Source organism: Sphaerodactylus townsendi, linkage group LG10 (assembly GCF_021028975.2).
Source record: "Sphaerodactylus townsendi isolate TG3544 linkage group LG10, MPM_Stown_v2.3, whole genome shotgun sequence".
NCBI classification, from domain to species: domain Eukaryota; kingdom Metazoa; phylum Chordata; class Lepidosauria; order Squamata; family Sphaerodactylidae; genus Sphaerodactylus; species Sphaerodactylus townsendi.
In genome coordinates this window covers 62,109,396-62,253,574 of record NC_059434.1, presented here as the reverse complement: position 1 = coordinate 62,253,574, position 144,179 = coordinate 62,109,396, and the positions used below count along the sequence as shown (strand labels likewise).

Sequence of the window (144,179 nt, the reverse complement as noted above, 5' to 3'; positions counted from 1 at the left end):
ATAGAATATAGTGAATTCTACTTGGTAAAGGTGAAGAAGGAAAGTTTGGCCAAACCTTCTAAGAAACCAACTTTAATCACAACAAAATGGAGGAGCTATTGGTGGGGGAAAGGTCTGATATGGGATATGGGTTATCTACTGTTCTTGATGGATTTGCATTCTTCCTAAAGGAGTGGGTTTGTAGACCTGGATCTCCTGTTGAACAAACAGGTAGTAGCAGTGGCCAGGGTTGCCTTTTATGAGTTTTGGCTAGTGAGCCAGCTATGGTCTTCCCCGGGGGTGAGAAAAATCTTGCTACTGTGGTGTGTGCCCTGGTAATATTAGCTTACTGCAATGCACTGTGGATGAATGAATGAATGAATGTATTACAGTATGTGGAAACCATAGGCTATATTATGTTGTTATTACAGTGCCATCTTGAGTTCTCACAATGCACTGTGTGTGGGGCTGTCCTTGAAGGCTGTCCAGAAACTACAGCTGGTACAGAATACTTCAGTCAAAATGTTGACTGGAGTGGATTGTAGGGACTGGAGTGGGATGTAGGAACCTTTAAAGCTCTGTATGGCCTGGGACCAACATACTTTAAAAAGAAAAAGAGTTTGGATCCAAAGTAGCTTACAAACTCCTTCCCTTCCTCTCCCCACAACCGGCATCTTGTGAGGTAGGTGGGGCTGAGAGAATTCTGAGAGAACTGTGGCTGATCCAAGATCACTCAGCAGGCTTCATGAGTAGGAGTGGGGAAACAAATTTGGTTCACCCGATAAGAATCCACTGCTCATGTGGACGAGTGGGGAATCAAACATGGTTCTCCAGATTAGAGTCTATTGCTCTTAACCACTATACCACCTTCTCCTATATGAACCTACCTGTTCACTCTGATCATCTTCAGAGCCCCTATTTCAGTTGCCCCTACATGTACTTTTCCCAGACGTTCACCTTGGAGGGTTAGTTCTTTCAAACTTCCATGGATACCTCTTGGAACAATTAGGACATATGAAAAAATTAGTACCCATTAAGAAAATATCAGGCAATCACGCTGAACTAATCGTATAATAAAGGAAAGGTGGAGGGTCTGTGGTTTAATGGTAAGTACATGTTTTACATTCAGAAAGCCTCAGATCTACTCCCTGTAATCTCCAATGAGAGGATCTCAGATGGGGGTACTGGGATAATGACCCTGGAGAGCTGTCATCTGTCACAGTAGAAGGACTGCCGGTTTGACTCAGTGTAAGGCACTTCGTATAGGTTCACCACTATTCATAGCAACAAAATTACAGATTGCAGTGGAACACTTAGTGGGAGTCATGCTTGGTTGGACACTATAATAACCACACAAGTCACAACGGGTGGAGGTGGTGGTGGGGGGAGCAAGCACCGTGAAGGAATGTGAGAATAACGAGGAAAACAAACGATGGTGATCTGATACATCAAAAAAGAACAAAATCAGATTTCATACCTGACATCAATTTTTTTTCTCTCAGGCTAGGTCTGAGAATTGAACATGTTTGATAATTTAGACTTAAAAGAGCCCATTTGACACAATGTAGTCTGAATCAAACAAACAGACCAAGGAATGCCTTTCACATCTCTGGAACTTTTGCTACATTTTGCAAATTTACATTATCTGTTAGAGTTACAGTTTTACAAAATTTAATTCACTGTGGTCTTACTTTCTAACCATTTGCTTGCAATTCAGATAGGAATAATATTTACATGAAAACTGAAAATACATCGGGCAGTCCAATTCTGGGGACGGGGAGTAGATGCAAGGCACCCAGGCACAGTGCAGCCTTGCCCAGTGACAAAATATACAACCTCCCCTGACACAATGAAAAACCCCTATGCAGCCCAATCGGCTTCACCGCTCTTTTTCCTGGATAAGTCTATCCCAGTAAAAGGAAGTCTTCCCAGACTTAAATGATTCAGGAAGATGACTCCAGTGGGCTCTGCCTGCAGGAACCATTGGTGCTATCTCAAGCTCCTAAAATTGGAGGAGTACTGGTGCTGTAGCTTAACATCATCGGGACCCACTGTCTCCCCCTCTCTTTTTTCTTGGGAGGGTTTAAGTAAGGTTTTTTCGTGGGATGCCTATGTTAGGAAATAACCGCTGTTTTAAAAGGGATCAATTTTATAGAGATGGAGCTTGGATATTAATCATAATTATTAATTCGCTCCCTTAATAATAGTATTTATGATGATTTTATGTATGATGTTTTATGTTGTACACCGCCCAGAGCCCTCCAGGGATAGGGCCGAATACCAAATGAATGAATGAATGAATGAATGAATGAATGAATGAATGAATGAATGAATGAAATAAAAGGTGTTATGCAGCCATGTGGCTCACAGACATGTGCCCCCGCATCAGCTTAGATGGCACTTGTGTCAGCATTGAGTGGCATCTAGCAGCACAGGGGTCACACTCACACCACATCGAGGGTCCTTTGCCCCCCTAGTTAGGATTGCATTGTTAAAGTCTTTTTCCCCAACTTAATACAGTGAGAACTGCAGTTTTCATACATGGCTTCAACATTTTACATCACTAAGCAAATTATTATATTTACACAGAAGATAGACTCTTCTTTCAAACATTGTGTCCCAATAGACTATGCCCTCCTTCAATCACATCGAATGATGTGCATTTTGGTTCCCTATAATCTTCTTACTCACAATACAATATGAAACTGCAGCTCATTTCTTTATTGCCTCCTATAGCCATGTTCTGTATGAAACTGGTGAAGGGATAATTTGTACTTACCTGGGCAACTACAACTCTACTTCGGTGGGTTCTCTGCTGCCCTAATCTGGTTTACCTTACCTCTCCTTACCTCTTATTTTGCATTTTAACGATCACCTGCTGTATGCTGCAATGCTATGACCGCACTTCCTGCCCAGTTAAGATTCACAGTCGTGAGTAATGATAGGGGGTGGGGGGTAGAGTTTAAATTAAGATTGAATTTTAAATACAAATTCTACCAGTTTAACAGGTTTATTCTATTGTAATAGGATTAACGGAATATCAGGAGCATGATACACCCTTCTTCAGCCCTTCCTCCACCCCTGGAAAGACTCCTCATAGGAAATAATGGTGTCCAGTGATATAGATATAGATTTTTATGGGGGCGGGACCACAGCCCACCCACCCCTGGGGGTGTGGCCATGCCTCCCCAAGCCCTGCCCCTGGCCTCAGTGCTTCTAAAAGCAGCTCTCCGAGGCAAGGGACAGCAGACTCCCCTGCCCTGCCCCCCCTGCCCCCCCACTTGCTGGGCTCCCAGCCAGCAGTCCCTTCTGCCCTCCCCTCCAGACAGAGGCTTGGCTAGGGAAAATGGAGCCAGGTGCAAAATCTGAGTTTTACACACACACACACCATGGACGGCCACTATGATGCTGGAATCCACCCCATCATTTTCAATGGTGTTTAAACTAGGGAGCCCAGATTCTCCTTTTAAATCCACCTTAAAGGGAGAATCTGGGGTCCCCAGTTATAACAACATTGAAAGTTATGCTGTTTGGGGATGGATTATCCCCCCACTCTGAAACAGCATCACTTTCAATGTTTAATCTGGGGACCTCATATTCTCCCTTTAAATCCATGCCGAAGGGGGTGGGTTTAAAAGGGGAGTCTGGAGAAATGTGGGGAGGTGCCTGCTGTTAGGGGTACAATTGTTAAGCTAGCAGCACCAAAATTTCAGGGTACCTTTAGGAGACTCTCCTGATGATACCACCCAGGTTTGGTGAAGTTTGGTTCAGGGGTCTGATGTTATGAATCCTCAAAGATGTAGTCCCCATCTCCTATTAGCTCCCATTGGAAACAATGGGGGATGGGGCACCCCCTTTGGGAGTCCATAACTTTGGACACCCTGAACCAAACCTCACCTCACTTGGGTGGTATCATCAGGAGAGTCTCCCAACAAATCCCTGAAATTTTGGTGCTGCTAACCTAAAAACTACATCCCCTGCAGGCCAAAAACCAAAAAACCTAAACAATTACAAAAAAACACAAACGGGGGTGGAGCTTTGGACATGTAATGGGAGGTTGAACCTGAGGAACCCCTCCCCTTACCTACATCCTTGATGGTGTCAAAATATTGGAAACATGAAGGGAAAAATTGGATCTGAATACCATACAGGCATTTGGTACTTGGGAAACAGGAAACACTGATTTTTTTTTCTCCAATATATCTGGAGCAAAAATACTATAGTTTTTCTTTTCCTGCATACCCCTAGTTTCAACTGTGCTCTCACCATAATTACTAAGAAACTACAGAATGTGTTTAACTGTCTTTCAGGACACCTTCATAGGATAATTCTTCTATACATTTGTAGTTATAAGAAAATCTTATGAACTGCAGAGGAGCATGAACTACAGAGGAGCTTCCATGAGCAGTATGTTTCTCACCCACTTATCTAGTTATTGTGATCCTCTCCTAACTTTGTTCTGATTGTAATCCTGCACCTCCCAGAATGCTTCAGGTTCAATGAAATAAATACCAAACCAATATCCCCAAGTATTTATTTGGCTATGGGTTGAGTGCTGCAGTTTTGAGAATGTGTTCTGGGGCGAACTAACAATGCTCCATTGGCTTCATATGCTAAACTGCTTAGAGACACAAGGTATGCTATTTACACCATTTGTTGAGCAATCTAAACAATGATTCTCCACTTCTAAATCCATAGAAGTAAATGGCTATGGGGCTTAGAAAGCTGTTTAAGGGTGAACTTTTGAATGGTGATCGCTCACCAACACCAACAGAATAAACCACAGCTCTGCCCTCAGAAACAGTCCAATTACAGAGCTCCGTACAAACTTTTTCCTCAGTGCTGAATAAAGATCTCTCTGTAATTCTCTGTGTTGTGTATTCTGGCTCCAGAGCTGAGCCTTTCCACTTGGCTGCTCTCATTAACAGGCCTGACATGACTAATGTAACTAAACATGATCTCATTCACTGGTTGGCAGATAAACCTATTAAACACTGGCAAGAACCACATTTCAAGAATAGGATCATCATCACTCTGCCTAGGAAAGATGACTTGTTCAGAGAAAGACTTGTTCATCCCCCACCCCCCAAGCTGGCAGTTAAAATCCCATATAATGCAGCACAATTTTTAAAAAGTAAATATGCATCATAGATTCTGCAGGGTCACTGTCAACCAATTTATCAAGCCTGGGACAAAAGCTGGAAAATTTGCAATCTCTGCCACTTTAGCCTGGTTCCTCTGAGCACTGACAAGCAGTTGCAGACATTTCAATAAGAATCTTCATTTTATTTTAAAAATAATTGAAATTAAATACAAAATCATGGGGCAAGAAGGGAACTGTTGAAGGGGAGGCATTAACCCCTGTTTATTCTAATCTCCCATCAAGCGAGGAATAAGGACTCCCATTGACCTGATGGGATATGGGCCTTTAAGAGGTTTGGCATTTCTCCTGTAGCTTGTCAGTCTAAAAGCAAGGAATGGAAGAATGTCCGTCCTGGTACATCAATGAATGAAGCATCTGGTGAGGCACAAGAATCCCATGCCAGGTTCTAGTTGTGCCCTTCTACCAAGGACTGATATGCTTTCCACTTTGAATTTTTTTTGGCCTTAGGCCCTTGACCTTTCACTGAAAGACAGATGCTTCTGTATATTTGTCATGCCTTATTATGAGTATTACACACAGGCAAATGATTCCTGGGTATTATATGCTTTCATGCCCTTCTCCCTTTCATCTTTGCCTATAAAAATCTCCATCTCACTTTTATAAATGTTCCCCCCCCCACCCCCCGTGGCACATGTGCATAGACATACACTTTCTCTACTCAGGTTGCCAATATGTTCTCACTGGCCCTGCTCCTGTGCTTTTAATAGCAGCAATGTCCAGAAAGGTAGCCAGGGTAGTGTAGTAAAGACTGTTAGACCAGGGATTGGGAAGATTGGAATGCAAATTCCCACTTTAACATGAACCTCATGAGCTGATCTGGGACCATTAATTCTCATGTTCTCTCAGACTGACCTACTCCCATGGAGTAGGTCAGTTTGTAAAGATACAAAGCAGAGGAGGAGAATCCTGAGCTCATCAGAGGAAATTAAAATAAAACTTTGGACAATTAAAAAAATTAATTCTCTCAATAACCCATTGAGCAGTTGCTCTTGTCAAAATTATTGACATTGCCCCCTCCAAGTGCAAAGGAGATATGACTAAATCTGATACATATTTGGGTGATATTTGGAATTTGGAAGAGGAGGCTCATAGGAATGCAGAGCCTTCCTCTGTAGATCACATGCATGGTGACTACTGATCTATTGGACTTGCACGTTTAGAAAGATCATTTGAAGGAGGATCTCACAGTCCATTGAATTTGAAACTGTTCTAGGCATTCATTTTCTCCGCCCTGCAGCAGAATTCTCCAAGGTAAATGGGCTAAAATATTTTGCTGGAGGGGATACTTTACTTTCAAGGCTCATTCCTTTGCATAAGAAATATACTAGAGAGGTGTGGGAAGAAAGGAATCAGAAAATGCAGAGAAAAAAAATCAAAGATTGTGAACAATATTGTTTCTGGGGCTTTTTGACATCTGTATGGTTTTTTTAAAGATGAGAGTTTGTGCACAGAATTAAAGTATTCACACAATTTTAATATTCATTTCCTTCACCTCCTTTGGGGTCATATCAATGTAAGAAAATGCCCTTTGCTACTTATCTCCTTCTCAGACATCTGCTACAGACGAGTCATCTGTTAATTATCTTGACATACATGCAAATAAGCTTGTTTTGATAAGCACTTATCAGAAAACTGAGTTGGTAGAAAGAGAGAGAAAAATGCTCCTATTGTTGGCAGTGATACCTTTCATATTTCCACACACATGCTTTTTGCTAACAGATTCATAGAAGCTCCCAGTCTCTGTTTATAATACATATACCGAATATTGTTGCTGAGACCCCTCGGCCTTTCAGTATGCGCTCATTCTTAATGTGATTGCTCATATCACCGAAACCAGGGTGGATATCAACATTTTTAATATCTCTCTCAGTTTGGTCTTGTGTGCAGGACTGTGGCATAGGTATTCAGTATCTAACTCCAGAACAGATTTTCCCGACCGTTTCACTTTCCCCATTTCATCTTCTTTCCTGGTCCTTCTTGGTATTTTTTTTGACCTTGACAATTATATTGGAAAATAGGCAAATTGATGCCATTATTAAAGGGATTCTTGCCAGGAGGTAAAACAAATAAATAGAATCAGGGGAAATTTGCTCCTAGACTGAGTACATAGTCTGTGGATGGAAATAGTATATAGCTTTACATGAATTGAAATTGTCTATTTTTCCCTCCCTCCCCGCAACCTCCCCCTCCCCAGTTCTAAGAAAATGTGCCTAAAGCTATTATCGTATCTATCGACTCTGTGGGATTTAACGGACGTGGCTCCTTTTCCCAAGTGGCAAGAAAATGACCTCTATGAGGCAAAGTTCAAGCTGAGCAAAAGCTTCGGGACCGACATTAGAGACCTGACAGTTGCTTGCTAGGATAAAAGTGTAAAATTATATGTGACGCACAGTTCAGTCACATCAAACAGCAGAGAAATGTTTACTGAATGAACTACACAGTCGCTAATTACACTTTCCCCTTAAGTATGCACATTATCATTGGCAACCAATACCAAGAGATTCCGGATAGGGAAAGCTTCTAATAAGTATGCAACAATTACATCAGGCATGTTTTTGCACCTTAATTTCTTATGGTGCTTAGTTATAATGCAGAGACAAATTTGACTTGTTGTCATGTACACTATGTTTACCTGTTGACCTCCCATGCAAAATTCATTACATGTTTTGTTTACATAAATGTAAAAACTGCATCCAGTTTTCATACAAAGGGGAAAACGTGGAAAAATAAGAAATTTCTCACCCCTTGACATCTTCAGGGCATATAAGAAATTAATGTTGGAATAAAACTGCATATAAAAACTTCCAGTAATTTACAGCACAAACAACTGGTTCAGGACTGCACTGTAGTATAAATGACCTTATAGTGACCCATGCAGTGAGATCAGTCTAATAACCATGGAGACGTTCAGATGAATGAATAGATGTCTGGGGTGTCTTCACAAAAATGGGTAGGGGGAGAGAATGGGATGGATGCAGCCACCTTTTTCACTGATAAAAACAGAAGGAAAGAATTCCCTTTGACCACGCTGGAAATCGTGGGACCTGTGTACAAACAGATTTTGAACAAGCAAACACATTTCCTTGTTTTAAAACTGGTTTGCAGTGTAACACAGCTGTCTTAAGAAAAACAGACTTAAAGTCACCTTCGACCTGAGCATTAAATCCCAGGTAATACATTCAATATATGGTTCCTCTACTGAAACCATTCTAATCATCTATTTGTTTAGGAAAATTATTTGCCACTTCTCCGGGCTTACAACAATACCATAAATGTGTAAAATATCAATATTTAAAAACCATTAAAAACATACCTTGGTCTAACAACAGAACAAAAACATCCAATGAGAAGCTTAAAATGTTCATAGAACAAACCATAGAATAGGCGCAGACCATAAAAATACTAAAGAGATGGAAGATAAAAAAGAAATGTTTCTGCCTAGGGTCTAAAAACCACTTGGTAGGCACCAAGAAAGTTTTATGGGGGGAGGTATTCCAAACCTGAGGTGCCACCACTGAAAATGCCATCTCTGGGTGACACCTGGCACAGCTCTGTAGGACAGAATTGAAAGGCAGATCTTAACTGGCAGGCAGGACAGTTCTAACCATTTACAGGGGGCCCTAATTATGTCTTCTCCCACTACTCCACAGCTACTGCTGCTTGCAATGGTGGGAAAAGAAGGCCTTTTCCTGTTGTGAGACAAATCAGGGCTGAGAGCGACTCATCAGTTATTCCTTCACTAACAGTAAGTCCACTGAAGTCAATAGGATTGCACCATAAGAAGGCAAGGTGACATTAGTTCAAGTCATTCTCATCATTTCTTCAAACCAAGTGTTAATCATGGAAAACCATTATAGTAATACAAACAGGAAGGCAACAAAACATTTAAAGGGTCTAGCACTTACTAACCATTTTACAAATGACTTCCATATTGACACTATGACATATTATCAAAGTCGTGATCAAACATTCCAGTACAGAAAAATTGTAATGGATAAAACTGTATTTGTAATACAAATTTATTTTATTTTATTTATATGTTGTCTTTGTATTGAAATAGGCTTCCCACGGTGACAAATTTGTGTGTATATATTTGCTTTCAAATCGCAGCCAACTGATAACAACTCCACAGAGCTTTTGCAGCAAGAGACATTCAGAGGTGGTTTGCTATTGGTTGCTTCTGCATAGTGACCCTGCTATTCCTTGGTGATGTTGGGAATTATATATAATTCCCAACATTAAAACAGCATTTAAAATAAAGTATATATAAAGTAAAGGTCAGCCCCGATCAGTATTTAGATGGGAGATCACCAATTATACTGGCCAGCTGCCTTTGTGATAACATTCAGTATTATCAAGAAGCAGGGAATGACGTCCAAGAAGAAGCATGAATTGTGAGGCCATTTAGATGACAGAGTACATTATATTGGCCTCTATGAACAATTAAATGAGTACTTTTTACATTATTTTTCTATAATCTTTGAATATTTCTTCAACCCCTCTGTACCCATAAAAACACAACCCTTAGCCTCTCCCCTCAGTCTTGCATGCTGAAAGCCTACCATAACCACTGTCAACACACAGTCTTTGAAGCAGGGTGGAGGGTGGAGGGGAGAGACAAATGGAAGAGAGGATGGTGCTTCAACCCTTTATCTGGGAGGGAGATTAGGGAGGCACAGGAAATGTTAGATCTCCTATTGTAGTGATGGCGAACCTTTTTGAGACAGAGTGCCCAAACTGAAACCCAAGCCCCACTTATTTATCACAAAGTGCCAATCCAGCAATTTAACCTGAATGCTGAGGTTTTAGTTTAGAAAAAAACGGTTGGCTCCCTCTTCCTCCACCGCACCTGCTTGAGCAGGGGTCAGCCTGCTCCAGCCTCCAGCAAGTCCCACGGGCACTGCTCTGTGCCTCTCTAGCATCTCTGCCTCCTCTGCACCTCCCCCAGGCAGCAGCCACCCAGAGCACAGGCACCAGGCCCGCCAGCCGAGTCCTCCCTGCTCACCGTGGTGCACGCATGTCGTGCTCAGTGGCCAAGGCCAGCCTAGATGTGTGTGTGTGTGTGGGGGGTGATTTTCTGCCCCCCACATGACGAACTCTGTGTGTGTGTGCCGAGAGGGCTCTGTGTGCCACCTCTGGCACCGTGCCATAGGTTCACCATCACTGTCCTATTGTATAGAACGAACATCTCCTCAGGAACTTTTCATTCTTCTTTCTCCTCATTGACCATAGTCTCAACTGACTAACAGACACCGCTTTTTCCTTACTAAGGGCTGTGACTTCCCTCTCAGGCCTTAATCTACTTTTCCCTCCCTTTCCCTCCAGCATTGTAATTGGGGAAAGAGAATGTGTGTGCTGCAGAATGAGTAATCTCTTCTGGGCAATTCACTCTCCCTCACCTCCTAGCAGTAGTCTATGGGGGAGCAGGCTATGTGCACTTCAAAATGAGCCATCTCCTCTGAGCAATTGAGCCTCCCACAGAAGCAGCCTAAATGGAGGAATGTGCTGCAGAAAGAGCTATCCCTTCTAGGCAACTGAGCCCCTTACCTCCTGCCACTACTTCCTTTCTACCCACTGCCTTGGGCACTTCCTCCCCTCCCTCCTAGATATGGGCCTGCTATTTATACATAAACATTGCAGCTTTCTACCCAGTGTGGAATCTCAGTATTGATACCCTGGCTGGCAAGTGCATCCATGAGTTAGTTCTCCAAAGCTTTTACACAGGCTTATTACTTACTTATCTTAATACTCCAGTCAGCAGTTTAAAGCTTTTTTCTTGTCCATTGTGGCTCACTCAGATGGGAACTGCTCTTTCTTCAGGAGAAGAATAACTTCAGGAGAAGAATAACTCAGCCTGAATACTCCCTAGGCTGAAGAAAGGATTCAAAATTTGCTGGCAGTGTGGTAGGATATAAAGCATCCTCTCTGTCAGAAAGACGGAAATTTAGGTTTCCCACCTCTGGTTCCTTTACTACCTCACTTTTGCAAATCAAGCCTTACATACTCAAGGTTTAGTAGAAGTAAAGTTTAGTTGTTTATTTACATAAAGACACAATAGGATTGCTGAGCATCTTCTTTAGAAAAGAGGTGCTTTCCATGTCTAAAGAATCATAATAGATTCTTATAACAATATATATTTACATGCATAATACAAAAAGCATAAAGTGTGCCACTGATTCGCAACTGACTAATGGCACTCCCCATGAAGAAGAAGAAGAAGAAGAAGAAGAAGAAGAAGAAGAAGAAGAGGAGGAGGAGGAGGAGGAGGAGGAGGAGGAGGAGGAGGAGGAGGACGACGACGACGACGACGACGACGAGGAGTTTGGATTTATATCCCCCCTTTCTCTCCTGCAGGAGACTCAAAGGGGCTTACAATCTCCTTGCCCCTCCCCCCTCACAACAAATACCCTGTGAGGTAGGCGGGGCTGAGAGAGCTCCGAGAAGCTGCGACTAGCCCAAGGTCACCCAGCTGGCGTGTGTGGGAGTGTACAGGCTAATCTGAATCCCCCAGATAAGCCTCCACAGCTCAGGCGGCAGAGCTGGGAATCAAACCCGGTTCCTCCAGATTAGATACACGAGCTCTTAACCTCCTACGCCACTGCTGCTCCATCTCACGGTTTTTTCAGGGTGAGAGAGGAACAAAGGAGGTTTAACAATACCTTCCTCTGTGTAGCAGACCCAGTCTTTCTTGGTGGTCTCCCATCCAACTACCAACCTTGCTTGGCTCCCAAGCTCTGACAAGATTGGGTTTGTCTGGGCTATTGGAGCTGCTATGCATACCACATGTGGGTGTGTAAAGGGCTATCAAATTACAACTGATATATGGCAACCCCAGCAAGGAGCTTTCAAGGCAATTAAGAAGCAAAGATGGTTTGCCATTGCCTTCCTCTGCAAAGTTTTCCTTGGAGGTCTCACTTCCGTGTACTGGCCCTTCTTAGCTTCCGAGATCTGATGAGATTATGCTATATCACGCACCATGTGTACAGGGTCTTTAATATAAATTCAAGTACAATGATAAGCAGAGTTGCATCCTGGTAAGTATGTTGAAGCCAATGGTTTTAGAAAGATGAAATTCTGCTTAGGATGGCACTGTTAGTTTACAAATGAAAACTTTTTTTTAGCAAATAAGACCCACTGAACACCATGGAGCTTACTTTTGTGTAAGCAGTTGAAGCATGCTATGTTGTAGTGCAAAACTAAGCAGAGTTATGCTCATTTAAGTCTACTGAAGTCAGTGGGCTTAAAAAGGATATAATCCTGTTTAGGATTGTACAGTTAATTTCTTAATGACTTAAACTCAGCCCCTGCAGAATGTTTACTACACTCTCGAGCAACGTATCATGACAACTTACCCATGCCAAGCCTTAGAGGTCCTGAGAAATTGTTTGATTAGCTCTTGTATTGTAAAACATCTTTCTCTTGGCAAGTACTTAAGCCTATAAGAGCTGCCAAGTTCAAGTCACTGCAGCTCACACTATAAGTCTTCCTGCAGTCCTCTGGGCCACTCTGTAACAAGGGCTACCATTTTGCTGTCACTGTCGCTTCCTCTATACAGTCTCTAAAGCTCTGTTTGTTGTTTCATTCAGTTCTATGTCTCCCTTAGGAACTTCTTCATTTTAATATAAATAGAGCGCTTTATCATGCAGTGGCAAAGCATCATGGAAGACACAACTCTCAATATTACTGGAGATGATGCATACAGATGAATTTGGCAGCAGGTTGCAAACAAAGGAGCATAATGAAAGGGAATTCTTCTCTGGCAATAGAGAGACAGATATGACTATATTTGATATATGGTTATAAGGCACTAAATATAGCTATATTTCATATTAATAGACATTTCACCCTTCATATTTATCATTTAGGAAAAATTTATACAATAAAAAAGAAGGGGATATAAATTGCCCCTAGGCACAACAACTTTTTTTTATCATTTATAAAGATCAGAGATGTGGCATATTTGTGAAGCTTTCCTGACAAAGGCCTTCAAGACACAAAAGGCTACTGGGGCTTAGGCCTTCCCTCCAACACCCAAGCTGTTCATGTGCTGGGGTTTTGAAACATATGCTGGATTTTTTTTTGCTATTTGCAAACAAATGGGCACTCATTTATGAAGTTTCTGAAAATGTAATTATTTGGTTCATAGTCCATATTTGTTCAGTTTGTAATGCTCTGTTGCATTACAAAGCACGTGTCACTTTTACTGAGTTCTGCTACAAATCTGGCACGATAAATAAGATTTTGCACACACAGCGACAGGATTGAGCAGACCAGATCACAAAGCACAAATTTTTGTGCATATGCACAAATATTCTGAAGTGTAATGCCTCACACTTGCTGAAACTGCAGGAGTAAAAGAACAACTCATTGGTAAGAAGATGCACGCGGATATGCATAGAGGTTTTCAGTGACACTCTTATTGATTTTTGTAAATTTCACAATATATAATAAATTATCTGACAAACAAGAAAAGTGGACCTTAGGAGCATCTCTGCCAGTCACAGGTTCAGCAGGTTAAGGCTTGGGGAAGGTCAAGGGCACAAGGTGAAGGAGAAGATCCAAACTGGGTCTTGGTCCTTGATTCTTAACCCATGGCTGATCATGTGTGGCCCCAAATAAACCAAGCCAACAGATCTAGGACTATGCCAAGATTATATTGTTTGTATTTTTCTTGTTTTATTATGTATTAGGGCATTATGTAACATTATGCAATAAAAACAAAATGCAAAAATACTAAATAGCCAAATACTAAAATACTAGATAGACAAAGAAAATGAAGGACATTTATAACATGAAAAGCAAAGTGGTATGTATGTTTTATCTTTTTTTTCAGACAGATATGTTGCCAAACATTCACAGAACATATGAGTATATTGGATAAAATATTGGTTTGCATTGTTTGATAATATATTGATGTGTCTACTTTCCAAACATGATTAAACCAAACTGATATAAAGGGCCATTCTATTTTCTTCCAATATGCTGCTACTACCATCTTATTATAAGCTATAAATGAATTTCAAACTAACTCAGTGTCTAAAGAAAAAACAAATCTTTTAAAATGATCTACTAAGGTTATCTTATGACTCATAATAAGTATCTACACGACACCCTATTAATTAATTGAATCCATTTTGAGCAAATAACTTGATATTAGCCAAAACTAAAATATGTCATTTGTTTAGTGCAAACTGAATCTGAAACATACACCTCATAGATTTCTATACATGACCACTAATTTGAGAGGTGTAGGATCCCTTTTTAAAAGTACTTTACAAAAGTTTTCTTTCTATTTGGTATGATTCGTTGGGTTCCCATTGGGGAGAAAAATGAGATTAAAATACCTTAAAAATAAATAAAATATTTAGCATTCTCTAATTTTGTATCTTATCATGGTTGCTTCTTGCCAACATTTTATGGCTTGTCCTCCAGATCATATCTATTACACATAGAGAGATAAACATATTCTTGTATGCGTAAGATTACAAATGATTTATGAAGAGCTCTATCAAGCAGTCAAGGCTGTTTCTATGGAATAGGTGAAGCACAAGTAGGTCCAACAATTCTCATGGGACAACAATAATATTGATGAGCACAGTGCAATTAATGCATGCACTAATATTACAAGCTGAGGACTCTAACCCTCAATTTGCTTATTTTGTTGCTTGTTTTCTAGAGGCTGCAGAGAAAAGTAGATGGGATTGTATTTAGATATGGGTCTTATTGAAGTTTTATAGTTTTATTGTTCAAGTTCTTGTCTAAGAACAGCAGGGTTGAGAAAAAAGAATATTACAAGCCAGAAATGATCCCTCAGAAAACAGGTTTAACTCTCATGCTTTTCTAAGAAACTTGTAAATACTAAGGTGATCGGATCAATGGAAACCATCTTAACCTGGCCATCTTTCTCTCAGATATCTGCCATTCTGGATCTATTGCAAATGCAAGAGAAGCAGAATTGTCTTCTTGATCCATATGTGCTCTTTACTTTCCATGTCACAAAGAGTACCTTTTGCTGTGGCCATAAAGCAAAAACTATACTTGGGTGACTGGTACACTATCCTGCTTGCCAACAGACCCCTTATTTCCACTAAGGAATGGTAATGGAAAATTGTCCTACCATTTACTAATCACAGGTCAATTGGTCACTCATAGGATGTAGCATAAATGGAATCCTGCTCTTGAGAACTCTGCCAGCTACACTGGAATTTCAGTTTACCAAGAGAAAGTGCCAGCAGAGTGGCAACAATGACAATTACTATGGCAGTGGTGAAAATGGGACCCAGACCAGCACTGGCATCAAAGTGAAAACTCAACCCTTCAAGAGTTCATATTAAAATGGAATATCAATTATCAGTGCTGTGTGCAAACTTTTTTTGACCTCAGAAATTCAGCAAAAATTTTACAAAAAAACCCTGGCTGCTTTAACAGAGGGGTTAAGGCCCCTCATCACTTCATCCGTTTGACCAAAGGCATTAAGGCAGACTTGGCAATCTGGGTGGAGTTTTTGAAGCATTTTAATGGTACATCTTTATGGCAATCCCCTTTAGATGCCCGCTCTGCCCTGCAGGTTCAGTCTGACGCCTCGGGAAGTTTGGGTTTTGGGGTCTTTTTCGAGGGTCGATGGTGCGCCCAGCGATGGCCAGGGGAATGGGAAGCTACTGGAATCTTGAGAGATTTAACTTTCTTGGAATTTTTTCCCATTTTAGTGGCCGTGCACTTATGGAAGCATCGGTTTAGGGACCGCAAGGTGCTATTTTGGTGCGATAACACAGCAGTGGTCCGGGTAATCAACAAACAATCTTCCCGTTCCGAAAGGGTCATGCGTTTGGTGCGGAGGTTTGTGGCCACCTGTTTGCTTAACAACATCTCCTTTTCAGCCAGGCATGTGCCGGGAGTGGACAACAACATTGCTGATGCCCTCTCCAGATTCCAAATGGATAAATTCCGGGCATTGGCTCCTATGGCGGCCGTTAACCCTGATTTCTTCCCCCAGGAACTGTGGAGTCTTGGCAAGGATTAGTGGCCCTAGGCATCAGGGAATCTTTGGCACCAGCGACACGTCGTGCTTACCAGAGGGGTTTAGAGGACTTCTTGGAATTCCACTCGACTTCAGCGGGACGGCACAAGTCACCTTTCAAGGAGGAGGCCATTCTGCGATATCTGGCTCACCTACAGAGCACAGGACGGTCGACACAGACTCTTCGTGTTTTCCTGGCGGCTGTGTCATTCCACTGCAAAACCTCAGCCATCCCCGACCCCTCCCGCTCTTTTGTCGCCCGCCAGGCCATCAAAGGGTGGGCTAGAATGGCCCCACACAAGCAGGATGGCCGGCGCCCGGTTTCACTTACCCTGCTTCGTCAGCTTATGGACACCCTCCCCCATGTTTGCAGGTCTCGTTATGAAACCTTACTTTTCAGGTCGGCCTTCGCATTAGCATTCTTTGGGGCCTTTAGGAGTAGCGAGCTAGTCTCAGCATCCCGCTCCGACACTTCAGCCAGAGCTCTAGCATGGGGTGACGTCAGCATTGTAGACCAGGCCTTACATATACACCTTCGCCGGTCAAAAACTGATCAGCGAGCTAAGGGGATGTCTATAATCATCCGTTCACCACCGCCGGGTCTTCCCTGTCCTGTCGCATTGACGGAGGCATATTTAGTGGCCCGCCCTGACATCCCGGGCCCACTACTCATCCACAAGGATGGGTCCTGCTTGTCACGTTACCAGCTGGCCAGTGTGTTCCGTTTGTGCCTCAGGAGCCTCCACCTTCCCCACAGGTCCTTTGGCCTACATTCATTCAGAATCGGTGCAGCATCCACCGCTGCATCTTTGGGCTGGCCAGCCCAACACATCCAGTCTTTTTGCAGGTGGCTATCCTCTGCATACAAGACTTACATCAGGCCCTTCCCCGCAGTTGTGACTTTTTTCTGTCTCTCAGTTTCCACAGGTACCCGGCATATCTGGATTATTGGACACAGCATCGCCCACTGGGCATTCAAGCTACGCGGCATCCTCCGGATGGGGTTGGAACTTGGGTCTCCCAGCGGGAAACAGGGTTTCGTGGTTCGGGCTTCAGAGGTATCGCGGTGGGATGCCCTCCTGCCCACGCTACTGGACAAGATGGATCGCTGGGGAGCTCCGCATGCTCTCATCATTCATCTCGAAAATGACTTTACCTTCTTGCAAGCCGTATTATTCTACTTCACAAGATGCGGAAAGATTTGGGACGGATTTTCGGATGCTCCCTGGGACCAGGATCTTTGGTCCAAGCTGCTGGAGAGACGCTGCTGGCGGGGCGGTTTCCAAACAGGTGGACTTGGCCAGAATCAACACCTGTCGCGCGGTTTCAAGTTTTGTTCAGGCAAAGGGGGGCCATTGCATTGCTCACTGGGAAATTTCACACAAACTGGCCCCCCTTTTTAGGGATGACGGGGTACACTTATCTCCCTGGGGTATGGACTGTTGGCTGCACAGCATACGCGGCGAATTGTGTGATTGGCTCAAGGTATAGGAGGCGTTTGGCGGGAGCTGGAGCCCAGCTCTTTGGCGGATTGCGCATGGGGGACTGATCTTTAGCTTGGTGGACAGCAGGCAAAAATGCCCGCTATTTGGGAACCTCCTTATGAGGTTAGGGGTCGAGCAAGCCAAGGGGTAACCTGCCCAGACGTGGGCTTATATGGCTTGTTTCCTGGCAGCAAAGAGTCTTCAGGAAGTGGCAACCGCCCATCTGGAATCTCACAGCTGCTCCAGCGTGTGTTAATTTTTCATCGGCAGGCGTGCCGAGAAAAATTTAGGTGTCTGGGGGACAGCACTCGTGCTGCCCAACACACAGGACATTAGATCAGACCCCCATGCTGCGCCTTACGCTTTGTTTTTACCTAGAACCAATTTGTTAATAAAATAATTTTTACCACACACAAAGTGATGTTGTATTGCACATTTATTTCATGAAGGGCTAGGAGGGTTATTAGTTACTTCCCTCAAACAGCAAAGAGCGGCCGTGACTTATCAAGGCCGCCATTGCTGGTGGGGAAGGGACAGCCTCCTAGGTGGCTGCCGCCCTCCCCGACGCCTCGCGAGCTCCCAACAGCTCGCGAGGTTTCTGGCTTCTGTGCCACGCAGGGACAGAAGCCTCCAAGGCGCTAGGCAGTGACGCCTGGCGCCCTGACGTCACTGGAGGAGGTGGGGCCAGGCAGCCTATTTTAGGCTGGTCCTGGCCTAACCCCTCCCCATTTTGCCGGAGCAAACGCGTGTCCCACCCACCTCTCCCCGTTTTGCCATTTTTGTTAATGCATGCCTAATTTGTTATAGGGTTGGCGGATTGCGCATGGGGGACTGATCTTTAGCTTGGTGGACAGCAGGCAAAAATGCCCGCTATTTGGGAACCTCCTTATGAGGTTAGGGGTCGAGCAAGCCAAGGGGTAACCTGCCCAGACGTGGGCTTATATGGCTTGCGCCCCTGGCAGCAAAGAGTCTTCAGGAAGTGGCAACCGCCCATCTGGAATCTCACAGCTGCTCCAGCGTGTGTTAATTTTTCATCGGCAGGCGTGCCGAGAAAAATTTAGGTGTCTGGGGGACAGCACTCGTGCTGCCCAGCACACAGGACATTAGATCAGACCCCCATGCTGCGCCTTACGCTTTGTTTTTACCTAGAACCAATTTGTTAATAAAATAATTTTTACCACACACAAAGTGATGTTGTATTGCACATTTATTTCATGAAGGGCTAGGAGGGTTATTAGTTACTTCCCTCAAACAGCAATGGAAAATTGTCCTACCATTTACTAATCACAGGTCAATTGGTCACTCATAGGATGTAGCATAAATGGAATCCTGCTCTTGAGAACTCTGCCAGCTACACTGGAATTTCAGTTTACCAAGAGAAAGTGCCAGCAGAGTGGCAACAATGACAATTACTATGGCAGTGGTGAAAATGGGACCCAGACCAGCACTGGCATCAAAGTGAAAACTCAACCCTTCAAGAGTTCATATTAAAATGGAATATCAATTATCAGTGCTGTGTGCAAACTTTTTTTGACCTCAGAAATTCAGCAAAAATTTTTACAAAAAAACCCTGGCTGCTTTAACAGAGTTTAATTTTTTTCACTTTGCCCACAACTTTTCCCCTTGACCACCCCTTTTACATCCAACACAAGGTCTTAATCTTGTTTTCAGAAAACAATAACACAACTGAGAAGACTATTTTCTGCATTTTCCCACCTTACCTGCGGGTACTTGTCCTTGCCTGGAAGATGGAGAGAACCAGCAGTAGTGCCTGTTGGCCAGATTCTAAAATACATTTGGGCTCATATGGAGAGAGGCAATCCTTCAGGTATGTGAATACTCAGTCCTGCAGGGCTTTAAAAGTCAACAACTGCCCTTTGAACTGAACTCAAAAGCAAATAGGTAACTTGTGCAGTTGACACAAGTCTGGTGGGATGTCATAACAACATAAACATATTATGTTGCCCTGATGGATCAGAGCAGTGATCTGCTGGTCCAGCATCTGATTTCCCACAGTGGGCAACCACTTGTCCTTGCTGGCCAACAAACAGAGCGTTTCTCCAATAATGTTACCTAACACCAGCATCTAGAGCACAGGTGTCAAACTCGCGGCCCTCCAGATGTTATGGACTACAGTTCCCATCATCCCCTGCCAGCATCATGACGGGATGATGGAAACTGTAGTCCATAACATCTGGAGGGCCGCAAGTTTGACACCTGTGATCTACAGGTTTACTGCTTCTGCATGTGAAGGTTCCTGCAAGTCATCAAGACAAATAGCAATTAACGAACCTGTCCTCTGAGAACCTATAAAATTCCTTTTTAAAGTCATTTAATTTTCAGTTAGGCTGATTCTGCATGGGCCAAAAACAGCAGTGTGAAAACAGTGTGAAAACAGTATAAACCCTTTTACACAGTTTTAAACTTTTTTACACCGTTTTCACACCGTTTTCACACTGCTGTTCTTGGCCCATGCGGAATCAGCCCTACCAAAAAAATCAAAAGGACATTGCTCAAAGGTTTAAAATGTACTCAGAAGACCCCTACTACAGTATTGGATGGAAGTTAGAGAATAATGGCTTGTTAATCAGTTTTTGTTGATAAGTTTCTTAGGGCTCATCAAACTCTCGTAGACCAATGTACACCACAGGGTTCTTGTTGTGAGAATAAGGAAAAAACAATATGATTATCTGCTTTAGGTCCCCATCAGGGAGATATAACTTTTTGAAAAGTTTCTTTGCTCTGTAAACTAATAGTACAGTAAGATGACAGCATAAAAGATTAATTGTTAACTAATCAGTCAGAGTTTTTGGACAATATATGTTTGGCATTGTCTGATGTTATAAGCAGACTTATTGCCTACAACACTGTTGTAAATTAACACAAATCAGTGCACCGACTAGTCTGGGCTATTGGGGCCATATTAAATGATGTTGCCTATTCCTATCCAAGGAATAGATAAATATAAAAATGGCACAACTGGTTAAAACAAATGCAAACAAATTTGTGCTAATTTAATGACATGGGATAAAGTTACACTCAGCATTCACATCTTGAATACTGTATGTGTACTCAAATGTTCCAAATATTTGGAAAATGCCAAGATCCAGTTACAAATTCAAAAGTAGAAAACATGAGACCATGAAATTCAGTCGTTAGAATGCAGAACATTTGTACATTGTGAATACCACAAGACTTCTTATTGCATGAATAGAATTGCCAAGTGGCTAAGCTCTGAGTTTTATGTAGCTTTAATCTCTGTGTTTATTTATTTAATGATTTGTAACCCATCATCCGTAAGTTCAGGGTGACTAACAACATTTACAAGAAAAGAATTTTAAGCCCATTAAAATACTAATACAATTTATTCACAAAAAAGAAAAGAGAATTAGAACTCAACAGTAATCAAGCTTCCACAGGAATTAAAACCTCATTTTCCCAAATGCTGCTGGATAAATAAATCTCATGATGCCTCAGAGAATAAATGAACTTCTGTCTTTCTCCAGGCAAACATAAAGAATCCCCTCATTGCACATGATTTTATGTGCAAAAAGAAATTAATATATTTATATAATTTAACACATCTATTATTTGTAGCTTAACAGTGCAATCCAGTTGGAGGGAGGGGTGCTGTGGTATCCAAAGGCAGCACAGTGAAAGGGCTTTGGAGGCCGGCAATGGCAAACAACCTCTGACCATCTCTTGCCTTGAAAACCCTATACAATTGTGTAAATTGACTATGACTTGATGACAAACAAAAAGCTTACTGTCATAAAATATTAAATAAAAGTAGGCATAATTTGAAAAGCTTTACATCACATGGTACAGTACAGATCTCTCCTTTCTTTAGCCCCTGTGGAATGTACTATGGCAATTATTAATAGTAGTGTATACTTTTCATGGCACTTTATTTTTTTCATCATATGTCTCTGGTCTCTGCAGATACCAGAATGGAGAAAATGGAAAATAATATGAACTTAATTGTAATTGCCATAGTACATTCCATAGTTCAGCTTCATAATTCCTAAGTCGTCATTAATAGTAGTGTGTACTTTTCATGGCACTTTATTTTTTCAACATATGTCTCTGGTCTCTGTGTAGATACCATAATGGAGAAAATGGAAAATAATATGAACTTAGTCAAACTGCTAATTGTGACGACTTAGGAATTATGAGTCTGAACTGGGTAGTGGAAACCTGTCTGGTTACCACACTGAGCTGACGTTTGCTTATAATCACCCTCAACAGAAATGAAGGCTATATTGTTTCTAGGAGGCTATGTGAGGAAAGAGGATTTTCTAGCAGTTCCTGGATTCCATGAATGTGGATGTTTATACCCACGGCACATAATTTTTTCCACTATGCCTATAGAACTTGGGGGAGGTGGAAGAACCCAAGGGCAAAATCCTTCAGACTTCTCATTGGAAGTCCTATGGATCAATTTTTGACCAAATAATCCATCTAGTGGAAAACATATATAATGGAATCTGATCTGATAAGATTTCCTAATCCTCCCAAATAGCTGAATTGAGAGGCCTGGTTTAGGTTGGGGCTGTGGTATGGGAGCATGAAGATTTAACTCTTCTATCATGTACAAATCAAACCCACTATACTGTTACTAGGATGGGGGAAAAAGAAGACATTCAACCTCTTTGATGTTTTCCCTTTGAAGGTTAATCATCAGATAGTCAGCTTTGATTGGTGAAGCAACATAAAGGGGAAAGGTTGAACACCCTTTTACTTCTCATAGGAGTTCCATACAGCCTCTATGGCCCTCCTAAAACACCAGGAAGATTCATCCATGAATCTCCCACAGTCACATGTGTTTTGGTCCACTGTCATACCTCTTCAAAAGATTACACAGAACAAGATATGAATACAGCAGCCAGAGGTCAGTTTTGTGTGATAACGGTGGGGAGAGGTACTGAAACAGAAAAATTTGATTTGAGAACAAAATATTAAAAAGCTCATGGCTCTTCATTTTCAAATGTGAAAATTGTGCCTTGGATGGACAAATATGGGCAAAACTGTTAAAGAATAATTTTTCCACCTCTTATGTTTCCCAAACAAAATTAAGCATTAGGATCCCATTTCTAGTTTCTGTAGTAGAAAACAACAGAGTCTTGTAATATCTTAAAGACTTAACATGTTTATTCTGTCAGCACTTTCTTCATCAAATGCATTGTTAAGTTTCATTTGCAGAAAGCTTTACACTCAAAAATTTCAAAGGGAGACTCCAGTGGGAAACCTATCAGTTGGATAACTAGTACAGACTAGATACTATCAGCATTGGATTCATGAGGACTCAACAGGAAATTTGGCTGAATTCAGCAAGTATTCTTCCTTACAGGTTTAAGTGTACCATTCCAATTCATCCTGCTCTACCAATCTATCAACAGTTGGCCCACAGCTACTCTGAGTGTTTCCTTCATGTCTGGGTCTTGTTGTCATTTGTATTTTGCAGTGCTGAGTCATAAAGATTGCACTCCCTGTTTCTTCTGCTGTTCAGGATGTAAAATTTTTACCAACTGAACAGAACACTTTACACATCGGACAGCATGAACTTATTGAGGCTTATGCCTTTGACAGTCTTTAAACTTTCTTAAGGGCCATAAATCAATAACAATATTAATACATGAAGAACCACAAAACTTTGTTGTTGTTTGTTGTGCTTCAGCAGACTAAAAGCACAGTCCCAAGGAGAGTAATTCCCCTTAGGGTAGCACTGTAACTCAGCTATCATTCCGGAATCAAAAGAAAACTTTTATGCACTGCAGAGTATGCACCAAAATTACTTTGCCAGTAAGTTATAGATTCTTAAACATGCTTATTAGCAGTTTGCCAGTAAGTTATAGATTCTTAAACATGCTTATTAGCAGTTTTTGCTTTGCATTCAAACAGAAAAAAAATTGCAGAATTATGAGTCTAAAAATGTTGTGGCAGGTATTTGTTCTTTACTCTAAAGGAAAAATGGAATGCCACACTGAGTATAGAAGTATAGTTGGTACTTTTTTTAAGGGGGAAGGGTCTTTGATTTGGTATTTTAACATAGTGTTGAGCCTATTTTTGAAGAATGTAAATATTTTTAAAACATCTTTCAGCCCAATATGATGCCATGTTAGGTGGGCCAAAACCCACTGAAACCAGCAGACCCCGGGCTTACTCAGCTAACAAGCTGTTAGATACAATAGGCATAATTCTCAGCATGAGAGACAAGAAGAAAGCATTTTGTATGTGATGCTGTGTGTACTAAGAAATAGTTACTTTCTTATGCAACAATTCAGTAGTTCAACTATCCACTTGCTTTGTGTTCCAAGGTTTTTTCTTCACCTGTGTGGAAACATCATTACTACACAGCTGTTAACTGTAGCACATTGGCGCCCTGAGTTATTTCTGTGGTCAGCTTGGGATGACATCTGACATGGTATGGTACAACTTTTCCCACTAAAGCCTTATCCTGAAAGTTAATATAAATATCTCTCATTGAATCAACCAACAAATATTTATAAATAATCAACCACACACAGTAAATTATAGTAATAGTGTTGTGAACACCATTAGCAGGTTTTTGTTTGGTTAAAATCAGTCTGGGGGTTGGGGCACCCACTTTGGGGGTCCATAACTTTGGATCCCCTGAACCAAACTTCACCAAACTTGGGTGACATCATCAGGAGAGTCTCCGAATGATACCCTGAAATTCTGGTGCCACTAGCTTTAGAAATTTGCCCCCTTCAGGCTGAAACTCAAAAAACCACTCAAAAATACAAAACAAATCAGGTGGACCTGAACTTTTCAGGTGTATCCGAATATGTTATTTGTCTTATTCAGGCATGCAGATAATTTTATGCCCGAATAAATGTACATCCAAATTTTACCAAATTTCTAGGATATTGCTCAAGCCTAGTGACGACTCTGCAAGCTTCTAGATGCTGCACATATTCAACCAAGACTTATTCACCTATTCATCTTTCCCTAATGAGGAGGAAACATATCAGGATATTTTGAACAGTTGGTGGACTTGGGAAAGAGGAAAAGGAAATCAGTGTGTGTGTGTGTGTGTGTGTGTGTGTGTGTGTGTGTGTGAATAATGAAATTACAGCTATTTGAATAATTAGAAATTAATGTTCTTTTAAACATAAACAACACTTGAAAAATGTATTAAAAAGGCCAGTCATTAGATTTAGTAAACATGTAGCTGAGAAAGGAGTAAATTAAATTTAGGACTTGGCCACAGGTAAAGAATGTTAGTGTATCACAGTTGTTTGCAAATCTATGAATAATTTTTTTCCTTCCATGATAAAACATTAAGATCCATATTGGTTTCCTTATAGCTTAGGAAGAATAGTCACTTGATTATTGTAGTTACGTGAAACTCTTTTCTAAGATATGAAAACATGAAGAAAGACAAGACTTCCACCTTCTTCCAACCAATGTAACTAGAGAAGCACTTAAAATGGGGATAATTAGCTATTTGCTGTACTTGACTGTAAAAAGATGTATGCAAGCACAGGGGAAAGACTGCAAATATAGATATCCCTGATTATGTTATTGTCCAACATTTTAATTAATTTCTTATGCCATCTGTGTATAATTTGAAGGGTTTTTTGAAAAGATGTAATAATAACAGGACCATAGTGTTACTTTAACTAATCACTGTCTCTGCAGGGTGCTGGAAAATCTGCCGTACTCTTTACCTATTCTCAAACTATCTAAGGAGAATTATTTCTGCTTTTCCTGGCCTTAATTTCTTCTCTGTTTGCAGAGCTATACTGAAAAATATGTGTGACTTGACTCTGTTAATGTGCTGCCCAGAAAGGCCACCATTCTGGAATCTACCCAGTTAACATACGGGTAGTGGGTACTTTAAAAGTAAAACAGAAGTTCCCTCAAGTGCCTGCTTTTCAGCCAAGCATTCTTCATTGTCATCCTAAGCAGAATTATACCTTTCTAAACTCATTGACTCCCATGCACCTAGACTGGGTGGCTCTGTCATAGTTATACCCTATAAATTGGGGGCATATGCTTTGAAAATCAAGCTATGCCACCAGGTGCATCAAATGGCAATCTGTTGCAAGGCTGTACCTCTTCAGACTACAGAGATGGGACTGAAGGGCTTAATGCCTCCCTCCTACATAAAGAACCGTTTTAATCCATTCACACATCGTGTTGGAAGGGGTCATGAGGGCTATCCAGCCAACCCCCCACCCCCACCCCCACCCCCACCCTGGCTCAATGCAGGATCAGCCCAGAACTTTATATAGTACAGCGTGGAATAGGAGTAGGCAAAAAGAATTTCAGGTTCAGGTTTAATATACCCAATTTTTTTAAAAACAAAACAAAAAAGCCAATAATCCATATTGGCTTTTTAGGTTTTTCATTCCCCCCCCCCCCCCAAGTTTTTAAACCTGAACTGGAAAAATCTGCCTGCCTTTAGACTCCACGAGGGTGTGGGATGCAACAGGCAGTGCAAAGCCAAACTTGCAACGCCTCCTGCCTCCAAGACCCACATGGAGTTTGAAGTCAGTGGCACAGAGTTGAACACTGGGTTTGTGCAGATTGAGCCTAGTGTTCTACTGTATGTCCCCCCTCTAAATGTTGTATGGACTTTGGAGCAGGCATCTGCAGTTGAATGCTGGACCTAGCCTGCCCGACCCCAGGATTGAACTGAATGGCACGTAGACTCAGGGGCGAATCTAGGCAAACTGGAGCCCGGGGACAAAATCTGAGTTTGGTGCCCCCCCACCCCAGGTATGGACGACCACCCTCCCCCACAACGACCAAACAATTATTTTTTGCACCAGCTCACAAAACACCTCCCACCACCAGCAAAACATACATGGCTTTCTCCCCACCAACTCTCTTTCCTAATTGTGTCCTCACACCAACCCTATGAGGTAGGTTGTTAGCCTCAGAAAGAGCTCCAAGCCAGTGCAAGTGGGAATTACTTTTAAGCATGTAAATCTCTCACAAGTCACCCCCATCTGAAGGTTTACCAAGCAAACATCAGCATCATCTCTCACAAATCACCTCCTACCCCCAGCAAAACAGGCATGGCTCTCTCCCCACCACTTTCCTAATTGTGTCCTCACACCAACCCTGTGAGGTAGGCTGCTAGCCAGAGAAACAGCTCCAAGCCAGTGCAAGGGGAATTAACTTTTAAGCATGTAAATCTCTCACAAGTCACCCCCATCTGAAGGTTTACCAAGCAAACATCAGCATCCTCTCTCACAAATCACCTCCTACCCCCAGCCAAACATGCATGGCTCCCTCCCCATTACTTTCCTAATTGTGTCCTCACACCAACCCTGTCAGGTAGGCTGCTAGCCTGAGAAACAGCTCCAAGCCAGTGCAAGGGGAATTAACTTTTAAGCATGCAAATCTCTCACAAGTCACCCCCATCTGAAGGTTTACCAAGCAAACATCAGCATCCTCTCTCACAAATCACCTCCTACCCCCAGCCAAACATGCATGGCTCTCTCCCCACCACTTTCCTAATTGTGTCCTCACACCAACCCTGTGAGGTAGGTTGCTAGCCTGAGAAACAGCTCCAAGCCAGTGCAAGGGGAATTAACTTTTAAGCATGTAAATCTCTCACAAGTCACCCCCCCCATCTGAAGGTTTACCAAGCAAACATCAGCATCCTCTCTCACAAATCACCTCCTACCCCCAGCCAAACATGCATGGCTCCCTCCCCATTACTTTCCTAATTGTGTCCTCACTCCAACCCTGTCAGGTAGGCTGCTAGCCTGAGAAACAGCTCCAAGCCAGTGCAAGGGGAATTAACTTTTAAGCATGCAAATCTCTCACAAGTCACCCCCATCTGAAGGTTTACCAAGCAAACATCAGCATCCTCTCTCACAAATCACCTCCTACCCCCAGCCAAACATGCATGGCTCCCTCCCCATTACTTTCCTAATTGTGTCCTCACACCAACCCTGTGAGGTAGGCTGCTAGCCTGAGAAACAGCTCCAAGCCAGTGCAAGTGGGAATTAACTTTTAAGCATGCAAATCTCTCACAAGTCACCCCCATCTGAAGGTTTACCAAGCAAACGTCAGCATCATCTTCAGTTCTGCTGCTGCTTCTGGGCTCCCTGCTCAGCTTGCCTTTTCCTGTGCCTGCCGGCGCCCGGCTGCCGGGGAGAAGGCTTGTGAGTAACGCCACGCTTAATTTAAGGTGAATAAGGCACGCTGGGTCAGAGGAAGGGGAGGCGGAGCTCCCCTGTCCTGCTCCTGGGAGCCCAGTGGGACTTCTCCCCCGCCCCCTGGACACTCCAGGCCACCGTACAGAGTGGGCGGGGCTACGACAGGCACTGGGAGCAGTCGGCTGCTTCAGTGCCTGCTTTCTAGGGCTTGCTCAATCCCTTGCTGTGTAGGAGGATGTTTTGGCGCCCCCCACGTGACCTCAATCAATGCGCCCGGGGACAAGGGGTACCCCATGTCCCTAGGCAGGAACGCCAGTGCGTAGACTACAAAGGCAGCACACACAGTTCAATGCTGGGCCTGGCAAGATGGGAACCAAGTGAGGCAGTGGGGAAAGGACTTCTCTTTCTTTTTTAAAAGGTGGTAGGCTGAAGCAGTGTTTTTTTTAAGCATTTTTAAAGATTACTTTTTCAGCTTTCTTTATTGCCACTTTTTAAAGGAGACTTTCCCCTCCCCCCAATACTGACACTATTTTTGGGGTTTTTTTCTGTTTGGCTTAGCTGAATGCCACCTTTTGTATGGGAAAACAATATGTCTTGAGCCAATAAGGCCCTATGAGGATGACTGTTGACTGATCTGAGACCTCCTGGGCTATGGCCTTGTGAAGAAGAGGGAAGGGCGGGAAAGCATAATAAAGGTGACCTGACCAATGTAACTGAAAACATCTCCCCAGGAACTCTTGCTCATCCCTGCCCTGGAGCAGAAGAGAGGGCATTTTGCATTGAACTTGGTGGCAAAGAGATCAATCTGTAGAAAATCCAAACATAACATATTATGCTCATAAAAGTAACCCCCATATTGAAACCACCAAAACTTTCTATAGGATTTTTGAATGGATATGTGAAAACAGGTTTCCTTTAGGTCAAGGTCTACAAACCAAATGTCCCCTGACAATAAGGGGAGGATGTTTGGAAAGGAAAGCATCCATCTCCTTGCTAAAGAGGGTCTTACCTTCAAAAGAAATATCTTCCACACTGGTCTTAATATTTGGAGGTGAAAAGGAAGCTCTAAACCAAGTGTGCCTTCTCAAGGCAGCTGTGGAGAGGATAGATCGACTGACACTGCCAGCCTCATACTTTTTGTAACCCCTATGTTCAGAATGGGCTGACCCAGAAAGGGGTGGAGACTCAAAGCAGCAGGAGGCTGCAAAAACTCATGAGGTTGGAGGAAGCTAGGCTATCAGGCTGGGACCTTGATTTATTTCTTTATAAGCTCTTAGCACCTTGTTTAAGGTAACTGCAAAGTTGTTGGGAACTAGTGGGAAGGGAGTTGTTTATTTTTGCCATATTATAAATGTTAGAATTTATTGTTTCAGGGCTTTCTGTGTATGTAGTTGATGGGAGTTCTTTTGGGGACCTTCATCATCTTGAATCCAGTTCACCAAGCCTCTGAAGTCTTCATAAGCCAACCACCAGCAGGAAGAATTGGACTTGGCATTATCAATAGACTGTAAATATAAGGACTTGGAATTGAAACTTGAACAGGACCTTGAAGTGTTATGTTAACTGTTAATGTTTAATAAGTGTCACATGTTAAGGAAAAGTAAACCATTTTGTTTTAAATTAGTTGTTGCAAACTCCTTCCAAGTTTGGCTTCACAGAACCCACAAGCAGAGGTTACACTTGCAGCATTTAGCTGCTGCTTGTCCAATCTGGTACCTTTAGCAAATAAATATTTACCTAGAAACTTATTATCTTCTGGTAAGGGGTCAATTAGCTGTGCCAAAAAAATATTGAATAACAACCCACCACTGCAGTGAAACTGGAAACCTGGTTATTTCTCAGGAATCTCAGGAAACCTGAGATCTAATGCACCTAAAGAATGCACTTTTTGATCTAAAGGGTCTAATTTTATCCCCTGCCAGAACCCAGTTCCTCCAAACACTCAAAAGCTTCTAGAAGCCTTCTGGTGAGTTCTCTGTGGCCAGCCTACACTTGCACAGTCTCCCATGTGAGACTGCTGTGAAAACACGACAATGAATCATGGTTATATTGTTAGCATATATCTTGGTTACAAAGGAATGAGATACTAGGAACGTAGAACCTCCAACACTCAGGAAGACCTATGAAAAAGATCCTTAAATATATTTCCAAAGAAAAACAGGTAATCATTATATGTTTTACCAGCCAGAGGTTACCAAGCTGTGATTCTCTAATGTTCAAAGCATTATTAATTCACCATGGTCTTCCAAAATCTCCTGTATTGCAATGACAATTTATAACATGGTGACAATGATGCTACCTGGTCTGAGTTCCCAACATAGCAATCCTCCTGCCTTGAGACAGAAGTGTGACCAAACATGGGAGATTAAAAAGACTTTGCAAGACCAGAAACAATTAAGAGTCTGAGCTTCTGGTATTAATGTATTATTGCACTTCTAGGGTTGGTAGCTTTTGGCAGTAATCTGTATTAGAGAGTGTACCAGGACAGCTGAGTCATTGATCCTTCTCAGTATGACAGAACTTCACTGATCCAACAAAATACACATATATATTTAATGTTGTCATTGGAAGAAATCTGTATAAGCAAATATTTTAATTACCCCTAAGCAAACAAGGCTGTGTAACCCTATGGGTATTTCCTTGGGTGTATATTCCATTCAACTTATCAGAACATACTTAGAAATTAAAGATAAGTAAAAGAGGTTTGTGAGACAGCTCCCCAAAAGTATGTTGCAGGAATGTTCTAGGAGCCCTTATCTGCATTAAAGCTTAATAGGAATAAAGTGGATATTCTAAAGCTGCTGACCATGGACAATTTGTCTGATAACTGATTAATATCTGATGGGTTGGTGACAGCCTCACTGTCAAGAGACTGTTGTTATAGTCTCAGCCTGTGACTTTAAAACTTCAGGAAAGGAAAAATTATGCCCAGGCAAGAAGCAGCAGGGCATAGCCTAAGGCACAAACTGCCAATAACAAAGTCCCAAGGAAAACTGATTTGGGGCTTCTGATCCCCTGTTCCTAAGAGCCTTCACTATTGACTAATTTTGGTTCATCTGGATGTAGATCTATCTTGGCTAACAAGAAAGCACTCGAGGTCTTCATTTAGTCATTGAGCTAGGTCTCCTGGGATGTGTGTGCAGCTGTCTTTACCTTCTTTCCAATCGACACATCAAAAAGCTGTTTTCCTCAAAACCATATTTTCATTTTCAAAAATGCAAATGGCAAGCAAGATAAACTCGCCAAACCAGTTTTGAAAAGGAGTAAATTATTACCACTCCATACCAGATGCAAAAGACAAATCAGTTATACATAGTTATACACACACACAGAGTTATACATACAGTTATACATATATATACATACACACACACACACATATATATATACACACACATACATACATATATATACACATACACACACACACACACATATATATACACACAAACATATATATATATATATATACACACACACACACACACGCACACATATACATATACATATACATATATATGTATGTATATGTATGTGTGTGTGTATATATATGTATGTATGTATATGTATGTGTATATATATGTCACAGGCTCTCTATGAATTTTGGGGTGACATTCAACATACTTCTTTACAGCCTGTTTGTGCACTTTGGGATGACATGCAGCATATTTCCTCACAGCCTGTCTGTGGACTGATGGGTTTCGCATATTTTCCAGCAGCTTCCTGTAGTTGTCTTTTTCTAACACCACATATTATTGCTCTCTTTCACCCGGTGGGCTCCAAAAGACATCATGTGAAAGCAGCCATTGTACTTTCGGGATGCAGAAAGGAAGTGTTCTGCAATTGGATGCTGATGAGTGAGAAGGCTGTGAAGAGGTTCAGGGCAGGGCTGAAGGGCAGGGAGTTGGACTGTACTGCCACTGCAGCACATTCCTGGGGACTCATCACTCCATTTTAGAGCACGACACCAAGCACACGGTGATCGGAGGCTGAGAGCAATAAACTTGTCTCCACAGTAATAAATCTGATGTCCATATGCAAAACAGGACAAATGTTTAGTAGTCCAAGGTGATAGTATGGTTTGTAATCTGTTTTGATTGTATTTAGCTGTAGCGATGTTGTTAACGTGAGGGTGGGTGGAGGAGTACTTTTTCACAGCCTGTCTGTTAACTTTTTTGCAGCCTGTTTGTTGAAGCTGGTGGTGTTTAACTGTCACCCTTAGAATGTTCGTGTAGCATGTCTGTGGACTGAAGGGCTGGTTTGCCCTTAGAATGTTCGCGCAGATGGCCAGAGATGAGCAGTTAAAACATTAACTGTGTAATAACTCGACTAAAACTGAATATTTTGAAAAATCCTTTCTTGGTGAGCACCTAAACCACATAATTAACTGGTGTGCTAAATTTCAACTGTGTAGGTTCAGTGGTTTTTGAGTTTTTTTGATGAGTCAGTCAGTGAGTCAGTCAGTGGTATTTCGTATATAGTTATAGTTATGCATACAGCAGTAGCTATAACTATGTATGTATGTATGTATGTATGTATGTATGTATGTATGTATGTATGAATGAATGAATGAATGAATGAATGAATGAATGAATCCAGAACAAATACAATGGAATCAGTTTATAGCATGGACATTTAGACAAGTTTTTGTAACTACTAAGAATTAAAATAATTTCCACTGAGAAAAGGAAAGAAAAGAACTGCAGGTACTTTTTCATATTTATGAAATATGACTTTTTCTTTCAAATACACTTCATAACATGCATACATAGAACTCAAGTGTATGGCCTATTATTAACTACTAGCAGTTAAAGATCATTTTAAGAGGGAATAAAATGGGTTCCAGACAAGAGCGAGGGCTGTTGCTAAGGGCATGCATTTCCTGGCTGGGTGCCTTGGGCAACCCCTGAGCCACTGCATCTCCTGCCCTCCCGCCACAACTCACCGGTGGCTTCAGCTGATGCTGCTTCAGTTGGTGGTTTGTTTGCTTCGAGTGGTGACTATAGTGGGGCAGTGGCGAGTTGTGTGGAGTTGGGGGGATTGGTTGGGGCAAGTGGGGAGGGTAGTGAGGCAATGGTGTGTTGTTTAGGATGGGCTTAGTCTTTGGGGCAGAGAGAGGGTGGTCAGGGAAGGGAGAGGCAGACCTGGCAGAAAAGGAATCTTGCCACTGCTTTGTCAGGATGGGGTTCCTGTATGGAGGAGAGGAAGGGTGCTTGGGGAAGGGGAAGAGTGCTGGTGAGCAGGGTTCTTTTTTGCGGTGAAGGGAGGTTGCTTGGGAAAGATGGAGAGCACTGGCAGGCCTGGAAGGGAAGGCAACTTCCTGCTGCTGCTCCACTAGGCTGGAGTTCCTGTGTGGGGTGGAGGGAGGGCGGTTGAGGAAAGGGAAGAGCACTGGCCAACTGGCCTCTCATTTTGTTTTGGTTTCAAGGGCGCACAGGACAGTCTTGTGCACCCACTGGTTGAGGATTCATCGTTGCAACACTTTACATATTAGTCAATTATATACGGTAAGATGACGGCCTTCTTACTCATGAGGTGCATGAGTGGACATGTGACATTAGATCTCTTTGTAGAAACCCATGATGCAATGTTATCAGTCACATATTCTTTCTTCCTCAAAAATGGTGCAAAAAGGTAAGCTGCTGGCCATAAAGAATGGGCATATGCCTTTTCCACCAGCATGCAAATAAAATGACCAACAGTTGTAATGTATGAACCAAAGCTAAGGCCTGACATTGTGTGATATTGTGGCAGTTTTTCCTCAATTTTGGCAGCAGCTCTCTCTGAGTGTGGGATGCCAGCTGGAGGTTTCTCTTCCCTGCCTGTCCCAGCGGTGGTGGGCAAACTTGAGAAGCCTGTGCAGTGCTTGAGGAGGCATCTGACCCATTTGCTGTAGAGAAGTCATTTCAAATGCGAAACCCCAGTGCGTCTTCTTCCTTGTAAAGGGGGAGAAATTACCATAAGACTGTTGGAGTTATTGTTGTTTGATTTTTTTCTTTGTGAGGCACCACTTATTAACAAAGTACTAGAAGATAAGGCTTGGCTCTTTTAGGGCTGGGAGTAAACAGTATGTTAACATCTTACCCGATGTTAAAAACACTGTCCCTGGGGCGCTGTTCCTACAGCTGGCTTGTGAAAGGGTGTGTTAGTCAAAATATCTATGGAGAATTTTATTTCTAATTATCTCTGTAAAAAAACATATTAGGAAAACAAATTATCAGTGGCCCCTTCCGCACACGCAAAATAATGCATTTTCAAACCACTTTCACAACTGTTTGCAAGTGGATTTTGTCATTCTGCACAGCTTCAAAGAGCACTGAAAGCAGTTTGAAAGTGCATTATTCTGCATGTGCAGAATGAACCAGTGAGCTGTATATTTCAGGCTGTTTGTATGTTAATTTGAACCTCAACAAGGTTGCATTGCTTTGTATCAGGTTCAGCCAAATTGTTTTTAACAGTCCAATCCAGAATTGGCAAGTGGGCAGGGATGGTGTTGCTCTGGGAATGTCCCGCCCCTTCCAAAAGGCTTTACCACACATGGAAAGCCCCCCCCCCCCGAAATCACCAAACCTCAAGATTCCCTCAAAGCAGAAATACATTACAAAAATTGTGGTGTACCTCTGAGGCGAGCCTCACCAGCACTGATTCCAGAACCATTTTTTTCCAAGGAGAAGCAACAAGTAATGTTTAGGAAATTATCACATCACAGTGTGAGTGATCATTTCTAATCTTTTCTTCCATCACTGAACTCAAGGTAGAGTCCGTGAATTTCTCAAAAGGTTTTCCATTCAGGCACCAACCAGACCAATGCTTGCTTAGCTCTAGCACTGTTCCTGAAAGTCAGTGAATAGAGATTCCCCTATTTGATAATCCACAAAAAACCAAACTGATTTCCCCCCAAAAGTAAAGATTTAATTATCTCATCCATCCTAAAACTCCATTATCTTTTCTTTCTAAAATTAAGGTACCTCTAATACTCTAATACTTTGAAAAAGATGACAAGACACACCAGAAAAGACAATAGGAAAAGTTGAAGGCAGCAGGAAAAGAGGAAGACCAGCATGAGATGGATAAACACAGGCTGTTTCTGCACAGCCGAGAGAGAGAGCCTGCATCGGCATTAATCATGTCAATGCAGGCTCTGGGGCCGTTCGCACAAATGGTCCCATGAGATGCGAAGCTGTTGGAGCAAGCTCCACATCCATGTATTCCCCTCCCTGGCCCCCTGGCCTCCTTATCTTCTACTGGCAGCCATCGCTCTGTTGTTGCTCTGAGGAGGGAAGGGGACACGCCCCCATGGCCAGAGCGACGGCTGAAGCACCGGAGGCCAGGGGGCGTATCCCCTTCCCTCCTCAGAGCGACAACAGAGCGAAGGCTGCCAGCAGAAGGTAAGGAGGCATTTGGGGCTGGGGAGGGGAGGGGAGGGGAAAACGCCAGCTTCCACCTGCTGCCGTTTGCATGGCAGCGGATGGAAGCCAGCATTTGCAGGAAAACTCGCTCTCCAAGTGAGTTTTGAAAACACCGTTTTGACAGGCACAGAGCGCTGCTGCATTGATTTGGCAGCAGCACCTGTGCAAAGGGTCCCCGCCCAAACGGTGTTTTACCGGGCTGAAGCCGTTGCTTTCAGACCATGCAGAAACCGCCTCAATAAAGTCACAGCCTTTAGTTTGCAAGTCTTGAGCAAGGCTGTTAATGTTAGGACATTTGGGGGTTAATACATCATAGGATCATCGTAAGTCAGAAGGGACTTACGATGAGTCTAACATACTGCTAGTATTTCCAAGCAGGCCTGCTGCATAAAGATTCCTTTGAGGATTGTGCCCAAAATCATGTAAAGAGATTATTGTACAACTAATTACAATTTACTATTAAAAAGCTTGGGTGATACGTCAAATGGTCATAAAGAAGACTTCCACTTCACATCAGAAACAAGTATAATGATCTCTGGAAGCATGCAAGATATTTCAGTCAACTCTGAATTCCATGTAAACATTTTTTCTCCTTCACACACCACCAAACTAAATTTCTTATTCCATTGATCTCCACAAGTCCAGTGATAATTTTGTTCTCTAGCATGTGGAGATTTCTCCATTATCTTCTTCCTTGAAGACAAAGTGGTAAATAATGACAAAAGAGAATTCAGCTGCCTTGTTTGGTGAAGAAGTGCTGTCTTACACTTTGCTAACATTATAGCCAGATTTCACGGTCACAGGAAAACAAAACACCCAAAATGGAGCAGTTATTAATTCAATAAATCCAGCTGCTCTCATGCGCCCTGGGTGAAAGACAAAAGTTAAAAGCAGCTGCTCATTGACGACATATGTGACATGACCAGGGTAAGGTAGCTGTTTTAGCACATCATTCACCACTTTTAGGGCTGACTGCACTCAATTTCTTAGACAATCTACACACCATTTTCAGTTCTGTACCTCTATAATTTATCACAACAGTACCTCAAGCATACAGATGGGAGGGGGGGGGGAATGAAAGCAATTTACAGTATCAAGATGAAAGAAGCTGGATGGCTGGACAAGACATACTATGTAAATCATATCCACAACTTCAAGGAATGTTGACATAATATTCTGGAATTAATTTTTCCAACATTCCTGTGCAGGTCAAACAAAGGTAAATCTAGTGTCGTCGTCTCCCCCCACCCCCTCAACCTTGACTCCAGACCCTATATCTGGAGTTGTTTATCAATATGTTAAAGAGGAAATTGATTCTGCCTCCCTCTTGCTCCTGCATGGACAATAGAAACCGTATGTACAAACCCTCCTGTTAGAAAGAGCATGTTCTTGAAGTAAACATTACCAAATAATGTATGCATCTGTCATCCAGCAGCATTCTCATGTTGCCCAGTCAGTAGCATCTGAAATACAATGAAAATAAGCACAGCAAGTGACCACAAGTAGCAAATCAAATCTTATATAATAATTGGCTTTTTATGGCAAATTTCCTGTTTCCTTCAAGGCAGAACTGATCTTGTAAAAAGCACTAAAAATTCCTTTGTATATGCAGCAGTCAAAGGGATGCAGAAACTTCATCTTGAAAACTGACTTTCTGACTTCATCATATTTCTTCCACACCATTTTAAGCCTTGCTAAACTGGTAAAACTAAGTAAGACTTGCACAGCATGTATGAAGTTTCAGAAAGAAACAATACAACACTGAGGAGACCACTACATGCTATCTTGAAAAAATCATATCCCTGGTCTCATTGGCCGTTTCCGCACGGCCTCCCTGTCGTCTCCACACCGGCGAGAATTCCGCCGGCGTGGAGGCGAAAAGCGCCGCTCAAGATGCACGCATGATGACGGCTCCCTTTCAGCAGGAGGCCGGTGAACGGCAGGCAGCTCCTCGCGATGGAGCCGCCGCAAACCATGCCCGTCCCACTGAGCTGCTGGTCTGCTGGCTGCTGGCTTCAGCTCTCATCGCTGCCCCTCCAACCTCCAGGGGTCGGAGGACAGCGTGGGCGGGCTTTCCGCACGGCCAGCAGGCGACATGATCGGGACAAGGTGAGTGGGACGGGCAGTGGAGACAGGAAGCTGAGCCCGGCGCGGTTCACACCGCGCCGCCGGGAAGACGCTTTCCCCCCAACAACAACCCTTTAAAGGGTTGTTGTTTAGGGCGGCCTGATGCCGCCCTGGGGGAGGGGGAGGGCAGTCAGGTCGAATGGCGACCTGTGCGAACGGCGGCCTGGGGGCGGCGTTTTTACCACCCCCAGGCCGTCGTTTTTGGCCCATGCGGAAAGGGCCTCTGTTTCTCACTTGTCTTGTAGTCCCATACTAAGGTCACCATAAGTTTGCTGTGACTTGATGGCACTTTACACACACAATGATGTCAGAATGCATCCCTGAGCCCTTCCACAGGTTACTTTCTCTGAAACAGCCACTCCATTCTCCATTCCTGCCTTCTGATACCTACATCTATTGGTTCCTCAAGTTTTCCAATTAAACTCAATAGTTCATTGCATCTTAAGCTGCTGAAAGGTTTTGTCAAGTCAACAAGCTTATATTTCCCCTGTGGGTTTCCAGATTCAGAGACTGGTTACTAAATGTTTGGATCACATGACCATTTCAGAAGGCATAATGGAAAGATCCAGGAAGTTTTTTATTATCTACAAATGTGTAGTTCTAAGAAGCACATGTGCACTCAGAAAATATAACTGAGTATAGTGATGCTCACTCCCATGCAACCTCTTCATGCATGGTGGTTGTGGGGAAGGTCACTTTGATCAGGACCATAGCATGTTGTGGGGAAGGTCCTTCAGTCTTTTTTTCCTTTCCTTTATTTTCTAAAACTGTCTTGCAGGATGCTACTGAGGCTGTTGCAGAAACCTGCATTATCCTAGAAAACATGTGGGTTTCACCAAATAGCATCCCCTAGATCAGCTTCAGTTGAAGAAAATGCCATGGGGGCAGGCTGTACTCCCTTCTCTGTGTGCATCACAGCCCTGATCTAAATAAGGAAATTGAGAACCTACACATGGGAATCAGGTATGATGGTGTTATATATGTATAAACCCAAACTGTGCACTTTATAATTAGTAAGAACATAAGAACATAAGAACATAAGAACAAGCCAGCTGGATCAGACCAAAGTCCATCTAGTCCAGCTCTCTGCTACTCGCAGTGGCCCACTAGGTGCCTTTGGGAGCTCACATGCAGGATGTGAATGCAATGGCCTTCTGCGGCTGTTGCTCCCGAGCACCTGGTCTGTTAAGGCATTTGCAATCTCAGATCAAAGAGGATCAAGATTGGTAGCCATAAATCGACTTCTCCTCCATAAATCTATCCAAGCCCCTTTTAAAGCTATCCAGGTGAGTGGCCATCACCACCTCCTGTGGCAGCATATTCCAAACACCAATCACACGTTGCGTGAAGAAGTGTTTCCTTTTATTAGTCCTAATTCTTCCCCCCAGCATTTTCAATGAATGCCCCCTGGTTCTAGTATTGTGAGAAAGAGAGAAAAATTTCTCTTTGTCAACATTTTCTACCCCATGCATAATTTTGTAGACTTCAATCATATCCTCGCTCAGCCAGCCTCCTCTCCTAAACTAAAGAGTCCCAAAGCGGCTGCAGCTTCTCCCCTCATAAGGGAAGCGTGCTCAGTCCCTCAATCATCCTTTTTTTTTGTTGCCCTTCTCTGCACTTTTTTTCTATCTCCCTCAATAATATCCTTTTTTTGAGATCGCAAAGCACTCAGAACTGGACACACAGTACTGGGCGCAAGCGCGGCCGCACCACTGCTTTATATAAGGGCATGACACTCCTTGCAGTTTTATTCTCAATTCCTTTTCTAATGATCCCCAGCATAGAGTTTGCCTTTTTCACAGCTGCCATGCATTGAGTTGACATTCCCATGGAACTAGCAACTAAGATGCCTAAATCCCTTTCCTGGTCTGTGACTAATAGCACTGACCCCTGTAGCGTGTATGTGAAGTTTGGATTTTTTTGCCCCTATGTGCATCACTTTTACATTTTGCTACATTGAACTGCATTTGCCATTTCTGAGCCCACTCACCTAATTTATCAAGGTCCGCTTTGGAGCTCTTCGCAATCCTTTGTGGTTCTCACCACCCCTACACATAATTTGGTATCATCTGCAAACTTGGCCACACCATGCTACCTGGCACCCCTACTTCCAGGTCATCATTTATGAATAGGTTAAAGAGCACTGGTCCCCAAAAGCGGATCCTTCCAGGGGGGGACACCACTCCCACGACATCTCTCTCCATTGTGAGAACTTCCCATTTACACCCACTCTTTGTTTCCTGTTTCTCAACCAGTTTTTAATCCATAGGAGGACTTCCCCTCTTATTCCTTCATTGCTGAGTTTTCTCAACAGTCTCTGGTGAGGAACTTTGTCAAAAGCCTTTTGGAAATCCAGGTAGACAATGTCCACCGGTTCACCCCTGTCCACATGCCTGCTTACACCCTCAAAGAACTCTAGTAAGTTTGTAAGACACAGGATTTGCCTCTGCAAAAGCCATGCTGACTCTTTCTCAGCAGGTCTTGCTTTTCTACATGTTTTATAATTTTATCTTTAATGATAGATTCTACTAATTTACCAGGGACAGATGTCAAACTGACTGGCCTGTAATTTCCCGGGTCCCCCTAGATTTTTTCTTAAAGATTGGTGTGACATTGGCCATCTTCCAGTCTTCAGGGATGGCGCCTGATTTCAGGGATAAGTTGCATATAAAAAGGCATTCACTTAGCATGATGAACCAGCCTTGCTACTTGCTTCTTTCTTAATTTATGTCACCTGTCTTCCCTCTCTCCCTTTGATGTCACAAAACCCTTCCCTCTCCTTTTACAATGCTTTAACAAAAGATTCCTCATACGCACAGGGTAATTTTACGTGAACAACTGACCAATGATAACATTTAAGAATGCCTGCTAGAGTAGATACACTCATAATTTTAGGTCTTCGTTCTGTCTAGCAAGTTTCATATGAAATAACAGACTAACTGTAATTCTTTTCTCTTACACTGTTCCCTCATCTTCTTCCCATGATATTTGTGGTAGGAGACTTCCGCTTCCGCCGCCCTGGCCATCAGACGCTTGTTTCTGCTCCTCAATTTTAATTAGTCCATTTTATCTTTATTTTAAAGATTTCGGACTTGTGTATTCGCTGGATTTTAGAAACTTTGACTGAAGTTGGAGCAACATTTTTGAATACTTCTACCAGCTTCAGTGATACTTGTGGTAACATGGGATAAAAGTAATCTAAACCACTGATGACCCTGGTAGTAGATTTGGAGGGCTACTGAAAAACAGACTTCCCCAGTAGGATGTAAAGAGTGGTTCCTTCTGGGAGTTCTTGAAGATATGCATAGAATGTGATAGTATTTTGTTTTACAATATTATGGGGGAAAGGAACCATGAAGGTGATGAAGACTGTGAGATAACAACAAACTCTCTTGGGGGCTGTAAATGGGATTTGTTCAACCTGCAAGGGGTACAACTGTAGCCCAATGATGATAGATCCAGACACTAAAGGTAACAAACAGGCAGCTTCCAAAATAAAATTTGCTAAGAGATCCAGGTAAAATTAGGGCCCTTGCGCTTAATTCCAAACAGACAGTGTCAAATACTATGTGTGTGTGAGTGTTGCTGTCAAGTCACAGATGACTTATGTTGAACCTTAGGGTTTTCAAGGCAAGATATGTTCAGAGATGGTTTATTATTGCCTGTCTCAGCATCAGGACCCTGATATTTTTTGGAGGTTGCTCATTCAAATATTCATGGGGCTGACCTTGCTTAGCTTTTGGGACCTGACTAGGTTGGGCTAATCTGGGACTAGGGTCAGATCAGTGCTTGGCATGCCATCTTGGAAATGTCACTTGCTGCAGGGATAAGCTTTGACAGAGAAGCATGTCCCCTCAAGCAAGGAACTAAACCATGTCTCGTTCTAGTACAGATTGAGTTCAGCAGCAAAGACCAACCTATCTTATTGGTAGCTCTGTTAGTTCGATCCTGGCGGAAACCATTCAGGTAGCTGGCTCAAGGTTGACTCAGCCTTCCATTCTTCTGATCTCAGTAAAATAAGTACTCAGTTTGATGGGGGTAAAATGTCGACAATTGGAGAAAGCAATGGCAAACCACCTTGCCAACACAGTTGGTCTTGTAAACGTCATGATGTGATGTCATCCCATGGATCAGTAATGACCCAGAGCTTGCACAGGGGACTACATTTACTTTTACCTTTTACTGGTGAAATAGCTCTGAGAATCAGTTTGGTGCCCTTCTCACACACATTATAATTCCATATAATATAACTGTTAATGTTCTTACCCACAGAAATATCTGTAGTGGAAGAGAAGTGATTTTTACAGAGTGTGTCTAGATTATTATGTGTTACTGATACTTACAGTCAATAGCTAACACCTGCCTTGTTGGTGCTTACAATAGAGTTCTCAGACTTTTCTGCCCCATGGTAGGCAAAGGGGATTAAAAATGAGAAGTTAAGCTGAGCTTCCCCCACTGTAACTTACACTGGTTGGTAGGCCAGAGGGTTACTGAAAACTATACTCTTAATTTGATAAATTGCCATAAAGCTTACTGTGAAATACAATAATGCAGCATTTGTCTTTCACATGCTGATGTTTTGCTAACAACAATAAAATATTAATGTATTGGGGGAAAAAACCCACAAAAGAAAGAAGTCCATATACTGAAGATGATCTTTGTCTCTGAATGGTTTCAGTCGTAGGGAGATTTATTTTTTATTCTGGTCTTAGACTTGATTACATGGGGCATATCCAATTATAGTCAAAGATTTATGCCATATTGCACTGAAATACAGGTAATCTCAGACCACTATCAGTACACAGTGATGCAGCAATTGGAAATGCTTCAACATTTAGGAAGGTGGCGCGAATAGGAATGGACTCTGGCTTAGACCACATTTTGTTTTCAAAAAAGTTATCTTTAAGACCCTGGTATGATCCTCAGGGCAATGTGAGAGTCTACTGAATGTAACTGGAGAGTGGTTTTACTTAATCTGGAGCCTGCTGGGCAGGCAGTAGAAGAAAAGTAGGTTGCTAGTATACAAATCCCAGCCTAGCCATACACTGCTCATCAGTCTATTGCTGACTCCTATTCCCTTTTGTGTCTGAAGAGAATTTTGAGGCTTCAGGCCTTGGCATTTCTGTTGCAAGCTCTGGAGACCCTGACAGCACTTCTTACCTTTAATAGTTCCATGTACAATGACTACGGTATCCCATGATTTCAGAACTTTTTAAAATAACACCTACAGTGCTGTAATTTGAATGAATTATTATTTACCTCTTACTTAAGTCAATAAATTATGCATTCTAGCCAAACTACTTTAGAGCTCAGTCCCTTTGTTAGCACCTGGTAACATGAGTTTGATGAACATCTCACATAATCATGGCATGTACAAAAACTAGATCAGCTTGTGGCAGGATAGCTAACTGTTGGCATAGTGCTACTAAACAATAAAATTGACAGTTATGAGCTGTCATGGCCGTATCAGTTCACCCTAATTTTGCACAAGTCAATTCAGTTCTTATGCTCAGCATTCCACTTTTGTCCTTATTTTCTCCTTAATTATAAGGAATCACATTTAGAAAGGAAGTACCAGTATCTATTTAAATAGCACTAATGGTCATTAGAGCCCAAGGATGAGAGTTGCTGAAGATATTAAGATGATCCATCTGTTCAGTATCCATCAAAGTGTCTTAATAGATCTTTGTTAGTCTTTAAGGTGCCAGCAGACTTCTGTTTATGTTCTATGTTAAAGTGTTTCAGACTGAGTTGAATAACTATTGAGATGAGATATATTTGAATGTTTTTAAAGCCTATAGAAGTAGTAGTTGGAATACTGGCAGTTCTCAAAAGGCTCGTTTTACCTTGCAATGTTTCCCCTGTTGCTATTTTCCATCTTTTTTTCAAATGTGTTTAATATAAAGAACAGAAAAGAGAATATGCATGCATATATGCAAGAGGAAAAAAAGCTAGGCAAAAGCCAGTGGGATCACACAGTTGAGTGTGATGTGTCACATTCTCTTGCGGCTTCAGGGACTATTCAGTCATCACTTTTACAATATGGAAGCAAGACTACACCACAAATCATCTCAGCCTCCAACTGAAGTCTTGTTTCCCTTATTTAAAAATTTGTTTTGATTAAGAGATGTGCATGTGGTTTAGACATTAGCAAAAAGAATGAGAAAAATAGATGAAAAGACCTGGAGAATGACATAGGCCCCTTCCACACATGCAGAAAAATTCACTTTCAATCCACTTTCACAATTGTTTGCTAGTGGATTTTGCTATTTCAAACAGTAAAATCCAGCTACAAAGTGCACTGAAAGTGGATTGAAAGTGCATTATTCTGCATGCGCGGAAGGGGCCATAGAATGGCCCTGAGCACGGATTTGACAACACCAGCAGATTTATCTGATTCTCAATTCTTTGCCAAGCAAGCTCCTGTCCCAAATCACGAATATGAGCAATTGTAGTTAAAACTGCATAATGTTAAATGGCACTCTAGGACTTTATACAGGTCAATACTTCCCATTATTGCCTCAAATCTATCTTACTTAACCAAGCCAGATCAGAATGACAGAATATTAATTCTGCATTTAGAAAGAAGGTGGGAACAAAAGTAAAACCAGGGGATTCTTCCCACCCACACCTACCACTCCTTTTAGCTTTACTGAATCCTTCTCATATCCTTTGAAAATGTATTTCCCATTTCAAGGTGTTCTTTGAGAGGCAGTATAGAAATAGATCTAAACTGACTTAATTATTTTGTATTGTGGGAGTTTTCTAAACAATGCATTATTCCTGTGAATAATGTAGCAAAGCCCTCTCCAGGGACATGGATCATGGCATCTGAAGGCAATATAAAACACACTGTTATGAAATATAAACAGTTTTATAAGCATGTGTGGCTTGCCTTACTGGAAAGGCAGTACCAGTGGACCTCTGCTGTAGTTGTTATTTCTCGACGTATAACGTGAAAGGGAGGGAAAATGCTAGTTTCAAAACTCTACTAGCAAAAACCTACCTCACAGTGTTATTGCAAAATGAAACAGGGTATAATAATGTACCCTCATGAAAAGGGCAAGGTATAAACAAAGTGACACAGATTATATATATATATAATATATATTATATATATTATATATATAAAAGAGTTCGTTTGACTGGAAGAAGTACTTTTGCTACTGCAAAGGCCAGAGGGGATGATCCAGATGATTCTCCTGACACTGATTTTTGACTAACATACCCTTTCACAATCCATGATCAGCCCCCTTTACCTGAGCTTCCCCTCCCCCAAGACCCATCCTGCGAAGACACACACATTTCTGCCTTTGACCACCACTCCAGCCTGCTCCCCATGTGAGCTGCATGCAGCAACAAGAAGTGTGTAAGTGGGAAGGGAGTGGGGACTGTGGAGCGTGTCAGTCTGTTCCAGTTGAATGCAAGTCTCATGGCATAGTAAAGACTAACAAGATGCATCCCAGCATGATCTTCCTATGATCTTCCCATAAGGAACAATGAAACCTAAATCTTTGAAAAACACAAATCCCAAAAGAGTATTGGGGGACCAAATACCACAACCAAGGTACAATGCTGCTTGTTCTTAATGGGCACATCAGGGACCTAGAAGACATGCCACACACCCTAATATCTGAGCTCTGAACATCCAAGCTAAGGTTTATGTAGCACTAAGAAGGGTGTTATTGAGTGTGGGGGGCAGGGAGGTGTACCTGACTGCTAGTGGCATGTGATTGGCTGTGCTTTACTGGGCATCCTAAGGTATGTTGGGATTGTTCGTAGGACCGCAGCTGTGGGGTAGCATTTTGGCTTTCCCATTGCATGGGAGCAGTGGCGTTCCTACCTAGGGACAGGGGGTACCCTATGTCCCCGGGCGCCCCCCATTTGGTCACGTGGGGGGGCGCCAACATTTCAGGGTCATTTGTGCGTTTTAAAATTTTTAAGTGTTTTTTCACGTTCCGGCCTGCAGGGGGCGCATTTTTAAGGCTAGTGGCACCAAAATTTCAGGGTACCACCCAGAGACTGCCCTGATGATGCCACCCAAATTTGGTGATGTTTGGTTCAGGGGAAGCAAAGTTATGGACCCCCAAAGGGGGGTGCCCCCATCCCCATTGTTTTCAATGGGAGCTAACCTGAGATGGGGGCTACCCATTTGAGGGACCATAACTTTGAAGTCCCTCTCTGATCATAACTTCACCAAACTTGCGATAACATCATAAGAAATAGTTAACATATGCATACCCTGAAATTTTGGTGTCACTAGCTTTAAAAAATACACTCTTCCAAGGCATCATCAGTTAAGAAAATTTGCCCAAAGAGCCTTCTTTGTTTTGCAGTGACTTTGCTACATTGTAGCCAGTGTGGGGAATTTCTGCGTGTGTGAGGCAGAGGTTGCACATTTTTGAAGATAGAGGCACCAGACTCTTCAGGGTGGCTCCAGGAGTGGGCATCCTGGTAATTACATCCAGGTTTTGGAGACTTTTGCTTATGGGGGGTTCAATTTTATGGGCCCCAAAGGCTTCAGCTTGTTTCCCTCGCTCCTGCACATGAAAGCCTGTGGGCTGAGTTCTCCTCAGAACTCTCTCAACTCCCCCCCCCCCACTCCATACAAAGCTCACCAAGCTTGGATGCTATTACTCAAGGCCTCTTGGAGCCACCTTGAAAGTCTGGCGCCCTCTATCTTCAAAAAAAAATGTGCAGCCAGGGCTTACACACTCCAGTGAAATTCCCCAGAATTTGCCGTTAGGCTCTCTCAGCAAGTTCTGTGGTGGGGAAGTAAATTACTTTTCCCCACCATAGACTCTCAATAAGAGCTATCTGTTATAAAAGTGCCCAGATGGAAGCTTCTGTGGTAGAGGTTTCAACAGTGAGGCACTTCGTGGTAGGGATGTTGCTCTGAGGTGGGGGCATTTCCTGTAGGGCTGCTGGTGCTGAAAGTCTCCTGAAAGGAACCAGCCAAATTTGCTAAAATGTGTGTGGAAAGAGGGAAAATGCTGTGGGCACCAAGTTGAAGGTGAACCTGATGCCCACAGCATTCGGCCATCACAGGCAAACTTTAGCAAAGTTGGCTGGTTTCTTTCAGGAGATTCACACCAGCAGCCCTGCAGGAAATAAGTTGCCCCCTCGGCCCAGAGAAAGACCACATCACCACAGTGCCTCCTGTTGAAACCTCTACCACAGAGCCAGCTGGGCATAACAGAAAGCTCCCGTCTGAAGTCTATGGTGGGAAAAAATAATTTTTCCCACCACAGATTATACATGCACATCATGCAGGCTTTGATGCCTGGCAGATTCTGGGGAATGTCTGAGATGTGTAATGGCAGTGACCATTGACATTTTTGAAGACAGAGGTGCCAGACTTTCAAGGTGGCTCCAAGAGGCATTGAAGTAATAGCATCCAAGCTTGGTGAGTTTCACTTTGCTTTTTGGGGTGGGTGGTGGGGCACTGGAGAAGTTCTGAGAGAACTCACCCAGCAGGCTTCATGTGCAGGAGCAGGGAAACAAAATAAGTTTCCTTTGGGGGGCCCATAAAAATTGGACAGAAGCAAAGGTCTTCTAAGCCTGATGCTTATTACCAGGAGGGCTTCCTGGAGGCGCACCTTGGAAAGTCTGGTGCCTCTATCTTCAAAAAGGTGCAGCCTGCCTCAGAAATTCCTCATTAGCTACAATGGAGCAAAGTCACTGCAAAACAAAGAATCTTGGGCAAATTTCTTGGGGTGCCTGGAAGGGATGTATTTTTACAGCTAGTGACACCAAAATTTCAGGGTATCATATGTTAACTATTCTTATGATGCCACCCAAGTTTGGTGAAGTTATGTTCAGGAGGACCAAAGTTATTGTTCCTCAAATGGGTAGCCCCCATCTCAGGTTAGCTCCCATTGAAAACAATGGGGATGGGAGCATTCCATTTGGGCATCCATAACTTTGCTTCCCCTGACGCAAATATCGCCAAACTTGGGTGGTATCATCAGGGCAGCCTCTGTTATTGTCCCTCAAATGGGTAGCCCCCATCTCAGGTTAGCTCCCATTGAAAACAATGGGGATGGGAGCATTCCATTTGGGCATCCATAACTTTGCTTCCCCTGACGCAAACATCGCCAAACTTGGGTGGTATCATCAGGGCAGCCTCTGGATGTTCCCTGAAATCATGGTGCCGCTAGCTTTAAATGAGCTCCCTGCAGGCCGAAAAAACACCAAAAATACCCCCCAAAGCCCAAATTGGTCATGGTGGGGGAGGGTGGCCGCCCATACGCCAGGCGGGTGGGGGGGCGCCAAACTCAGGTTTTGTCCCCGGGCACCAGTTTGCCTAGGTATGCCCCTGCATGGGAGCCTGTGAATTGAAGCACAGTTTTTGTACGTAGGCCAGTTCTGGGTAGGGTAACTTAATTCCCACTATGTCATGCTCCTAGTTCCATCCTTCTCCTCACTGGTGCACAGGACTGTGCCTTCAGTACTTTAGCAGTACTTAATAGCTTCACTGGTTCTTGGTCATGGTGTAGCAGCAGCAGTAGGAGCTAAACTAGTCATCTTGGATATACACGAGTATGTCTCTGAGGTATGCCAGTGTGCTGGCAGGTTGGTTTCTGAGTGCTTTGTCCCCTTTGACAGACTGTGCTGTCAATGCAAGTATAATCTATCTGGATTTACATGTCTGATAAATAGTCTCCATATCTATTGCTTTGTACTGGTGACTCCCTACTTCTCAGAAGTCCCAAGACATATGCAGCTGAACTGTTGGGGAAGGTCTTTCCAAACTCCAACACCCCAATAAGAATCAAAATGCAAATATCCTTCCAATCCTCTTAGAGCAGGGGTAGGGAACCTGCGGCTCTCCAGATGTTCAGGAACTACAATTCCCATCAGCCCCTACCAGCATGGCCAATTGGCCATGCTGACAGAGGCTGATGGGAATTGTAGTTCCTGAACATCTGGAGAGCCGCAGGTTCCCTACCCCTGTCTTAGAGCAAAGTGAGCAAAAAGAAGCCAGAGCCCAAAAGGAGGAAAACATCTACCTGCCCAGCAGTGATAAGCCTGTTCTACCTACAGGGTGGGAAGAAGGATAGGTGAATAAAAGTCCTGGTTGTGTGTCATGGAAGTAAGCATAGTCTTCTTACAAGCACATCGGTACTCAATACCCACTGGTAAACCTATACAGGGCATGAATGGTTGGACAATGACCCAGGCCTCCATGTGTTTCGGAGGCTGCATACAATGTAGTCCCAATTCCATCACTGTGGGAGGAGGAGAAGATAGGGCTATACTTCCATTAAGAGTAATTTTGCCTATAAATACATAATTATAATTAATTATGAAGTTGTAAACCATCCTGGGTCCAACTTGGTTGGGAAAGAATAAGTTAGAAATCTAAATAGATAGATACATAGATAGATAGATAATGTGATGTGACATGATCTTATATACTTTCAACATGTTTACATATTTAATAGGAAAAGGTTCAAACTGTTTAACATTTATTACATATGAATCCTTATTTGTTTGTTTGTTTGTTTGTTAAATGTATATCTCACTCTATCCCCGCAGGGCTTACGATGTTGTGAGGTCAAATCTTGCTACACTCAATTCATCATCTGACCATCTACCACTGTTTATATAATTACAGTCACTTATACTCCACATTTCACTGATACTCATGGATAATTTGCAATGGAAACTTCAAATAAGTTAACTGATGATTATGACTATATCTGGATGATTGTAGAGGATTTCAGGAGTTAGTGATTCAACAAGCAATCTAGAGTATACCTTCTCAGTTACTTAACTACGCCTTTGCCAAAACGATATAAAGTACAGAAAGATTTTCAATTTTAACAATTACAAATAGGAACAAAAATTAATGAGCTGTCTGGCAAGGTATCAAGGAATCATTCAGAAGAGAAAATTTCACTGAAGTCAATGGCTTGTTTCCTTAAACTTCCATTTGAAAATCATAGCCATCAAAAAGAGAAAAAAAAACCCACGCTCAGTATTACAAATTATTGCATTTATATTTATGTCTGTGGGAGTCAGCATGAAATGTAATTTTAATACAAAATACATCCTGATTCTCATCGAACAAACCTCTCTCTAAGGCAGTTCCAGTCCATTTTCCCATACTGCTTGCATTAGGGTATGTTAATTCAAAACACAGACACTACTGTGCTAGCGTTATATTACCAAGCACATCATATAAGGCCAGTAGGCTGGCTCTTAACTGTGACAGTCTGCAGCCGTGCAGAAGTGCTTTCGGCTGCAGTGACATGGTTCTAAGCATGTTTTAAGATGAGTCCCAGTTGCGCAGCATTTTATCCAACCAGAAGCAATCCCACAATCCAGCTCTTTTTAACTGATCATCCTTGTATCATAACAGATTAAGGTTGCAGCTATTTTGGATTATGGTTAATCTAACCTTTATCCATTCACATCTTCACCTGAAACTTACAAGGACCAAGAGTCAATTGCCAGGGCATAATTCACAATGACACTGATCTTTCCTTTCTCACTCTAATTATCTGGATTAAGAATAACACTTTTGAGTAATTATTTTCACATTGGATAAACATTAAGCTTTCCTGGATTTATCTGAGCCTTTTCTTAACGTGAAATAGATCCAACCAGGCTTATAAGAGCATAACTGACAGCAGTGACAGCTTAATCAAGGAAAGCCTAAACAACTAAAACAATAGGAAATGCTTGTTTCATGTTGTTTTGAGAAAAAAAAAGAACCAGAAATTTGTAAATCCACAAAGTAAAAAAGAAAATGCTACAGGGGCAATTTAACAAACCCTAACACTGTGTTTAACATGGATGCAAAACCATCCCCTGAGTAATGCAAAGACTAATGTTCAAGAGCAAGTGGATGATTACATTATTTGTGACAATCCTAAGCAGAACGCGCACCTTAATTTACTTAATTTGGAGATACACGCATACACACACACATGAACATTAGAATGTGCTTGTTAAATTTATAATTAAAGTGAATCAGGTCCTGGCCTTAGCAGTTGAGATATACCCCCTCCCTCAGTAGCTGAATTGTCCATCAGAGTCTTTCATAGACTGCCCAATATTGCTATCACAAACCAGCCAGAAAAATCTTCCAAGCTTGTCTTTGAAACTAGCCAAGATCATATACAATTACACACTAAAATCACATCACAGAACCCAATTACACTTTGGCTTTGCAGATCCATAGATAACCTCTTAAAGAGCAAACTCCCTTACTGTGTCGACCCCTGACCCTGAGCTCTTTTTCCAATCTTCAGCAACATTGTGTGTTTCTTTCCCAAAGTGAATGGCCAAGACTTGGAACAGCTATGGCGGGGGCAGGGGGGACACAAGATTTGGAAGGTTAGTGAGTGTTCCAGCTACCTTTTTCAGATTTAAAAGAAGCATATTGTTAATATCTTAGGCTTGATTACTAGTGGATTTCATCCACAGCTATGTTTAATTTAATCACAGTGTTATTTATGAGTTTTTATTAAGTGGTTTTCCATTTGTGAACAGTTTTAATAATTTATAACCAATAATTTTATTTGGCATTTTAGAAAAAAACAGCTGTTGTGGGGAGAGAGGTGCCTTGATTCAATTAAATACTTTAACAGGTGATTGGATCTTAAAATGGATATGAATCTCCATAATATTTGCTAACCGTTTCTCCTAGTGAAGTCACCTTTTCAATCATTCAAAAGGATACTCATTTATAGGTGGATAATAAGTCTTCACTTTGCCATAACAGAGATAAGGTTGTTGCAGATTACAAAAAAAAATTGCACCTCTCATGACCAGAAAACAATGAAACGAAACAAATAAAGTCCTTATAAGGTACTGGTAAGTCATTCTTTGGGAGGGATAGCAGAACAGTCCTCACAAAAATCCAGTTTAAACCAGTTCATTCAAATGCTCTATTTTAGGATTCATTTCTTGTTTCCAGGATACAATGTTATACAATTAATGATACCAACAAACTTGACAATTGTGGCAGGTTGAGATTGAACTCTTCCCCTGAGCCGATTAAAAGTCAAACTCAGACAACCTCTGACGTTTAAATCTTCTCCAAAGCTATTTTTTCCCATTTCTTAAATTTAACTTGCCCCGGCAGCAGAAAGGCCTGGCACCAGGAATACAGACTTCTGGGAAATGTAGTTTTCTGGGGTCTTTGTCTAAACCCTCATCATCATGAAGAACTCAAGAAGGTACACATGGTTCTACACTCTATTTTGCTATATAAATGTCCTGTGAAATAGAATAGACTGGAAGAGTGAGAGGCCCCACTGTCTGATACATCCCATTTCACCCCGCACAGAAGCCAATGTGACAGCTCACTCATGGGTCTGTCCTCATAGGTAAATGAGGCCAGCCAGCCTTCTGTCTCAATAGCCAGCTGCTCTCACCAGGTGACCGGACCATCCTCTCCACAGCCTGGTTCTTCCTATGAGGACCCAGTACTGGTGCCAGACCCTGTCAGTCAAGTTGGAGTTGATCGAGGTATTCTACCCAAGTTGGAGCTGACTGAGATATTGGCTGACAAGATCTCCAAGTGTGCTGCATCCACACCTGTTGCCACTCTTGCCGTTAGGTGGTCCATGGAAAGTTGCTGTCAGTGGCTGGAGTCCACCTTATGAAGCAAGACCTTCTGGCCATCTTGAGGCTTTTCTCACTGTGATGCAGGGTATTGCCAAAGGGAAGACATGGGTAGCAGGGGTCCTGGGTGACCTTCCCACTTTCTGTGTGCCCCTGTACTGGCTGCACTCTCGTCCCTACTGGTGATAGCACCTTAAAGTGTCCAAAAGGGTCAACCTCACCAGTGGGGCTACCCCTTGGGCAACCAAGGTCACAGTTGACACCTTGCTGAGTTGCTAGTGTTGGATCTCCACAGTGCTCTGATGCTTGGCAGGAAATGTGTTGGTGCCCTTGGCCTCTGCTGCACTCCTTTGGGGCTGAGTGGAGATGGAGCAGGACCATCCTATGGTCTACTCTGGCTAATCCTTTCTCTTCACCTCCCCTTCCCTCCCATCTTACCCTTCCTCCAGCTTCCTATTGGCCACCTGCCACCCTATCTGTTAGGGCCCCAGCTCCTCCTCCTGTGCCATTGCACTGCTGTGCTAGCATCCTGACTCTCAAAGTTGTATGGTTTCACTGCCATTATGGATCTGGACATAATGCAACTATCTACTTTGGATGCAGTTCCACTGAGCCATTGCTGTACTGTCCCTGGCCCACAGGGGCATAGCAGAGGCTGCTCCATCCCATCCCCCCCAATCCATCTCCATCCCCGCCAATCCAGTGTGCATATTGATATCACTGTTTAAATAAAGACAACAAACCAAACATTCATAGTGTGTTATCAATAAATCATGCAAACTGGTGAAATGTCACACAGAGATTTTCTGAATGAACAGAGGCTAAACAGAAAGTTATTGTAATTGCATGTCAGTAAAGAACTGGGTTAAAACCACTTGGGATCAATAGAGGAATATATATCCTGTGAAGTTAAGGTTGTTGAATCCATTACACATGTTTTGTTCTCCTGCAAGATGGATGCAGGGCAAAGAGCAATTAGGTTAGCTTCACTTCTGGCAATCTATCCAGGCCTTTTTTGGCGAATTATCATATATCAGACTATTTCACTGTTGCACAAGAGGACTACAGAAACAGTGGCAAAATTCATTTCATGGACACCGTGATGTCGTCTTGAAATAATCCTAACAGAGTGGGTTCAGGGATCTGATCTAATTTAGATTGTGGGACTGTAAACAAATCACTTTAAAATGTATTCATTCCGTCTTCTTATGATATAAACTTTTGCATCTACTTATTGTACTCTACTGAGTGTCTGTATTAGGGCTAGCCTGAGTAGGTCCAACATGCTTTGTGCTTTATGGACCATTTTATTGATAACAAACTAGAAACAATATCTCTCAGAGTTGGTTCCAAATCTGCTGAATGGGAACAATAGGGCGGTCTATCAAATTTAACAAACAAACAAACAAAACACTGTAGTTCCAAGAACTGCAGTTAGGATGAACAGGGAAGAGAGCTGTTAGTACCTGTTCCTGATGACAGGGTCAGCTCCTTTTTAAAGGGAAAAAAACATGCAGCAGAGCAATTGAGATTCCTATGGGCTTTAGTGAAATCAAATGAGCTTCAAATAAAGACCCAATAAATCAAAAGCCAAGGGATATAGAATCACTGGTTTAATATCTCTTTGGCAGAACAGGCTCTTTTACACAAGGCTGTCCCATCTCCAAAGCAGCTTCAAAGAAGAAATGCTTGAGCACAGCAAAGAATCCGTTGGAGGCATCTGCCATGGGTCACAGGGATATAACAAAAGATGGCTGAAAGTAAACTTTCCATTGTCTTCATTGGAAATGTTCTGTTCCCCAAGTGAACTATTATCAGGTGCCTTGCACTCAGTTAGAACAGAATGTAAGACCCACAGCCACATATGAATGAGCAACAGTTCAAAAATGGTTTAATATTACTGAAAGTTTAGGACTCTGACTCCTCCCATGAAGTCTAACTAGTAAAGAATATTGCGATGCTGGAAACAATTGGAGATTATTGAAGAGCTTGCAGACACCAGCTCTTCCTTGCTTGCTTCCAAGAAAGTCTGCTCTGCTTGTCCAGCTTCTGAGATCTTCCGGTGTCTTCTATTTGGAGTCTTTTTCCTTGCCATTCTGTTGAAATTTGGCCAATTCCCCACATTGAAAATATACCTGGTTTGGCTCTGTTCCATAAAATCCCATATCTTTGGTCTTTCCCTCCCCACTGCATCCCACATCTGTGGAGTGGCTGAGTTAATGCCGGGATCAAAACCTGCATTTCCCTTTCCACGAGCCTGTGATCTGCTCTGCCACTCGTTTGTTCCTAGTTCCTGTCTGGCTGTTGTTTTGGAGTGGGAACATGAATGAGCATCCCCTCCCCTCTACTTGAGAAAGCACATCCCAGCTTGCCCAGAGTCACACATTCTGAGCATGCCCAGTCCACTGAACTCTGATTGGCTGTGGTTTTTTGAGTGGCAGCTTGAAGGACCAGTCAGGGTGGGAAAAATAAACCAGAATACCGGACTTGCTCCCCATGATACTGGGCTCGACCCGGGATTCTCTAAAAGATCCACCTTTCTGGTAATTTTTTAAAATCCCGGGACAAGGTGGGGTAGTGCAGAGCATTGTCGGAACAGACCCGATTCAGGGCCGTGAGCCATGAGGAGTCCTTGCAAAAATGGATTTTTAAGGTGAGAATCCCAGGATAATTTCCACACAGGGGTTTGGCCCTTGATTACTCAAACCAGCATGGATCTTTAACACCTTATACATCTGAGATATTGCTGTCTCCAGCCTTCCAGACACCTGAAACTAAACAAACTGAAAAAGGGAACTGCTAACTAATGAAAAATACTGTAATGCTCTTTTTCCTATAGAGGGCTTCTTAAAGGGACAGGATCCAACTAAGGTTCCCTCCCACAGAACATTGTACAAAAACAATTAAGGCCATTCTATATAAAGATACAACTGAGACATAAATATAGAAAATGGTGAGGGTATCTCTAGAGGCATGACAGGAAATATGCCTAATGGGGCAAATTTCTAAGGCTTACAAAAGGCTGACAAGGGAAAGAATGATAACAATATGGAAGTCTTACATTTTAAATTCTGTGCAAATGGAACCCAAGTTCTGCATCTAGGAATATGGCAAATGAGGCAAAGATGCTTATGTAAACTTCATATCATATTCAGAAAAAAATGCAGGAATTCTGCTGGAAAGGATTGGGGCTATAGAAAGAAACATGGAGAAAGAAGGAAAAGTAATTAAGAGGCACAGATGAGCAATGGGGGACAATTATGTTAACAATGAACAAGTATGTTCAGCAAACTCGGGTTCCATCTCTTAACAGCTTACAACTAATATTGTTAAGCTTACAACTAATATTTCTTACAACTAATATTGTTAAGATAAATGACCTTGTAAAGAGAAAGTACTCTAATTCCATTTCTACCCAGTTTCTGGGGAGGTTTTGCAAAATTTCAGAATTTTACTCTGTTGATGCTCAAAGGCAGGCAAGGCCTCCTACTAGAGCACCACCTTGTCATGGATAACACAAAATGACTGCATGGGCTGAAGTTATAAAAGGATGTTTTAATTTGTCACCAAAGAGAAATGAAACAGCAACCAATTTTAAGACAGAAAAAAAATAGAATAAGGGGATTCAATGGTATATTTAAAAAAGTGAATTTCAGAAAAAGAAATTCCCTTCCTATGCTATGAAAAATTGAGGGAATTCTCAAAACCTCATGAAAGCTATAGATAATTACATTGAACTGAACAGACATCAAGTTTATCATTAAGGATCCTGACCTTCAAGGCCTCATGGAATCTGTTGTTGTCAATGCCCAGCCTTCTTAAGCTCTGCTTTGTGCAGAGGTGAGGTTCATGGTGACCAGGCAGGGCTTTTTCAGTGGTGACACCTTGTCTTTGGAATGCCCTCTCCCTAAAGGCTCTCCTGGCACCTACCTTACTTTCCTTTTGGCCACCAAACCAAAACAGTTTGTTTAACACTGTCTTCATTTCCATCATTTGTACCTATATTATGACCTACCAGCATGGTATAGTAGTTAAGAGTGGTGGACTCTAATCTGGAAAACCACATTTGATTCCCCACTCTTTCACATGCACAGCAAATTCTAATCTAGTGAACCAGGTTCGTTTCCCCACTCTACACATAAAGCCTGCAGGGTGACCTTGGGCCAATCACAGTTCTCTCTGAACTATCTCAGCCCCGCCTGCCTCACATGATGTCTGTTGTGGGGAGAAGAGGGGAAGGAATGTGTAAGCCTCTTTGATGTTCCTTACAGATGAGATAAGTGGGGTATAAATCCAAGTTCCTCTTCTTAACCCAAGGACTGATTTATGAATATCATTTTAAGCTATCTAATATTTTGTTTATGCTGCTTTATACCCTGGTCTATTTTTATAGGTTTGGTTTTTTTTGTTGTAAAGCACATCAAGTCTCTGGAGAGTCTGCACATACATTTTCTGCAACAAACAAATAAATATCCTATACCCAAAAAAGATAGTAGATGGGTCATAGACCTATTGACCCTTTAAGCTGTTTTCCAGGGAGCCTCCTGGTAGAAAGAAAACTTGGAACTACTGCCCTGAAAGCCAAGACAACTCGGGTGGTTCTCATGAATGTAACCAGGAAAAAGCTTTACAATAATGGCTACATTTTTAAAAGTGATGAACTGATATCCTTTAATGTGCCATGGCATTTTATGCTTTTCAGTGCATGCTTCGGTAAGCAAAATCCTGCATCAACAGATGTCCAAAGCTAATTGGAAAGGTATATTTAACATAGGAGATTAGAAAAGTAAAAGAGCAAACATATAAGAAAACAGAATAACAGAACCAAAAAAAAATGCAATTTAAAAAAAAGATAGAAGGCATGCTACTGAATGTGTGCTCATTTAAACTAGAATATTTTCTCTTCCGTGTGTATCAAAGTAAGAAGAATAATGGAACAACATGCCCTTTACATATGCTTTTCCTTTAAAACAGCTTTGCTCACTCTTGGCTCTTCATTCTACCATTGGTTTATTATATAAACATGACCTACTCTCTCTCGAAGTCTGCCTCAGGAAGTTGTAAAACCATGATCTTGTTTCAGTTATTAGGAATTTCAAATCGAAAATTAATCTTCCCCCTAGACCTTTAAGAAGTTCCTGCTATCATGAAAATAAATTTTGAAATCAACCTTTTTCATGTCCACCTGCCATCTTTATAAAAGTCAAAACCATATGTGCGTCCTCTTTGAAGTTTCATTTTGTTCAGGAACAACAGGCCCTGCATAACTATTTTTCCCATTACCACCAATCTTGTCTTAACTGTCTGAAACTGCAAAAAAATAAAAAAGACATCATCAACCCTACAAATGCTTGTAAAAGTGTGTGATACTGATGCAGCAAATGATTCCAGTCTATGAAATTACAATTGCAAAATTATGTCAGTACACTGTGATAAAAAACAGCAAGTAAAAAAAGGCAATATATGTTCAACATTCAGGGCAATTTCTGGTTTGAATTATCAAATCAATTCTTCACTGGAGTGAAATTACTTGCGTTACAGAAGAGCCATTGTTTATTTTTTTCCAAATGGATGTCACAGCTTTCAAATTAATAATTGTGATTAATGTGTTCAGATTCACTTATTTCATCCAGCAGACAAGCTAGGCTTCATGTTTAATATGGAGAACACAAGTATTATTGAGTCTTAGAAATCCACGTTCTAATTCATGGTGAATGAAGTCATCATTGTTAAAAGGTGTATGTTAAATCATCCTATAGCTCTTCCCAAGTAAAACGTATCCACAGATACACCCCCTTAAAATATAATTGTGGGTTTAGCAGAGAAGGGTCCTATATTGTACAGAATAATTTTAGTCTTAGCCAAGATTTAGTTTGGTTACAGGTTGCCCTGTCTTCCAGCTCTTTTGAAGTTAAATGTATAAAACAGATGGCAGGAAAACCCAAGACAAAGTTGCAAATAAAATATCATATAGGGTGGGGCACACACATGTGAAACTGCAATAATTTGTCTCTTTATGCTCATCATAATAGGCCGGATCCCACCAGCTGTTCCATTCAACCTTCCCCTGTTTTTGTTCCTCCTTGCAGCTCTGGGTTTGCATGGCTTTTACTGTCCCAAGCATTTCAATGTGCGTGCGTGCGTGCGTGCGTGCGTGCGTGCGTGCGTGCGTGCGTCCGTCCAAGCGGGCACCTTCCTTCACCATCTGAAAAGCTGGTTGCATTCACACCAGTATTCTGGGTCTGCCCTCAGTTTTTTGGAGGGAAGGCAGGGATGCTGAGGCTGCAGCTGGAATCCACATTGTAGTGGAACTGGAATGTACCCGAACAGTGCACATCACCTGTATTCCACCATGAAAGGAACATAAACTCCAATGTAGACAACATTGGAGCATTGTGCATAAATATAAATCCAAGGAGAATTGAATCACATATTGTCTAGAGTGCTTCACTGAATAAAGCAAATTCCAATTAGATAATCATATGAAGTATGTTTCAATCAAAGGAATAAAAAACGCTGTGGCACAAATAAGCTTGCTGGTCTTTAAGATGCCACAATTGTTTCATCATGTTTGAAAAAAGTAATAGTTTGATACAAGGTTTCTATTTCCACAGTCCCATACAGCATTGCATGGGGATGTGTGGAGACTCTTTCCATCAAAAAACACTAACACAACTTGTTGGAAAAGAAATCGGCCGCAGCCCAATTTATTTTAACACATAATCAAGAAACTTTGAAGCTGGGCGAGCATACCAGAGCACATCCTGGCCCCCAGATAGCAAACCGCTGAACCTGGTTATAGGGCAGCCCAAGCTGACCCCTTAGGCCCCTCGGACAGAACCCCTGTCCGGCACATCCCCCGAGGGAATGGAACAGGAAGTTACTAGGTGCCACATGGACGCAAACCCAATTTGTGACACCCCTCCCTGCCGGGCAGCGAGCTCTCAGCGCAGCCCCAAGGCTTTGCTTTCCAGAGCTCTATCGCCACCACGGACCTCATATGGAGGCCCCCGAGGTGGGAAGGTCCGGCATGCAAGCTACTACCTTCCCCAAATAGGATGTGCTCTTATGCCCTACCGCCCAGTGAACTGCGACAAACATAACAATATAAAACAACCCCCCAAACCCTTCAAATTGGGATGGGAGGGAGGGCCTTTCAACTAGCCAGCCTTGAAAGAGGCCCGCCCCCCACCGACGCAGCCTTTTATAGGCTGCTAGAGGCCCCTGTCACGTGCCGGCACCTGGCCACGTGACCACCCCATTCGGCCGGCGGGAGGAAGAAGCCTCCAATCGTCCCTCCCCCCACGCAACGGCGCCTCCAGGCTGAAGCCTGGGGCGCGATTTACCACCAATTTCTGAAATTCTAAAGAGCAAGTAGCAGTCTAATCCTAAACAGTGTTATGATTTTCTTCTAATCCCATTCACTTCACAGAAGAATGTAACTCTGTTTAGAACTGTACAGTGAATGGGGAAGTTTTCCAGAGTTAGTGTATGTTATAGAAAAAGTCTGGATGTATACCACACTTTTCTCAAACATAAGTTTCAAAGCAGTTTACAATCCCTTTCCCTTCCCCTGCCCACAACAGGGACCTTGTGAGGTAGGTGGGGCTGAGAGAGTTCTGACAGAACTGTGATTAGCCCAAGGTCATTCAGCAGGTTTCATGTGGAGAAGTGGGGAAACAAACCCAGTTCTCCACATTAAATTGAAACCCACATTAAATTGAAACTCCACATTAAATTGAAACCCAGTTCTCCACATATAAATTGAATGAATAAATAAATAAATAAATAAATAAATTAGAATCCATCACTCTTAACCACTACACCACGCTGACTCTCATATACAGGTTGCTTCACTGTATTCTAGGCACAGATCTGTTTTTAGAAACTCTATGCTGTCAGACAGGGCTTTATCAGAAAACATATCTAACTTATTGTGGTGGGTTTTCTGGGCAGTGTGGCCGTGGTCTGGTGGATCTTGTTCCTAACGTTTCGCCTGCAACTGTGGCTGGCATCTTCAGAGATGTATTACAGAAGGATACAGACTTCCCTTTATGATACACCTCTGAAGATGCCAGCCACAGATGCAGGTAAAACGTTAGGAACAAGATCCACCACACCACGGCCACACCGCCCAGAAAACCCACCACAACCAGTTGAATCCGGCCGTGAAGCCTTCGACAATATCTAACTTAATTTGATTTTATGCTTTAGATGCAGCATTTGTCAGGGGTTTTCCGAGCAGAGGCTGTACGCATGAGAGCAGTGAGGAGTATTTGAATTGGCCTACACAGGCATCAGAATGAGGTGATAGAGTAGATTTTACCACTTCAGGATACCCTATTTTTTAGTGTTCCCCGTTTAAAAGCCTTCCATGAAGAAAAAGGAATGCAGCTTAACAAGAAATCCCCTGGTGTGTTAGTGTTGCAGTCTAAATATTACTATATCCACAGTAGAATTACATATTTCCCTACCCTGTCAGGGGCTAATTATCCCAAAGAGAGGAAGGAGAGAAGACAAACCTCCTTCTATCAGCCTAACAAGACAGCTGATACTTGGCCCTCTTCCCCCTCATACTGTCTCAATGGCAAGTTATTTCACAGAAGTGGAAAGGAAACAGGTCCCTTTAATGGAGAAGCAGCCAGGATTACATTGTGTACTGCTGCTATTTGAGCTTGAACTATATGGTTTTAGGTTTTATTTTTTATTCTTGTATTGTTTCATGAGCTTGTTGGAATAAGGGACATAAAATGCACACATATTAGTAGCAGTTTTTTTTCTTTTTTTCAGAAACCTTTAATATGCATTAGTATTAGCAGTTGCTGAAGTAATTTCTGCTACTCTCCATCTTTTGTGCTGTTACTTAAACATAACAGACTATGCACAGATTCGGAAAACTGCAATGTCATTTGTCATCTATGAACAAATGGGGTCATACTTCTCCCTTAACATTCTGCCACAAAACAGTGCTCAGAGCTTGCCCTGGGCACCATGCCCAACCCCCCAAATGAGTCACCCCGTGACCCAGACAAATGGCACCTGGGTCCTCTGTCTCCTCTGGCCACCCTAGCTTGGCCAGTAACACTTCCAACACCCCAAGTCATGTATTTTCTAGTTGACAAAGGTATATAAAATTACAAGAGAATTTAATTCAGTGTAAATTATCCAGCAGCCTGAAAACTAACCAATTTTGGTGTCTCTGGAAGAAAGACTGTCCCTAAAGTATACACATATCAAAATTCAAGTCAAGCAATTCCAATATTACAGTAATTACCTGGAAATTAGATTCTGTTCGCAAGATGAGGGTTTTGTCACTAAAAAAAGAAAATATTTCAGAGGTACTCCCCCAAATTTCTCAATTTTTCTATTGTAAAATGGAAAAAAATGATTATATATTTGAATGTGAAAACCATTGCCTCAAGAAGCATTTTATTATTTTACTATTACTATCCTAAAAACAAAAAAAATCATAGAAAGTATTTTTCCAGTGCTTTTCAATTTTTCCAAAAGTCCTGCAAGGAAAATATGGTGGGATATCTTTTTGTTGATTTTTCTGGTTTTTTTCTGGGCCCTTATATCTTTATTCTACAGTAAGAGAGTTCTTTCTTAGGCACTTGGTCTGGTCAGCCCACAGTGTCTGGTTTGTCTAACTCCTCCCTCCTTCAAACATCAAAGTGATTCAGAGTACTTGCCAGAATACTTGCCAAGTTGACAGGCCTAATCTTCCCTACATTTTATAGTTAAACCTTAAACAGACTAAACTAGGTCTAAACTAAACTAAACTAAACTAGGACTAAACTAGGTCTGGGCTGTGTGGCCGTGGACTGGTAGATCTTGTTCCTAACGTTTCTGTTACATGCTGTGTGTAGTTACAGTGTGTCTAGACATAATGTGTAACAGACTTCTCTCTGTGATACACCTCTGAAGATGTCAGCCACAGATGCAGATGAAACATTAGGAACAAGATCTACCAGACCATGGCCACACAGTCCGGAAAACACACAACAACCATCTCCAAGTCAGTTTGAGAAGAACCAAAAATTCCTACTCAGCTCTGAGGTGACCAGGTGACCACACAGTTTATAAAGGGAGGGTGGAGGGTTGGCTTTAGTGAGAAAATGGTTGACTATAGTGCATGGGAGGCTATTTAAAACCTATTCATTGAACTGGTCTGAGTGGCAACTTACTAGCCTAGCAACAGAGCAGACTAATTCATCCCTGTTGGTTTCATTTAAAAAGATGCACTGTCACCCATGAACTGATCCCAGCAAACACCAAGATCTGTCTCCCAAGCCAAGTTCCACTGTATCCAAGTTGCACCTAAAGGCATACATAACCAGCTGTCTTTTGTCAGTACGTTCATTCATTATGAAATTTAAACAAAATGAAAGGAAAAAAACTTCTCCGTTTATTTGCACCTCTTTAAGGACTTTCATTTCAGAAATGCTGCTTTAGATAATAGTTATGTCAGTTTAAATAAATGTGATCTAGTAATTGATAGTGTGCCTTAACAGGTAATACAATTTATATATCATGCTAAATTCAGTATATATTTAGATCCCAGGTGGTCAACATGTGTCCACCTGCTTATGTTTCCTCTATCACATTATTTTTGTACAGCAAACGTGAAACATCTTTCACACTATCTTAAAAACTCAAACTAGCGAAATGTTATGACAAAGTACGCTATACACCTATACTGTATATTTTTTCTAGAAACACACTACAGTAAGGCCTTTCGCAGTTTTAAGGTTTCCTCACAGAATTATACAAAAAAGAAAAAAAATAGTGTTGTATGTCTCTGAATTACAAATTTATTTTGGTTACTACAAATTAAATATTGTTATTGCCTTTTATGGTATAACCAGTTTCTCCCACCATAGCTAAAGAAAGAAATTATGGGTTCTGGGATGATTAATGGGGGAGAGTATGACAAAAAAGAAAGTACCAGTTCCTTTCCTTGCAGGTGGGATGGCCAGCAGGAAAAAAAGTTTAATTACCTCAATGGTTCCATCTTTAACTGACTCTCTGAGGCTTTCTGAAAGATTCATACATCTCTGCAGGCAACTGTACTGCTGAGACTCCTTGTCATGCCCCCCCCCCCCTGTTCTTCTCAGAACTCCCTCCTTTCCCCCCTCAGGATTCTTTCCCCTCAGGACTCCCCTACATCTCCCTCTCAGGGACAAACTAGTTTCCCCCTCAAGCTTGCTGTGCATTCCTATGCAGAATCTAAGTCCATCAATTTCAATTGGCCTAGACTGGAGTAAATCTGCATAGGATTGTGCTGTTAGGGTACTTTGACAGTATCATTTCCATAGTGGATCATTACCCTTTTTGTTATGTGTTACTTGTAGCTGTTCCACAAGATTAACATGAGATGTACGCCAATCCCCACATCACTGCTAGGCCAAACAGACTTGCAGCCTCTGGAAGTTCAGATATCATACAACAAGCTAGCAATGGTAGCACCATGTTAATTGGATTTTCATCCATAAAGTATTGCCCTTCCATGTCTAGTCCAATGTTACCACACCTGGGGGAAACTGACATGGTGCAGTGTTGTAAACTATAGTACTGCAGTCAAAGTTCTACTCGCAACCTAGTTTGATCCCAATGGAAATTGGTTTCAGGTAGTTAGCTCAAAATTCACAGACTTCTGTCCTTTTGAGATTAGTAAAATAAACACTTTATTCCCAGTTTACTCCCAGTGTAGAGGACTGGGGAAGGCAATGGCAAATAATCCCTTCAATATAGTCTCCTAGTCAATGTTGCAATGTTATGTCACCCCATGATTAATGATGTGGTGCTTACCTGGAGGACTACCTTTAGAAACAGCTGTGGCATCTAAAAGTTCACCTTGTGATTTCCTGTATCACTGCTCTCTTTCCCAAAGCAGTATGGTCAGTACTGTCAAAAATTGCTAATGAGCGATTTCACTCATTTGCTGCAGGACCTAGAGCTTTTGCTGAAGACAGCTAATTTAAAGACTGACTCTCATTGACCCTACTTGGTTTATATGTTCTGACAAGATCACTGCCCAAGGTGGTATGGCTGTTCAAACATCTTAACCAAGCATTAACTCGTCATTGTGACAATATAAAGCTTCTGCTTGTGTGACACTTACATCTTATGACGTATGGGTATTTTCAGTGCTTTCTTTCATGATTAAACTAGTCACTCTTTTTTTTTAGGAATAGGAAAGCTTATATTGACATGATGTTAAAGAAATGATGTCATTGGCATTTCCTTTCTGATATTTATGTCTGTGACCACACCTAAATATGCTGAACATAGACTGGCCTCAACAAAGCATCTGAGCAAATGCTCAGGAAAGATGTTCAACAATGGCACTGTCTCTAAGAGAGTGTTCAAGAAAAAGTGATGACATTTGATACAAAGAAAGTCTGACAAAAGATTTTTTGAAGATTATGCTTGCCTCTTTTATAATCCCCTAACTTCTTGTTGCTAGTTTTTAATCCACTATCATGTCTAGACTGTTTCTTCTTTACCTCCAACAATGCTCTGGGAGATGTTAAATCTGAGCTTCACATATGGCTATGCCTCTTTAGGAATCGTGAAAGCACAGTGTTTATGAGCTTGGGGTATTCACATTCCTGGGATTTTTATAGTCTGTTGTATTTATATGATTTTTAAAAGAGAAATCTGATAATGGAGATATTAGATTATGTGATCTTATGACATGGCTCTCCAATAGAAATATGAATTTTGGAGACGTAGCTTTATTTTGCAGCATATACTCCACTTACATTGGATCCTAGTCCATCTGGAATCAAATAAATGTTTATGCTGATTAATGCAGACTGTCACTGAAATCTGTGCCATCACTTCTTCTGAGATACTTTTTACAATATTTTAGCCAGTTTCTATTTGCAATTGGATTATTCTGAGGTTTGTGACCATTTAAACATCCTGTTTGTTACACATAGATCTTTACAATCCTCACTTTTTAGGAACAAATGCCACTGTATCAACCTAGTAGTTCATCACTGTCAACTCTAACAAAGAAGCAAACCAGAACCCTCTATACAAAAAAGATCTATGATTCCTTTTTCTAAACCTATCAACCCTGTTTATTCCCATTTTACAGAGGAACAACTGAGACCATTAAAAAGTTTATGTTGCTGAAACTAGCAAATTAAAACAATTAGTACTAGGGATACTGTGTGTTCTTATTCCTTGGTTTTTTTTCTCAGCAGCATGGTGGAAAAGTATCTGTCAAGTATATGGTAACTTATTTTGTGGCAGAAGCAAGAATATACTAAATGAATCATTCAGTATTTATTGGACATTTATCTCCTTTCACCAATTTTGTTTAAATTTTTTAATCCCACTACCAATCATAGGTAAACATTATCTTTGTCTGTGGATACAGTTTACATGTTCATCTGCATGTTACTAAGTTTTTCCACATTTGTGGCCAAAGTTCATATCACAAGTGCTTTATTAGTGTGTTATCAATCCTTTAAGAACCATGCCAAAGGTTTGTCCATAGCAATTTTTCTCTCCATCATGTCCTTATTACGTGAACATCAATCAGATAACAGGAATTTGTAATGGAAGCTGGTCTACTCAAAGTGATGAAGATTTTTTATTCCGTAGAGCCTTCTAAACGTTATTGAGCTGAGAAAAAGCAAAGTATCTATAGGAATTACATCTAAGAAGGAGGTACAACTAATTCACAGTTCCAAGCCATTCCAGTTGTCACATGGTTCTCATACATGGTAGATATCTATTCTGAAATTTGCCAGGCTAACTCCTTCAGATCCTTTGGTTAAATAATAAACATAATCAGGCACCCCAATTTGAATTCATTTGATGTATCCAAATATTTCTCGACATGCTCTTTTATTCTATGAAACTGTGACCTTTTCCATCTTTGTTTTTTTCACAGAGTTCTGTCAGTCTCATCAGGGCAAAGGAAACATTAAGTAATACAGTTTATTTTTAATTTTCTATGGTGTCTTTCCCTAAGATCTGACCCTATGTAGCTTTTATCTTTCTTTTTACTAATAAAAATTTTTATATTCAACTTTAAATATTAAACTTCTCTTTATCTTTTAAAATATGTCTTTGTATTTTAAAATATGTAAGTGTGTCATATGACAAAGAGAACTTTGAACGTGACAAAAAGAATTCTCTCTCATGAGAAGTAATATATTCCAATCTTAATCTGAGCACAAGTTAAGAATTATTTACAAAATCATGCATGGGAACCACTGTAATGTTGTAAGTAGGGAGATGGTAAGCCACAGAGTTTGCTAGATAATCTTGGGCCCCCCACCATTTTTCAGTTTAGCCTACCTTGTGCTGAGGGATATAGGGAACAACTACATGGAGTTCCCAGGAAAAAATAAAATAGTAACATTTAGTAGTGGTGGTGATAGTAGTTGTAGTAACTGCTGCTGCACCTGCTCCAAGTTCTGGTCCTTTCCCCACAACCTGGACTTCCCACATTTTGCAAGTGGCCACAGAGTTTATTGTGTGGATTATTATGCTTGGAAGACTAAAAACAGGATATATAGCATTATGTTTGGAAGATTAAAAACAAGATATATAGCATAGAGAAAAACAACCAGAACAGGGCGGGAGTCTGCAGTTCTCCAAGTGATGGCAGATAGAGTCTTGCCTTTTAAAAATCTGGGTAAATGATGTTATTCAGCTTACTTCTAGATATGGTTCAGTTCTGCACAGGGCAAATATAATGGTGCAGAATGCTATATAACCTGTTTTGAGGGGGGGCTTGCACAGGCCCCTCCTCCCCAAATGAGCCTGCCTCACTTTTATTTCCCCCACCCCAGGTGTTTCTAAAATTGCTAAACCAGCAATCATTTTGAAAAATTCAGGGTTGGAGCCACCAGCATATATGAGAATGTCTTTAAAAGAACTTCTATGTACTTAATTCAATTGTCAAGTAATTGTGTGCCGATTCAGAGATCTCCTATGGCCTAGATCTCACTGATCCACTAGTAGAACAGATGTGTGGAATCCAGTGCTGTTAACACAATTTTTGCAGCTTCTCCAACTTCAGTCTTGTGGTGCTTTAGTGAATAAGAGAACAAAGCAAAAATATTTAAGAACCGAGCCATGTTCAGCAGAACTTAGTGTAGGGTTAATTGTATGAGACATTCTTATGGGTATTCTGATATCTGTACTTCTCATCCTGAGGCTGCTAATTGTAGGTTGGTGCACGTTTTTATTCAAATGTATCTTGATTTTTCTCATGTCTCAGGTCCCTCCCCCATCTCCCCATCTTCCTTGCCCATGGTCCAGTCTGACCACATGAGGAACTGAAATGGCCTGTGTTTCAGAGATGCCAAACATCCAGCACTTAGTGATGTCAACAGCAGCTGTAGCTGCTTGGCATTTTTGAATATCAGATTTTAATTGGCATAGTTCAGCCATTAGACAATGGCTCTTTCAACTGCATCCCTTTGTAGCTATGAGTTTTGTTCAGGAGAGAGGTTCAAATGTGACATTTCAATTCCCAACATCTGACATAGGTTAGGAGAGGATGGAAAATCTGATGCCTGGTTGAGAAAGCAAACATTATCACTCTGGGATTTTTTTTAAAAAAAAGAATGTTGTTTATTTTTTTAAAAGAACCCCTTACTGCTAATTGTTTAAAGCTTGGTCATTTCCTGTGGGCAAGCCTCTTAATTAGTGTAATTGATTGGTAATTGTTTTTCAAAAGAGCTTGGACTACTGAAAAGTCTAGAGTATTCTCAGGTAGTTGGAAACAAACATGAATTAATCAAGGGAAAACTGGGGGGGAGGGGGAGTTTTATAGGCCTTCTCCACTAGGATCAGTGATCTCCTAACAAAATAACACCCAGGCTTATTATGGAATGCCAAACTGTACACATGAAGATGGGACAACTAATTTATTTATTTAAAAAACTGATCTATAGGAGATACATAAGGAACTTCAAAAATGTTCATTAAGCATTTGGAAGGGAATAAGAAAAGATGCAGCCAAATTTAAAGGGACTGCTGCAACCAGCTCATTAGCTTAGTCTCTAGGTTCATAGAGGTTGCCCCTTTAAATGAGCTACTGTCTCACTCCCCTTCAACCAGAGAAGGAAAAAGAAGGAACTGGTGCTGCATCTGATCCTGCTGAGTCCCTAGCAGGATCAGCATTTAGTTCAGACTTTCTCTTTGACAGGAGGGGACAGATGGTGCAGGGGGGATGCTGAGCCAAGTTGCAGACTGGGGTCCCAGCAGGATCACAGTATGTCCTGTCTATTCCTCTTCTGCACCCCCAAAGTAGAAGGTGAGGAATATATCTCCCAACCAACAGGTTGGGTGCTAAACTACTTCTGTCAGCTTGGGTCCAAAACAGGATGACAGTTAAGCACCTGCGTCTTTGCTTCTTTCCAACAAAAAGGGGGATTAGGCAGGTTTAGCTCCTATTCATCTGGGTCTGCAGTAAAATGGCAAATATTTTCTGCCATCTTCTGCCAGGAAGAAAGTAATAGAATAGTGGCATATTTTCCTCTCTGATATATCCCCAGCAGAATGGAAGGTAGACCCCTGCGCCTCTTCCACCCTTCCCAGTACAGTGAAAGGGCTGGCTTGACTTAATACAGTCATTCCTCTCCCAATTTCCTTCCAGTAGATCAGTGATCTCTTTTGGAAGGTGCCAAAGCGCCCCTCTCCTCCATCCGAACATTGTGAGAAGCTGAAAGTTAGAAAGTGCTATGTAGATATTGCTGTACTTTATGTAGGTCACTAATATTAACCATCCTCTTCAACTGTTGTGAAATCAAGATTTGAATACATTTGTTAGTTCTCACTGGCTTTAAATGATCATGGGTGAAAAACACAACCATTTCAGAATGTTTTCCTCTTCATCTGTAACTATGGTTCAGTTGAAAACTCAGAAGAGCCAGTGTTGTATGTATAACATTTTTATATGCTCCCAGTTGGTAAAAGATAGATCGACGGTAGCAGCTGCCTACAATGTCAACAATCAAGTGGGATGAAGTGTGGCAAGCCCCCAACTGTTTCCCATTCATATGAGTTATGAGTTCTCACTGTTCAGAGACACTCTGATAAAAGACCATATGAGCAGAGTTGTGAGAATTTGGGAATACCCACCTGGCAAGAAAATCTTGCTCTTCAAAAGAAAAGTCAATGTAAAGCATTTTAGTGAGAAAAAAAGCAGAAAGAATTAAAAATGCTCACTCCATCAAAATCTAGAAATATGTGACCTAAGAGTGTTTCTAGGTTCAAGAAATAGGATGATGCATTACGGATGGAAAATGCTGGAAAGGAAATGCACTGACATAAGTTGAGATGGCTTGGAGCCCACCCACCACTGAACATCAAAGTCTGACTGCTGAGAATGCTTGGTCACTTGCCGCCTAATATTACTCTCTCCATTTTGTAGGAAAAAATGTTGGCCAGCCCTGGGAATGCTACTTATAATACTTCATTGTATTCATTTTCTTTCTTCTCTAATCTAATGTGACTGTTACTCATTCCAATAATATAAATACAATCTGCTAATATAAAACAAGAGATTCCTGTCAAGGAAGAATAAGAGCTATGCTTACATTTGTACTTGGGATGTTTAGGAATCCTCTACAAAGAACTGCCACATCAGTTGTGCTTAAACTTTTAAAGTGTTCTTAAGCAAATAAGCACAACCTTTGTGTAAGACTGAGATTATTATGTCAAATGTATGCATAAAACATCAGCGTTGATTCTAGCAATAAATCATAACAATTTTGATCACCACAGAAAACATTCAAATGTTATCAACGGTTCACTAATACTTAAGATAAAGGATTTCTTTAAAAAATATCATTACCTGATAAAATCACTTGGGCAGGCTTTTATGTCTTTACACATAAAACAAGCTCATTTGAATAATTTGCCATTCAGTGTTTCTTTGTTTTCCCTGTTTCTTATTAAAATTTTATCCAAAGTTGGATCTGTCACTTTAAGAGAAAAAAGCTCCCTCACCCATGGAAATAAGGACTAGAAAAAGGAAAGAACAAGGAGTTGCAAGCTATGCTAGAAACAATGCTAGGGTTGGTCAATACTAAAAAAATTTGGTAAAATTCGGATTTGGGTATTTTAGGGCATAAAATGATTTGTATGCCCGAATCTGAATCATAGCCGATTCGGATATGCCCAAAAATTCGGGTAAATCCAAAAAATTCGGGTCCGTTTTATTATTTTTTTGAATTTTTGGTGTTTTTACACGTTTTGGCCTGCAGGGGGTGCAATTTTAAAGCTAGCTGCACTAAACTTTCAGGATATCATCTGGAGACTGTCCTGATGATTCTCCCCACGTTTGGTGCAGTTTGGTTCAGGGGGGGGGAGTTATTGACCCTCAAAAGGGGTGCCCCATCCCCATTGTTTCCAATGGAAGCTAACAGGAAATGGGGGCTACACTTTTGAAGGTCCACAACTTTGGACCCCCTGAACCAAACTTCACCAAACTTGGGGAGTATCATAGGGACAGTACTTCTGTGATACCCTGAAATTTTGGTGACAGTAGCTCTAAAACTGCACCCCTCATAGTCACCCAAAGAAATTTCCCCAGATTCTGTGCTCTGTAGTGGCTGGCTGGCTCCATTGCAGCCAATGGGAAATTTCTGTGGGAGGGCTGTGGAGTGCACATTTCTCATGCTAAACCCACAAAGCTTTCAGGGTGTCTTCAGGAGAGTCTCTTCATGACACCATCCAGGTTTGGTGACCGTTGCTTCAAGGGGTTCAGTGTTATTGGGAGGGTCCATCTCCCACTGCCCCCATAAGCAAAGTTCCTCAAACCTGGACGGTGTCATCCAAAGACTCTCCTGAAGATATCCTGAACATTTTGTGACTGTACCTTGATAAATGTGCAAACCACAGCCCTCCACCAGAAATTCCCCATTGACAGCAATGCAGAAGTCACTGCAGAAAAAAGAATCTTGGGCAAATTTTTGGGGGTGCCTGCAGGGGGGCATTTTTAGACATATCAGCACCAAAATATCAGGGCATCATCAGGAGACTGTCCTGATGACACCCCCCAAGCTTGGTGCAGTTTGGTTTAGGGGGGCCAAAGTTATGGACCCTCAAAATGGTAGCCACCATCTCCTTACCTCTCATTGGAAACAATGGGGGATAGAGGCCCCCCTTTGAGGGTCCATAACTTTGGCTCCCCTGAACCAAACTGCACCAAACTTGGGGGGTGTCATCAGGACAGTCTCCTGATGATACCCTGAAATTCGGTGCCACTAGCTTTAAAAATTCCGGTTTTCATGTTTCACCGCTCCTGCACATGAAGCCTGCTGGAGTGAGTGAGCGGTGAAACACGCAAACCAGCATTTTTAAAGCTAGTGACACCAAACTTTCAGGGTATCATCAGGAGACTGTCCTGATGATACCCCCAAAGTTTGGTGCAGTTTGGTTCAGGGGAGCCAAAGTTATGGACTCTCAAATGTGTAGCCCCATCAGCTCCCATTGGAAACAATGGGGGATAGTTGCACCCCTTTTGAGGGTCCATACCTGAACCAAACTGCACCAAACTTGGTGGGCAACATCGGGACAGTCACCTGATGATACCCTGATAATTTGGTGCCGATACATCTCAAAATGCATCCCCTGCAGGCACCCCCAGAAATTTGCCCAAGATTCTTTGTTCTGCAGTGACTTAGCTGCATTGCTGTCAATGGGGAATTTCTGGTAGAGGGCTGTGAGGTGCACATTTCTGAAGGTATGGTCACAAAACTTTCGGAAGGTTATCTTCAGGAGAAGTCTCTAGATGATACCACCATCCAGGTTTGGGGAATTTTGCTTCAGGCTTTAATCTCTATGTGGACCCAAAAATGGTGAGGGTCCGTCTCCCACTGCCCCTGAGGTAGAGTTCCCCAAACCTGGATAGTGTCATCCAGAGACTCTCCTGAAGATACCCCTGAAAGTTTTGCATGGGTTCCTACCATGAAAAAATGTTGCACTCCACAGCCCTCTATCAGAAATTCCCTATTGACAGCAATGCAGCTAAGTCACTGCAGAACAAAGAATCTTGTGCAAATTTCTGGGGGTGCCTGCAGGGGGTGCATTTGTAGATGTATCTGTACCAATATTTCAGTGTATCATCAGGAGACTGTCCTGATGATACCCTCCAAGTTTGGTGCAGTTTGGTTCAGGGGGGCCAAAGTTATGGACACTCAAAAGGGTAGCCCTCATCTCCTTAGTTCCCATTGGAAATAATGGGAGATAGGGACACCACTTTTGGGGGTCCATAACTTTGGCCCCCCTAAACTAAACTGCACCAAACTTGGAGGGTATAATCAGGACAGTCTCCTGATGATACCCTGAAATTTCGGTGCTGATATGTTTAAAAATGCGCCCCCTGCAGGCCGAAATGTGAAAAAACACCAAAAAATAAAAACGCAATTCGGCTGGTGATTCGGACAGCTCAGATTCGGACCCTGCTCGTCCGAATCCGTCCGAATCAGTGCAGATTCGGTAAAAATTCGGATTTGGACTGTCCGAATCTCCAACCCTAAGCAGTTTATTCAACAAAGTTGTATTAGTGGTCAAGCAACTTAATGTTTCTGAGCAACAACTTCATGTTATGAACAGTGATGGACAGTAAGGACTAAGCCACTAACTTTCTTCGGTCCACTGAGGCTTGCCCTACTGTTGAAAGCGAATCCTCAATTTACACCTACTGGCATCTCTTTGGCCCCTTCCGCACATGAAGAGTAACGCACACTCAATCCACTTTCACAATTGTTTGAAAGTGGATTTTGCTATTCCGTACAGTAAAATCCAGCTGCAAGGTGCATTGAAAGTGCATTATTCTGCATGTGTGGGAAGGAACTTTGTGTAGAACTCCCATTTACATATTTTGCATTCTCCCAGGAAGAGAATTCACCCCTTTTCTACATGCCTTGGAAAATAATTTCCACATCACCCTTTCAGCATAACAATCAATGATTAATAATTAAAATCTCCTGAGAGAATTTTTCTTTGACTAGCAATTATTCACTTGCAAGTAGAATGAGGACTTCCTCAGATCACTGGCTGTCTAGCAAACTGGATTTACTGGCCAGTTGTTAGTGGGACAGCCAAAATGATTTTTATTTTATTTCTTCTGCAACATAACAAATAGACATTTTCCTTCAGCTTAACATTAGTTTTATGCTTCCATGTTAGTTTTTGCAGAGATTCTAATTCCAGGTTTTTAAAATTTCTGAAAATGTTTCAGTACTTTGCACTTTGACTCTGATCCAAGTGATACTCTTGCACAGGAGCAACTAACACACAGTTCTGCAATATTATTGTGACCAAAGGAGTTATTATTTTTTAATGGATAAGGAACATTTCAAAAGATGAATGTTTGTCTGTGTTCTGCTGTTGTGATGATACAAAACAAAGCTCTGGCTATGTGTGCATGGGCTCCCTTCACATGCCTCTCACCTTTTTGGATTGTTATCGTTGACATCAGGAAATGGAGTTGGAACACACTAGATGTGATCTCCAAAGAAGAAGTTTTTTGTTAAGGACCAAGACCCAAAGGCCATCTTTACATATATGTGATAGGTTAGCAGTACAAAGTTATATTTTTTATTTCTCTCTCTTTAGAATTGCACAAGTTCCATATTGTTTAGAAGCCTCTCTTAAGACTGTGGAGATTTCAATGCAATCTTTCTGTTGACTTGATAGTGATGTTTCAGAAACCATTTCCTTGAACAGGTGAAACTAATTGTGCTGTTCTTTCAGTCTGGGCCACAATTTATAGTCAACGGTGGAACATCAAAAAAAAAAGAATCCCAATTTATGATGGTTTGCTTTAAAATTTCTGCTATGCCCATTAACAATGTCATGCTGACTTGCAAATGGAAAGAATGTTTCATGTATGCACATAATTACCTAAAATGGCTTTGTCTTGTATTTAAATCACTGCGACTACTTCTGTGAGTAAACCATAACAGAGGACTATAACTTTTTCAGTTTAAGTGGATACCTTATCCATTAAGCTACTCAATGTTTGGTTACAACCTAAGGAATTTACTAGGTTTGCATTAGCCATAGGAGGGCTCTCTGCTAAAGTCCCTTGATGAAATAGAAACATATTGGAAATTACAAGAAAAACAATTAATCAAATAATCAAACAAAAGGGTGACAGTTCAAACTAAATCTTATTCATGTTTCATGCAATGATTGACATGCATGAAAATGTTGTACAAGTCAGCTTTATAAAACCTGGCCCTATTTTTTTTATTCTAAGCACAGTATTGAAAATTGCTTTATGTCAAACTGAAACAATAACCTGGAATTTCCCTTTATATTTTATCTAAATGTAACTATTGTATCATAGTCAAAATATAGTCAACTTAGCCCACACTTCACAGTTATTAGCTTGGATTTCTTTGATATAATTGTTTGAGTCAGCTATTTTTACAGTGCACAATGATGTCAACTGTCAAATTGGGGGAACTTGGAATATGATAAAAAAATTAAAAAGCCTCATTTGTTTGCCCTGTTTTGGCACCTAGTGAAAGTCAAATATGATCCACTGGATGGGACATTCAGTGTAATAAGGTTTGAACTCCACAACTCTGAAAAGAAGCAGACAGTGGCATATCTTTACAAAATGCCAACCCCTCCCGCACGTCCAGCCCAACTCCCCCACTCCTGCCACCCCCCACCAAACTCCCCCATCCCACCACAAAAAGATTGACTTATTGAGCAGCATGGGCTGGGCCAGGCAAGCAGGGCAGATTGGGCAAGTGGAGGCAAGCAGTACAAACCTGGCGAATGGTGTGAGCTGGGCTGGGTCAGGCAAGCAAGGCAAGCAGCACAGGCTGGGCAAACAAGAGTCAAGCAGCACAGATCGGCAAGTGGCATCGGCCAGGCAAGTGGATTGGGCTGGGTTGGGCTGGGCTGGGCTGGGCTGGACGAGCAGGGCAAACTGGGCAAGCGGTGTGGGCTGGGCCAGGTAAGCAGGGCATGGCAGGACAGGGCAGGCAAGTGGCTGCCAAGCAGAATGGGGCCAGGCCAGGTGAGCGGGGTATGCCAGGTAAGTGAGGGGAGTTTTGCTGGGGGCTGGGCATGGGGGTGAGAAGGAGGGGCTGGTGGCCAAAATCAACCCCCCACATGACCGAGGAGAATCGTGCTTGGGTCATATGCCCCCTCTTGCCCTTCCAGATACTCTATTGGAAGTAGAAATCTAAAAAAGAGCTGAAACAAACTTGAAACAAAGCATAAGCATTCAGATGTAATATGTTAAAATTACATAGAGCATAGTGATAGGCAGTAGACAGCATGATAGACAACTGTATGATAGACAACAGTACTTATCCCTTTACCAATATAATTTTCTGACCAATTCATTACAGTAGGTACTATTTATTCACGCAAGGGATGGATGACATTTCCAAAGTGCCTCATCATGAGCACACACACAAATACACACTTTCTTGTATGTCTATGAGTTATACTATTAAATAACCAAATCAGATAAATTGATTCCAACTCCAGTCAAAGAGCCATAAAAAATTAGACATCTTTGGTACCATTTAACTCAAGCTCTCTTTCATGCTTCCCACCTTAACTTATTTTGCAATTAAATTTTCTTTAAACAGTTAATCTGGAGAAACTAAAATATTTGAAAGTTCATCCTCCCATGTAAAAAAAATGTCTCAAAATAGCTCTGATTTATCAGATCTCAAACAAGCACTTATGATAATTAAATAAGCATTTGGGCCATAGATATTGTTTCTCCACTTTTTTATTTTGTCTGTCATTTAGAATTAGAAGTGTTAATATGACTGACAGCTAATATGACTAAGATCTTTTAGGTTGCTGGTAGCTTGGAGTCTCTGCTTGGCTCAAACAATAGCAACCAGGAAATTGCCCTGTCAGTTAGAATTAGACATGTTAATATGGCTGTTAAGGGTCACAAACTTTTGCCTGAGTGAACCAAGTTGCACACAACATTTGGTTTACATCAACAAGATCAATAAAACGGGATGGGTATTGAGGGTTCATATACTTGATAAAGCTGCAGTTGATTGCCTTAACTCAGCCTTACCCAATGAATCTCCCACTTTGTAATTAGCTTTCTCCCCCTTTTTAGTATGTATATTCACATCTTGAAGATGATTGTGTTAACAAATGTAACCAGAATGTAATACAAATTGTGAAGTAGCTTTAGCATGACTTTGTTCAGAAAAGCTTTGAATAAAAATAATTCTATAGCCACAGTAACAACTCTAATTGTTAATATCGAAATAATTTTCTGTTCCTCCAGTTAAGTGAATTCCTTGGATTCTGGGAAGTGAGACTAGGAAACACAAGTCAGATACACTGGGCAAACTATTTTATAATTTGTAATCGACTACGCATATTTTGGACATTAAATACTAACTTGATTCTTGAGAAAAATAAATTAGAAATATTTCATCTTAATTAGTTCTTTAAAAATTAGAATATGAGACAGCAAAGAAAATCATCCTTGTACCAAGTTCATTAGATAGCATTCTGCACTTTTTGGTTTCTCCTTTGTTGCCAATTAAAGTTGCACAGTTTTTACAATTAGAACACATGAAAAGCACACTTTTACATGACAAGTACACTTTTCTGTTTGATTTATTCATTGGCAGATCTTCTAAAATGGATTACTTCATAAAAAGACATTCTTAAAGGCAACCTTGCCATTTTAACCAAGTTTTTAATCCACAAATTGTTTAGAATAGACCCACAGACATCAGCAAGATTGTTCTATACTACTTAGTTTGTGTATTGCAGAAAGGTATCCTAATAAAGTAAAGCCTAAGATTGATGGTTATTCTAAGTGATGGTGCAGATAAATCATGAGGAAAAAACTATCACCAGATACTTCTGCTAAGAAGCATGGTTGGAGTTTCTCTCCAGATTTCACACTGGTCCTAGAGGACTTAAGAATTCTAAATAAACAGGTGTCTTTCATTCCACCCAACCACAGAGAGCTAACAAGCTTCTGGCAGCCCTCAAACAGACTATGCCTCCCACCAGCAGCCCACACTCATCAATACACAGAAGCCCAGATATCACACGCCAGACCCTGCTGTGCTGAACAAACAGCAATCAACAGCCCCATTAGCCTCCAGAGGGCTGCTAAGTTTGTTTACAGTAAATACTCAAGCACCGCCTGTAGAGGGATGGGTGGAAAGTTTGGGAATTGTTCATGCTTCCAATGTGCTGCACTCTTTGTTTAACTAAGAAACTTCAGCTTTTACCTTTTAGTGTCATTTTACTTATTTATTTTTATTGGGAAGAGAGGAAGAGTGCTGGAAGGGCTTAGCTGTTCACTTCCCTCACAGACACTGTTTAATTTCAGTAGTTCCTTTCATTCCCATCCAACCTACATTCACGAATGACTCAGCAGACCTTTAAGGAACATGCATTTCACAAAATGCTATGATCAGCTCCACAGTATAAAATCAGACTAAATCTAAAATTAGTTTCAGAGGGTATAAGTATGTATGTGTGTACACACACACACACACACACACACACACACACACACACACACACACACACACTCTTAATTGTCCTCTATTTGCTGTGCCTGCTACCCTCCCAGGGGGTTCAAGATTTTCCGGGTTACCATCCAGTGTTAGGGTTTTTTTTTGTTTTACTGGATTCTTGTTATTTGTATTTTAAATTGATTTTGTTTTAATTGTTAATTATGACTTTTAATTGTTCTATTGTTTTGTACACTGCCCTGAGCCCTCTGTGGGTAGGCAATAAATAAATAAATGGGACAGCCATATTCAAAAGTAGAACATCAAAGAAATCAATGATTTTCTCATGGCTGAAATGCTATGCGGCTGTCAAAGTAAGCTTTTTCTCTTTAAGCCACCTGCAAAATGTCTCCTGCTGGGCTGTGGGGAATGCTCAGGAGGCATCTTATTTTTCTTGCCCAACCATTTTGCTGTCTGGTCAGTTTCATCCTCAGCTTGTGCAGTTTCATCCTCGGGGAAGAGATTCTTTCTGTTGCCATTTGATGAAGATTGCCCCAGGACATTTGCTCTACAAGCTCCGATCCTGGGTGCCTTTTTAGCCCCAAAAGTACATAGTTGTTCTCAGACTGTCCTGCTAATTCCAGCAATACATAGTTTCCCTATTTTTGAAATTTTTGAGGAGCTATCTTCATAGCTATGCAAACATGCATAAGAGGATCTTAGCTGTTTGGAAGATCGGTTTGCCACCCATTAAAAAGCACTGGGTAGACCTGCCCGCCTAGACCAACAGGATTTTTTTTCTTACTGCACAGAAAAACTGTTCAAGCTCAGTCCTGTCAGAGGTAAGATAATGCTGTTTGGGAAGGTTCAGATCCTGAAGGACATTGTATTTCTCACATTTGATAAAATCCACTGATTCTTGCCAACTCAGTTAAAAGCCCGTGGGCATACTGGGTTCACCATTTTTGCTGTAGAAGCAAGTCAGCACAGTTGCAAAAAAAATCTTTCTTCTGTCTGTCTTTAGCCTATTTTGATTTGGCCAATGAGGCTATGTGAATCCATGCCACAATGACCTTGAAACTAGTTATTTTAATGCAGGGTATTTAGGTTTACCCTTGAAGACAACACAGAAAACCCAATTGATACAGAATGTTGCAGCACAATTACTATTGGGAGCCAGATGGAGTATGCAAAATGTCACTTTATTTTACCAGGTTTAATTCAAAGTACTAGTTGTAACATACAAAGCTTGCCTTAGCTTTGGATACACCATTCTACTACCTCCCTTTCTAAACTCCATCACAGTGGTTCTTTTCAGTGTTCCCACAAATTTCCCAATTTCTCCACTTTAAAAAATGTAAAATAAGTGCTAAGAACTATACTGAAAATATAAAAGCTTTCCCCCAGTTTCCCTTTTCCCCAAGGCCAGGGGTCTGCAACCTGCGGCTCCAGAGATGCATGAGGCTCTTTCAGCCTTATACTGTGGCTCCGCGTGGCCTGGAGGTTGGTGGGTAGCGTGGGCGTGTCCCTCCAGCCCTCCAGAGCAGTGCTGGAAGGACGGTTAAGTGGAGGGGCTGAACTGGAGGCGGCTCCGTGTGTGAGGGCACCGCTTTTCGCATCCCCTCCATTCACCTCTCCTTCCAGCGCTGTTCTGGAGGGCTGGAGAGACATGCCCATGCTGCCCTCTGACCCCTGGAGGTCAGAGGGTAGAGTGGGCATGCCCCTCCAGAGCAGCCGCCATCCCCCTGTCATCCCCACAGCCACCATCCCACCTCTGCCCCTCAGAGCAGGTGGCTGCCTGCTGTGTCGGGCAGAGGGGTTTCCCTGCCTGGCGATGCTGTCTCCTACAGTGTGAGAGGTGGCAGCACCAGGCAGGCCGTGGCCGCCATCTCCCCTCTGCCCCTCAGAGCAGGTGGCTGCCTGCTCCGTTGGGCACAGGGGGTTTCCCTGCCCAGCACCGCTGCCTCCCGCAGTGTGAGAGGCGGCAGCACCAGCAGGCTGTGACCGCCATTCCCCCTCTGCCCCCGGAGCAGGTGGCTGCCTGCTGCATCAGGCAGAGGGGGTTTCCCTGCTCAGCACCTCCACCTCCCAGTGCTGGAAGGAAAGGTGAGTGGAGGGGCCAAACCAGAGGTGGCCTCTCCAGCTCGGTAGATCTTCAGAGCCATGGAAAATGGGTCCAAATGGTTTTTTTGGGTGGTAAAGGTTGCCAACCCCTGCCCTAGGCCATCACATCTCTTCCTTCAGGCCTCAGCACATCTTCAGCTTTTGCTGATCTGTGTTCTTTGCACTGTTGACCTCAGCCAAAGTGACTGCTGTCTGGACTTGGGGGCCTCAACCTCAAGCAGAGCTGTTAGGAGCCAGGACCAAATGCCACTTCATCCTAAGTATTATGCCACTGTCAAGTTCTTTCTGCCAACAGGCCTCATTTACCATCAAACTCTATGGCAGTTCTGCACTGAGGCAAGGTGTGGTAGTGGCTGCAAGTAGTAGATACTGGACTGTAGTGGTGTTTGCCTCTGTTGCTACTATAACCTTGCCCCCTTGCTTTCAGTGCCTCTGCCCCACATCTGTGTTCTCACTGAAACAGCTAAAGCTTCTTTCCTTTTTGTCTGAGGCATCTCTAAACAACCAGGTCCTCCCAAACTGTCACAAGAAGAATACTCTGAGAGTTCAGGAAATCCTAATCATATAGGTATCAGTTAAGCCATTACTGCTGAGTTACTACTGTCTGGCATTAGTGTGACATATAATTGTGAATTATCCAAACTATCCGTTCTCTCCCACACTTTCAAGCACAAGTGTGGTATTGTCCCTTAGGGTCTAGTTGCTGTTTGGATAATACCAAGTTCCATCCGCAGATGGGTTGAACATATTTCACAGCCATCAAGTTGAAAGATACATGACAGAGATCACTTACAACACATGCCAAAATCATCTCTATCACACTGATACTGCAGAGGCACCTGTGAGACTCATATTTAAGCAAGCAAATTAGCAGAAAGTGTTCAATTCTCCCATTACTGATTTACTCTCTTGGTACAAAAAAAGAGCCTTTATGGTAACCTTGTGTATGAGTAACCACAGGCAAGGAGAATGTAAGAAGAGCCTCAATGGATCAGACCACTGGTCTATCTAGTTCAACAAACTGTTTCACACAGCAGCTGACTAGTTGCCCCGGAGGCCCAAAAAACAGAGAATAGAGGCTAAAACCTTCCCATGACATTGTTGCCTAGAACTGATATTAAGATGTTTGCTGCCTCTCTCAGGAGGTACCTGTCTGTGTCACTGTCAAGTTACATGTAAGTGTAACTGCTGATACTGCAACAGAGCATAACCCTTAGAAGATAGGACAGCGAATATACTCTGAGCTTGCCTTGTAATTTTGCCAGCACTTAGGTTTCACAAACAGCAGATGACCCTGTGACTTGGTTGTACCATCTTCAGACTGTTTCTGAGTTCTTGAACACAAAAAAATTCCCTGCATATGGAAAACTAGTTTGCCACAGGAGAAAAAGCTTCTTTTAGAAGCATGTAATTGTGCATATTATCACCCACAGTCTGAAGTAGTTCATGCCAGACATAAATTCATCAACTGCTGTCAAAAAATCCAATCCTGACATAAAAATCAGCATTCTGAGGAATTAACTAATTACAAAAGTATTAATTCAGATAGTTTGACTTTAAGTTAGAAAGGGATGTATTAGAAAAAGGGAACAAAAATGTGACCATATAAATATTTGAAATACATCACATACATATTTGTGGAGATTATGATCTGGTATGTTTTATTCTATTATTTCAGAAGAAAGCATTAGTCAGTCACAAGCCTTTATTGGCATAAAATAAACATACAAAATCAGCATACAAAATTTGCCCATTATTGCTCACAATTATAGACACTGGTACTAAAATACTAAATACTAAAATATATACATGGTCCTTCTGTAACTATAGGACATTCCTTCAGCTAAGTTAACTCACTTAAACGTCATCGGATACTGTCAGAAGCTAGAAAAATTACTGCTGGCTATATGTGGTCATAATACATAGACATTGGTTGGTATTCATCTAGACTTACGTCTATTATTGTTAGCAGAAATTTTGCTACATTCTCACACACTGTGGGATCCATGTTGTTCAAAAGCATAGGTATCTTAAGAGCATCAGTTAGATTGTTATACAGAAATGGGATAAGTGCAGATTGTGACATTCTGATTTTTGCAAACCTTACACAATGAAAGAGGGTATGATCGAGTGTCTCCACCTGACCCATATTGCATGGACATAGCCTCCTCTGTTTATCAATTTGTTGATATCTGCCATAGAGCAGCATAGAAGGCATTAGATTGAATCTGGCCAGTGTTAAAGCTCTTCTTAATTTAGGGTTGGTGATCCACTGTAAATAATTGGCCATGTGTCCTTGTTCAATTGGAATAAGCAGGGGCAGGGGGGAACACGTTTTCCTCGCAGCTGTTATCATATACGGATACTCTTGTTCTAATAGCTTAGTTTTCAAGCAGCTATATGCTTCTGATAGGGAAAGAGGGACTAACGACTCTAATGAAAAGCCAAGAGTGTTGATTTTTCCCTCAACTAGTTTCAGCCACCCAGAATTTGCATAGTCGGAAAGCATGAGGTGTAACAAACTGGAGTGATCCTGCAAATAGTGGATACGTAGCCAGTATCTGACAGTTCTCAGCCAGGCCATCGTGGCATATGATATTTGCCCGAGTTCTAAACATAGGGCTGCATATGAAGCACAATTTGGTAAGCCCATAATTTTGTGGAAGAAACGGGACTGGGCTGTGTTTATATTTTTTGTTTATAGCTCCGATCCAAATAGGTGCTCCATAGAGGAGCTGAGAGCCGCATTTAGCATTGAACACCTTCAATGCGGATGGTATATACTGGTGGCCCACAGTGAAAAAGAAACGCTGAATTGCTAGGGCACTGTTGTCAGCTGCAGCGAGTGCTAATTTCCGATGTACTGCCCAATTAAGGTTGCTAGTAAGAGTTATGCCCAAATATTTGAACTGGTTAACTTGTTCTATGGGTCTGGTATTGATGGTCCATGTATGACTAGGGGGTCTTCTAGCGAAGACCAATATTTTGGTTTTTTCATAGTTAATTACCAGTTCGTTTCTCTTACAATATTCAGCACAGCAATTTAAGAGACGAGTGAGACCAACTTTAGTGTGGGAAAGAAGAACGGTGTCGTCAGCATACAGTAACGCGGGCACGTGTTTAGTGCTTAGTTTGGGAACATGCCCATTGGCCTTCTGGAGGGTTGGCACTAGATCACTAAGGAATATATTGAACAAAGTGGGGGCCAATGTACAGCCTTGTTTGACCCCTCTGGTTGTGATGATATTTTCTGTGAGCGGTCCTTTTGTTGTGGCTCTTATTCTGCAGCTAGTGCAAGTGTGTAGCTGTTTTATAAGAAACAGTAGTCTGGGGTCCATGTGTAACGCCGTCAATTTTTCTCCACAGTAGGGCTCTCTAGATATGGAGTCCAATCCGCCTTTTCAATCCAGGAAGGCTCAAAACAGTTTACGGTTATTATTAGTTATACTTTTGTTAGCTAAGTGTGCTAAAACTGGGACATGATCCAGTGTTGATTTATTTTTAGTGAATCCAATTTGCTCGGTCCTATTACTTCTGCTTGCTTGACCCAATCTTCCACTCTCCTAAGGAGTAGTTTTGCATATAGTTTGCCAATTACAGATAATAGGCTTATAGGACGATAGTTTGAAGGATTAGTAATATCACCCTTTTTGTAGATTGGGACAACTATAGACGCCAGCCGCATCTTTGGGATGCGGCCCGTGTTATTTACATGGGTAAATAAGGAAGCCAGAGTTGTAGCCCACCATTCGGGTGAGGATTTAAGTATTTCTGGTATTATTGCATCAGGACCTGGGGCCTTACCGCTTTTCAAACCACTGATTAGTTTACTCACTTCTTGAGGATTAACCCTCAGCAGGCCAATCTGGTAGCTCCTCTGGTATTGAAGTGGAATCAGGGTATTCAGTTAGGCTAGCATTGAACAGATTAGAAAAATAACTGAACCATCGGTCTAGTGAAATATGGGGCAACTGGATACTGCACGTTTGGGCCCTTCTATTTATGATCTGCCAGAATTGCTTAATGTTATTTGTTAAAGTGGCTTGATATAGTTGTTCCCACTGCTGTTCGAATTGATTTTTTCGTTTCCATTGTACCATAATTTGAAAATCCTTTTTCAGTTGGGTTATATTGCTCAGTAGCTTTTCCTCACCTGTGCTGCGGTAACTTCTATATAATGATCGTATTAAGTTGTTAAATTCAATACAGTAGCGATCAAACCATTCTCTATGACCGTTTACAGCCTTAGATTTGGTCGAGGAGACGGCTTGAAGTTCCCCTGCTAAATTTGAAACTAATTGTTCAAAGTGATGTATTCCACGTTCTGGTGTGTCAGCCTGTAATATATTCTCTTTTAATTTATTAAATGTAAAAGAGCTAAGTAGTGTTTCTGTAGCAGCTGCCACCTGAGGTGACCATGTTATTTTCTGATGCCTAAAGTTGGTGGGGTCCTCTGTATTGGTCTTTACCTCAAATGAAAAAGTTACATTGAGTGGAAGATGATCACTTAGCAATAAGTCCCCAACGCTAAAAGATGTGACACACTGGTGTAGATAGGGGGATATTAAGATGTAATCGATCACGCTTAGCACCGAAATGAAGCTTACCAAGGTAAAGCTATCTGCATTCCTATAGCACTTGAGGCCGTTTAACCATAATTTGTTAAATTTGATGGCAAATTTGATTAACTGAATTCCTGCCGCATTCACGAGAGAGTCCTTTGAGGAGCGAAGAGCTGGAGTTAGAAGAAGCTGTACGAAATCATCCTCCTGATTCAAATGGGCCAAAGTGGTAGAAAGGTCCGTACCCACTCTGGCGTTAAAATCACCTACCAGGATCACCTCCGTAGATGGTTGTTTATTTTCTAAATTTTCTACAAATGATGATATCCTACTCCATGTGTTGATTAAGGAGTCTCGTGTCAATCCAGCAGGTATATACAAGTTCACTATAATCATGTGAAGAGCTTCCCCCTCTACCAAAACAGCCTGTGCAAGAGGGGGGACATGAGTCGAGAGGAGTTGCTTTGATGCTGTTGGCTACAAATAGTGAAAGTCCTCCAGAATAACGACCAAACTTGGATACTCTTGTAGCAGGAAGAGAGTATTGTTGGTAGCCATTTAAGGCAAGCTCTGAATTGGACCAAGTTTCTTGTAAGGCTATAAACGTAAATTTTTGTAGATAAGTGAGGAAATCACGATTATCGCATTTCTTGATCCATCCGGCTATATTCCACGAGATGAGGGAAATCACATCTCTTCTCTGACTTGGATTTGGAGATACTTCCCCCCATGCTGTGTTGGTCCCAGATTGGCTAAGAGATTTTGATAAGGGTTGGCGTCACTGAGATTGGTCTATGGCATTATATTCTAAGAGTTCTTTTTTTAACTAAATATAGATTATTATATTATAATATTAAAACTTTACATATTGTTATTAATCGCACAAATATTTACAAAAAAATCCTATTTACTATATCCACTACTATTCACTATCTATCCACTATCTATCCACTATCTATATTTTAAGAGTTCTAAAGGGACCTAAAATCTTGAGGTATGCTTCTATAATAGACACGGTGATTCAATTGATCATTACTTTCCACACAAAATGAAAGTACATAATTCATTTAGAAAGATTGTTATAGGGTTCAGAATTGTTCCCAAGTTAGACACAGGTCTTGATAGCATTTTAGTGGCATACAAAGTCCCTCCAATCTCTGTAAGATCACAATACACTACATTGTGCACATGTGAAGTGAGGAGCAGAAAGCACAGTTCTACTTGATGCACTGGTGTTCTGTCCTCATTTGGGTACTTTGTCCATGGTAAAATGTTATGGAAATTCAGCCTCTGCAATACCGTTTTATCACCTGAGAGAATCATCATAAGAAAGAACAAGTAGTTCTGAACCCTACAAATAAAACTTTTTATCACAGATCACTAAGCATTAAAGGCTGGACCTTACCTCAAATCACTCCTGATTCATGATAGTTTCAGAAGCTAGCCATATTGGTCTGCAGTAGAAAAGTTACATTTGAGTCCAGTAGCACCTTAGAGACTAACAATATTTTCACATATAAGCTTTTGAGAATCAAAGCTTCCTTTGTCATATATGGGCAGGAATGGAGATGTCTGAGTCTTTTATCTCCCAGTCAGAAGGTGAAAGGGTTGTTGTAAATGATATAAAAGTTACAATGCATATAGTGCTCCTGGTCTCAAATCTAACTGATTTATGGAAACTCCGTTATGAAGAGATATTTCCTTCACTTTGTTTTAATTTGTCAATAAAATTATATATTCAGTTCTTGCTACATGGGGTGGTTTTTTTTGCATTTTTCCTCCTAAAAGTGACCCATCCCCATCGCTATGCAGGGAGGGGCAACATCTCCCTCATGATAATGAAGACAACATAATTTATTTTTCACACATATGCGTAATTGAAATGCATATCTTAAGATATTTACATAGTGAGCAGTTGATTTGGTTCTTTATTAGCTCTCATGTGTAGCATACACTAGAGTGGCAAATAGTGTTCAAATGGGCAATCAATATTAAGGGGGGGGGGAAAGAACCTTAACCTCAATAGTGGTTTCTTGGAATACTTCATCATTCCTGATTTAAATTAAAAACCTTAACAATGGTGATGTACACAATGATATGAAGGGACATGTGTAAAGAGAAAGATGAAGAGGTGTGGAGAGCACTGAAATGGTCAGATGGGGGTCTGCTAATTAGAAAGGTAAAACAAAGAGGAAGCCATTTGCTTAAGATGATGAGATTCAGGAGAGCGTTGTAGGTACTACACAAAGGCATTAATTTCAATAGATTTTAGTCAGCTGTTTCCCCCATAATAGAAGACTCCCTGTCTCACATCATATATGAAGCAACGTGGAGCCTATGTAATGTATAATCCAGCAATTGGTTAGCACAGATTGATATAGATGGGTGGGGGCAGAGAAAGATAATGAAACATAACATATATAATTTACTGGTTGGATTTCTTAAAAACTCAGAACCACAATCCAAAGTATGTTGACGACACATATAATAAACTCCCCTTTCTCATTTGTAAAATATTTCACTGTCTTTTTTAAAAACGTCTTTCATTATATTTAACCAACCAGCAAATTAAATGTCAGCCTGAAGAGCACCACAATATTCCAATGTCTGAAAATAACTAGACTCAAGTATTCACATTTCAATAGGAAACATCAATGCTGTGGTTTATATTTATCACTGTAACCCACAAAGGCTGAATATTTTCCCAGGCTATCCTAATGATATGTTCAAAAATCTTCATAATGTATTCAAAGGGCATATGAGCGCTTACAAACCAGAGATGATAAATATGGAAGTGGATTATGGAAGCACGACAAAGGTTTTACTTGGCAGTTTATACCTCTTCTTCTACTATGCCATTCACTTGCACTTAGTTTGTTCACAGGTGCAAATACAGGATAGGATCTAAAAAGAAAAAAAGTATGTTTAATCACCAGCATCGGCTCTTGTAAGTTTTTATAGCTGTCTATAGCACATTTATATAAACCTGTATTTCCATTACTTACCCAAGACTCTGATCGATATTATGTATAGATATAAAGCTTAAAGGTAAATGCTTACCCTATAAGATGATGGCATAGTAATTTTAGTGTACATCAAGAACATTAAGATAGAGTAAGTGTCCAAAGACAATAAATTAATCAGCTATTTATGCTGATTGATTTGTTTGCCAGTTTAATTAGCCATGAAGGAGAACATTTTTTTCCCTGAAACCTCTTCCCCTCCAATACACACATCTACTACTTGTTCTTGTTTTGTTACAGATCACAGCCTCTGAGGCTAATCCCTTCCTGTCAAGTTAAGAAAATTTAAAAGGCAGCTTTATTTAGATAAAGACACTCATGGAACTATTTTCATATAGGTCAAGCATATTGATTCATTTTTGTCTAAAAAGACGCCTTTTCAAATTAATTTATGTGGGCAAACATTGTTATCCTTGATTTCTTTTGTGGTTTAACTTTTGCCAATCAAAAATAGCCTAATGTGAAATCAACCTAATGAACCAAACAAAGGCATATGATAGTGAAACCTATAAAGTAGCCAATGTTTTAAATGAGCCAAAGGAGGTGGGGGTTTTCTAATATAAATACTACACATGTGTACAGTGAAGGAGAGATGAAAGCATTCACCCTGAAAATAGTAGTCTGTAACTAAAAAAAAAAAAAAGCTAGCAAACGCATTTCGAAAACTCACAAAGGGTGTTGGTATTTGTTTTAACTGGGCCCTACAAAAGAAAAGAGGAGGACAATGGCTGAGGGTCCAGCTGTTGTTTTTCTTGAAGAAGTCCCAGCTCTCTGCAAAGAGAGACAATCCGTGTGATGAGCTGTCCGAGACAAATATTCTGTCTCCACTTTAAGTGGCAGCTGGTTATTAAATGACTCCCAATAGAAAGAACACTTGCTATTGACAATAAGGTAAAACAAGGCCCATGCAGAGCAATCAGGATGGGAATGTGAATGAAAAATCTTTAATCTGAAATTACAGCTGTCAGAGTTATATTATAAAACATGAAAGTTGGATCTGCGCTTAGAATTAATGTGTCCCCAAAGCCAAGTTTCTCATAAACTGCATCTTGCAGATACATATTTTATAAATAGACGACTCATCTTCCATAAATCAAACCAAACTGTAGCCTCTATTAAGGATTTAAAAGGGTCATCTCTTCTCAGGTTTATATTTGTTGAACCATACTTGGCAAAAAATGAACACTGATTTACAAAGTCCAGCAGGTGTGGTGACAGTATTAGAGTCTAACAATATTCGCTGTCATTCAGTGTCAAAGAGCCATTGTCCACCAAATGACTTATTTGGAAAATGTCTTGCTGTTTAAAATTGATTTGATATAATAAAACATCTCTCTCTCTCTCTCTCTCTCACACACACACACACACACACACAAAGGGAGCACAATATTGTCATCAGAATTGCTGTTGGAGAACAATATTATCTTATGCTTAAAATGAGCTCTGTGTTTCTGTTTTGTGCTACTATCTAAATTGCTAATTCTAGAAGATGTACATGGAGAAACAGTTTTATTATATTTTAATGATGTAAAATACATAATTAATGATGTATCTAGGAATCTAAGATACATCTAAGAATGTATATTTAAGAATCTTTGACTTATCTAAGAATCTTTGGCTTATTTCGCACCAGGCGGCTGGTCCTATTCGCAGAGTGGATGAGCAAGTATGCTCTCTTTGCTTCTAGTATACACATTATTGTCATACACACACAGAGAGAGAGAGACAGTACTCAGTAGTCAATGTCCAGTCCGAACGTCAGCATGTTCACTTATCAGCATCAAATCTGAAGGGGTAACTCAACTGACATGAATCCAGGATTCCAGGTCAAAGTCAGAACAAAATACATAATCACTCAAATACAGCTAGGGCAGTGGCAAGCAGACTTGTTGCTTCCATGTAGCCTACTATTTCACAGTTCCTTTTAACAAGCAGCTGGAGATGGCCTGCATCTACGGCCCCTTCCACATGGAGGCGGAAGGGGTTGGGTCGACGTAACCCACACCGACCCAACGACGCTGGGACCGTCCGCATGGACGGTCCCAGAACCGGCTGGGACGACGGCGCAGAGCTGTGCCGTCGTCAGAGCAACTCACCAGTCCCGCAACCCTCCAGGGTCGCAGGGCAAAGGGGGCATGCCCCCAGGCCTCGGCGACGTGCCGGAGGGCTGTGGGACTGGTGAGTCGCCCGGTGGGGGGGGGGGAAAGGCGCTTGGAAGCCGCTGCCGTTCGCATGGCAGTGGCTCCAAGCCGGCGTTTCCAAAAAACCACACTGGGGAAGCGTGGTTTAGAAACGCTGGCTTCGCGCCGGCTGGGCGGCGCGAGGGCGGCGCGGCTGTGCGAGTGCGCCCCCTGTGCGAATGGCGCCCGTGTGGAAAGGGCCTACCCATCACATCAGCCGTGCTCCTGCAAGCACGCTTACATCTTGGGGGATGCAGGAGAAAGAACTAGCTATGCTCCCTGTGGCTGGTTGGGCAACAGAAAGCTGAAGAGCTTCTTTGCTGATCCCTGGTTGTGGCTTGGATCCCAGGCTCTGTGCTGGTTAAGTATCCACACTTAATTTGAGTGTCCTTCTCTTGCCTCTCCTTTGTCTCAGAAGATTAAGTTCCCTTAGCATGGCTACAGGGCCCAATTTCCCCTGTAAATTAATCGCTCATCATGCAGTCAGTGCTCAGCATTTCTGGACTAAACCTCTGGTCTGGTTATGCTGACCTAAGTGTATTCTCAGCTGCCTTGGTTCAGCTGCACTGCCTGCCATCTTCCTATCCCATCTCCTTGGAGTTCAGTGCGGGCATTGAACTCTGCTTTCTGGATCTGTTCTTCAGGATAAGGTAATTATTCCCCCTTTTATTCCCCAAAAATCCCATTCTATCCCAATCCTACACTATCTATATCCTAGGACTAAGTGATCTAGCTCTGTGTTCTGATCATTTGTGTGCTTGTATTATTATTTTTACTTGTTAAACTTCTACTCTTGACTCCTGCAGACTTCTAAGGAGAAAAATCTAGCACATACCAGGTGGAAAAAATCTCATAAAGGTATCCAGCCTCTCCTTAACCAAGGTCTGCTTTAAAAAGAGCAGACTTCAGCATTTTGGGTAACACCTGCTAGTGTTCTGAAAGGCTGGGGGAATCTAAGAATCCAAGAATAGGTGGAGAAGAGGGGGTCGGAGATGTCCTGAGGGAAAGGGGATTGGCAACAAACAACCCAAACATTATATCCTCTAATTTCACCCTACACACCCTTTTCTGGGTGTTAGATCAGGAGGAAAGCACAAAACTACTTTTATTCTTGTAGAACAAATAGCTTCTCTGGCAAGAATTCTCTGACAGCCTAACCCTGTCTTCACGTTTCTTCTGCAAATACATGATTATGATGGGTCTGATGAGTAAATGCAATATCAAATTGCCTAAAGCAGGGATGTCCAACTCTGGCACTTCAGATGCTCATGGACTACAATTCCCACCAGCCCCTGCTGGCATGGCCAATTGGGGCTGATGGGAATTGTAGTCTATGAACATCTGAAGCAGAGGCGTAGCTACCATGGGGACATCCGGGGACAAGCGCCCCGGGCGCCACCTTGTGGTGGGCGGAAAAATTGCAGGTTCGTTAGTGGCTTTTTCTATTTTCCAGGGTTTTTCCCATTTTTGGCCTGCAGGGGGCGCAGCTTTTAGGCTAGCACCACCAAAATTTCAGACTATTGTCAGGTGACTCTCCTGATGATACCAGCCACGTTTGGTGCAGTTTGGTTCAGGGGGTCCAAAGCTATGGACCCCCAAAATGGGTGACCCCATACTCCATTGTTTCCAATGGGAGCTAATAGTAAATGGGGCTACCATTTTGAGGGTCCATAACTTTGGATCCCCTGAATCAAACTTCACTAAACCTTGGTGGTACCATAAGGATATTCTCCTGCTGATACCACCCAGGTTTGGTGAAGGTTGGTTCAGGGGGTCCAAAGTTATGGACCCCCAAAAGGGGTGCTCCATCCCCCATTCCAATGGAAGCTAATGGTAGATGGGGCTACCCTTTTGAGGGTCCATAACTTTGGGCTTCCTGAACCAAACTTCACTAAACCTGGGTGGTTTAATCAGAAGAGTCTTCTGAAGATAGCCTAAAAGTTTGGTACTGTTAGCTTAAACATTGCTCCCCTGACAGGCACCCTCAAATTTTCCCCAGGTTCTCTCTTTAAATCCACCTCCTTTGGAGTGGATTTAAAGGGAGAATCTGGGCTCCCTAGATTAAAAAAAAACATTGAAAGTATTGTTGAAGGCTTTCAAAAACCAGATTCAACTGGTAGTTGTGAGTTTTACAGGCTGTGTAGCCGTGGTCTGATAGATCTTGTTCCTAGCGTTTCGCCTGAATCTGTGGCTGGCATCTTCAGAGGTGTATCACAGAGAGAAGTCTGTTATAAGAGAAGGCTGGACACAGTGTATAATAGACTTCTCTCTGTGATACACCTCTGAAAATACCAGCCACAGATGCAGGTGAAACATTAGGAACAAGATACACCAGACCACGGCCACACAGCCCAGAAAACCCACAATAACCAACATTGAAAATGATGCTGTTTGGGGTGGGGAATCTACCCTGAAACAGCATCACTTTCAATGTTGTTTAAACTAGGGAGCCCAGAGTATCCCCTTAAGGTGGATTTAAAAGGAGAATCTGGGCTCTGTAGTTTAAACAACATTAACAGTGATGCTGTTTCAGGGTGGATTCCCCGTCTTCAAAAAATAGCATTACTTTCAATGTTGTTTAAACTAGGGAGCCCTGGGTGTGTTCAGATTTGTGTGTTGGGCCATGTTCTATAATGCGATGGTGACTTTGAGATGACCTGGTGCAAAAAATGTTGTTTGGTCGTGGTGGGGGAGGAATGCTGCCCAAATGGGGGGGGGGGCGCAAAACTCAGATTTTGCCCCGGGCTCCATTTACCCTAGCTACACCCCTGATCTGAAGCGCCAGAGTTGGATACCCCTGGCCTAAAGTAATGTCACCTTCTTATGATTCAGGCATGCCATTTTCCAGCTCTGTTCTTGCCCTCCTTGCTTCTTGAAAAGTGACTCGTCTTTCATGCTTGCCTTCTTTGTGACTCGTCTTTCATGCTTGCCTTCTTTGGGCATGAACCCCCCCCCCCCGCCCCTCCTCATGATGCCTATGTTCCCTTAATCACTTGGTCTCTAAGCTGCAATTGGACTCAAATTGGACTAATAAGGCTACAGTCTGAAGCATACTTACAAAGATCTGCAAGTTCATTACAGTAATTTAGAGTACATATTTAAGGAAAAATGAATGAATGTGGCTCTTGCTTTTCTGTCCTTTCTGCCCACCTTCTGCCCACCTTTGACCATATGCAGGACTTTTATGTGATGAGCTGGTAATTTTGCATGTCCTTGTCCATGATATTAAAATGGTTTGCAGTAGAGTACAAATCTGTTGTTTCCAACTGTGCTGAATAAGAAAGCAGCCAAAGAAGGTGACCAGGAAGCATCTGTTCTGAATGGTAAATAATGAATTGTAAATAAATTACATGAACAAAGGAGCCCAAGGAAACTAAGATAGGAGACAGAACTGCCTGGATATAAACATCTGCAAATGGGATAAGGACAGATCAGCATATATGATGGTCACAGATGTTTGAGCAAATATACTATCATCACTGGAAGAACTGCACAATTATTATGACTATGAAGGCAATGTGATTTCACTACAGGAAGTGAACAAATGTGTTAGCATCCTTTCATTCTATGAAACATCCTCCATCTTTTAAAATAACATGTTCTACATTTGCAAAATTGAAAAATGTGCGCTCATCAGCCAGTAATTTTTAAAAAGCTCATTTTTGTCACCTGGCTGAACAGTAGATTATGAGGATGTATCCTTATTCATCCCACTGAAACATATAGGCACTAGTTTAGAAATGCCTGCCACCCCACAACACTATTTTAGTTGGTTACATTGTTTGAGATAGCTGGAGTTACACCCTTCTAAGTCCATTGAAGTCAATAAGTTTAAAAAGATCTAACTCTACTTATGATACAGTATGGAATCTACTTGTCCAATAACTTCTTATTTCACAAGGTTGCATAATGGTCAAGATGCTAGATATGGACTACTTGGTTTCTAGCAGATCTATATTGAAGGAGTTGTTTCAATCAAGAATTGCAGAATAATGTTTGAAAGGACCAAAAAGCTACTCAGCTCAACCTCTTACTGATACGTCACTACCTACAATACGATGGTCAGCATACTACAATACTATGTCAGTAGCCCTCTGTGTAACAAATGACTATAAAGAAGAGGTAGGCATGAACAATCTGGTTTTTCCCACCTAAATGTGGTCACTGGCTTTTGAGCATGGGATATGTACTTGTAGGCAATGTACTAATGTGCTTTCTATGCGGTTGAGAATGTTGCTTTATCAAATGTTTTTCGGAAAAAAATCTTATACGTATACATTTCCTAGACATGTGTCAGGATGTGGTTAGTGTGTGATCTGTCCTTGGGAGATGGCAGCCGGCTGCTTCTGGCTTTCTGCCTAGGATGGGGATTTTTGCTTGTAGGTTATCTCTACTTGTCTGTGTGAAACTATGCTTTGTTTATTCTGTATTGCTTTGAGTCTTTGCTTTGTTTATTCTGTATTGGCAGGAATGTGAAATGCACTGTGTAAAATCTACTATCAGAGGTCTGAGGCTCTCAGACCTCACATTGCCTGTATCTGACTATGACTGCCAGCACAATAAAGAACTGAGAACGGTTACTTTGGCCTGGACTTTGCTGGTTCGTTACAGCATGAGCCAGCAATCATGCATGGGAGGATGAGGTCAATGTGCTTGTGCTATCCAATGTTGATTTCAATGCACATAATGTCATCTGTAGAGGATTACTGAAGGGACATGATGAGGTGATGTGTGTGTAACCCCTGTGTCAGAATGGGATGACCCAGAAAGGGGTGGAGTCTGAAAAGAAGCAGAATGCTGCAGAACTCATGAGGTTGGAGGAAGCAAGGCTACCAGGCTGGGACCTTGATTGATTTTATTAAGCCCTTAACACCTTGTTTAAGGTAACTGCAATGTTGTGGGGAACTAGTGGGAAGGGAGTTTAATTTTTTTGCTATATTTTAAATGTTAGAATTTATTGTTTCAGGGTTTTTGTGTATGTAAATGGTGAGAGTTTTCTGGGAACCTTCATCATCTTGAATCCCATTCACCAAGCCTCTGAAGTCTTCAAAACCAACCACCAGCAAAGAAGAATTGGACTTGGCAATATCAGTAGACTGTAAATATAAGGACTTGAAATGCAAACCTGAACAGGACCTTGAATTGTAAATGTTAAATGTTGATGTTTAATGTTATTTGTAAAGAGAAGTAAACTGTTTTGTTTAAATTTGGTTCTTTGCAACTCCTTCCAAGTACTGCCCCACAGAACCCACAAGCTGAGGTTACATGTGGAAGGACAAACATGGACTAATTGAATAGGTTCTGGATGCTGTTACACTGCCCCTGAAAAACCAGGTACACATCTTGGGATATTTGTAGTCTCTGGGGAAGCAAGTGTTAGAAATGACATGCCTTTCTGGTCAAATTAAGCCATATTAAGTCATTACAATAGCATGCCTCTCTGGTCATATTAAGCCAGAGTTTTGTCATCTTCACTGGCTTCAAGCTTATTTTTAGGCACAGTACTAGGCTCTGCTGTTGACCTTTAAAGATCTAAAAGCCTGTGCCCCAAAGGAGTGACTGGACCACATTTTTCACTTAGAACATGACATCTGCACAAGTAGCCAAACTCAGGGAACCAGCCTAGAAGAAACTCAACTGGCTGGCAGAAAGGCTATATGAGAGAAGATATGATTGAAGATATTCCATGCCCAGGCTGTTTAAGATACTGATTTTTTTTTTAAAAAAAGAGGGACCCAATTTAGCCCAACTGAAAATCAACAGAAATCCTGCTGAATTGAAGCAAGAAGCTCCAAGAAACCAACTGTTTTGGACCAACTGAAATTTCCAGAATATGCTGTACAGCAGCTCAGTCAATATGCATCACATTGCGTGCTGATAAGTGGAGTCTCACTTGCCCCAGTAACAAGAATACAATTCTCTTTGGAATAAAATTGGGCTGCAATCTGTTTTATTAAACATAACATAGGAAGCTGGGTAAGCATAAGGGGCACATCCTAGCCACCGGGCAGCACCCTGCTGAACCTGGCACCGTCCCCAATTCCTATTGGAGAATTGGGACAGAAAGTTACTTACTAGGTGCCAGCTGAGCACATGCCCATTATGTGACCCCCTCCCTGCCAGGAATAGTGGGCTCCCTAGCAGAGCCTCAATGGCTTGTGTTATCAAGCCCGCCCACCCCCAGACATCATATTGAGGCCCCCAACCTCCAGGTCTGGCTTCAAATTTTGGCCTTTTATAATTGTTTGTCCCTATGGCAACCCCTCCTTCAGCGGAGGGAAGAGTTTCAAGTTCATACTGACGCAGCCAGAGGGATCGGTTTCGGTATTTACTTTAGTGGCCATTGGTCATGGGGGGTATGGCCTCCTTCTTGGTCCACCATGGGCATCCTCAGGACATGACCTTTTTGGAACTGTTCCCATTGGTGGTTGCGGTCTACTTATGGAAGACCTTTTCCAAAACCATTCAGTGCGATTTGGGTGTGAAAACCAAGCAGCAGTGCAGGTAGTGAACAGGCAATCCAGCCGTTTGGAGAGGGTCATGTGCCTGGTGTGGAAGTTGGTGCTACATCTCTTTTAAGGCAGTTTTTCTTCCAGGGGTCACCAACAGCATTGCTGATGCTTTGTCTTGCTGCCAGGTAGACCGTTTCTGCGCCTTGCACCCAGGCCAATCAGCAGCCAGACACATTACCGGAGCAGTTGTGGAGCCTTGGCAGCGAATGATTGCAGATGGTGTCCTCCAGTCCTTAGCACCGGCTACCCACCACTCCTATGAGGGGGCAGTGGGCACCTTCCTGGACTTTGCCTTAACCAGGGGCCTGACAGCGGACCAGGGGATCCCTGAAGGTTTCTTTCTTCAGTACGTAGCCCATTTGAAGGCACAGGGTTTCGTACCAAGGACCATGAGTGTTCATTTCGCATGCCTTGCTAGGCTGAGGAGGGCAATGGCAGGTGGTTGGGCTGGGCTGGTGGCTGTGTCTGTGGCTTGGGGAGGCTGCAGGGGGGAGGTCCCGCCAAAAGTACCCGTATGTGACCTTTCAAAGTGGTACCTGGGGCACCTGCCCCCTCTTTCCCCTCCTAAATGTGCCATTGGCCAACAAAATATAAGAAGAAGAGGACATGGTCACTTCTGCTATAGACTAAAAAACCAGTGATGTCCAAGTCATAATGGATGTTCAAAAAAAAATCTGTAAAATTCTCATGAAACCAACAAAGAATTCAAACCTACATGTCAAAGATGCAATGTAGCAGCCTATCTACAGCTCAACTGGATTTAAGTATATACACACAATAATGGCAGAAAGATAAACATATGCTGCTGCTATCACATCACAACATAACACTTCAATTAGGCTCTGGGATATGCTCAGTCAAATTCATAATAAATTGTCCTCCATTTACATTGTAAATGTGTCTTATTGTACAGTGGCTTATTGTACAGTGGCTTATTTTATGCCTATAAAAGCTTATTAAAGTTAAAGTAACAGGGCTTATCTATGATAATTTTATCATGTCAGTACTAAAAAGAGATCAGGATGGCACAATTTTCTCCCCCATTTTTAAAATAATGCTGTGAGGTCAGTTAGGCTCTGAGAGCTCAAAAGTTTATTCGGCAAATCTCATTGCTAAGTAAGGGTTTGATATAAATTCAAGTTGCATTCTGGAACAACCACTACAAAACCACATTGCCTCTCAGGTGTTTAGGCAACCACGTCAACAGGGCAGAAACAATTGGTAGACTATCCTAAACTGGCCACCAACCTATGGCTGTTAAAAAAGCTGTAAAACCAGCAGCCTCTAGGGAAATGTTCCAGTCATGACAATGGAGCCATAAGCACAATCTCCCACACTGCATCATAGCTATGACTTGCCACAAGTGTTGTGCTAACAATGCAACGGAACAGTCATACTGTAATCATAGGCCATTTTTGCATGGCACAATTACACCAGGCTTGAGCTGGGATCATATATACCTGGGCTATTTTATCCCAGTTTTTGCGTATGTATGGTTCCTTACTTCTGCTCAGGAGCAGAATTAGTAATGCTCCAGTTTGCTCCACCCAGACTTCTGTATTTGCTTCAAAAGCATTTCTGAGCATGCCCAGTGTCCCGCATTCTGATTTGCTTTGCTTTTGAGTGGCAGCTTGAATGGATGTCAGGCAGGGAGATCAGCCAGCTGAGTGGGAACAATAACCGGTCCTGCTCCTGATTTGTTTTTGCACAACACAGGCACAAGCAGCATCACACCAGGATTTTTAAAAAAGAGCCTCCAGACTGGTGATTTTTGAAAATCCTGGGCTAAGGTAAATATCATGGGGGGGAGGCGGCGGCACTGGGGCAGACCCTGTGTAGCTTCGGGAGCCAGCAGAATTTCTGGCTGCGCAGGGATATTTTCTGTGCTCACCCCAGGATATTTTGACTGTGTAAAAACGGCCATAGAAGCCATGATTCTAAGCTGGATCAGTGGTCGCCTTCAACAGACTTCCAGATATTAATGGGTAGAATAGTATACAATGATGCTGATGATGCCAGCCAATAACTACTAACAGAATCTATGAATGACTATAATCAATTTTTAAATATACAAAACGAGCAAAGCATGGCACAACCAATATATAATTTTAATGAACATTCGCATTTTCCTTGGAAAATCTTCCAGATAAATTTGCATCTGCAAGGAATGCTAACTATTTCAAATACATCATTTCCCTACACTAGTAATGGCAGCTTATCTTGAAGACTTCTTTGGTATTGTTTCAATTAAATGAAACAAACTACTGCATGGGACTAAATTACCAAGAAAATCAATTACCAATAAACCAATGGTAAATTTGTATTACAACTTGCCTTTTAAATAATGAAAAGTTTATATCTGAGCTTTAGCTTATTCCTTAAGAAGGGTTGACAGGGCATTTTAGCTTGCATCCCTCCCCCATTAATTTGTGTTAGATAAACAACCAAAAAATGAAAGGGAATTTCCCTGCTCACACGTCTCCTCCCATGTCCTCACTATGTCAGTGCGCAGATAAACCATGCAAATGTAGTTTGCTGTGAATTCAACATCTCTATTATAGATGAAAGGTAAACAAAAGCAGATGAAGGATTAGTGCAATTCCAAATTTAAGATATTGCTCTCAGTGACTTATAATAAAATGGTGTTGCATATGGTGGCATGTTTTGGAATGACATTTCAATTGTACAAGCAATTTGCATTCTATCTGACATTAAATAACGTTCTCACTATTATGAATTCAGGCAGCATCATCTCCAGCATAAAGATATGAACTATGAGGTACATCTTAATGAAGGCAGTAAGTTTTCCCGTCAATCTGCAATGTGAGACAAGGCTGTGCTGAGGCTAAACCTTCCAGTAACATTATTGTAAGTTGCCCACTTCTTACATAGTACAAATCTTCAGCTAAAGCATTCCTCTTATTAAATAAAGATCTATAACTGAACACATGTATCTGTAATATCACGACAATCCAAAGAAAATTAAAAGACAGATTATGTCCAGGATATTACATGCACCACCACAGAGTACTGCTAGAATCTGGTATGATCCTGTTGCTAAGATACCTGGCTAATGCCACGGAAACAAGCCCCTCTTACTAATCTAGTACAATCCATGCATGCTTCCACATATTTTGGCAGGGGAAAGTAGGAGTCCACTGACAATGGTTTGGGAAATTGGGATATTACTAGCCAGTGTTCCTGAATTTATACATTTTTTATCTCTTTCTGGTAAGCTTCAAGAATCTTAGCGAAATAAGAATTGTAACACTCTGTTAATGGCATTTGGACACTTTATACCATTTAAAACAAGTAAGATTACTTTTTATCCTTCTACATAGTCAATAAAAGTTGCTTAAAAAGGTAATTATTTAAGTGCTTTTGGTTGCAAAATTGCAGTGCTTCCAAATATGATTCCCCTTAATCTTGTGATTTATACTGTAATATGCACATAAATGACTAACTGCATATTTCTGTCTCTATTGCTTTCTCCAAGGAAATCATAATGCATTCAGTTCTTTGGGTGCATACTGAATAAGAGAGAGGAAGATAATAAAGTGGATACTTTTAATAGAAGTAGAGATCTATACCATTAACAGCTACTTTGGGTGGGTTAAACCTGGCTAAAGTGCACCGACCTATGCAATAACAAAAAAAGATCGAAAAGATACCTGCACATCCCTTTGTATAATTTGTAAAAAATTCAGATACAGGAAAAAATAATTTAGAACTGAGAAATAGTGAAGGAATAACACTGTATATAATTGCTCCGTAAGTTGTATTTTTTTAAAAGAAGGATTTCTGAAGAGAACAAAAAACCTAAACACGTGAGTTCCTCTTGTAAACCGGAGAAGACTTCTTCTTTTTTTCTTACTAAAGATTGTAATAGACTCCTGGTCTTTACTGAAATATGATCCGGCAAGCATCAGCACCAGTAGCTCTGTTGAGCTCAAGTTATGATAACAATAACTTTTGCAGATGTTCATAGCTGTCAAATATTATTTGCTAAAATATCAAAGATGTGATAAAAAAGTATAAAAAAAAACAGAATAAGGTTTTCAAGAAGCCAGAGGTCAGATATTAACCCCCAACTATGAAACAGCAAATTAGAAAGAAAGAGAAAGACTATATTCAAACAAGAAAGCAATTGTGTACACAGAATCCCAATAACAGAAGCAGTAGCTTCTCATTCATGCATACATGCTTTGATTCAAACATGTCCGGTGCTTCTAGGCATGTATCAGCATTGGAGGCTGAATATAAACTTTATTTGTGTTGGTTGTTGTGGGCTGTGTGGCCGTGGTCTGGTAGATCTTGTTCCTAACTTTTCACCTGCATCTGTGGCTGGCATCTTCAGAGGTGAATCACAGAGAGAAGTGTGTTACACATTTATTTGTGCTGTTTGACAGTTGCCCTGTACAAGGATTCTCAAGGTCATATTGTGAGGTTTAGCTGCATAGCAGGATGGGACCTCTGGACTGCAAGCCCCATTCACAATGTTACGATAATCATGATATTGTACCAGTTATTATTGTTGAAAGGGTAAGCATTACTCTCCTCAACAGAAACCATCAAAGATTAAAAATACACTCATGCCCACATCGGTGCTTTATTCAGAATGTTTCATATCTTTTGAATCCCTCCCCTCCCCTTCCCCCAGACTTTCCTCAGAGTAAGAACTATTTCTAATTAACTACCTCAAGGCAGCATACAAGGGTATTATAAAACAGGAGATTGTTCACGACATAGAAGCGATAAATCAATAACAGGTGCAAGTATCTCAGAAAACTGTTACTTCTTACCCTGTAAGAAGGACAGAAAAATGTTTTTACAAACCTTTTAACCCCCCCCCCCCCAATTCTCACTGGAATCCAAGTCAGAAAAGAAAATGGCTGTTTGCTTAGAATAAAGTGTCTGAGCTGTCTATGTGAACCTGACTGTAATGGCAAAGGAGGGGGCAGATCAATATCCATCTTCTTCATTCCTGAAGTAATAACTTTCAATAGGAAAATCTATTTACTTTTACTTACCTTTATTTTATTTCATTTTGTTTTAAAGAAGTTCATTCCAGGGGGAGGGTTTAGATTGCAAACAGCAGTTAACAAACTGATGATTTAACTAAGGACTGTAGGCTAGTAGGTAGGTTGCCATTCCCTATAGATATTGGTTAGGGGGAAGACCAAAGATGTTGGCTTGAAAAATTTATTATATAAAATGTGTGTGTGTGTAGGGGGGTTATATAAAGCTATTCACAACATGTAACCAAGTTCCATAGCTCATGCTAGAAAATTTAATCAAAACTAAAAGAGCTTGACCCTTATTCTCAATATACACAGAATCATGTACATTCCTCTGAAAGATGCTGAAGTACTGTAGGGACAAAATATTTGTAATAATCTAATATGTTTCATGTAAAGTTCAGAGGAATTATGAAGAGACCACATAATGCAAGAAAAATTAACCATTTGTGACACTTACTCAGAATGCACCCCTCTTACCCAGACTATTCCTGACTACAATCCAGACATTTCAACAAAAAACTAAGTATTGCAAGTTGTAAGTTACTTGTTCAGTCCCAGTTCCAAAGACTTGCTGAAAGAAATTGCTTGAGGAGTGCAAGCAACCATCTACTGTAATCCTAAACAGGAGTGCTTAGAACCACTGTTAACCCTTCCTGACAAAGATCCTCTCTGTCCACCATCACATTATTCAGATCCAACTGAAACATCAAATGAACGAACACTATTTGCCAAACTCCAGAGTTTTTGTCCAAGTGAACAGAACCCATTGAATTTTTGTCCGTTGTGTCCCCCCCAGAAGTCCTAATTCTAAGCAAACTTGTTCATCAGGTAAGTGGCATGAAATTAATTGAATTTAACTCCAAGTAAATAGGGAGTTTTCTGCAAAAGGATGCCATAAGAAGTATAGGGAAAACTCATATGTGTTCCATATGAGGAATGTGTCTTTCCCTTATCAGGGTTTCTATTAGAAGATTTCCAGAGATGAAGGCTACCCATTTGGAAAAATCTTCAAAACTCTTTCAAAAGCAAGATTTAATCTTCCATAATTAGCCCTGATTGGTCACAGATCACCTTAAAAGCTCAAGAACTACCCTGTTGGGCCAGAACAAAGATACAAGTTGCCCACCAAACTGTTTCCTCAAGCAGTAAACCAGATGCCATTCAAACAAGGAGCAGCTAAATTAGTCAGTGAACAATGTGAGGGTTAATTTTGTTGTTGTTGCTTCTTTTGTTCAGTAGCAGTCCTCCTTCCTCTCCCAAGTGATGTTTACCAATTCATGAAAATGAAGATCTGGAGCTGGCTTTTCAATTATGATCCCTAGCATGACAGGCAGTGCAATCCGGGGGGGGGGGGGGCAGGCTTCCGCTGACGTAAATGCCCTCTCTGGGGCACTTACATCAGCAGAGGGGCAAATCTCTTGGCACCTGACTGCTGTGGTGTTCTGCGATGCCTGGTCTTGTGCCAGTGCATGCACACTAGCCTCAGCAATGCCAGCAGATCTCTAGTCACAGCATATCTCTATTCTCCCCTATGGAAAGTTGGAGGGTTTTTAAAAAAATGAAAACTTTTTCAGTGTGTAGCGGGTGGAGCACCACTCAAGTGGCGCCATCCCTGCCCCCCTCACCTCTGGACTGAGCTGTAAAAATCACAACCTATGTCAAAAATTCTGTTTGTATTTAATTAACAACATTTTTTTTAGAAAATGAAACTTTGCATTGATTTCAAACAGTTTTCTTATTATATATTTTAAATACAGGTTTTATTAATGAAGGCTGGTATGTAAGAATTTTAAGGCCACACTGCAATTATTTTTTCTTATGACCACCCCTTGCCCAAATATTTTATGTTACAACCCTAGTATATTTTGCAAGACAAACGCTTCTCCTTTAAGACTACTATTCTCAGTAGTATAGTGGCAACACAGCTTTACCACTTCATTGTGTGTCAATTTTAAAATCCAAATAAGAGCAACTGGGAAATCACAAAGACAACATTTTACCTGCACTGTGAATTTTATTAATAACTGCTAATTAATCTTAACTGAAGAAGCAAATTGAAACCTCAAAACTGAATTCCAGTTGCTTATATAAATCTCAAAACGCTCACAGTGTGTATTTGTAACTAAGAAAGAGATCATCAGCATTAAGACTCTGCTTAAATCAGCTCCAAGATGGGAAATATATTAGAGGCACTACTCTCTTTAGAATTTGAAAAGAAACATATATTAATATAAATGTAACTCAGTATGATAATTAATTGCAAAAGAAAATATAGAGAATATTAAATATGAATGAAATTTCATTACCACTGATAGTCTCGTCTTTATTGGGAAGGGTTTTCTTCTGTGGAATGACAAATGAATAAATAATTGTTCAGGTTTATGACTAGGCAATTTATACAAGAACTACAAACTTTTAATTATGCTTTCTTAGCAAAGTAAAAGAGGGAAATGCACAACCACATACAGATGAATGGATGGGCACATCCCAGCATACGAAAGACAAGGAATCAGGCTGAAACAGAAGCCCCAATAAATCTACAGAAAAGATGCTGACAATTTTATAAAAAATAAAAAATGGTTTCACTTGTTAAAAGGCACCATGGGATTAGAGGGGAAAATATTCAGGGTTTTAGAGGAATGATACATTTTGGACTTGAAGGTAGTAATTTTTATGCATTGGATTTTTACCTGCAACAAATTTTGTTCTGAAATTTTACCTACCATTTTTATTTTATTTTAAGCTGTACATAAAGATAAAACAACCAAAAGAAATCATTATGATGCTTGCAAGAAGATCACAATATGTAATCAGTGTTTCAGAGCTTAAGATGCCCAGGTAAAGGATTAGTCCTGCTATAAGGAAGGAGAAGTATTAAAGCAAAACACACATGAAATACCTGGTGGGGTAGGCATGGAGTTAGAGGCTTTAGATATAATTATGCTATATATAAATCAAAGCTCAAGTTTAAAGTAAGTGCTATTAATTATCCCTTACCTAACAGAGCTCTTAAAATGTCAAATTAAAAAAAGACTATTGATAATTGTATAAGTTATGGCAAAACGAGATGCCTCCAGCAGTGACAGGAGGCAGCATGGAAAAGGAGCAAGATATACTATTTCTCTTTGATATTATTTTAAGCCGTGCATTCAGATGCAGAAAAAGAATATTGATAACAGTGCAGCCATAATTCATCTGAGGCCAGAGAATGTAGTTGTTATTTATGCAAGTAATTCTTCGAAATTGGAGGTTGAAGAAGGTTGTCCTTTCCAGGCTTGGCAAATATTTTGAAACTAAGATACAGAGCAGGCACAAAGATTAATCACATCAGAAGAGTCTCATCATTATATCTTAGCAAGCTGTGTGGTCTTAAGTTAGCACCACATGACTGAAAGCCCAGATTTCTTTTATTATATACCCGCATGAGTGTTCTGCCCACCTTTTAAGGAGCTTGCTGTGATGCCCACTGGTGATTCTACCCAACTTGGGGTGGGGGGTAAATGAGGAAGAGACTAACCCAAGATCACCCAGTGAACCACATAGCTTAGCCAGAATTCGAACTTCAGTGTGTCTTTTGGTTAAGTCGAACACGTCATGTTTATGAACTGGGAAATGAGTGACTGTTGTGCATGAATTGGAGGGAAGAAACTTTCAGATACCTAATTCATGGCATTCCTAGCACTGGGGCAACACTAATTTCCTATCTTAAGAGCCACACTGTTATGTTCAAGGAATTACTGCAATTTTCTAGGGGATTAATTAAAAATATCCATTCCCTGCTTTCCCAGTTTAGCTGTCCAAAGTGAGTCACATTGTAGTTTAAAATACAATAAAATAATAAACTAAATTGAGATCCACAGATTTTTTGTGTGAAAAGCAGACAAAATAATAGCTAAAAATATGACATAAATGCATAAATATCCTGTTTTGCCAGAATTAAATTAAGACTACAATTTTTATATCTCTACTGAACTCACTGGGACTTAATATCACTAAACATGGACACAATAAAGCTATACAACATCCAATAAACCTTAAGACATTACTCAATAATACAGCCATTCCCTTACATGGTTCTCCTTTATGGACAATTTATTTAACTGAAAAAGTAATCCACAATTCTCAATATAATTATGAATACATGAGGTGTTACATAAGGAAACATGCCCAATTCCTAGCTACTAACCATGGCTACTTAAAAAAACTCCCTAAAGTATATTGCCAGTAATAAATGCCAGTTCTCTTTGTTCTTTTCCCTTTTAAAAAGGAGAGTTAATTGAGGGTTGTCAGCTGCTATGAATGGCATAATTATACTAAATGAGGAGCAAATTTGGCATGTATCCTCTTCACTGCAATCTCTAGGTCAAGGTGACACTAAATCCACTTGGCCAAGATCAAGCCACCAATCATACAACCTAGATACCAGTACCTCACAGAACTCTGAGGAACTCTCAACATTTGTTTGGAAGAGGAGAGGAGCAGCAAGATATTTATCTTGATAATGGAGAAGAAAATATTCATGGATAAGATGTCTTCACACTGAGAAAAATGCCTTTTAGACATACAAACACACATACAGAATGTTGTGTCCATACTCTATCAACATTGATATAGTTTAAACCAATAAAGAGAATTAACACTAATGTGCTTGACCAGTAACATTTATTTAATTGAATGTGTTCGTATGTGCCATCTTTTTAAAAAATTATTTTATTTTCAATTTTATCCCGTCCTATCCCTGCGGGCTCATCAAGTTGCTTCTAACTCATGGTAACCTGATGAATTAATGATTTCCAAAATGTCCAATTATTAACAGTTCTCAATGCACAACTACTATCACAAAGAAAACAACCAGTCATACATAGTCTTTGGGAGGGAACTTAGTCCTCATCATTTGGAATACCTCAAGGTCCACTTATATGCCACGAGAGTCGCACTGTATTCTACAACAGTATCCCTGTCCCAGATGACACTTGAACTTATTTCTTTGGTGCAGTAAATCTCTCCCAGTTGTGACAAAGGCTGCTTGTTTGACCCATGGAATTCATTTATGTGTGCTTAATCCAAGATCCAAGTATAAAGAAATAAGAAAAAACAAAGATAATGCATGATCTAAAATCACTGTTGCCATGAAACCAAAGAAGTGCCTGCCAAAACTAGAGGGCTCGTAATCCCCAAAGAGCCCTTCAACAAAAGGCTCAATTGTGAAGAGAATGTAGAATTCATATGCAGGGCTTGAATGACTGATAATTTCCCTTGATCAGGTGAGGCTTATGACCACCACACAGGAGAAGAAAGTACTAGGCAACAAAGTAAATTATTGTCTTTGTGTTTTTTTTTCTTGGTCATTGCCACCTCAATATCCTTCAAACTTTCCGAAGTCTCCAGCTTCCCCCTAGTGTGTGTAAGACAAGAGTCTATCAATTCAGTTCTAAATCTCTTTCCTGGACTAAATTTAGGCTTAGTATGTAGATCTGTGGAAGAAGTCAGAGGATCATGAAGGAAGCTTCATTTTTATTTTGATATGTGGGTCCACAGTCTCCTCTATCATACTGGTTGCATGGAATGCATGTTTCTCCAGGCTCAATCAACACTATGGCCGCTTCTGCACGGCCATGCTGGGGGTTGGGTTGGCGTACATGACGCTGACCCAACCCCCCTGGGACCATTCGCACGAACTGTCCCAGTAACGACGGGGAAGACGGGCCCTGCTGCGCCGTCGCCCGATCGACTTACCGTCCCTGCTCTGGAGTCGCAGGGGCAGGGGGGCGAGTCCCCAGACCTCGACGATGCGCCGGACAGTCGCAGGGATGGTAAGTCGATTGGGCAAGGGGGGAGGGATGGCGCATTCCAGCCACTGCCATTCGCTTGGGGAGTGAGGTGGGAAAATGGTGGCTTCACGCCACTGGGGAGGAGCGAGGACTGGGGAGGAGCTGTGGAGGAGCGCCACTGGGGAGGAGCTGTGAAGCAGCTGCGCCCCCCATGCGAACAGCTCCCTCGGGACCGCGTTTTTGCCATCCCCAGGGTGCTGTAAAAGGCCCAGGTGGAAAGGGCCAAAGCCTTTCATTTATTTTAAAATATTTATACAATTCCCTTTCTCTTAAAGAATCTCATATAACATTCTGCTTATCAACATAAGTTGGGGGGGGGGAGGCTGTGGTTTGATGGAAGAGTCTGCTTTGCATGCAGTAGGTCCCAGCTTCAGTCTCCAGCATCTCCAGTAAAAAAGGACCAGGCAGTAGGTGATGTGAAAGATCTCTGCCTGAGACCCTGGAGAACTGCTGCCAGTCTGAGCAGACAATACTGACCTTGATGGATTGGGTTCTCAGGTGCCTGCTGATGGCAGAAAATCACACACTGATTCCTGCCACTGCCTGCCAACACTCAGGTGGTCAGTGGGTAAAATCAGGCCAGTGGAAAGGAGGGGGAAGTGATCGGTGGCCAAGATCTGCAACCACATACAATGACATCACTTCCAGCACAACACAAAAGTGCCAGAATCCTACTGGGGGATGATCTATCATTCTCCACAAAACTCTACTGAAGCCATAGTTTGGGGGCAAGTTCTAGTGTGACCCCTCTCCCATCCCTAGCATGATGCTAATAACATCATTCCATGGGGATGTTGATTGTTGCCTCTGTAGCCATCCCCCAAAGCCTTTCACCACTTCCTATGAGAAACCGGGCAACCCTACTAATGGACAAAGGATTCCATTCAGTTAAAAACAGCTTCATGTGTGTTTAAGTTTGAAATCATTTGTGTATTTGATAAGCATATTTTTCATTTCTCCACTGAAGGGTTTAATAGAGATTTCTGAAAGAACTTCTAAGACAGACCTTTGGCCAACTCAAATTCTATGCACTCAGATATTAAAATCTATATATACTACATCAGGCTGGTTTAACCGTATCTTCTAATTTCCAAACCCTCCATGAGATACTGAAGCTTTGTTTTGGAGTGAGAGATCTTGAAATGGCAGCTTTTTGAATTACTGGACAAGAGCAGGAAAACATAGAAACTGAGTTCTAGAGCTTCCAACATTCAAGTGCAGCCCGAGGATCTCCCAAGATTACAGATGACCTCCAGACAACAGAGATAAGTTGGTTCTGGAGGGTTTTCCGGGCTGTGTGGCCGTGGTGGTCTGGTGGATCTCGTTCCTAACGTTTCGCCTGCATCTGTGGCTGGCATCTTCAGAGGTGTATCACAGCCACAGATGCCAGCCACAGATGCAGGCGAAATGTTAGGAACAAAATCCACCAGACCACAGCCACACAGCCCGGAAAACCCTCCAGAACCAGTTGAATCCGGCCGTGAAAGCCTTCAACAATACAGAGATAAGTTGCCTGGGAGAAAATGACTGCTTTGAAGGGTGTACTTTATGGCATTATACCCTGCTGAGGTTCCACTCCTCTCCAAACCCCACCCTCCCTAAGCTCCATGCCCAGTCTCCAGGAATTTCCCATCTCAAGAGCTGGCAACTTATTGTCCTCCCACCTTTATTTCCAAATCTGTGCGGCTTTCCGCTCCTCTGCTCAAAAGACTAGATACAAAATACTACCCATGTATGGTGATGGCTTCAGAGGCACCACATCAATTAAAAAAATGCTACTGACATGAGATATATTGGCGTTAAACTGTTTGGTGCTTTATTGCTAAGATTAGCATAAGATATCATTTCGAGAGACAATCAAATAATGACTTATTCAGTTAGGGCAAACTGGCATGTATTCCACAAGCCACTATTAGCTGTGTTTGTTGAACTGCAGAATCAGGTCCCATCCACGACCACTGCCATTCCTTCAGTTTCCACCTTTTCAAATAATCTTTTCCTGACTTATTTGCAATAACATTGTACATATTTCCTTAGAATTAACAACCCCTCCCCGCCCCCAGATCATCAAAACTGATATCAGGATGATATTTAACATTTTCCTGCTTGGATTCATGAAATGATTTATTGTTCAGATGAATGGGGCTGCTGACAGATAGCCATGGAGACATGCAGGAGGTGAGAATATAAATTTTAGCCCATAACTGTTACCAGGTGATGGCCATTTAAAATGAAGAGTGATTATTCAAAATGAGGTCAATATTGAACCCACTGCACTGAGCCTTATCTGGAAATTAAAAACAAACAAACAAACAGGCATGCTGACTGATTATTTTTGATTCACCTTCAGAAAGTTTAGTCCTTCACTCGAAATGTCTTCTTCATGCTTTCTTCCCTTTGTTTTCACTGGCCCCAAATTAACTGTTAGTTTTAATGGTTCAGCAAAATTACATCCGTTTAAAAATATTGTTTAAAAAAATCTTGTAGGAAAGTTTGAGAAATTATCAATAAAGAATAACTGGTGTAAGAGCTATTACAACTTTTTCCTGTCATATGCAAGAGCTCTGAACATACCATCAGGTACACACTTCATTCAAAGGGGTTTCACACATACATTTTTAATCAGGATTATATTTCAACTACATCTATCATCGCTCACCAGTGAAAAAAATGTAGTCCTTGAAAATGTATCAGCCCTCTGTAGTAGCTGGCAAGCATTTTGAATAAATGGTGAGTTACTAACCATTATTTTACACTCACACATACACCATCTTTTTAGCTAGCTAGAGAGAGAGATTCAAAATCAGCTGCATGGCTCAGACAACATAGGGCACTCCACTAGATCAGCTACGTAGCCAAGTAAATAGCAGAATGGTCTTATATTCTTTGCTAAAATCACATGCTGATAATACATTCTTCTCATAAAAACAATACACATCTTAACAAGGTAAATACCAACATCATACTCTAATAATATTGACATTTATAATATGAAATATTTTTTATATATTCTCTTTCTACTTAGTTGCTAAGGGGGGAAAGCTGCACAGTGTAGTAATTAAAGATATATAGGATATTTTCCTGGGTATCATATTAATAAATATACAATAAAAAGGAAGTAAACATAGAAATTAACAAATTTTCAAACTAGCTCCCTAGTGTACAATGTTAAGAATTTGCTTGAATCTTTGTAAGTAATGCTTATCTGCAAACAATCACAGGAGGAAATGTAGCACCATAAATAATAGGTGCTGCACTATTACAGCACCACTTTCGTTCATATTATCATTTTAGCTAGAGTCACTAAATTCTACTATTAAAAAGATAATTATATTCATGTTTCTCTCTAAAATGAAAATAGGTTGAAATAAATATATAATATATACTACAATATTTAACACAATAATTTTTCTATACCAACTTTATCTGCTAAAATGAAATACCAAATTCTAATAAAGTTGACTAGTACGTATCAATCAAAGCTCTAGCCCCAGAATGTTAATTTTCAAAACCTTTTGATCCTTGGGTACCTGGTGTACCATTGAGTTGTAAGAAATCTGCTATGGGGCACAGGACATAAGAAGTCTCTTTTTTTCCTTCTGCTCCCCTTTACCCATACCTGGATAAAGTGCAAAGAACAGTGTAATGATTCTCCTTTGTACTTCTAAACTTTTCAGGGTGTTTTTTTGTGTGTGTGAAGCTGAATTAAACATTCATGAAGAAAGAAACACATCAGTTAGGCTAGTAACTTTTACAGTTGCTGTTTTAACATAGTATGATTGCGGTATAATTGGGTGTCAACTTTCAGATTGATTCTACTTTTGTTCAAAACACGATTGTGAACACAGACATAGGCTAAGCATAGATAAGATAACAGATACTTTTCAGAGTTTGGGTATGTCAGAATTTGGGCTCATCTGGGACTGTAAGCCCATTATCTTCATCTGGGACTGCAAGCCCATTATCTCATCTGGGACTGCAAGCCCATTATCTTCATAACAATGCAGAAATGAAAGAGAACTTTTTTTTTCATGAATCATGAAATGTCTTGTCTTGTAGGCCAGAATCAGGGAATATTACTATTTTGTACTGGGCCTAGAGAGTGATGGCTGGCCCCTGAACATATCACAGAGACAGTGGTATATGTATGCATACTCCCTACAGTGATTTTTTTTTACAGTGATTTACATTCTATGCTACACCCAGCTCTTTTGTCTGCCATCAGTCTAAAAACTTTCAACCAGATTTCGTAATCTAAAAACTTTTTTCTAGCATTACATTCTATGCTATAGCCAGTTCTAGTCTGTATAGCATTCTATGCTATAGCATTCTATGCTGTATAGCATTCTATGCTATAGCCAGTTCTAGTCTGCCATCAGTCTAAAAATTTCAACCAGTTTATTTCTACATTTAGCATAAATATGTTTATGCTAAACAGTGTATCTCTGTAATTTAATATTGCTAGACATAATAAAAATGCTTTAGTTGCAGAACTACTCTACCATTAGAAGAGGCACGCTCAAGATTAACAAAACCAAGCTCTTAAAGTAGATGCAATCAAAAGAATGGACATGTTTCAATGAAAACATAATTTTTGCCATGGAAATTTTACTGCATCAAAGCCTTTTATAAACTCTTTCAGCTGGGAATTGCTGTATCTCGACATATGCCCTGACGAAAAATTCACACCAACACCAATTGCACAAGGGTATTGTTCACATGAAGTAACTATATCTATATGTTGTCAAGCAACTGGTCATAAAAAGCACTGAATAAAAGGTATTTGAAATATGAGACAACTGAAAATGCCACAGCTGATTTTTTTCTATTCTCAGACAGTTTAAAAAAACTTTCAGACAAAGAATTTATACACTGTTATATGCCGTTTGATTTCTATAGAGCCTTGTATAATATTTTTGTAACAAAACTAAACTGCTTATCAAAATTTGCCTTAAATGAAATGGTCAGGAAATTTCAAAAATGTCTTGAGTCTATCATCAAGATGTTTAAACTAGTTGATATTTTATCTGCAGAGGTTCTGTGTAAATAAGTCCACTGTTTACAGGATTAAGACCTATGAAACTTTTGCAGTTGTTCTAGACTTTAAAAAAATTAGTATAACTTCTTGCTAATTTCCAATTTTTACTTTGTGTCAGACTGAGATGGCTGTTTATAGCCTCCTAAATTTTATGCAATGTTTATTAAATCTGAAGTTTGAGTAGATGTATCTAACAAAGTTTCCACATGGTCCCATGAATTTCAAATCTTATAATAAAAATATAAGAAATAAATCCCTTTTAAACATTTAATTGAAGTTTATATCTAATGGGTAAGTTTCAAGACAGTTTGGTAGTTATCCAGTAGGAATGTTTATATGACTTACATTGTTCAAGTAATGGAACACTCCTGTGTGGCAATTTATGGCTTTTTAAAAATGGCTGTTAGCAGAACCCTCTGACTGACTATTTGGCCATGAAGATTTTGGACCTTTGTGTACCTAAACAATATCCGCTTTGTACCAGCTGTGGAGTTGACACCAAGTTATGAACTACATCAACTCCAATAGCAAGTCATACAATGAATTTGGAAGTGATCGTTGAAGATTCAATTTCATGCACTTGGGAATTTATTTAGTATGTTATTACCAACTAATGTAATATACACACACAATTTAATAAAAGGCTATTCCTACTTATTCCTTTACATTGGACACATTTATCTTGTGAACTTGCATGATATGTTTTCAGGGTGGCATTTTTAATATTACTGATTTTTATCCTCTAGTATTATTTTTAAAAAATCTTTAGAAAGCATTTCAGAGTTCTAATACCTCATAAAAGTAGCTTACAAATAACACAAAAAGTATAATAGTGCTACAATTTCATTCCTACTACACAAAACAATACCATAATTTTAATTCTTAAAGTTTCATGCCAGCAAGTCTTCATTTGCATGCCTAACAACTGAATTAAAAACACTCCAGAGCTTCACAGATTTCTGCAATTATGTTAGAAACCTTTCACAAGTGCAACTCAATTGTTCTCTTGAGTTTAAAACTTAAGGGGTTTAAAACTTAAGAACTAATTTTTGGGGGGTTGGCATTTTGTTCAAAATGTAATCCTCAATGAATTATTATTATTCCATATTTATCTTTGATAGGTACTTTTAAAAGGTATTTTAAAGCAACAGCTATTTATTATAATGTGGAAGAGCTAGGTTTCTCTGCACATAGGGATCAAAAATATGCTACATGCCTATGTAATACCTGCTACCTGCTCAGTTGCATTTTACCAATAAAGCACATGCCAGGAGATCATGAATCCCCAATATAATGTGTAATTTGGGCCCAAACAAGCCAAAAATAACAAACCTGTGTTTGAGGTTGAAAGCTTATTCACATCTGGGCATCAGTCCATAATACCAACATTTGGTCCATCTCCTATACCAAAGTGATGGTGAAAGATAAGGCAAATTTATTATACTCTGATTTTGTAGTTTATGGATTCTACTTTAAGTGTGCAATATTTTTAAAACATGGAACTATCACCAGTGAAATGATAGCTAGTAACTGTAATTTTGACCTAGCAGATCTAGAAGTGTTAGATTTATATGTCTTTTTGAATCTTGACTGACATGGCTAACAAGAACACAACAGTCCATTGAAATGTGCATCAGAACAATGCATGCCATTTCCTTTGAGTAGGGGTCAGTCCACAAATGCATTTGCCAACTGTGAGAATATCTTGCATTCTGCAAGAATATTTATGAAACCCATGCAACCCAAAGAACTCATCTCTGACACTGAACTAGTCTCCAGAGGCATTTAGAAGCAGTGATACTCTTCATTCCAAATGCCTCAGAAGCTCAGACAAATGTCAAAGACCCCATTCCTTGCCCAATATGAGGGAGAACATACCTGGAAGAAACCACAGTTTTTGATTGTCTATGAAAGCCAACCAACATTTGTATATCCCTAACTTACCATGCAAACCCAGAGTTATATTCTTCTACTGTCTTCAATAAACTTAAAAGGGTACAACTCTATAGGATTGGACCAGCAGCTGCTCAAAGAAATAACTACACAAAAATTATAGGTGTTATTTTATTATTTACTTCTGCTGGATCATCTTGCTTCAATTTAATGTGCAGAGTTAATGTTATTTAATCCATATCGGTTACTTTCCAATCCTTTCCTGCCCTGAGATAGTTACCATCAAGATGATTAAAGAATTGCATTTCTCATGATTCAAAGCATGCATATGAGAAAATAACCCTTTTACACTGTTTTAGACCCTTTTACACCATTTTCACACTGTTTTCACACCACTGTTTTTGGCCCATGTGGAATCTGCCATGCATACAGTGTTAATTACTCATAGCTATATTCCAGATTAGATTAAGGATTGCAACCAATTTAGGGTTTCACAACATCATGGTTCTTTTACATAGTTGGGAAAATGCTGCCATGTTGCTCAACAAGATTACAGTGTTCTGTTTCTATAATGCAGCCTCATTTTCACCTAGCTCATCGGTGCCATCAGATCAAGATCCTAAGTGAGTACTGATTAGTGATCTGAGCAAGTAGGTTGGAATTGTGCTTGATGGATAGGGTCAATCCATCAACCATCTCGATAGCAATGAAGGCAAAGTAGAAATATCTAGAAAATAATTTAGTATAGTACACAAGCTTATAAAAGTAGCACTTTCATTGTCAAATGTTTATACTGGCTATTTTTGGAGTAAACAGCAGATTTAAAGGGTTTTTATTTTTCTGCAAAGATTAGCAAAATCTAGAAATGTCTATTTGACATTTGAATATTTGAATCTGCAGTTCACTGACTGAATACATCCTAAGACCAGACATTCTTTTCCAGTGGTGTTTCTAGGGGTGGCGATGCAGGCATCATTGTCTGGATCACATGGGGTCACATTTTGCCCCCTGCCCCTTCCTTTTCCCACCTGCCGCTCGTCTGCCCTGCTCACCCAGCCCATACTTGCCTCCCGCTCAACTCCCTCCCCAATAGAGCTGAAGTTGCCTGCTGCTGCTTGCCTGGATGCATAGCTTCAAAGGTATCTCGCTGGAAACAAAAAAAGGAAAAATGACACCTTCCCGAGATCACCAGGAAAAAACTAACTTTATCCATGTACTTTAAACACAGGAAAAGTGAATGGGTGTTATGCAAGCAGAGGAAACCTCCTTAGGAAAACTTCAGCAAACGGTGGGAGGAACAGAGGATTCAAGTGACAGAAAAGGAGGGAGTAGGGAAAAACCCACTGGCTTTCATAGCTGTCTGGGGGAAAAAATCAGCAGCTATTTTTAAGATGTCCCCAAGTCGCCTTCAAAAGTTTGTGCAGAAAGAACCACTGAATGAAATCAATGGAAAGTAATTTGCGTCAAAACAAATGGCAAAAGAAATGATTTCACACAGTGTATCATTAATTTATGCAACCACAAAATGGGATGATCACTAATAGATTAGATAGCTTTCTAAAAACAAAAAAAGCCTTTAATATATCCACAAGGCAGGCTAAACTTATTTTATTTTTACTTAGGCTCAGACTATACATGCTGTAGAAAGAGATGGTAGAATTCTGAGGCATTAGCTTCAACTATAGTATACTATAGTGGCATTATACTCCACTGAGGTTCCTTCCCTCCCCTAAACCCACGCTTCCCAGTCTGCACCCCCATAATCTTTAGGACTTCCCAAATCTAGTGGGTAGATACAGATAATCTGTAGTCTTATTCACATTCATTTTAATAAGGCATGTACAACTTCCTAGAGGACTGTATGAGAAGTTGCTATTTGTACTAATTCTGCTTCTAGCAAGCATTTGTATGAATAACATTTCACAAATCCAGAAATCTCTCTCTTTTTATGTAGTTTGAGTTTACTTCACGCACTGTATGGAAAGACTTTTTTTTAATGTAACAGAGAAAAACTGAATGACTAAGGTCGTGAACCAAACTGACAATTTTTTAAAAAATAATGTCAGTTATTCAGCAGAGTTTGTTCATGTATAAAAAGTACAGAAAAAAGTTCTTAATGGTTTTTAATTATACACTCCTGCAGCTTTCAAGCAGTGATAACATTTCATTCAACTATCTAAAGTTTTCATCTTGCAAGTACTGTAATTTTTCAGTCAAGGTGATAAAATTTATCTCATATTTTATCATAACATACGTAACTATGTTAGGCCATTTCTGCACGGCCAGGAGGCGCCCCCACGCCGGCAGGAGTTCTGCCGGCGTGGGGGCGGGAGCCTGCTCACACGCAAGCGTGCGAGCAGGCGAAGGGGAGGCCGGCAGGCGGCAGGCGGCTCCGCACAGAGCCGCCTCTGCGCCCTCCCGCCGCTCCGCGGTGTCCTCCTCGTAAGCCTGCGGTGTCGCAGCCCGCCCATGCTGCCCTCCGACCCCTGGAGGTCGGAGGGACAGTGTGGGCGGGGCTGCTACTGCGCAGGCGAAGGAGGACTACCGACGAATGGAGAAGACCTTTAAAGGGTTGTTGTTTAGGTGACTTGACGCCACCCTGGGGAGGAAGAAGAGTCAGGTCGCCGGCAAGCGATCGGTGACCTGGGGGCGCCTTTTTTGGCGCCCCCAGGCCGTCATAAATGGGCCGTGCAGAAACGGCCTTACTGAAGGTCATTTTATGACTATGCTCTTGTAGCAAGCAAGAAATCAAAAGGGTCTTCTGCCAGCAGGCAATTCTTGTGATTGATTCAGTAAATTGCTATTCTGAAGAAGCCACCATTTTCTGGTAAACAAATAGCATGTTTAGAGCAGGAACTGAAACAGAGGTGAACAAGCAGAAACCCATGCACTTTGCCCACAAGAACTGGTTGTCCAGAAATAAAGTATTGGGCACTATGCCTTCACGCAAGAGAGAAAAGGTTGGATCCTATGCAAGAATCCCTGCACCAGCAGTAGAAGCTCCATTGGCTGAAGAGATTTCAATCTCATCTTCCTCCTCCCTACAACCACTTATTTTGCATGGCTTCTAATCTTCAACCCCAGCACCACCATTCTAGTACTCGCTAGCAGTTATGGGGGAAGAGGTATATGGTAAAGCTATCCTTTGGCAAATGCTTGTCTCTAGCACCATCTGGAACCAATAGGTTGAAATTAAATTAAAAGAGTGTAGGGCTAAACATTAGGAAGAACTTCCTGATGGTTAAAATGGCCATCTGACAGCAATGCTGGTTCTGTGAACTCAGGCAGATCATGAGAGGGAGGGCAGGAAGGATAGCATCAGTGCTTGACTCTCATGGCTTTTCTTACATGCCCAGGGTAATGCCCAACACAACTTTGGGTCAGGAAGCAATTTTCCTCAAAGCCAGATTGTTCAGGGATCCTGGAGGGTTTTTTGTCATCTTCGGGCATGCAGCACTGGTCACTTGGGGCATCCATGTGTGTGGGATGGGTGGGGGTGAGGGGTAGTTGTAAATTTCCTGCATTGTGCACTGAGTTTGATTAGATGACCCTGAAGATCCATTCCAATTCTATGATTCTTTAATTGTTTCTATCATTCATCCCTTACACAATTAAAAATGGGCGTGTACTACTCTGTTCATTATAAAGGTTTCTTCAGATATTACTTTTTTGTAATCAGTAATTTAGGTCCAAAATATATATTAGAATAATAACTGTAGTAAGAAGGAAACAGCAGCTTTTCTCCACCTATACTTTCTCCTTTTAACCTTGAGACTTGCAGATACTTTTTGAAGTGAAGAAAATGGTGGAAAGTATCAAGTAACATCCTATGTTCCAGTATGTGCATCATTTATCTGCCAGTGAAAATGGCATCTGTTTTATATTGAATAGGGGACTTTTCCCTTAAAATATTTTTCAGGTCACTGTTCAGTAGTTCCATATGTACTTTCAATTATGCATTTTCACTACTGCATTTTCCTGAGTTCATATCCTAATTATTAAAAGCGATTCTCCTAGATTTAAAAGTACTTCTTCTTTACAGTAACCTGACAGTATTTTCTATTTGCAAATGACCCATTTGGGAGGGAAGGTGGTATGGTATGGCCCAATTTCATAAGATCTCAGAAGCTAAGCAGAGTCAATACTTGGAAGAGAGACCACCAAGGAAGGCCCTGCAGAAAAAGGCAATGGTAACTACCTCTGCTTCTCACTTGCCTTGAAAGCCCTTTCTGAGGTCACCATAAGTTGACTGTGACTCAACAACAATTTACACATGTATAATGACCCATCCAGACCTAGAAATAATCACGAAATCTTGACATTGTAGTGCACTATTGTTATAACAATGAAACCGCCATGATTTCTTATCCCTGAGTCAACTAACAGCAGTCGAATGGCAATGGGGGTGGGGGATAGGATTGCAAGCTCTAAATTGGGAAATTCCTGGAGATTATGAAATTGGAGCCTGGTAGGGGGAGTCTGGGGAGGGGAGAGACTTCAGCAGAATATAATGGCATAGAATTCTCCTTCCAAAACAGCTATTTTATCTAGAGGAATTAATCTCTATGCCTGGAGATCAGATGGAATTCCAGGAGATCTCCAATCTCCACCTGGAAGCTGGAAACTCTTGAGGGGGACCCAACCATGATCCACACTTACCATTGATAGTATACTTAACATCAATGTATATTTAACAAATGCAAGATAGAAAATGTGGTACATTCACTGTTTTCCTGGTGATGGCTACGTAATGGTGGCTAAACAGTGCATATGCAGGTCAGGAAAATAGCTTGAGCAGAAATTCAAAGCTTCCCTGCCCCCCCCCCCCGCCCCCAACTACAGTCCTTAGCCACATTGGATTGGTAATGTGCTGGTATGGAGGAATCCATACCTGATTTGAGAGAAACTGTTATGCCTAGTTCACTTTTAGTTTTCTTCAACTATGGCCCTTTCCGCACAACGGAAAGGGCGCTGCTCCACCGGCAGAAAATATGCCAGTGGAGGGGGGGGGGCCCTTCGCACGGAAGCATGTGAGCGCCCCCTGCAGAGGCCAGCACAGAAGAGGCAGCTCTGCACTACTATAACTGAAATTTAAATTCATTCCCTCTGTTACACAGATCATCTTTTCTTTCCAGTCTGAATACTTTGGCTTCTTAGCAACCATATTTTGTCTTTATATACAAAATATTATTTCCATGGGAGATTTGGACATATAGGCCCTTTCCGCATGGGGCCAAAAACAGTGGCACAGTGCTGTCCTGTGCACTCCAGGGGTTGGAGGGCAGCGAGGGTGGGTCTCAGCAGTCCTCCAGATCAATGCTGGAGGATGAGGTGAGTGGGGGGAGGGAACAGGAAAGCAGCACCGATGGGAAGGTGGCGCTTTCCAAAAACCTCCCTTGGGAAGGGAGGTGGAAAGCGGCGCCTTTACGCCACTCGGGGCTGCACAGGACGGCACTGCACCGCTGCTTTTGGCCCCGTGCGGAAAGGGCCTATATGTCCAAATCTCCCATGGAAATAATATTTTGTATACCAAGACAAAATATGTTTGCTAAGAAGCCGAAGTATTCAGACTGGAAAGAAAAGATGATCTGTGTAACAGAGGGAATGAATTTAAATTTCAGTTATAGTAGTGCTGTATAGCCTATTCTATTAGTGGACAACTGACTAAGGAATCATAGCATCTGAGGGTTGCTAGGATTGTTACAATTAATGCTGCATTAGATTATCTTGGTCTGATGCAGCAAAGCATTTATTATGTTCTTAAGCAACCAGACATACCTAGAATCATGTAACACAATATTAGTTGTATCACAACACAAGGGGGCTTAAATGGTTATTCTATCTATCATGAATTCAGCCATTAACTAAGCCATCTTACAGATCTGTCAAAGGCATAGTATGCATAACATGCTTATTTTACTAAGTTCATGGTATTCAAAACTGTTTTTAGGTAATGTGACCTCCTTACCTGAGAAGAAATAAAATTACTCAGTAAATATTTTCTTATCTAAACAACCTTTAAAAATTCATATCTTGATTATTAAAGAACATAATAAAGTCTTGTACATAGTTTTAGTATGCAAGAGTTAGATTGCTTGACCTCTCTTTTAATGACTTAATTAGCTTCTCCAAAACCCAGCTGGGCCTCTGCTGACAACATTGCTAGATATTTCAATCAAGTGGTGTTATGGAGAATAAGTAATAAATGCTACCTTGTCGCCATAGAGTCCCAAACCAGAGTGCATGCTGGTAAACCTAAATTTGATCACTATGCCTCATATTTCAATTAGTCGTGGTCTGAATCACTAAAGCTGTTTAATGTGTATGAATTCCTGTTATCAGATACAGAGCCATAGGCTCCCACAGTTAGAAACAGTTGAGGTTCCTTTTATTAGCAGCCAATTAATGACCAAAAAATCTGCATTGCTTTTAAAATTTATAACTTCTATTCCAGCTGCATCCATGGTTCCTTCGTGTACAGTGTACATGGGATTCATATCACTGTCACGTCAAACAGCTGCAAACTGCACTTCAGTCTGCAGGACTGAAAAGTCCTTAAATACAGAAGGTTTTTTTTTAAAGAAATCTTCTTAGAAGTTCTTTTCAAAGCCCAATAGCACTAGCTGGTTTGTGCCAATAAGCGATTTAATACACAGAGAAAGAAATCTACACCAAGGTAACCTCTTGGGATGTGCTAGATTTTCAAACAAATGAAACTCTATCACTTTGGCATAACACAAGAGCAAGGGAAGCCACTTCTGCTGACCAAGGCTAAGAAAATATAAACATAAAACCCAGCCCTCACTGAAAAATTAACCTGTTGAAGTCCAGATGAGGTTGTTAAAGGATTCTGGCTTTTCATAATCATAATAATACTGGCATTTCCAAGGCTCCTTGAGAAATGGTTAACCAAAAAGTCCCACAATAATTAATCCCCAAAGTACTTTATTAGAATGAAAAATCATCCATTGAATTAATTAGAGATTAACAAATTAGGTTGTGGCCTTTTCAGGATTTCACATATTATTCCTCTTCTCTTTACAATCTTAAATACGATGTGATGGTCTGTCTGTTTGATAAGGACCATGACAAGTATCTAACAAAGTAGGCTCTAGTCCATGGAAGTTTACCCTAAAATAAAAACTTAATAGTCTTAAAAACTGGTATTTCAATATTTAAGAGTAGACTGTTTCGTTGCCAACTAGGTTTTAAATTATTTATTGGATAATGTTATTACTTTCTATGTTGGAAACCATCCTGAGCCTATAAGAAGAAGGGTGGCAGATAAATGGAATAAACTAAACTATAAGAATAAGACTCCTGTTTATTTTGGAGGCAGAAGATTTACATGGTTACCCTTGGTGGTGGTGGTGGTGGTGGTGGTGGTGGTGGTGGTGGTGGTGGTGGTGGTGGGGAGAGATTAGTTGAATGTATGTGAAATAAATTTTTAACTTTAATTTATTTGTTACACACATTCAACAGTTGGACTTTAAAATGTGCTGTAATTGGAACAACTTCCTGTGCTGTTGTGTAACTTCACCTGCCTCATATAAGAATATCAATTTGTATGCAGGAGCACACCACAAGACTTTGCCAATAGTAACACAACAGCAAGTTGTGCTTGACTCCTGCAAATCACTGTCATGGCTATTTCAATTACATTAAAAGCTGATTTTTTTATAAAAGTCAAACCTTAATGACAAGCATTCTTTCTAACTGCTTAAATACTGCAGTAAGACTCATAATGCCACTGTGAAATCACAAGGTAGTGTTTCAGACGTGCTCTATCTGTTACAAATTTAATTTTCACTGGTATGTCACAACTCATTTTATTCCAGCAGCAGAGAGATTCAGCATAACAGCATAACAACATTCCTCTTATCCCAGACAACGTGAACTCAACTGTTAAATACCTGTCTGGTTCCCAAGAATGATCACAACAATATTACCAATGGGATCTGCAAGAACAACTTTCCTGGAAAATTTGCAATTTTGCTATTTCAATCAGAAAAGAAACAATTCATGGGACTTCCTTTTTGGGTTTGAGACAGATAAGAAATATTATAAGGTTTACTCTAGCATTTATGTATACCCGACTTTGTTTATGGGCAGAAAAAAAAGTGCATCTCAGGCTAGGGATTCAAAAATCAATAACTGGTTTCATGCTTATGTATATTATTATGTAAAAAAATAAACTTCTGAAGTTTCTGTAAGACAGTATGTATGCACAGAGGCACATTGCTTCTTGCATTATAAATAGATATTATTTATTTATTTATTTTCCTATACCTCCCAATCCTCGAAGGGTTCTGAGCAGTGAACAATAAGGCCAAAAAAAGGCAACACACAATATACAGTGATAAAATATAAACCTAGAAACATTAAAACTATTTAAAACACAGTAGCACAACACACAGAAATTTGGGCGGCACCCGATTCCATGCTCAGGAGGGGACTTGGCAGAAGGATGGTATAGATGAAACCAGAGGGGGGCATCACGGGGGGCGGCGATAAACACATATACAATGAGCACATATTTTTTAATGCTCTCTGCATGTAATCAATGACTTAAAGGGGGAAAAACATATGAAGCTACTTGATACCAGGTTAGACTTATCAAGGTCAATACTGTCTACTTTGTCTACTTTGACTAGCAGCAGCTCTCCAGGGATCCAGGAAGAGGTCCTGAACATCACCTATTATCTGATCCTTTATTCATTGGATGTGCCAGGGATTAAACCTGTGATTTCTTGCATTCAAAGCAGATGCTTTGTCACTGAACAACAGTTGCTCATGGAGAAACATTCCAAATACACGTTCTTTCTATACCAGGGGTAGGGAACCTGCGGCTCTCCAGATGTTCAGGAACTACAATTCCCATCAGCCCCTACCAGCATGGCCAACTGGCCATGCTGGTAGGGGCTGATGGGAATTGTAGTTCCTGAACATCTGGAGAGCCGCAGGTTCCCTACCCCTGTTCTATACACTTATGGCAGAGGTTGAGCTCTCATCTCTGATCCTCACCTTTGATATACAATCCCATCCAATGAAAATATTGAACCTGGAGACTTTGGATCAGACCTGAAAAAAGAGCCACTAGAGTAGCATTTGATGAGGGTTCTCTTAGATGTTGTCAATATGGATTTGGGTCAGAAACTCAGTATAGTTGTGGAACAAAGCTTTGATTCAAATGCCCCTGAGACTGTTTTTTTTTAAATGAAGGAAACACTCACATGGAAGTTGTCCAGACATGTTGCTCAGACAATCTGGAATCCTGCACTTCACCACCACTTGGGTAATGTTGCGGGAATACTATGTTAGCTAAGAGGTGATCTGGGTTCAGATGGAAGGCTGGGCTATTCCATTTATCTGTGTGGGGGAAGTTGGAATAGAACCATGAATGCTGTTACCATGAGCAAGCAGTCTCCACTTAAGTTGGGGGAATTAGGTGGAGACAGAGCAAGATAATTAGGATCTGTATTCTGTGTATATCAGGATTGTTCTGGGTGAGAACTCTTAAAAGATCAGGTGTTAGTTATAATTGAAACAGGTTTCATTAAATAAAAATAATAAAACAAGAAATATACTTCAAACAATGAACACACACACACAAAGAATATAAGAGCTGGCTAAGAGAAAAGGATTTGCATAGCATTTCAGAGAAGTGTGATAAAAGTTACCAACCTTAAAGGGATGCCCATGAGAGCAGAGCTGAAGAGGAAAACAGCCAGCATTTCCAGGAGCAAACATGAAACCTCACATACAAGTGGGGTTGGATGCATGGATTGAAGAAACACATACACACACTATGATGGCCAAGGGCCTGACTTTATACCCTTAAATGGGTGTTGGGGGAGTGTGAGGTATTCTGGCAGGAAATCCAGAGACCAAAAAATTGATCGCTTTTCCAGAGTTCTAACGAAAGCTTAGGAAAGACTTGATGGGTCTCCAAGTCCCAAGAGAATGCCTGAGCTATTCCCTTGAATATTGATTGATTGGTGGGATGGGTACAGATAGATTGAGTAATAATCTGCTTGGAGTGCTTGATTAAATCACCTTAGAGTGACACAATGTCTTTATAATTGTATGCATGCAAAGCATAGTTTGACTACGCTTGTCCTACCTTTCCACAGAGCAAAGTTTGTTCGTTTACTAAAATATTTATACCTTATCTTTCCTTTTAAAACTTTCTTCCCATAAAAGAAGCCTTCCTCCAAATGCAGTTGGTCTTCCATTGAAGGACAAGCCACTTAAGCTGGAGGAAGAGCTGGTTGGCTCCAACCTATTATAATTTAATACTAGCAACTAACCACTAGTACACAAAACCATAAAAGTAATCAAATAATTTGAATGATAATTGTACCAACCTATCACAACCTATCTCCACTCTAAAAACATAAAGTGCTCATGCATTCTCATTTGTGAAAACATATCTACATAAATTAACAGGATTGGCTGAGCTTTTTCAGAACATCTGAACTTGCAGGTCAATCATCTCCTGTATTCAGACCATTTCAACCTCCTACACAGCCATTAAAATTCAACACAGGTCTTCTAAAACTTCTAATTTGTTTTTTTTAGCCAGCACTCAATGCTGAATTATGCAACCTGTGTTCATGGTCTAAATCTGATTATATGTCCTAATTTTGCATCTATAAGTTTCTGCTTAACAAATGGAGGAACAAAGAGAGACATTTAAGATTTACAGTAAAACCTGACCACTGCAGATGTAGGTTAGTTTCCAAATAATTCACCAGAAAGTCATGCTATTTCAAACCCATCTCAGATATATTATATCATTTGTATCCTTTCTTTACTTTGAGTGGCATATATGAGGAACCCACTGTCCTCACAAAAAGTCCATAATGACTTCATAACTGATCAGGGGCATGAAACCAAGGAGTCCCTAAGCCAAATCCACCACTACTTAAAGGGGTGGGAACTTACTGTTTATGATTAACAAAATGTACATCTTGTCTTTCTACCCTCAGAATAGCCAACAAGGTAGCTAACAAATTAAAAATTACATAAGCATACATAATATACCTGAGCCCAACTTCAGCCAAGAATTGGCCTAGGTACAAATTTAATAAAATAAAAATAAATAAAATAGTATCACACTTTAAAACCCATTAAAATCACCACCACCATGACCCACATAATTAAACAAAAATAGAGCTAAAATACATAAAAGACATTAAAACAATAGTTGGTCAGGAAGGAGGAACCATTGAGGAAATGTCATACAAAAACAAAAAAGTCTTCACCTGCTGGCAAAAAACCAGCAACAGTAAAAGTGTAGTAAAAAAACACAACCATTCTCTACTGCCAATCAAATCCACATGTGCCTATTCTCTCTCTCTCTCTCTCTCTCTCTCTCTCTCTCACACACACACACACACACACACACACACACACACACACACACACACACACACCTATGGAAATCAAACACCAAGATATAGCAACTGAGATCAACTGAGATCAATTATATTTTCCTTCTGCATATACAAACACTTGCATTGTAGCATATTGTAGCCTTTAATAGCAAGAAAATCATCGTCTCTGTCATGACAAAACAGAGCTCTATCTTCTCTCTTACCTCAGCACCATTCGGAAATATGTTAATTCAATATAATCCCATTGAAATTAATCCCCATAATCTGAAATGCAACAGGCACTGCAATGTCCACTCAGAGCTCTTGGCAAGGACAAGTAACCCCGCTCACTACCTCGCTGGGGGAAAGCTCTGCATATACAATATACAATGGGAAATACACACTTGGAGCCTCATGATAGATCTAGACAAAATTAACTGGGAAAGAACAGAACAGTCACAACTCCATATGTTACACTGATCACCAATGAAATCAGTTGATTTAAAAATGTTTAACTCTGGCTAATGAGTCATATACCCTGTTTCCCTGAAAGTAAGACCTATCCCAAAAATAAGCCCTAGCATGATTTTTCGGGATTTTTGGAGGATGCTTGAAATATATGCGCTACTTCAAAAATAAACCCTAGTTACAGATTCCCTGGCACAGCTAATCTGGTCATGTGGGGGTGCAAAATCATGGGGAAAAATAAGACATCCCCTGAAAATAAGCCCTAACACATCTTTTGAAGCAAAAATTAATATAAGACTCTGCCTTATTTTCAGGGAAACAAGGTAGTGACATCCTAAACAGAGCAACACCCTTCTAAATCCACTGAAGTCAATGGGTTTAGAGAGTGCAATCACAAAAATTTAAAAAAGTTGTGAATTACACTGCAAAAACACAGAAATATAGAAACATGGACAGCTCCAATCAAGTTACACTGGCCTGCTTCCCAGCAGTATGGGGAGGCGTCTAATGCAAAAGAGCCTCCCCACCACCAGGAAGCCCCCATTGGGTCAAATGGACTTATGCTGCTAAGAACATAAGAACATAAGAACAAGCCAGCTGGATCAGACCAAAGTCCATCTAGTCCAGCTCTCTGCTACTCGCAGTGGCCCACCAGGTGCCTTTGGGAGCTCACATGTAGGATGTGAACGCAATGGCCTTCTGTGGCTGTTGCTCCCGATCACCTGGTCTGTTAAGGCATTTGCAATCTCAGATCAAAGAGGATCAAGATTGGTAGCCATAAATCGACTTCTCCTCCATAAATCTGTCCAAGCCCCTTTAAAGCTATCCAGGTTAGTGGCCATCACCACCTCCTGTGGCAGCATATTCCAAACACCAATCACACGTTGCGTGAAGAAGTGTTTCCTTTTATTAGTCCTAATTCTTCCCCAGCATTTTCAATGAATGCCCCTGGTTCTAGTATTGTGAAAGAGAGAAAATTTCTCTCTGTCAACATTTTCTATCCCATGCATAATTTTATAGACTTCAATCATATCCCCCCTCAGCCGCCTCCTCTCCAAACTAAAGAGAGTCCCAAAGCGCTGCAGCCTCTCCTCATAGGGAAGGTGCTCCAGTCCCTCAATCATCCTTGTTGCCCTTCTCTGCACTTTTTCTATCTCCTCAATATCCTTTTTTGAGATGGCTGCCAGAACTGGACACAGTACTCCAGAATGTTGATTCGCACCACTGCTTTATATAAGGGCATGACAATCTTTGCAGTTTTATTATCAATTCCTTTTCCTAATGATCCCCAGCATAGAGTTTGCCTTTTTCACAGCTGCCATGCATTGAGTTGACATTCCCATCATGGAACTATCAACTAAGACACCTAAATCCCTTTCCTGGTCTGTGACTGATAGCACTGACCCCTGTAGCGTGTATGTGAAGTTTGGATTTTTTTGCCCCTGTGTGCATCACTTTACATTTTGCTACATTGAACTGCATTTGCCATTTCTGAGCCCACTCACCTAATTTATCAAGGTCCGCTTGGAGCTCTTAAGCAATCCCTTTGTGGTTCTCACCACCCTACATAATTTGGTATCATCTGCAAACTTGGCCACCACGCTACCCACCCCTACTTCCAGGTCATTTATGAATAGGTTAAAGAGCACTGGTCCCAAAACGGATCCTTGGGGGACACCACTCCGACATCTCTCCATTGTGAGAACTTCCCATTTACACCCACTCTTTGTTTCCTGTTTCTCAACCAGTTTTAATCCATAGGAGGACTTCCCCTCTTATTCCTTCATTGCTGAGTTTTCTCAACAGTCTCTGGTGAGGAACTTTGTCAAAAGCCTTTTGGAAATCCAAGTAGACAATGTCCACCGGTTCACCCCTGTCCACATGCCTGTTTACACCCTCAAAGACTCCTAGTAAGTTTGTAAGACAGGATTTGCCTCTGCAAAAGCCATGCTGACTCTTTCTCAGCAGGTCTTGCTTTTCTACATGTTTTATAATTTTATCTTTAATGATAGATTCTACTAATTTACCAGGAACAGATGTCAAACTGACTGGCCTGTAATTTCCGGGTCCCCTCGATCCTTTCTTAAAGATTGGTGTGACATTGGCCATCTTCCAGTCTTCAGGGATGGAGCCTGATTCCAGGGATAAGTTGCATATTAAAGTGAGAAGATCAGCAATTTCATAGCTTGAGCTCTTTAAGAACTCTTGGGTGAATGCAATCTGGGCCAGGGGATTTGGTAACATTTAGTTTATCAATGGCTGCCAGAACTTCTTCCTTGTCTACCACTATCTTAGCTAGTTCCTCAGATTCACCTCCTAAGAAGCTTGGTTCAGGTGCAGGAATGTTCCTCACCTCCTCTTGGGTGAAGACAGATGCAAAGAATTCATTCAGCTTCTCTGCAATCCCCTGCCATCTTTTAGCACACCTTTGTTCCTTTGTCATCTAACGGGCCTACCGCTTCCCTTGCTGACTTCCTGCTTTTGATGTACTTGAAGAACTGTTTGTTGCTGGTCTTGATGTTAAGCCATGCGTTCCTCATATAATCCACTTGCCTCCCTTACAGCTAACTTGCTTCTCTTTTGCCACCATTTGTGTTCCCTCTCATATTCTTCATCCAGCCAAACTGGACTTCCATTTTCTAAAAGACATTTTTTTCTTTTTTCTGATAATTTCCTCAACCTCTCTTGTTAACCATGGTGGCTTTCTTTTGGACTGGGTGCTGCCTTTTCTAACCTGTGGAACACATTCCAGCTGAGCTTTTATTACTGTGTTTTAAATAACCTCCAACCATCCTGGACAGTTTTGACTCTCTTGATTTCCCCTTTCAGCTTCCTGCGCACTATCCCCCTCATCTTTGAAATTTCCCTTTCTGAAGGCGAATGTAACTACATTAGTAATTGTCACTTGTTAGCATGCTGAGGATACTGAATCTGACAGCATTGTGGTCGCTGTTCCCTATCGGCTCAACAACACTGACTTCCTGCACCAGGTCCTGGGTCCCACATAGAAATTAGATCTAGGATCACCTCTCCCCTGGTTGGTTCCACAACCATCTGCTCTAAGCCACAGTCATTTAGCATATCCAGGAATGCTCTCTCCTTACTATGACCTGAACATGCATTTTTCCAGTTTATGTGGGGATAGTTAAAATCACCTACCGGTATTACCACTACATTTTTGTTTTTTTGGCCTCTCTAATTTCCTTTTCCATCTCAGAATCCTCTTGTGCACTTTGGTCAGGGGGACGATAATATATTCCTAATATTAAACTGTCCTTCACACCTGGTATTGATATCCACAGTGATTCTGTAGGGGAACCAGCTCCCCTTGCATTGTCTATTTTATGTGATACTATGCTCTCTTTGATGTAAAGGGCAACTCCACCCCCAATGCGCCCTATCCTATCCTTCCTATAGAGCCTGTAGCCTGGTATAACAGCATCCCACTGGTTCTCCTCATTCCACCATGTCTCTGTAATGCCCACTATATCAAAGTCCTCCTTCAAAACTCTGTACTCTAGTTCCCCCATTTTAGGTCGAATGCTTCTACTATTAGCATAGAGACACCTGTATACCCTGTCTCTGTCCTTAACCTGGGATTTATGTGCTTTGCCCTCAAGTCTTTTGTAGACAAAAGACTGCTGAATTAAACCGGACACTTGCTGAAAAGGTGGCGTAAATCCTAAACCCTGGTTGCCAGTGCATTAGGAGCCAACCCCCAGGCCATACTCCCAGGCCAACTCCACTATTCTGGTGGCAGGGTCGGAGGGACTCAGGTGTGCCATCCCGCTGCCATAGTAGGCTGCAGCTGCAGCTGCCGCTGATGGATTTGCTCCTCTGTCCCAGGAAGAGCAAATCCGCTGTTGTGCCACTCCCAACAGTAGATTCCTTTCCCCCATTGGATGGGGTTGTGAGCTGGAAGAGATGTTATGCGTCATCTAGTCCAATCCCCTACACAACACAGGAAACAGCTACCTCTCCCGCACTCCTTCAGAGCCTCCTGCACTAGGCCCATAGTTAGACACAGATTGGTTCAACTATGATTCTGGTACATATTATTTTTTCTTTCACTTTATTTCTGCTTGCACTCAGGTTGCATTCTCACTCTATTTGTTTTTAATAAAGGTGTAGAGGTGCTCCAGAAAAGTGTCCACTGCTTAATGTGTGCATCCATTTACATGATACATTATATGCTTCATTTAACATGTGACCTTACAATTAATATCATTTAACATAGCTGCTGTATGAAAATACATACTATATTGGTATCATTTTGCTTTGGATGACTTAAGATTCATGGACTTTGTACCATAAGGAACATGCAATCCTCCATGACCTTCTGGAGAGTATCCTTCTGTTTATTGGTCAAAAAATGAATACCATTGGATTTAGAGGTCAGTTTTAGTTTGGCTAAAAATTAGCACCCTGAAATTTCTTGAAGAACAGTAAATTCACAAGTTTCTGAAGATGGACTTATTAGAATGCAACTCCAGTATGCATTTATGTGTAATTATTTCAGATATAGCATACATTGGGAATTCTTGGTGCTTCAATTATCCCCTACCACATACAGAATAGGGCTTTTTGAAGTAATCCTTTGCAATAAAGTAGAATGTATTTGGTCAGATATCTGGGTTGTTAACTGTGCTGCAATAAAGGTACTTAAAAATGTTGCCTGAGGCAACTGAAGCAGGATTTGACTTTTTGAAGAAAACCAAAGTAAAATAAATTTTTCCCACACTGCACAACCTAGTCATTAATGTTACTGGAGACAGTTGGGCATACATATCAGTGTTTTTGCTCAGTAAATGTGTGGTTTAACTATTATAGTCTCTTCAAAATGAGGATAATTCCAACTAAATATTTGACTTCTTGTTTAGACTGCTGAATTAAACCGGACACTTGTTTACATCACTTTGAAAGGTAAAGATAGTCCCCTATGCAAGCACTTAATCATTACTGACTCATGGGGTGATGTCACATCACAACATTTACTAGGCAGACTATGTTTATAGGGTGGTTCACCATTGCCTTCCCCAGTCACCAATACTTTAACGCCAGCAAGCTGGGTACTCATTTTACTGAACTTGGAAGGATTGAAGGCTGAGTCAACTTTAATCCAGCTACCTAAAATTGACTTCCATTGGGATCAAATTCAGGTTGTGAGCAGAGCTTGGACTGCAGTACTGCTCCTTACCACTCTGCAACATGGGGTTCTTCTGTACATCACTTTATCAGTGCCTTGAGTTGTATATGCTGTAACAGCCAAATACTCTCTTGTATTTCCTAAGCTTAATATGTATACATAGCTATACATATATAATTACACATGTATTGATCATTGCTGTAATACATTATGGCTTGTATAATGTAGTTTTAGCTCTTATCTGTGAAACAGCTTCCCAACAGTAGTATTTGTGGAACAAAATTTCATTTCATGGGCAATTTTTGTTTCATTTTTAGCAATGCTATTTGAAAATAAGGTTATGGTGGAGGTCTTTATTTATTTTTATTTTATTTATTCAGTTTTTATACCGCCCCATCCCCGGGGGGCTCTTACCATGTGAACTATTAGTTTCCTAATACTGTTTTCCACCAAGGTTTTTTTAAAAATGGTATCAAACTACATATTGTGAAAATATTTGCATAGAAGATACATACAGATTTTTTAAAGTTATTTTTATTTATAGTTAACCACAGAAATAATAAGTTTTGGAAGTCTGATTTTAATTGTTCTTGGGATATTTTAGGAAATGAAATATGGATTTGCCCAGTTCTGCTATGATGTTTAACACATTAGCATCTATGATTTTTAAGAAAGGAATTCTGGCTGAACAAGTAACAGTAAATGAGCTAAATTTCTATTTCAAATTTTAAATTTCAAAAACCTTTAACGGCATAAGGAATTTCTAATTATCAATACAACAGGAAACATAAGATAACTTCAGTCTTAGGAGGGGGCAAGAAGAAGTTTCATAATTTTCTTTGGATGATCATTTCCTTAGTAGAATACATTTATTATACTATGTGTTCACCAACTGCAGCCTTTAAACAGGATATAATATGGTGACCAAAGAATACATTGCTTACATGCTGCATCTTCAAACATAAAAGATGGTTGCTAAAGAAGAATAAACTCCTTAGGCAAAATTCAAAATTTCATTATCATGAGGCACATTGACTTAAATGAGGTGTGACCAGCAGAAGGCACTGTTACAATAAATATATATGCTACTGCTCATTTATAAGCCAGATTCGAAATGGAGACTAGAGGTTTGGCTAACTTTTCACAATACGGTGATTGTTTCCCCCCACCCTCCAATTCCCAAGCCACCACTGTAAATAATCTCACAGAAGTGATTCAAAGAACTTTACAGCCAATTCCTTTTGTATTCCCATCCAGAGCCAACCTAGTCAACTTTCATCACACCACACTTCCCATTCAGCAGAGAATTGTGTTCACACTTACCAGTTGAGCACTCCTTTATGTTGAGCTGTGTCCTCATGAAATGTGACCCCCACACTGCAGAGCAGTCAGACATTGCCTTCGGAGCAGGTTTAAGCTTACATAACTCACTTCAAAACAAGCTTCCAGCATCATTTCTTATTAACCTTTAGTGGTTTAGCTGAACTCTCTCTAGAAGCCTCTTAATAGTACTGCTGCGGATATAGTAAAATGTACCTTAATTAAATCTTTCACTACACAAATAAGTAATAATGGCCATTAGTGTATGTTAGTATACAAAATCTGTGGAATGGCTGCTCAAGTTTACAAAATCCATGTTAAAAGAACCAGTGTAGAAAAAAGAAAAAAAATGTTACAGCATCTGTTTGGATTTTTGTATTTCAAAGTCCTGACTACTTTATCTGAATTACAGATTTAGGGCTTTGTTACGTGTGATAGGTATGATAATATGATCACTAAAGGCACAGAGACAGGGAGACTCAAATCCCTTTGAAAATCCCTTTCTCTATTTCCTACAGCTGCTTCAGGAGTTTAATATCTGATAGAATGATGAAAAAGAACAGGCCGAACTCCAGTTTTAATAAAAATTTTAACAGGTCTACATATAGTTATGAAAAATGTTATTTGCAATGCCAATCTTTAATAAAATTTTCTTAAACCAAAGAAAATTCCCTAAGGGGGACCTGATATGAATGTGTTTTTCATATGTACTATTTAAGGCTCTTTAAAGGTTATGAAAGTGACTGGTAAAATAAGTTCTTTCACAGCACAACATCATCCAGCAGGGAAGCTCATTTTTGCATTTAATCGGATAAATAACCAAGAGCTTCCATTCTGGATGTTTGTCCTAAAACAAACATTTTCAGTGTGTAGAATAACAATTCACATTAGTAATAAATCACATGTTCCCTCCCCATCAGAACAATGCTGTCCCAAATCCAACATTATACAGTCAATAAATAACCAGTACACTTTGAAGCTCTACATACAGAGATCTTAATCATGATAGTGACAACAATAAAAATAGAGGTCTACTGCTTCATTAAAAAGTTATGTCTCTTAACATCTTCTATCAAACCTCCTCCTTCAATTTTACATGAAATAGTTACCTAAACTGAAAATTGCACAACTAATTTTAGGAACAGACATTCTTAAAATACATTCAGTACTTTTTCAATGTAACTGAAATAAATATGGAATACCATACTGAGCAGTATCTTGTGTACTAAAAAAACCCCATTTTATCTCATTTTCTTATTTGCCCCAAAGTACAATTGTTTGATTTCTTGCTTACTGCATGTACGTTTGAAACTATTTGAAAATTCAGAAATTCACAACAGCCCTTTAATATATGTTGGGAAACAATGGACTTTCCACTCAAACAACAGCTTCATCCAATCCTTTTAAATCTAGCTCCTCATATTATTACTAGCTCAACTAGTTAATTAGTATAACTGTTTGTGAGAAATCACTTTTCAAATATTTTTATTATTATTCTCTAATCCATTTCTTGAATATGTATTGATTTAGGTAGTTGCACATCTAGATATGTAATGTAAATTATTTCAGTTTATTAAATCAAGCGTATTTTAAGAATTATTTTGAATGCCTATATGCCTTATGTTCTACAATCATAACTCTAAAATTTCAGCATCCATAGACTACTAAAGTTATAAATGCCTCTGCTGAAAGGAAAACCATGTTTTTCCATAAGCCAAGACTGCTAAAGATTTGCATACACATACATATTATATTTTAAGCATAGATAATTTGATATATTTATAAATTAAAATTACGCACACCATGGGGGCAGAACTGTTATTTATTTATCATGGCCTACAGAGATTACTTTCAACCCATAAACACTAAATCCATATATCACCCATACTAACTTGCCATTAGTTGCCTCAAACATTGCATTGTAATACCAACGTACTGAAGCACATTTGCCATCTTTTCATTTAAAGATTTTTGTTTAGGGACACATTTCTTGTGATTTTTCAGAAGGTTAGAATTTTTTAGAAATATCAAGACAAGAAACTAATTAATTGACATAATCATTCAACTCTTTGATTTCTGTTTTGGGATTATTGTGGATCACCTTTGTGCAAAACCCAATCTATTTTTTTATCCCCAGGGACATAAATGGAAAAATTCTGTAAATAAAAAGCAAAGATATGATCAACTCTAAAAAATTTTTTAAAATGTATATGGGTCTTGTTCAAAATTTACAAACTAGTCAATAAATAATGTTTATAGATAAAGAAGCATTACAAATTTAAATGTATAAATGCAATTATTTTTATACAAATTATCTCATAAATTATATAATCTAGCTTTTAAATTGCATGATGTCTTTTAATACATTTTAAAACAGAATTGAATGTTCCAACAATTATTAGAAAAAATGGTGACTCAAATTTTAAAATAGATATAGTAACACTAGTGCTAATGATTACTAAACATCCAGACTACCCTATATGGAAGCTACCATTGCTTTGTAAAATATATTAAAATATTTATGGACACATTTTCTATAAGGGGTATCAGAAAACTAAATGTGCATGAGAAACAATAGCCCAAAAAATTCTATTCATTCAAAAACAAAACTGACTTTTAAAGAGGAAATTGCTGAGGAGCCAAAGGAATCCTCTATTTCCGACAAGAAAGAATATAGACTGAAAGAACCAAAACAATCATTTAACATCTACAAAACAAATGAAAAATAGTACGAAAATTCAGTGTATCCATTTACAATGGCTGGGTCCAAAGAAACATAAAATGCCCAGGGTGTTTATTCAGCTGAACGATGCAATGAAACCAATAGTTCAAAGAAAATCATAACATACAATCAATTTTGTCAACATGCATTTAAGGGCTTATCCTTACTCAGAAAATACATTTACTTAACTTTAATAATCTTTTCCCAGGTTTTTTTTAATGGAGTGGTGTTATTGGACAATGTATTATCATGGTAAAATTTTAATCAGTAGATTATTCTCTCAAGCATTTGAGTCTGTATATCAATGAAAAGTGCAAATTCTATTATCAGGCTGAATAAAAAGAGTCTTGTGCCTTAATCTTGAAAACTGTGACAGAGAAGTTGATTCCTATTAATTTCACTGCTGCTTGCTTTCTATGTAAAGTGATTTGGACAATAAAGCCTTTAAAAGAATGTCATAGCATTTAAATCTATTCTAAAAGGAATCATAATTTTTAAGACAGTTCCCGTGATTTGTGTGACTACATGCTGACTAAACATTAAGCATCCCAGTATGCTTACTTTGCAGTTTCCCTTGCACATAAAAAGTCAGTCATTCCAAAGTATTAGATCATATGCATCATTTATTGCTGTGTTATTCTAGTGTTTGGGATCTTCTTCCAAAGCAATCATGGACTCATTCCACACATGCAGAATAATGCACTTTCAAACTGCTTTCAGTGCTCTTTGAAACTGTGCGGAATAGCAAAATCCACTTGCAAACAGTTGTGAAAATGGTTTGAAAAAGCATTATTTTGTGTGTGCGGAAGGGGCCATGGTTTCAGAGGCAAAAAGTTTATGCTCTGAAGGGAAAGTGTGGTGGTAATCAACTAGTGTTGCCAACAATAGGAACAGAAAAATTAAAAAAACCACACACCTGAACTTCAGCATTCCCAGATTGAGTATCTTTAAAAGCATTTATAGCAATCATAGGGATTCAGTCATACTATTTGTCATGGACAAATTCTTCAGAAGTGCTCATCAATAATTAAGTCAATAGGAACTTTGACAACTAGAAAAACACTTTTCAAACGCTTAGCTATTTATCGTGCCGATTGCACTTCTGAAGGTTTTCTAAAGCGCCTCTTCTCATAACACTTTGGCCTTTTCCGCACGGCCTTTTTATGGCGCCCTGGGGAGCCATTCGCACAGGCGGTGCTGCTGCGCTCCCCCTCCCCCAGGGCGGCGTCAGGCCACCCTAAAAAACAACCCTTTAAAGGGTTGTTTTTGCCGCAACAGCGTGTTCCTGGCGGCGCGGTGCGAACCGCACCGCCGGGAACACGCTGTTTCCCTTCCCCGTCCCACTCACCTTGTCCCCGTCGTCAGCCTGCTGGCCTCTGCAGCCCCTCCCTCACTGTCCTCCGACCCCTGGAGGTCGGAGGGCAGCGTTTGCGGGGCTTCAGAGGCCAGCAGCCCGACGACGGGGACAAGGTGAGTGGGACGGGGAAGGGGCAGAGGCAGCTCCATGCGGAGCCGCCTGTCCTCTGCCAGCCTCTGCCCCCACGCCGGCAGAATTCTTGCCGGCGTGGGGGCGCCTCGGGGGCCGTGCGGAAACGGCCTTTGTAAGGGAGATAGGCTATCAGATACTGATTTCCCAGGCCTGCCTACTGTGCTTCAATGCAGATCGGAACCTGGATCTCCAAAATTGAAAGGCAAAATTGTTTCACCATGCTGTCATATTTAAGGCCTTTCAAAGACAAAACCTCCCACAACTTGCAGTACATAATAAGAAGTGGTTGAAGGCAGTGGTGGGATTCAGCAAGTTCGCACCAGTTTGGCAGAACCAGATGTTAAAATGGTGCTTGTAAATAACCAGTTGTTAAATTAATTGAATCCCACCACCAGAAACAATTGTTAAATTAATTGAATCCCACCACTGGTTGAAGGTATTAGGAGCATTGTCAAAGTGTTTGCTAGTCCATTCCCCCTCCAATACATACTCTGACAACTTGACCCTTCTGCCTCAGAATACCTAGCATCAAACTATGGCTCATTCCGCACATGCAGAATAATGCACTTTCAAACTGCTTTCAGTGCACTTTGAAGCTGTGCGGAATGGCAAAATCCACTTGCAAACAGTTGTGAAAGTGGTTTGAAAACACATTATTTCGCTTGTGCGGAAGGGGCATATGAAGGCTATTCTAAGCAAGATGCTGTCAGGAAAGGCCAACACTCATGTGCAAGCTATGCCACTACTATAGATGGCAGTTACTCCTCTCCTTGCCTCTTGACAAAGGGCAGGAAGCAGCAGCTCTCATTACCACCAATCAGCAGCTCTCATTACCTATTCCTATTACTAATTTCCTATTAGCTCCCTTTGGGAGTCCATAACTTTGGACCCCCTGAACCAAAACTCACTTATCTTAAATGGTGTCATCAGGAGAGTCCCCCGAAAACCCCCTGAAAATTTGGTGCTGCTAGCCTAAAAACTGTGTCCCCTGCAGGTCAAAAATTGAAAAACACTAAAAAATACAAAAAACCAAACCTGAAATTGTTGCTGCCCCCCAGGCATCCCCTTGTGCACCCCCTGGTCCCCTTGTAGCTCCACCTCTGGTGGTGTGTGCAGGTGCCGCAAATGGGAGGGTGGCAATCCTGTCGCACACGCAAGGAGTTTAGATTTACATTTTAGGGTGGGGGATGGAGGATGGCAATCCCATTGCACATGCAAGAATTTTAGGGGGGGAGGTAAGGGCCCCAATTCTCAGTGCCTGTTTTGTGTTCAAAACAAAAATAGTGAAAGTGAGTGGGGGAAATGGGGCAAGATTCAGCCAATCCGAATGCAGGGAGTGAAGGCTTCCTGTGCATGTGTGAAAAAGATTGCAGAAGAGCTTGCAGTGCTTAAGTGGTGCTTATGGGAAAACCCCAGGCTTGTGGGGAACTATTCAGGACTCCCCTCACCAGCCCTGACTCAAGTGAAGGAAAGAGCCGAGCAGCAGTGGAGAACTACAAGCAGGGTGAGAAGTCCCGCAGCAGGTACTAAGCCACAGAGCATTTAGAAAGTGCAAAATCAGCCCAAGTCAGACAACAGTGTGGCATTTAAAATGGAGCTATCAATTTACTGGTCTGGGCCAGATACTTCCCTCTCACCAACCACGTAAGAAATGCAGCTTAAATCAGTCAATCCCACTCGCAAAGAATTCTAACTCCTGTCTGCCATGCCAGCAATCAAATTCCATGTGTCCAACTACCTCTTTTCAAAGAATTAACGTCATAATGTTAAAAGGCTTCTTTATTTCCTACTCATCAATGGGTTTCTGGATGGACCTTGACTAGATATGACCCAAGTACTAGAAAAGGGTGCAATTTTACTTGACTATCATAAGCATGAAGAGCCTGAACACTAAGATGGAAACCAACAATAACAAAAGTTCTTCTCTGCCCTGAGCCAAAGTGAAATCAAAGAATACTTCCAGCACCAAAAATAGATGATCAGCTGGCCCATATGTCATTAGAATTCCCACCCTCTCTTGGAGGGAAAAAAAATCACTGTGTTTGGTTAAAAAGGAGAAAGGGTACATGCTTTGTTTTGAAAACTACTAGAACAAAGATCCAAGCGACATTTCCACCTCCACTTTCAACATCTTTCTTCAGACACAGACAAATGCACTAGGGCTTCCTCCCACATATACATTTTTCCTACATCCCTATGGCTAATAGTAATCTATGGATATGAATGTACCATGGTTGATGCCATCACAGAGGCCCTTTCTGCACGGGTTTCTATGCGCCCTCACACCAGCAAGAATTCTGCCGGCGTGGGGGTGGAGGCCGTTCGCATGCAAGCGGCCCCAGCAGAGGCTGGCGCAGGAGAGGCGGCTCCACATGGAGCCGCCTCTTCCCCGTCCCTCTCCCACTTACCTCGTTGCTGTCGTCGCCCTGCTGGCCTCCTAGGCCCCGCCCACGCTGCCCTCCGACCTCCAGGGGTCGGAGGACAGCGAGGGAGGGTCTTAGGAGGACAGATGGGCAACAACGGCGACGAGGTAAGTGGGAGAGGGACGGGGAAACAGTGTGTTCCCAGCGGTGCTATTCGCACCGCACCACCAGGAACACGCTGTTTACTCAAAAACTACCCTTTAAACGGGTGTTTTTTAGGGCGGCCTGACACCGCCCTGAGGGAGGGGAAGGGGAGCCAGGTCAGCGCTGCTGCGTTTCAGCAGCGCCGCCTGTGCGAATGGCGGCCTAGGGACGCAGTTTTTGCCGTCCCCAGGCCGCCGTTTTTGGCCCGTGCGGAAAGGGCCAGAGTCATCAACGTTGTTTGAGACCCTATAGCCCAAACCAAACTGAAGGCAGGATCCCACTAAAATCTTCGATTAAATCCAAACTTCAAAGGTAAAAAAAAAATAATCTGATGGATTCTCCACTGAACATGATTTTAGACTTTGGGTCCAAAAACATACAGGATTTGAAAATGTTTGTGCAATCACTTCTGCTAAGAATGTTGACTCCCTAAATAATATTTACCAAGGCTTGAAGGAAGAAACAGGGCTTTTCAACTGATAATACTGAACAATCAAAGCTTAAATACTAAAAATATGTTCTAAAGTGTCATTTAGATATGAATAGGCCAACTGAATGCATCCAAGACTGAAGCACAATGAAATGGTTAATGGGCAGCCTTGCTTTAAACACCTGGAGATAAGGAGTTTTTAGTGATGCACCTAATTCTGATGTCTGATAGCCAACCTTCAGCAGGGGCCTGGAGATGGATATCCAAGAATTACAATTGATCTCTACACTTCAAAGATCCGGTACCATGGAGAAATTGGCAGTTTTGGAAGGCAGATTCTATGGCATTGTATTTTGCTGAGCTCCCTCCCTCAAACCCTGCCCTTCGCAGATTCTCCAGAACTTTCCTATCCAAGAGTTGGCAAACCTACCTAGTTGAGTACTTCTCTGCAGGTTCCTAAACTCAGAATACGTGATACCCTAGTGAAACCCCAAAGGGTGTAATGTATTAGTTGAATAGCTTTGTGAGCCCAATTCCACATTCAGCTGTGAAGAACACAGGCCTACTGAAATGAAACTGTACGCCAGATGAGTCAAGATCAAATGCTTCACTTGAAAACATTTTAAATCAAATTCTCACTTAACATATTTTAAAGGCAACATTTATCATTTCTAAAATCTAATTTACAACTATCGAACACATTTAAAAGTACTTCTGTATGAGATTCTGACTAGTTCTTCAACTAGTAAACAATCACAAGTGCTTGAATTCTGCACATGACATCCTATAATATCACCATGATATTCCTTACACCTTACGTATGTCATCTTACTTTATTATTGTTGTTGTTGTTGTTGTTGTTGATGTTGTTATTTATTCCACTTTTATACCGCCCTCCCCCAAAGGGCTCAGGGCTTTTACATTATGTTCTCTTAAATACATTTTTCAAATTATGAACATTTATACTAAAACAGTATGTTTATTTTCTACCTCATAGAAAAACAGCATTTTACTGAAAGCACCAATCAATAAACAGCAACAATGTTTCAATAGGATTTTCTTCCCAATATGTATGTGTCAGACTCCAACCTCAGACATTGTGTCCAACCATCCTTGTATGTTTCCAAAGAGAATCAACCAGAAATTACTCTCTATAACCAAGCATAACTCTATATGTGTGTGGACTGTACATGACTAAGAACTTTGGATAATTCATTTTAAACATTTGGATTCTTCATTCCAATAAATGTATTAATGGAAGCATTCCATTCACTATATATAAGGACACTTTAAAACCCTTAAAAGAAACCCAAAACCAACTCCAGCAAAAATGCAAAAAATGCAACAAAGTAATATCCATAAGTCTTAAAGAATATGAGTTGGCACTAAGAAGACAGTTCCAGAAAGGTATTCCAAAACTGGGGCATTACCACCAGGAAAAGTTGGTTTTCCTGTAATTTAATTTCGTTTACAGTGTCACCATGGCAAGTATTCCACAAGTATAGCCACTAGCATTTTCCCACTAAGCTGCACAAATGTTCCATGCAGCATGAAGATCCTTCTGGTAAAAACAGTTGAAGGACTGTTTTTATTTTTGGGGGAGGGAAATTATTTCTACCACAAAATACATTTATTTTGAAATAAAATGTTAAAAGAAGGAGAAGCATCCAGAAATAATGCAAATCCTTGAGACAATGTATTTGTTTTACATATTATTCTTCTCATATAAAACCACGGGTGGTATTCAAAGATTTCACAATGACATCCACTTGATAACAGCTGGTATGGTAAAGGAAAAAACTACCACAGCAGATCCAGATTGTTAAAGATGAAGAGGCAAGTCACCAGTGTATAAGCACAGCACCTTTTTCCAGCTTTGGCTGCTGTGCATGATGATGTTGTTTCCAAAGAATCAGGATCTTGGCATATAAATCAATGCATAAAACATCTGCAGCCATTATATGGATGGACGAGGCTGGCCCAGTCTTGTTAGATTTCAGAAGCTAAGCAGGGTCACCCCAGGTTAGTATGTGGATGGGAGGCCACCAAGGACATCCAGAATTGCTACAAAGAGACAGACAATGGCAAACCACTTCTGTTTGTCTCTTGCCTTGAAAACTGTACTGAGTAAATCATCTGTGACTTAACAGCAGTTTCCACCACTGCTATCTAGTGGAAGAATGCTATGGATATCTGGAGCATATGCCCACAGTACTGTAATAATGAAACTGGCTACCACCTTGAGGCCAATTCAAGGTGTTGGCTTTGTCCTTTAAAGTCCTACATGGCTTAAGACTAGAGCATCTGAAGGATACTCCCACACATACTCTCCCACACATTCTTGAGGAGTTAAAATCACACAGAGGCCGTTTCCGCACATTTGCGGAATCGAGCCTCCACCGGCTGCACAAGATGGTGAGTGGAGCCAACAGGGAAAACAGTGTCTTCCCGGTGGTGCAGTTCGCACCACCCCAGCGAGAACACACTGTTTTTCAAAAGCCTCACTCATTGAGTGAGGTTTTCAGGGGCAGCTTCACGACACCTGGGGAAAGCCAGGACAGTGCTGCTGTGAAGCAGCAACGCGTCCTGTCCAAACGGTCTCCCGGGGATGGCGTTTTTGCCATCCCTGGAACGCTGTATATGGCCCATGCGGAAAGGGTCAGAGATCTCTCCTAACTAATTAAACATGCTTGTTTGAGGGGTTCACAAGAGAGGGCCTTTTCCATGGCTGGCCCATGGTTATGGAGCAATCTTTCCAGGGTAGGGTGCCTAATCCTCTCATCGTCAATCTTCAGGAAACAATTGAAGACAGTTTTATTCCACTTGATTGCTGGAAAACTATAGAATAGTATGCTGCTTTCCAGTATTTAAGTGGATAATGGGAGGAAGGGCTAGTGAAATAAAATAATAATACAAAAAGTGAAAGGGGAACCTTGAGACAAAATACTGATGCTTTAACTTTTCCAAAAGAAAAAGGCAAATTTCAAGGGAAAATACTATGAAATTTGTAATAAGGGGAGAAAGTGACACCTTAATATTGAAAACTATCTACTTCTGTTGGAATTTAACATACTATTACCTTTTTGAAGGTCAAATGAAATGGTGTTCCTTGTGTATAAATCACGAACCTGGAATGTACAATTAATTCAGTGCAGCTAAGAGCATTCAGAGTAATCTGAAGGAACAAATTGTACCTTTAGTTTGATTTCTATATGAAAATATTAATCAGTTTCTGGCTTTATTCTAAAAAATCTCTTAGAATGCCCTTATGGTGCTTACAATTTTTCTATGTTTTATTCACAGATATGAACATAAGAACATAAGAACAAGCCAGCTGGATCAGACCAAAGTCCATCTAGTCCAGCTCTCTGCTATTCGCAGTGGCCCACCAGGTGCCTTTGGGACAGATTTGTTTTATACACTACCATGTTTTCGTATTAGACCTAACCTTCTAGTCTACTTTTCTACTAAGAGCTGGCATGGTGCAATAATTATGAGTGGTGGACTCAAATCTGGAGAACTGGGTTTGATTTCCCACTCCTCTGCATGACTGGTAAACTCTTGGCATAGCATGGGAAAATAAAGTATTTCTGGTGACCGTGTTTTTCCCCTTTTTTGTTGGTTTGTTTTCTGTGAGCTATCTTCAAAGCTACAGAGATACAGAGACTACAAATCTGTGCATATTGCTGATTCTCAAATTGTGCCTCCATAGTTTCAAAGATATCTCACAGGGGTGGGGGAGGAGGAAACCAACATGTTTTCTGAATTGGTAGGCAATACTGAGTTTATTGATGTACTTAAATCACTGAAATGGCAGGCAGTCACAATGTCAGCTGAGGAAACATCCTTGGGAAACATTCAGCAAAGAGCGGCCCTGAATCAAGAGGGCCCGCCATTACTGCCTGGAATGGGCACTGCAGATGAGGCCTTGCCATGCCTCCCCTTAGCAGGGTGTAAGGCAGGTGGTGGCCACGCCCACTATGGGCATCAGTGTCATGACACCAGCCTGGCGTCATGATGTCAGCAGGAGGGGTGGCCAGGACCCTATCTGAGGCTTCTACCTGGCCTTTGGCCCCACCCTGGAGCAGAGTGGTGCCATGTTTCCCACCCACCTCTCTCCTTTGGACAATGTTAATGCACGTGTACGCTGTCATAGCAAATGGCCAACAGCACAGAGAATTCTGAAGTGGCAAAAAATGGTGGGTGCATGTGGTAGAAAAAACAAAAGTGAGAGCTTTAAACTTGAGCAGGAAAAATAAAACATTTTTGTTTTGAGAATGTTTCAGGGAAAAAAGATTGCTAGCTTAACGTATTAAAAAACCATTTTGGACTGAAATAGACCATTTTTCAAAATGTTTTAGGGAAAAGGCTGAGCCGAATTTCTCCCCAAGACACTTCTTTTTCTGTCCTGAAGATGTTTCATTTGTGTTGTGCAAAAAAAAGAAGAAGCCATTTTGTGGTGAATTAGATTTGCTTCCCCATTTCTACAGATGAAGCCTTTGGACCCTGGGCTAGTCATAGTTCTCTCAGAACTCTGTCAAGTCCAACCTACCGTACAATGTGACTGTCATAGGGAGAGGAAATGAAGGAGTTTGTAAGCTGCTTTGAGACTCCCTACAGGAGAGAAAGGCAGGGTATAAATCCAAACTCATTTTCTTCTTCTCTTCCTGCCCAAGACCTTGTGGAAAGGAAAGGAGTAAGGCACCAGCTCAAACCTGAAGTCGGAAATCACGTGGGAAAAATGTGTGTATTTCACTTCTCTGTCCATGGATGGGTTTGGCTAGAATTGCTCTTAGCCAGATTGAGGTATTGAGGGAAGAAGATAAGCCTGGTCTGCCTGACTTGTTTGGCACAACAATGGCTTCTGAATTCTGCTGAGGTGGTTGTCAGTGAAAGAGGCTTCTTTATAATCAGCAAGTGTAGGACTCCAGGAGACTCTTAAATACATGAACACAACCCTAGGAAACATTTAAACATGCTTAAATTCAGGTACCTACTGGAGACCAGTGGAAAAATAAATCTATTCTCCTAGTTCCGAAACAGTACCAACCATTCTTTGAGGTACATTGGATCAAGCTTCAGTCATACAATTTAGTTCTATTGT

The 144,179-nt window shown here is 41.0% G+C and overlaps 1 long non-coding RNA gene across 1 annotated transcript; it reads right to left on the bottom strand.

The window, feature by feature from the left end:
* Positions 1-32,421: 32,421 nt before the first annotated feature.
* LOC125440184 lies at positions 32,422-131,922 on the bottom strand. Its single transcript, XR_007245650.1, has 4 exons — positions 131,871-131,922; positions 86,897-86,961; positions 36,601-36,658; positions 32,422-33,722 (listed from the first exon to the last, which is right to left on the bottom strand). It is a non-coding gene; the product is annotated as an uncharacterized LOC125440184 (long non-coding RNA).
* Positions 131,923-144,179: the final 12,257 nt, after the last annotated feature.